The sequence below is a fragment of the Artibeus jamaicensis genome, unplaced genomic scaffold (assembly GCF_021234435.1).
Source record: "Artibeus jamaicensis isolate MK-2021 breed Jamaican fruit bat unplaced genomic scaffold, CSHL_Jam_final contig_519, whole genome shotgun sequence".
NCBI lineage: Eukaryota > Metazoa > Chordata > Mammalia > Chiroptera > Phyllostomidae > Artibeus > Artibeus jamaicensis.
The window spans coordinates 45277085-45421263 of NW_026521871.1; the positions used below are offsets into that span (position 1 = coordinate 45277085).

A 144179-nucleotide genomic window follows, 5' to 3' on the forward strand; every position below is an offset into this window, starting at 1 on the left:
ATTTGCTGAATGACTCCATATGGTCATCCAAGTGTTACCGATACCTTGTACTGTAAAGTTTACAGGGTTTGGTTTTGAATATGTGGTCATAAATATTAAGTAAATAAAGGTAAATGAAATCACATATATTCTGTGTATGTGCATTATATGTACAATTTCCTTAATAGGAAACACAAGTATTATTTATTATGAAGAGACACCAGTAACCATTTTGTTACTGCTCCCTGAATCTGAAACAGGGATCATGTATTCCTGGGGGAAAGACTGAAGAAACATTCTTATGGAGTTCTAAAAGCAAATTAACAACAAAAGTCAGGATGAGAGGGTGAGGGTGCTCCCCCCTCAATTTGAAATACTTAAAACAAATACTGGATCTTAGTGAAAATAGCAGTCTTGAAACTTGACCTCAATGTCGAGAATTACTGCAAGATAATTTTCAGCTCTCTAGAAATATTTGTTTCTACTAGATAAAGCAATTTTTCCAGAATAGTGCTGACATTTATTCTCAGAGGTTACCTTACCCAAGCAAAATGACTCTCATCTGAGACAGACACTGGTGGAAAGGCCAGGAGTTATACAAATAGCTGTGAATGATATCAGAGAACTAACTGGCAGCTGGTGGAAATGTGATCGGCAGAAAATGGGATGAGAGTGGGCTTACATCAGGAGTAATTCTAAACCGGGGGTGTCAAACTCCTCTTCACCGGGGGCCACATCAGCCCTGTGGTTGCCTTCAAAGGGCCGAATGAAATTTCAACTGCTTAACAGTTAAGGAGTAGTTACATTTATACAGTCCTAAAATTATTTCGGCCGTTTGAAGGCAACCACGAGGCTGATGTAGCCCCCGGTGAAAAGGAGTTTGACACCCGTTCTAAACAAAAGGCTTAATAGTTTTCCTATCACTCTTTACAATTTTGGATGCCATGTGGACAAAATTTAAACACCCATATGTGAAAAATGGGGAATTTTCTCTTTTTGTCTTCATTTGTTTTATTTTTATAAAAGTTAAATATACGAATAGATTAAGGAGACAAACAGTTATTATACGTTACAAAGCGCCTGGTGCCCCTGCCTGATACCATTCCCTTCTTTCCATTCCTTCCACGGGATGTCCTTGGTTTCATCAATTTATCCGAGTGTTTCTATCCGTACCTCCTTCCCCTTCCGCTGCCCCGGCACCCCACCTGCCCAAGACTCTAGGTTTACCCTGAGAGTGCGGGGCAGGGCACTGCGGACACCTTATTTACCTGTTGCCTTTCACTTTCATGATCTCAAAGCGCCCAAAGGATTTTCTCTTTCTTACATTTCAGTAACTTGCCTTACATCGAAATCCTTGTCTTGTTACCTTCCTGTTACCATCTCCTGCGTGATAAAAACTATCAGAGTGTTCTGGGCTTGGCTTTTATAAGCTGCTTTTCACCTCAATAAAGATCAGCTCCTCCAATAATCTCAAGTGTTTACTTTCAGGCTTGCTGTCTCAAGAGACTTAGAAAAGTCTGTTTTTAAACTCAAAGTTGTTTTCGTCAGATTCTGTTTTTCCAAAGAGGCAATTATTTCCCTTGGTTCAATCAGTGGGGGTAAGGATGGGCCCACTGGAACTACGAATTATCTGGGAGGAAAATCTATGGATGTAATATCTTCCAAAATATCACACTAAGAATACATTCTGAGAACGTACTTTATGAAGCTTCGACACGAAGATGGAAAACCAATGTGACCATAAGCAAGTTGGGAAGCAATGAAACTTATCCTGGGAGTTGATCACCTCATGTACACAATTGTCAGTTTAATGGCTCCGCCTGAGTGCTTGCGTTTAAACACACCCTGGCCCCTGACCCCATCAGTGGATTACTCATCACCTTTCCTTACAGTATCAGTAAATGATTCCAACCACTCAGATGTTCAGGCTCAAATACTACTTTAATTGCACCCTCTTCTTCACCTTCCTATCCTGATTATCAGTTAAGTTTCTCAATGTTTAACTCTAAAATATATCAACCTGGTTCACTCTTGCTAATGTTAGCTTTCATCATCTCCTGCCTGGATTTTTGAAAAATGGTCTCATGATTTGCCTCCCAGTTTCCATCTTGCCTTCCTCCTAACGTATTCACTACACGGTACCTATTTTATCTATTTTAACCTACAAAATTTTAATGAAAATAAATTTATAAAGATTGCTATAAACTTTAATAACAAAAGTAGTAAAAATTACATGAAAAGATAGGCAAAAATAAAGAAAATAGAAATATACATTTCCACTTCCCAAGATTACAACTGCTAACACCTTAGGGTACAATGCTGTAACGGAGCAATGCTGTAACCAGGCTCATTCATGTGGTGCTGTGGTGCACGACCCAACCATCAGTGTTGAAGGAAGTAGGTTTTTATCGACAGGGTTCCGACCTCGGGGCGGGGGTGCTGAGAGCACTCCTGCTCAGAGCCCTGCTCTCCTGAGAGACCCAGCACTTCCCTGCTCCCCACCAGGCCATAAGCCAAAATCATGCCCCAAAGTTCCCATATCCTTTTCTGTTCTTAGGCCAGCTGTGCAAAAACAGGTCTCCATCCCTTCTGGAAGGTGCTTTTGTGGGTTTCAGAGTCATCAGCCTCTCATATAGCTCTCTCCTTCAGGATCTGGGGTACGTTGTTCTGAGGCTCCATGTAAGGTTCAGGGAAACAGGTGCCGTGTTACACTGGATCATGGTGGAGTCCAGGGGGGCACACGTCCCAAAAGAGCGGCTTCTCTGTACGTCCTTCAGAGAAGTCGAAGTCTGCGTTCAGCATTCTCAGTCACAGTTCGGTTCAGCTCTAAGCAACTCCCATGAATCTGTGCATGGCTAGGCAGGTCCCTGCACATCTCCGTCAGGTCTCTCCCTGTACCCTCCCTTCAGCCTGCGTGGCTGCTACGTCACTACTGACCACATGGTATCTTCCTCCCTACTACCCCATGCTGCACTGTGGAATCCCCTTCTCTTTCAGCCCACCCTTATTGTAAATACAGAACTTCCTATTTGACCTCTTATGTGGCCCCTCCTATGATGTGTAACTTTTGCCAGTTCTCCGTATCCTTTATGTTTTTTTTGGCTGCCATCTTCAGTCAGGGCAAGAGGTCCCTGTGACACAGGGGCATCTGCCTCCCCTGGCTACATCATAAGTCACTAGAGGCTCTTATAATCACCTTTGCCCAGGTGGCACCAAAACTATTAACTTGGCATTGTTGTGCAAAATATCTGAAATGCCTTATTATCCACTTCTCCATTCTCCCAACCAATTAAGGTTTGTGGGAAATATGCTCTGCTATTTTGGGGGACCCCCACTCTGCACTCCATTACCAGACTACTGCTTTTTACATAGTACCTAAAGCACGCACGTGCATTTTGTAACCAAAATGAGATATTGTAACATATATAGGGGTGGGGAAAAGTAGGTTTATAGTTGCAAGTACATGAAACAGAGTTTATTCTTTTATTGTTTATTAATTTTTGTATTATTTATTCATATTACAACTGTAAACCTACTTTTGTCCACCCCCGTCTCCCATTCTGTGGCTTCCTCTCTTCAGTTAATGATCTCCCATCTTCCATGGCAATACATTTCCATCTTCTACTCAATCCATTTATATTTAAATTTCCTCAGTTGTCCTGAAAATGCATTTAATTGATGGTCTGCTCAAACCAGAATTCAATCCAGACTCTTACGTATTGTACAATTCTTTTCACAGAATAGTGGCTTTTTCCATAACAATAAATTATTGAAGATGGGGCTAGTCGTCTTCCAGAATGTTTCACCGTTTGTATTTATTTGGTTGCTTCCTATGGTATCATTTAATTTGCTCTTCTCTCCCGTGTTTCTTACAAATTGTGTTAGATGCGAAGGTTGGATAGATTCAAGTTAAATCTCTTTTTGCCTGGAATATATCACAGATGATATTGTATACTTCACAGTACATCAAGAGATTCAATGAGATTGATGCATAAGGTGGCTTTATTTTTAAAGATTTTATTTATTTTTAGACAGAGGGGAAGAGGAGGACAAAGAAAAAAAGAAAAATATCACTGTGTGGTTGATTCCCCAGAGCTCCCTAATGGGTCCCTGGCGGGCAACCCAGACATGTGCCCTGACTGGAAATTGACCTGGCGACCCTTTGGTTTGCAGTCCAGCACTCAATCCACTGAGCTACACCAGTCAGGGCCCGGGGTGGCCTTCTTAAATTGTAGATTGTATGATGTCACCATTGCTTAACTGCCATTTAAGAACTTCCTTCACTTTATTCCACAATTTTTTTTTAACTTGGCATACAAAGTTCTCAATGAGTTGACGCTTCCTTACTTTTCCAACTTTATTTCATTCCATTCTTTACTTGCTTTTCAAGTTTTTGCCACAGTATTGGCTTCAACTCCTTGAACGCGGGAAGCGCTGCCTCCTGGGCCTCGGCACTTGCTGTCCCCGGCTCTGGCAGGCTCTCTCCTTGCCGGTTCCCCCTTCTTTCACCCACCTCCTCACATTGGTCATTTTAAGTCTCCCTTCTCAGAAAAGCCTTCCCTAATTATCTTGTTTAAATAAGGTTCTTCTAAGGGACCCTAATATCCCACATCCCAAGAACCCCGTTTTTTTGTACCATGAAACTTTTTCTGTCCACTTTGGTGTCTGTGTGCTTACCTGCAGTATAAATGGTAGGGGCTTTGCTTTCTAGGGTTACCGTGCCTTCAAGTGCCTGTGCACGACAGCGCGAGAAAGGAAAACTGCCATAGGTCACAGTAACCCCGAGACTGTTCGGTCTCGCACAGGTGGCGGCCACAAACCCCGGAGGGGCAACAGGACCTCACCGAGTTCTGCGACGGGGGGAATGGTTACTTTTGCGTGAAAGCGACTGTCCACCGGTCGCGGCGGCAAGGAAGCGAAGAATGCCACCTGAGGATAAAGCACGAACTCCCTCCCGCAGCCCAGGCCCACTGGGGGCCAGGTGAGCTGAGCCACCGCCCAGACTCCCTCACGTGACCGCCGGCGGCGCGCCGAGGGCGCCTGCGCGGGAGCTCCCGGAAGTGGCCGGACCGAAGCTCCAGCCGAGCGCTCGTCCGTCCGCTCGAGGGTCCGCCGGTAAGCCAGCCCGGTCCCCCTGCGGTCCCCGGCCTCGTCGCTGTCCTGCAGTTTGTTGGGCCGGAACGGCGACCGAGGTGCTCGCCATGTCTTCGTTCATCTCGGTACAGCTGAAAAAGACCTCGGAGGTGGACCTGGCCAAGCCGCTGGTGAAGTTCATCCAGCAGACCTACCCGAGCGGCGGGGACGAGCAGGCCCAGTACTGCCGGGCGGCGGAGGAGCTCAGCAAGCTGCGCCGCGCCGCCCTCGGCCGCCCGCTGGACAAACACGAGGGCGCGCTGGAGACGCTGCTGAGGTGGGCCGGGGCCGGGCGCGGGGCCGGAGTCTGCAGCCTGCGGACCCCTTCCTTCCGCCGCCTTTCCTGCTTCCCTCCCTCAGTGCCAAGGCCGGGTCCTGGCCGCCCCGCCCTGGCCCGGCCGGGTGCGTAGGTGCGGTCTGCATTCCTTCCTGGTGAGCAGAAGCGGCCTCCCTGGCTGCCGCTGACTCTGCCTGCGGGTTCTGCCGGGCCGCCGCAGCCCCTGGTCCGCCCGGCTCCGTGGATCGGAGACCGGGGAGGGGCCGTCTGCGCGTTACTGATCTTTTTTTTTTTTTGGTGCCACATTTCTTTTTTGGGGGGGCGGGGGGGATCTTTGAGACTTCCCTCCTCCGTGTTTTGTATTTCTTGGCCAGATTTAGATGTAAACTTAGTAGTTGCTTAAGGGAAGGGGGAGAATTGGGGCACTGGAACAAACGCTGTTACTTATTATCTTGTCTACTTGAAATTAGCCACGTTCCCAAGTTCATCATAATATAATGACAAATGGAGAATTCCGAGGGTTAGGAGCTTTAATTAATGATCTGAAATTAAATTTGAGGGAAATAATAGAAAGTTCAGAATAAATGGCCTAAAATCATTTTGGAGTACATTTGTTATTTTACAAATGCTTATTGAGCTCATGCTGGTACTTTCCGTTTAGAAAGAAAGAACATTTTTATATCACTTAATAATGTAAAAAATTTCTTTTGCCTACCTTGTTGATGATTTCGTTTCCTGCATGTAACATATTCTCCTTGTTTAACAGGAGAGACACGGCTTTATTAGGACGTAAGTAGGAGAAACCCACGTTAAGCTAGCTTATTTGTTCTGGTAACCGAAAAGTTTAGGAGATACTGCTGTTTCAGATTTTGGCGTCACTGGATATCCTCTTGCCTCCATGTTATTCCCTCTTAGTTTTGTGTTGGGAGAGATGGCCACTGGCAGGTCGTCTGCAATTGCAGTGGTCATAACCCTCATAAGTAAGAGAGTGCTGTTTTTCACGTAGCTCATGGCAGGCTTCTGATTGGGTTGGCTGGTGCCCATTTATGCTGGTGGAAAATGTGCTAATGTAGTTGCCCTTGTCTGAGTCACTCAGCTGGTTTTTCTGCATCCCCCATGGATCGAGGCAATATGGATGGATTGTGAAAGATCTGGTTCCCCAAAAGGAGGATATCGAAGAGGTTGCTTAGAGAGATTAAGATCTCTTTTGGTGTCAGTTTTAAAGATAAGATTGTTGGGTTGTAAAAATCGTTTGAGCATTTTTTAAAAAGTTAACCTAGGAATACTTAGGCATTCTTTAGAATGAACACACTTTAAACACACTTGTCTCAGTTATTATGTAGACATGAATAGCGTTCAGTGAGGATTTCCCATTAGTGGTACTAAGAAAGCATGGTATAATGAACACTATGATACATGATAACAATCTTGTTGACTAGGGTGTTTGTTTTGGTCCCAACCCTCAAGGTGCTTGGGCTCTTCATTGACATTTGGTGCATGGGTTTAAGGCTAATAAATGAGAGAGAATAGTGGATGGTGGTACTGATAGGGCTTGCTGTGAACTTTAACATTTCATTCATCCCTTTAATCTTTTCCCAGGCATACATGTGAGAACTGTTCCTAATAGGGCTGTGGCACAGAGAGCCTCTGTGAAACTAAACATCTTTCTTTAGTCATCTCTGTATTATCATCTCCTAGATCATTATCAACTACATTTTTTTCCCACTTTCTGCCCTTCTAGTGGGGTTAGGGTAAGCCAACAGATATACTACAGTCTATTAAATTTTATAATGGGTATATGTGCTATAAAAATTGAATATTTGTGAGATGTTTGTTCCATTCAAGCAAAGTATTTCTTTTTAAAAGATTCCATTTATTTATTTTTAGAGAGAGAGGAAGGGAGGGAGAAAGAGGGAGAGAAACTTTGATCAGTTGCCTCTTGTGTGCCCCTCAACTGGAGACAAACTCACAACTGAGTCTGTTCCCCGAACCCAGAATCAAACGGGCCACTCTTTGCCTTGTGGGATGACTCCCAACCAACTGAGCCACATTGGTTGGGGCAAGCAAAATATCTTTAATAATTAATGTTGGATAATTTTGCAAACTGAATGTTAATTTAGATATTTTCAACTTAATGAACTGTTAAATAAAATTTCAAAAAGGGGAGGTTAGTAATTCCTAATGAATAGAAATTAGCGCCTCAGCTGTGTAGCTCAGTTGGTTAGAGTGTCTTCCCTACACCACAAGGTTGTGGGTTGGATCTCCGGTCAGGGCAAATGGAAGAGACAGCCAGTGAATATGCAAATAAGTGGAACGACAAAATCAATATTTATTTCAAAGCAATAAATAAAAATGTTTTTCCACTACTTGTTGATTAATAACTTTAATTACTACTTTTTGTTAAACTGATGGATGAGAGATGGTACCTTATTTTAGGTTGCAGTGCCTTGATTTCTTCATTTACTTGTCAGTTAGCTTCTTTTTTCTGTGAATTGCCTGTTCTTTTTCTTTGCCCATTTTCTAGGTTGCTGGTTTTTTCCTTATGATTTTTAGGAGTTATTTACCTTTCCTGGCATAATCCCTTTTTCTTATGTATATTGTAAGTATCATCTTTAAATCTGTTTCTTGTCTCTCAGTTGTGTGTATTGTATCGTTTGTTGCACAGAAGTCCTGGCGAAATGTTTTATTCTTGTAATCTGTATTTACAACTTTTTTCTTATTCCTAATGTTGTGCATGTGTTATGTATGACTTTCCCCTTTGATCAGATTTGCTAAAGGTTTGCAGCCACCTCCGTCTGTTTTCCTTTCTTAAAATATCTATTTTTTAGAACAAGGGGAAGGGAGGGAGAAAGGGAAGAAACATGAATGTGAGAGAGAAACATTGATAGGTTGCCTCTTGTACGTGTCCTGATCTGGAGGAACACCCGTAATCTAGGCTTGTGCCCTGACTCGGAATTGAACTGGCATCCTTTGGCCTTGTGGGATGACGCCCAAGCAACTGAACCTCATCAGTCAGGGTGCTACCTCTTTCTTTTTAGAAACTAAGTGTAGTTTTATTTTAGGGTTTTAGGACTGTATGTTTTTCTGAGTCCGCTTTTGGTTGCATGCAGGTGCTGTATTGAGGTGACACTCTAACCAGTTGAGCTACCAGCTAGGGCCACAGGGCACACATATTTTAAAATGTTTATTTACTGCTGAACTCCTATGTCCTAAAACTGTTTTTTTTTTTTTTTTTTACATAGTAAGCTATTAGTATATATTTGCTGAATGAATGAATGCATGAATGAATGAAGGCTTATTTGATGACTTGTAAGCCTAGACAAGAAAGGTGGGAAATGGTGATGAGAAAAATTTCCAGGTACTGATAAAAAAAAATGTGTGCAGGCCTAGGGCTAGGAGAGAGCATACTTTAGACTAGAATGTGTAGAGAATATTCTGAGATGAGGCTTGGAGTGTTGAATGATGGCCAGGTAATGCCAGAGCTTGTCAACATTTTTGGATATGGTTTAAAGAATCATGGGAATCCATGATAGGGTTTGAGCACTTAATACTTCAGTGTTTGTTTTGTAAGTACAAGAATACTCTCCTACATAACTACAGTACAACTTTAAAAATCAGGACATTAACATTGATCGAATCCACTTAATCCATAGAGTTCATTAAAGTTTTGTTGATTCTCCCTACTAACATTGTAACAGTAGGATGGAGCTTTCCTTATTCACCTGTTTATTTTATTTACTTCAGGATGATGTTCTTATTTTCCCAAATGGGTTATGATTTATTTTATTTAAATTTTTCTAGACTTGGTTAGTGGGAGCTCCTTAATGTAATGCTTACAGGCTCGGGATCAAATCCAGGATCCTCTGTTGCCTTTAATTGTTACCTTTTTAGTTTCCTTCCATCTGGAATAGTTTCTCATTTGTTCCTCGTCTTTCACGACCTTGACATATTTGAAGAGTACAGGGTAGTTACTTTGTAGAATGTTTTTCGATAAGGATTTGTTTCATATTTTCTTGTGATTTATGCATTTTTGGGCAGTAGTACCACTAGATCAGGGCTGTCAAACTCATTTTTCATCAGGGACCACATAAGCCTCTTGGTTGCCTTCAAAGGGCTGAATGTAATTTTAGGACTGTGTAAATGTAACTATTCATTCCTTAAGTAGGGGCAAGAAGCTTGGAGCTGCTGCCGGGTAGTAACAAGGTGCCGGGCTGGATAAAACAAGGTGGGGGCCAGATTTGGCCCTTGGGCCTTGTGTTTGCCACCTGTGCTCTAAAGTGGTGCTGTCTTCTTTTTAGTGCATATCAAGAACATTTGATTTGCCCTGTTGCTGGTAAGGTTAACTTTTAACACTTGATTAAGATGGTGTCTCCCAGGTTTCCTGACTTTACAGTTAATTAATATGTTATACTAAATAACAATTATTTTGTGGGAAGATACTTTGAGATTACGTGTAATCCCATTTCCATCAGACTTTAATATTTTGGCATCCATTGATGAATCTTACCTGAATCAGGTATTATACTCTAAATGCTGCCAAATGCTGATTTTTCTAATTCCATTATTCCTTCTAGATTTATTAGTTGACATTGTAACAGTAGGGTGGAGCTTTCCTTATTCACCTGTTTGTTTATTTTATTTACTTCAGGATGATGTTCTTATTTTCCCAAATGGGTTATGATTTATTTTATTTAAATTTTTCTAGACTTGGTTAGTGGGAGCTCCTTAAAGCTAGTTCCTGTGTCTTTTTGACATGTTCTCATCAGTTTTTTAATACTTCCTTAACTTTCTGTTGTAGCAAGATGTTTTAGGCTTGAATCTTCATTTTTCTCAGTCTGAGCCGTGAGGTTACTCATATCTCTAAGGAGCACTGGCTCCTTTTAATGCAGAGGATGGTTTATCTGGATACTAGGTTTACTTTTTGATACCTAGGTGTTACTGCTTCTGGAGCTTCTCAATAGATACATTTAGGGGACACACACACACACACACACACACACACTCCTATATCTGTTTTTGTAACTTTCTGCTATATTAAAACATGAGTTCACATTGATACCTCTAATTCCAAAGGTCCAAAGCCACAGAATTTATTCTTCCCTGATTAGTAATTCCTTTCTCTGATAGTTAGAAACCTGGTTCCCATCGTGTTCAGTGTATTTACTTAACTGCTCAGTTCTTTCTGTTTGTAACCAAACTCATGGTCATGCCAGCCAAAAACTGGAGCTCCGACATGCTGCCCCTTCCCCAGGAACTTGGCCTCAGACATCACCATTGGGAAGATAGCCCTGATGAGGGAGTGGGGCGCTGGGAGATGATGAGGGAAGGATGAATTGGAGGGGAGAGGCCCATTGGAAAGCTTGGCCTTGGATACCTCCGCATCCCCTTGCTAGCTCAGAGGTCATCCTGGTGAGGGGGAAGACTGTTTCATGTTTGAAGGTCATTCGGGCTGCTCTGTGAGATAGATGGAAAGAAGGAGAAAGGAGAAAGTGGGACAGGCTGGCTGGGAAACTCGGATTAGTCTACCTTAGAGGGAGGTAGTAGCTTTGATGAACTGTGTGGCAGTGGTGACTGATAGAAGTGGGCATACCCCAAACACATGTGAAAGTGGGCACACCCGTTTTTAGTGAGCAGTTTCCCAGAAATACTAATTTACTCAGTGGATCGACAGTTATCTTAATAAGGAATAGTATTTGAAGAAATACTTTGGTTTTCTTGGGTAGATACTTGCTTTTAGGTAATAATAGTTGATAACTATTTTTTTTTGGTGAGAGGATGAGTTTTTGTTTGACAGTTTTTTTATTGCATGCATTTCGTTTCTGGTGTACACATTCAACACGTATGTTCATTAACTTCAAAATGGCTGATGGATTTGTGGGTCACTCAGAGAAAGCATACATGATTTTAGTGTGTTCTCTTAACTGGTTGTATTTACATAAATGTGTATAGTGTTTAGCTCTGTTAATTTTTACTTTTGCTCTGTGTTTTAGATACTATGATCAGGTCTGCTCCATTGAACCCAAGTTCCCATTTTCTGAAAATCAAGTAAGTCATTTATTTAATTTGTGTAGTTATATGACAATGGCAAGTCATCCATTTCCTCCAGCTCTTGGTGGTATTTTATTAAATGGTGCCTCTTCCTGTCTTAAGGGTTTTATGAGACTTTTTCTTGGTAAAGATTTTATTTATTTATCTTTAGAGGGGAAGGGAAGGAGAGAGGGAGAGAAATATCAATGTATGTTTGCCTCTCATGCGTCCCCTCCTGGGAACTGGCCTGCAACCCAGGCATGTGCCCTGACTGGGAATCGAACTGTGATCCTTTGGTTTGCAGGCCTGCGCTCAATCCACTGAGCTATACCAGCCAGGGCATTTTATGAGACTTTTTAATACAAGTTAGAAGCTTTAGGCCCATCCAATATGAATCTATGTCTTTTTGAAGAATGTCTCCTGCAATTCTGTTCCTGTCGTACCTCAGTAACCTCAGGGCTCACGTAGAGCATTGGGCTGCGTGTATAGGTACAAACAACAGTTTTTTTAAAATAGCATTGTGCATATCGATGGGGCTTGTTGACTGACTGATCTATACTGTTACACCATTTGGCTTTTACAGATTAAGAAGGAAACTGTATGATTCAGGAAGTATGTTTCAGTTTATGTACTTTATAAAAATTATTTTCACAAGTTATGTTGCATGTATTGCAAATGCTGTTATGATTGGATGTTACACTTTAGTTTTGAATGTCAACTCTACTTTTTCTAAAAGGCTGATGATTCCTTACAGTTTTATTTAGTGGGCTTTTCGACAGTTTTTAATTTTTGTGACATTTCTAGATTTTAAAATAGTTAATGAAAAATACTTTAAACATTCTTGTACTAAAGCTTTTACAGTATGTTGATATTTACTTTAAAATACTCCAGGAAAAGAAGTATGTGAGTGTTTAGGGTGGGAGGTCGGCAAAAGGCCATAAACTGGTGATAGCTATCTGTGGGTTCCTTATGATATTCTCTTTGGTTTTGTGCCTATTGAAAACTTCTGTAGAGTTAAAATATTTGATTGCAACACATAATTTTTAAAAAGCTACATTCTTTTAAGTCTTCATGTGTGGAATATTTGGAAGTAAAAGATTCAATTAAAAAAATTAAACCTTTTATTCATGTGAGCATACACAACACTGAACATATGTATATAGCTTGAATCTTCATAAAATGAATATATGAGTATAACCATTACCCAGATCAAGAAATAAACGATCTTATCCTATCCACCAAGATAAGCATTGTTTTACTTTTGTCTTCATGGGATAGTTTTTATTTTATCTTCTGGGGAAACCTATACTACATACTTTGTTGTCTGTGCTTCTCTTGGCTTATTTGACAATTAAGTTCCTATTCTGTTCAATTCATTGTGTGTTTATAAGATGAATAAGATCATGTTTTCTGAAGAAGACAAAATACGTACAATTACTGAAGCAGAGTGACCAATTTGAAATAACTTAGTGCCAGTATTTTACTTAAAAAAAAAAAAAAGGAGAAAGAAAATGTGTGGCCAGGAAAAGGAAAAGGAATTGGATTGGTTAGTTGGAGAAGAGAATGTTTTAAATAGATTGAAGCTTTTGTCTGTTTTAGCATTGTGAATTTTTCTTTGAAAGAGACTTAATATTTAATGAGATCCAAGAAGGTAACATAATTTGTTGTTTTTTTCTCTAATCAAGATCTGCTTGACATTTACCTGGAAGGATGCTTTTGATAAAGGCTCCCTCTTTGGAGGATCTGTAAAGTTGGGTATGTAATTTTTTAATAAAAACATTAGGAAACTTGGTCTAAGCACTTTATTTTAGTTAGGTTTCTTAGAATTGCTTTCCATGCCTCTTTTTAAATAATAAAGTTCTCTACATTTTATTTTCTTTTTAACTTCAACTTTAATGCCATTTCCAAATATTCGTAGAGAGCCTATGCCTTGCCAGGCACTGTCCTAGTTGTAAGTGTGAGTAAGGCAGCTTTATTTAGGTTGGTCGGGAAGGAGGTGGATCGGTGTGTGGACAGACTGAGGGGAGCATGGGTGATCGAAAGGAAGCAGTGTCTGAGTTAGCCCTTAAAGGAAGAATTTTCTTTTTCCCAGTAGAAAATAGCATTACAGGTAGAACATTATGACCAGAGGTCAAAAGAGTGAGGCTTTTTTTAGCTACTAGCTCAGCACATGACCTCTCTGTGTCTTATTTTCTCATCTGTGTGAAGTGGGGAATAGTACTGTGAGGTACTGTTCATCTTTTTGGGTTCTCGTGTGTATTAAGTGAGTGAATACATGTACGGTCCTTAGAACAGTACTTGGTAAATATTAGCTGCAATGAATAATATTAATATTATAAGTAACCATATTTGTTATATGTGCTCCATATGTATTACAGAATATATTATGTACATAACAATATTCAGTATAAATTATATATAGTACGTGTCCATATAATACTAATTATTGTTAAGGCTTGAAACCATAGATCAAATTGGTGATTATGGAGGGTGAAGAGAGTGGAAAGTGGGTTGTGAAGAGTTGTAAATAGTGTATTCATGAGTTTTGTCCTCTTCCCTAATATATGTTAATAGTTAACATTTATTGAGTACATATTCCATCCAGGGACTGTGGAAGGGGCTTTACCCATACCATCTTACTGAGTTCCCTAATAGCCTAGTGCAGAAAAGCACTGTTTTTGACAGCTGAGCAAACTGATTTGGAAAGATTAAGTGACTCTCTAAGGCCCTGTGGAAGGGATTTAATGAAGCCAGATGTGAATCCAGAGAGCCCAGCTTCAGAGACTAGGGAGAAGCAGATCAGTTAGGAGATTTTTGAGATTTATGGATGAAATTAGACAAGGAGCATATGTGGGTCAGAGGAGAAGGGGCGGGACTGAGACATTTCAGAGGTGAAACTGATCAGTTCTGCTGTCAGTCAGGGGGAAGAGAAGAGTTGAGGGTGGACTTCAAGGTTGATAACGTGTTTTGACATGTTGGATATTTATTCCTTTCAATAGACAGGTTGAGTTTGAGTTTTCTGTGGTAGCTCTGGGTAGAAATTTTTCTTTGGCATTTGGAAATAATGGATTTATAGTTCAAAAGAGATAGAGACATAGATTTAGGAACAGTTATCATTAAATGATAATAAAATTATGTCTTCTGCTAGAGTATAGATTGGGAAAAGTGTGAAAGCCAGAGCTAAAGAATGCAACATTTGGGGAAACAGTGGAAGAGATTCCTGGGAATGAGGCTGAGAAAAAGCTTTCAGATCTCCGAGGAACCAGGGGAAAATGGAGACAGGATATTGAATGCCAGAAGAGTTTCAAAGACCACGTAGTCCAGCGGTTCCTGAACCTGGCTGCATATTAGAATTACCTGGGGAAATGTAAAGATACAGATCTATCCTGAAGGTAAATTTACAGAATGCCAGCTGTGATAGGAAGAAACTTCAGGACGGTGCACTGGTATTAGTGTCTTTGAAAATATCTCCAGGTGACTCTGATGTTCGTACAGGTTGGAACATTATTGACAGAGTCATTAGGGCAGAGGACAAGTCATGCGAGGTAGCAAAGGTCACTGGATTTGGTAATGACAGAGGTTTCACTAGGGGCATGCTGAAGAAGCCAGATTGCATCAGGTTAGGGAGTGGACCGGAAGTAATGACATGGAAACAGCAGGTGTGGGTTGTTTATTTTGGAAAACTTGAAATAAAGATTTGGGGGTAAAGGGCACATTATGATGAGAGAAAGGCAAGGTCAAGAAAAGGATTTTTAGTGCTGTTGTGACAAGCAAATTTGTAGGCTGGAATAAGGAGCAGGTGGCAGGAGAACTAAATGACACTTAAGTGAGATGGGTTAAACGATGAAGCTCCTGGAAGAGGTGGGTGGCAAAAAAATAAATAAATAAATCAGGAGGTAGTTTATCAACACATTTCTAGTGGCAAATTTTTGGAATTAAATGTCCTTTAGTAATGTCTTACTTAAATAATGCATGAGCTACTCATTCATTAGAATATTGTGTAATTTTAGAATACTAAGAATGATAATGTAAATTTATATTTGACATTTAAAGCTGTCTCTGTGGAATATTGAATAAAAGGCCTATTACAGGCCAGAGCTGCTGCATTATTATTAACAGTGAACAACTCTGGGAGGTGTAGCCTGTTGGGTGATTTCAGCTTTATTTTGTAGTTTTTTAAAACAATTATTTAAATTTTAGAAAAACTATATAATCAAGCTGTTTTCATTTTGAAAAGCTTACTGTTAAAAAGAAGAGCTCAGGTAGCAGTAGGGAGGAGTTAAATATTAAGACGAGAGGAGAGTCCTTTGAAAGGAGAATTGAATATTTGTTTGACAATTTGTAAAAAAATTATAATGTGAGAGAGCCAGAGGGAAGGAGGAGGGGAGGGAGAGGGGGAGAGACATTGATTTGCTCCACTTTTGATGCATTAATTGGTTGCTACTTGTATGCCCTGACTGGAAATTGAACCTGCAACCTTGGTGTACCGGGGCGATGCTCTAAACAATTGAGCTACCAGGCCAGGGTGAATATTTACTTTAAAAAAAAAACTGTTTAAGTTTAGATCTGATAGAAGAGATCATAAAGGAAAAAAGGTAAGATTTAATTGCATGAGAAAAAGTTTCCACACAGTCTTTTGTAAATGAGAAATGTCAAAATAACCCAGACTACAGCCTGAGTTGATAATGTTTATGGGAAATACAATGTTTATGGAAATATAATAATAGATCTGTATCTTGTATCTAAAAGTTTTACCCTTATCTGTCACTTGGAATAGATTTCATTCATCTGGAAGTTTACGGATTCCTCGTTAATACAGTTGCTTCATATTTAGCCATGACTGTCTTGTATTGCCCTGTGTGTGTGTGTGTGTAAGTTGCTCCACCACCATAGACATTCTGTACTTTCATCGTATTCTCGAGATTTTTCCAAACTCTCAGTCTCACTATTTATTTCTCTGGCATTCCTTTCCTGAGAGTCTCACGGCCTCTTTTATTTTCTTACTTGAGTCTGGACTCTGTCCTCTAGACCTGCTCTATAACTAGCATCCTGTATGGTTACTGCTCCCTGAGTGAGAGCTGCTGTTTTCTGGATGTCACATGTTCTCTTTTGCTGGAAAGGAAATACAATCTCCCGTAGCTTTCCCAGAAAAGGTCAGAAGATCCCTCTCAACACATCTGCTCCTGCCCTTCCTGGTTGGAGCCACCGTCCCCTCCGTACCTGACTGCAGCAGTTTGTCCCTGCATTCACCAGCGTCGCTTCCTGGGCGGTCTGCTGTCCATGTGTGGGCTCAGTGGATCTCCGTTCGAAACTCGGTTGACTTCACATCACACTCAGTAAAAGTTAAAAGCTTGATAGCACAGGTTGTTTCTCTTCCACCTCCTTGATATGATTGACTGCTGTTTTGTCCCCTACTCTCTTTTTTCCAGCCACACTGGCCTTAATACATATTTGTTGAATTAGAATGATGTCTCTTCAGAATTCGAAGCCATTGTTTCCTTGCCTTTTACTATCGGGTGTTACTGATGAAAAGTCCGATTCTTCTTTTGTACACGACCTGTTTCTGTTTTCTTGGGGAAATTGGTACAATTTTTTCTTTTGTGTTTAGAAATCTCAAAAGATCTAACTCTCATTTTGTTCCTTCTGTGCAGCATTTATTGTTGCCCCTTTCAGTTTGAAGACTCATAACTTCCTTTCGCCCTGGAAAATTTCCGTTCTTTTCCTTGAGAATTTCCTCCTCTTTGGAATGCTGAGTTGGCTGTCATCGTTCTGAGCTGCTCATAACTCTGACATTGTCCATTTCTTTGACTTTGTGGGCTACCTAGATGTTGTTTTCCAACATTTCTTTTGAAAAATTTTGACAGTCACGTTTTTAATTTCTACTAGCTTTTTCTTATTTATGGATTTTCTTTTTTAAGTGACATCCTGTTCTTGTTTTATGGAGGTACCGCCTTCGACTCTCTTGGAGGATGCCAATTAGGATGTTTGAACTGTTTTTTATTACTGGAATCATGTTTGTTTGCACTGGGCACACTTTTTCAGTTTACCTTGATCTTTATTTTCTTGCAGGGTTTTCTCACATCCTGGTTATTTTGGGTTTTTTGTATGTTCCAGAAAGTAGGTTAGAGTAACTGGCGTGTAGACTGCTTTACTTTAGGGCGAGGAGGCTGGAACTGGGGTGGAGGTTAGGTGGGAGTTGGCACTTCTCTGTGGCACAGACAGCCGTGGTGTTCTGATTCTTCTCGGCGGTTTCTTCAGTGTTGTTATTTTGTAAGGAGACTTCTCATTATTTTGCTTGGTGCTCAACACCTGGCACATTCCTTGAAATATCACTGTGATTGAATTTTTTTAAATTACGGTAAAAAAACCACATGAAATTTACTATCTTAACCAATTTTAAGTTCAGTAGTGTTAAGTATATTCACATTGTAGTGAAACAGATCTTTAGAACTGTTGATCTGACAAAACTAAGCCTCTGTACTTTTTAATAACAACTCTTCACCTTTTCCCCTAGTTTCTGGTAATCACCAGTCTGTTTCTGTTTTTTATGAATTTGACTTTAAGTACCTCATATAAGTGGAACCATATAGAATTTGTTTTATTTCACTTAGCATAATGTCTTCAAGGTCCATCCATCCATGTGGCAGCCTGTGGCACGGTTTCCTTCCTTTGTAATGCCGAATAATACTCCATTGTGTGTACGTATCACTTGGGTTCTGTCTTTTGACTATTGTGAATGATACTGCAATTAACAAGGGTGTACAAATACTGCTTTGAGACCATACTTGCAGTTCTTTTGGGTAGGTACCTAGAGGTGGAATTATTGTATCACATGGCATTTTATTTCTAATTTGGGGGGAACTGCCATACTCTTTTCCACGGCAGTGAACCCACCAGCATTGTACAGCGGTTCCAGTTTCTCCACGTGCTTGCCAGCAGTTGTTCTTTTCTTCTTCTTCTTCTTTTTAAATAGTAGCTCTGTGAGTAGGTGCGAGGTGTGTAGATTCTTGACCAGAGTTGTATTTTGTGCAAACAAATAATTTGCTAGCTTCTGAGAGGTGTACTGGCATAAGCGAGCGAGGCGTGGAAGGCCATCTTGGAGGTTCCGGCATTGGCTTAGGATTGTAGTAGTGAGGAATTGGCTTAAGTGTGGTGGGAGGATATAATTTTGAGAGAAGTGATGGAAAAATAGAAATAATTTATTTGAAACTAAGTGAGAAATGATGTGAGAATGACTTTTCATTTTGAACCTGACTAATAACAGTGTGGATATAAAGGGAAGGTAAGAGTAATATATTAATCTGCTGAATTTGAGATGATGGGACTATCACTCTGGCGGTAAATGCCTGCTAGTGCGGCTGGAAATATGGGAGCGTGTTGTGGGTGAGAAAACGGTTCTGGAAACTTGTTTTTGTGAGAGGCAATGGGATAGCGGTTATAGTATTTCTCTTTGAAAAATTAAATTTTTTTTAGAAAAAATAATCTGATCAATTTTTTCTTCTCAATTTTTTACAGCTCTTGCAAGCTTAGGATATGAAAAGAGCTGTGTGTTGTTCAATTGTGCAGCCTTAGCTAGCCAGATTGCAGCAGAGCAGAACCTGGATAATGATGAAGGATTGAAAATCGCTGCTAAGCATTACCAGGTATGCAGAACAGTGGCTACTACGTAATGATCAACACCAAGTTGGGTTAAATTGAAAATAATTTGCATTTAGGTGTATAGGTGTTTCTCTACACACAGATATTTTCTTGAGAAGTACATTTTTTAATGAGTTGATTTATATTTTTGAGACCCTTAGATAAACCAGTTACCTGTAAACCAGCTCCGTTTTTCATCACCACTGTGTACCCAGCACCTAGCACAGTGCCTGGCACATAGTAAAGGCTCAGCAAATGTTGGGAGAAATTATGGAGTACATGAGATGAAGTCTTTGGTAAAACCCTTTTAAGTGAACGACTTCATTAAAAAAGTTGTACATTATTTTCATATATGTTTTTTCCTTATAGTGAGATACATGTAAAATTTCACCAGAATCATAAAAATTAAGACCTCTTAGCGACAAAAGTTTAACTGACATGTTTGGAGAGGCTGTATTTAAATATGGTCAGATATGTAATGTTATACTGTCATTTACTAAAATGGCATATGATTTTTGTGACAGTTTATTACTTATTCAGCTTTCACTTTTTGTTTTAGTTTAAAGAAGTGATTTTTGTTCAGTGGTAACATCTATAGTCATGTTTTTATATTTTATGTTGCCTTAGAATTTACAGAGTTCTTTTCATATACATTATTTGACTCTCAGATAAGCCTTGCGATGCCTGCTATGTAATGTCATTCTCATTTTACAGACGAGGAGACTAAAGGCAGAAGTGTTAATAAAGTGGTCCATTGGGGTTTCAGGTGCCCTGATTCCAAATTTAATGGAATTCCAAATGGACCTACCACTGTCTCCAGTGGCTCTGGAATCTGATTGGCTCAGAGGTGGAGTCCAATTTTTCCCAGTGTGTAGGGGAGGGGTGAGGAATGCTGTTTTAGGGAAGTGAGAGGAAAACATACTCTAGGGCTAAGCAGACAACGTACTGTGCGTTGTTGCTTGGTATACACTCAGATGACAGACATGATGCATATATGCCTTTTTGAGACCACAAATAGCACATATTTTAAAATGTGATGAAGTAGAGTTTTACTTAGTTGTCTATTAACAGTAATTGTTAATTGGCATTCTTAGAGGGCATTCTGAATTGTTGAGGACACGTTCCGTTCTCTGAGTCATCTCTATGATTCATAGCAGGTTGTCTACTGTGGTAGAAAGAGCACTTGGTGGTTTTACAAGACGTAGGTGCTTGTCTGGGCTGTTGGCCACCAAGACGCCACGTGCCCCTGTGTAAGTTCCTTGAACCTCTGTAGGCCTCCAGTTTCACTTCTGTGATTGAGAGGCTGGGTCCCTTGCTTCATTGTTTCATGATACTTCACAACTGCAGAAAACATTCTGTTCACTGTATAGTTTTATTTTTATCCTCATCTGAGGGTATGTTTTCATTGCTTTTAGAGAGAGAGTAAGGGAGAGGTAGAGGGAGGGAGGGAATAAGAGGGGGAGAGAGAAACATGGATTGGTTGCCCCTGTATGCGTCCCAAATGGGGATTGAACCAACCACCTAGGTATGTGCCCTGAGGGGAGAGTGAACCCACAACTTTTTGTTTTAAGGGATGATGCTCCTGTCAACTGAGCCACACCAGCCAGGGCATCACATGTTCATTTTAAACAGTTAACTTTGTGTTAACTCTGCTCAGCTTATCTGTATAACCCACAACACCTTTTAACCCCAGACAGACTGCTTTCTTTTTCTCAATGTCATTTGTTTCACAAAAGCCAAGTTATTTTAAGGCTAATCTTAGAAAACTGTAATTGGGAGAACGAATCTGATGGGTGACGTTTCACCAAGGAGCTCTGAAAGTCAAATTGAAATCATTAGCGATGGATGGTAATGCTGTTCTTAGAGACTAGATACCTGTACTGTGGTATTTGAGGTTTCCCCTGTTACGATGTATTTAATTATTTGAGAGATGATTTGTCTGGAACCAAACCAGGATCATTTTAGAACTAAAAACATTGAATATTTTATCCCTGCCTCTCTTCTCATGTTAGTTTTGAGGAAGTATATCTAAAAATAAGCTTTCTCAGTTTGTCTCGTTAATATACTTTTTTGTTGCAACTGACTTTTAATCTTTGTTAAATTTCCTATTACTCTATAGTGTTTCAGAAAAATACCCTTACTGTCTGTATGTCAGATGTTTTACATCTGTTTTTGCACAATATAAAATTTTAAATACAGCTGTTCCACTAAGTTAGCAATTGGAGTGATTGTGTGAGTAACAGTAGAAAATTAAGTCTTGCCGAGTTCCTATAAATTTTAAAGAAATTCTTTTTTCCCCCTCTAGTTTGCTAGTGGTGCCTTTTTACACATTAAAGAGACGGTTTTATCTGCCTTAAACCGAGAGCCGACTGTGGACATATCCCCGGACACTGTTGGGACCCTCAGCCTCGTCATGCTGGCACAGGCCCAAGAGGTTTTTTTTTTAAAGGCCACAAAAGGTAATTTTAGTTTGTCCTCCACTTTGTTGCACGTGAAAAGAAGTGATAGGTTTTTCAAATTAGACGGTGATTAGAATATAACATGTTTGGTGTAGAACTTTTCTCTTTGAACTTGGCACATGCATTATTGAAAATTTTCAGCTTTCCTTTTCTGAACTTAAGGTGGTCCAAATGCCCATTTTAAGAATGTAAGCTGTATTTGAAGTCTTTTATAAAATGGATACTTAGCTATTTCTTAAAACACTGAACTCTGGAATAATATTTACATAGGCTTGTAATATGCCAAAAATACATTCAGTTAGCAAATATTTATTGGGTACTTTCTGTGTTCCAGTCACTGTTCTAGGCTCTAGATAAATAGACTTAGGAGACAAACAAGTGTTTTTATTTCTGGAGGCTTGTGTTTTAGTGTGGGGAGGCGGTAAGCAAGAAATTAGGCAACTAAGGTAATTTTAGAGAGAGATTATTTCTATAAAGAAAATAAGATGGGTTATGTGATAATGGCTGGGGGTCTGGTCTGGCTGAGGGATAAGGATACAGGGGGAGTCAGGCCAATTTAGATTCCTTAGTCAGGATGAATATTTTTGAGAAGCTCTCATTTCATCCAGGCCTAATTGACAAGACTGAGCCATCCAGGCAGAGTCTCTGGCTCTGTGAATGAGGAGTAAGATCAATTCTATAAGACATGCAAGTTAGTATGACAGATTGGAATATGGGCTGAATATGTAAGTGCAGAGAAATTGGAAATAAGGGAACAGTCATCATGTGGGAGCAGTAGGAACCGGAGTAATTTTTTTCTTTCAGAGTAACACATACCGAGATAGAATGCCTATACAATAAAATTCACCCTTTATGGTATACACTTCATTGTTTTAATATGTCCAGGGTGTTTTAACCATTAGTACTATCTTATTTTAGAACATTATCATCATCTCAGAAAGAAACCTCGTACCTATTGGCAGTTACCCTCCGCTCCCTTTTTTCTTGGCTCCTGGCAACACTAAGCTATTTTCTGACTCTGTATTTGCCTGAGGAATAATTAAGTTTCATGCAGATGAATTGATTTCATTACTAAAGATTTTTTAAAGACAGATATACAATGATGATATATCAGATTAATTACATTTATTTCAATTATAATGGTCAATTTACTATTTTATTTCAGACAAAATGAAAGATGCCATCATAGCTAAATTGGCTAATCAAGCTGCAGATTATTTTGGTGATGCTTTCAAGCAGTGTCAATATAAAGATATTTTCCCCAAGGTCAGTTATTATTTTCATATACACTTAATTATTTTGCATGTGGAAATATTTGGATATTTTTGTGCACAAGAAGCAAGTTGAAAGTTATGTTTCATAAAGATTTTTGAAATTTTAGGACAGGCATTTGAAGAATATATATGTAAAAAAATTTTTTTAAAATTTAAGATGCATGGAAATTTATTTTATATTTAGGGGATGCCTTTGCCTCTGCTCTTCACTAAACCTGTTTTTCCAAGCTAAATCTCTTTCTGGAAATTTTTGAGTATCTGTCTCTAGTGACTTTATCAAGTCAAGGCACTGTGTAGTTCTGAATCATTGGTGATTTGGTATAAGCGTGAATACTTGAGCATGTTGATTATTCGCACTTTTAATTATTGTCCTGTTTTCTTAAAGATGAGTCTTAAAGCGCCAGAACAGACTTAAAGAAAAAGGAAAAGGAAACTTAACACATTCATCCAATACTTTGATTAGAATTAAATTTTGTCAACAGGGATAAAAAATTGGGCTGCTATTGGACAGCTAAGGAAACAACCATCTTTAACCCACATATCACAGGAAGTATTAATTATTTTAATGTAAACTTTTCTGAAGTGGCATTTGAAATGACTAGTCAGTGATGATTATTTATAAATGACAAAGCAAAGGATTAGACTAATAAGTACATTTAGAATGGTCAGAAAGGGAAACTTAGTGATTGAATGGAAAGTAGTTCGGTTCAGCTACTCTTCAGAAATGTTCAAGGAATTATTTTCATCTGTATGATGGCATATGGTGTCTGTCACATGATCTTTTGTAGGGGCATTTATCGATTAAGTCATTGAGGAATTGTTTTTAAATTATGAAATTGCAGACAGTTTTGTGGTGGAGTAAAAAAACATGGCAATGCATCAACAGAACATGTTAGTTTAGTCAGAAAATGTACAGTGTGAAGATTCCTGGAGATTTAAAATACACCTAGAGATTAGTTGAAATTTGCCCAGGACTCTTGGGTGTATGGATAGTGTTACTTTTTAAAAAGAGACTTGGAATTTCCTCTCTGCTCTTTCATCTGAAAGGCCTCACGGTCAGTGGCACCGTGTGCTTTTCCATACTGTTGGCCCATTAGTTCAGTCTTGTCATGGAGAGAAGGATGTCACCTACGAAGACTTGGAAGCTACCTCTGCAGCATTCCTTGAAAATCTCCCGTTTAAGCACCAGGTTGCTCCAGCCTTAACTTGAGAACTTGCATGAGTGCAGTTTGAGATTTGGGTGTCTTTTATTTTTGCCTTTTTGCTATAAGCTCATAAGATATTTTCATATTTTAGTTATAAAACTGAAATTTCTGCAAGTAGTGATCCAGGAAGCTAGGATATTATTCACTGGGAGACATGAAAGCACACAGGTAGTAATTTAGTTCTTGATTCTCTCTATTTTTTTTGGTCTGGACAGTGATTTCATGGTGTATTTCTTGGATTTTATATGACATGTACTTCCTAAAAACAATGAGGTTGCTGGCCAGGATTTAACATTTTGAAAGAGCCTCTACCCATATAATTGCTTTCCTGGTTCATGTTTTTGGATCTTTTAAAATTAATTTTGCCTGGGACTTTTATCAAAACAGATTGGGGCAAAATAACACTGAATCATATTAGTTATTAATTCAGTGCATTTGTTTGCAATGTGTTTTTTTGAGTATATGATATGACATGTTTTTATATGATACTAAATTTTTATGTGGCTAAACATTATCTTTATTAAAAAGTCTCAGGATGTGAATGTCAGTGGGACTTACTTTGCTGTCTTTTGTCTTTTAAACATGATGAAACAGTCAGCTCTAGAGCAGTTTCGTTAGTGTCTGTGAGTAATGGCTCCAGTTAACTCGAAGGGCTGGATAAGGGCTCATAAGAAAGCCGCTAAAGTCTTGTGCTTGGTATTCCTCCGTGCCCTTTCTACTTCTTGTTCTAATGCATGCTTTCCTTTCTTCTTTGTAAACAAAACGTTGACTTCATGGCCCAATTAAGAGAATTATAGACATTTTAATTGACTTCACTTAAAAGTTTTTTTTTTAAACTTTAATTGGAAGAAAAAAATGGAAATTATTCAGTTCTACCCATGCAAAATCATGTGGTCTTCTCTGTTTACACTTAAATCACTAACCTCTCTCTAAACCATTAATGGGGTAATTCTAATTTCTGCCTTTTTCCCTTTTCCTTCCTGCATCCCGTGTTGTGTGTGGTGGTTTGTGTCATTGGACTCCCCCCTGGTCAGTATTTTTATTTCCAGGAAGTGTTCCCCATCCTGGCTGCGAAGCACTGCATCATGCAGGCCTATGCTGAGTACCATCAGTCTATCCTGGCAAAACAGCAAAAGAAATTTGGAGAAGAGATTGCAAGGCTCCAGGTGGGTATCTGAGAAATAAATACTAAGTAACTTAGACCTCCATTGTATTTTGTTCTTAGTGAGATTCCCAGGCTTACTCATGAAAACCTTTCTTACTCATTGTCTCATCAATGGAGACGAGTGATTGCTTTTATCTTTAGGTTTTATCTGTTGCATGCTTTTTAAGTGTCGTATTTTATATAAACAGTCTTTGCAAAATTTACAGTTTTCTTTTATTTAGCCATATTTATTTTAGTATAAAATACTCTAAATTACCAGGCTCCCGTAAGGATGTACAGTGTTTAATTTGTGGCTTAGCCTTGGTCTGAATTGGAGCATGTAAGTCTAGCTTGAGAAGAACAGTGGTAAAATCTAGGTATATCTGGATACAGCAGAGTGAGAACCTTCTGTGCAGTTGTATCTGTACAGTAGGCCCTGAGGTCGTCAGAAACTTACTGTGACTTCAGTGCAGCTCTGCAGTGGGGTAAGAGCTGTTCCTGCGTTGTTTATATTTTTGAGTATTGGTAAGCAGAGGGGAGGAGGAAGACTGTTAACATTTTTAAATGGCCTGCATGCTAGAAGACACTATGAGAGTTTCATTTAGGAAGTTCACATTAATTAGTCTTCTCGTGAGAAAAGAAACCCAAGTCTTATAAAAGTAAAATGTATGCTGGTATTACACCCCAGCCTGACATAATCAGAGGCAAGCATATTTTTTCATAATACCCAGATTATTAAATATATCTCTTTTGTCCAGGGATTCACTTTGATCACAGTAGCTTATATTCTTAAGTGAAAATGCTTCTAAGAACGAGGTTTCTGGGGAAAGACTTTTTTAGGCTAGGATATTTAAAGTATTACAAGTTCAGATTCTTTATTTTCTGGTGATTCTGGGACTATTAGATTCAGGAAGGCCCTTATTTAGTCTCTATAAACCAGTCGGAGAGGAGATTCTTTAGAAATTTTAATGTGACTTTAAAAGTCCTCTGTGGAGAAAGGAAACTACTCTGGACTCCCACAGTGAAAGGCGAGGACTATGTCAGTTGTAGACACATAAGGGTTTGTGGCTTCAGTTTTACAGCTTGAATCATAGGTCAGAAGTTAATATAGAACATAAACATTTACTGATTTACATCTCAAGGGGCTGTTCCTCTATCTAGTAGGCATGAAGTATATTTTTAATTGACTTAGACATTATTAGAAAGAGGTAAACAGACTGAAAAAGGTGACCAACGAATCATACTCTTTGTAGCCTCTTACTCAGTAGTGAAGAGTACCCCAGGAATCTGATAGAAACCATTCGATGACCAGACCACTAAACCAGCTTTCCAGTCCTTGCTGTCAGCAGTGGGGAAAAAACTAATTGGTTATGAGCAAACCAGAAACAAAAACAAAATCAGAGTCGGGAACATCAAAACAGTAGGAAAAATAGCAGCAAAGGTAAAATTCCTGCCTAGAACTCACTTCTGGAGCCATAGCTCATGAATTGTGCTTCTGGGGCAGTGCAGTTTACTTGGCTGTAGGAGGTGGGTCCACCTCGTCTTGGTGGAATTGCTAAAGCTGCCAAAGTACAAGTTTCAAAAAGACCTAAGAATACTTAGATGTAAAAATGTGACTCCTATAGAATGAATAATACATGTCAGGCTTATTTAACTCATTAATGATGGGCCTTGTGAGATAGGAAAACTGATTTTGTGAAAGTATTGTTTCCTCGGTTATGATAGTAGCTTATAGGTATTAAAGAAATTGTTCTTCTTTAAAAAAAAAAGATGGTACTTATTTTTTAGAGAGACAGGAAGGGAGGGAGGAGGAAAGGAACATCAGTGGGTTGCCTCTGGTATGTGCCCTACTGGGGGATGGAACCCACAACCCAGGCCTGTGCCTTGACCGGAAATGGAGCTGGAGACCTTTTGCTTTGTGGAATGGCGCTGAACCAACTGAGCCACAGCAGTCAGGAATAAAGAAATTGTTCTTATTAGGACATACATGCTGAGGTGTTTAGGGATGCAAGGTCTTGATGTGTGAACTTAATATTTTGAAACAGTTCTGCATGGGGTGGGGGAAGACAAAACAAAAAAAACCTGTATATGTGTATATATTTGAGGAAGGGAATGATAAAACAAATATGGCAACATGGTTACAGTTGTTGAACCTAGGTAGAGAGTCTGTTTTGTTCATTTTTCATGGGCCTGAAAATTTTCAAAATAAAAATTGGGTAACATACGTATATATAAAGGTATATATTCCCTCTACCTTTTCCTATTGTCTGGTTCCTTCCATTCTTTTTTTTTTTTTTAAGCATTTTTTATTTTATTTATTGATTTTTTTAAAATTTTTTATTGATTATGCCATTACATTTGCTCTATTCCCCCCTCCCTTCCCCTCCACCCTGCATACCCCTCCCCCACCATTTCCCCCTTTAGTTCATGAACATGTGTCTCAAATTCTTTAGATTCTGTATTTCCCCTACTATTCTTACCCTCCCCCCTATCTATTTTCTATCTACTGTCTATACTACTTATTTTCTGTACCTTCTCCCCCCTTCCCCTCCTCCCACTCCCCTGTTGCTAACCCTCCCTGTGATCTTCATTTCTATGGTTCTGCTCCTGATCTAGCTATCCTCTTAGTTTGCTTTTGTTTTAGGTGTGGTTCTTAATAACTGTGAGTTTGCTGTCCTTTCACTGTTCATCTTTTTTATCTTCTTTTTCTTAGGTAAGTCCCTTTAACATTTCATATAGTAAGGGCTTGGTGATGATGAACTCCTTGAATTTGTCCTTATCTGAGAAGCACTTTATCTGTCCTTCCATTCTAAATGAAAGTTTTGCTGGGTAGAGCAATCTTGGTTGTAGATCTTTGGTTTTCATGACTTGGAATACCTCTGTCCAGCCCCTTCTTGCCTGTAAGGTCTCTTTTGAGAAATCCGCTGACAGTCTGATGGGAACTCCTTTGTAGGTGACTGTCCCCTTAGCTCTTGCTGCTTCTAGGATTCTCTCCTTCATTTTAATCTTGGCTAATGTAATTATGATGTGCCTTGGTGTGTTCCTTCCCGGGTCCAACTTCCTCGGTACTCTCCGAGCTTCCTGGATCTCTCGGAAGTCTATTTCCTTTGCCATCTTGGGGAAATTCTCCTTTATTATTTGTTCAAATAATTTTTCAACTGGTGGTTGTGCCTTTCCCCCCCTTCTGGTACCCCTATAATTCGGATGTTGGAACGTTTAAAGATGTCTTGGAGGTTCCCAAGCCTCTCCTCATTTTTCTGAATTCTTGTTTCTTCATTCCTTTCTGCTTGATCATCTTTTTCTTCTGTCTGGTCCTCTCCCTTGATTTGAGTCCCAATTTTCTTTCCATCACTATTGGTATCTTTTGTATCAGCATTCATTTCAATTAATTTAGCTTCCATATGTTTCTCTAATTTGTGACTAAAATCCACCAGTTCTGTAAGGATCTTTATAACCAGTGTTTTGAACTGTGCATCTGAAAGACTGGCTATTTCTTCATCACTTAGGTCTATCGGTTCTGGGGCTCTGAGTTGTTCTAGAGCCATTTTTGGTTTATTCGTGCTGTTAAGTGAGCGGAGCGAAGCCTTAGTTGTTTACCAGGACAGGGCGACCCAGGTCGCTGGTTTGTGACGCTGTGTGTGGGGGCGGGGTCAGAGAGGGAGCGATGGCGTTCCACTCCGCTAGCCCCGCGCATCCAGTCACTCAAACGCCTGGGGTTTGCTTATCCGATCCTAATTTTGCGAGCCTCCTGCACCGCGCGGGTTTCCCTTCTCACTGGTTTCTCCGCACGTAAATGCGCGCGACTGAGCGACCCACCGCGCCTATTCCCTGTGCGCTCCGGCAGCCAGCTCGCTGGCGATCAGCCCTCGGTTGCCTGCGCGCCCCGCGCACCGCCCCGGGGATTTTTTTCTTGCTAACCTGCTCCGCTTCTGGTCTCGCTCCTTGTACCGTTCCAGCCGAGTATCTAGTTGTCCTTTGGACTCCGTATTGTCGATTTTCCGTGTGGCTTGGTTGTGACTGCTGTTAAAAATAGTTGTTCTTAGATTTGGTTGTGCACAGAGGCGAGGTGGACCCTCCACCTACTTCTCCATCTTGGCGGAAGTCCCTTCCATTCTTTTTACCTACTGCACCACAGGTAATTTTTATTAGTTTCTTATTTAATCCTTTCAAAGTTATTTTTCTTTGAAATATAAGCAAATACATACAGTGCAGACACACAAACAGTAGACATTCTTAACTCTCCCCATTCTTATATAAGAGGGAAGTATGAAAGCAAGTTGTGTTCTTGCTTTTCTCATAATTTATCCTGAAGATCTCTTCATTTTAATATAGCAACAGGGAGATCTGTCTCATCTTCCTCCCTCCCTTCCTCCCTCCCTCCCTCCCCATCTGAGGATATGTCTTTATTGATTTTAGAGAGAGAGGAGTGGGAGAGAGAGGGGGAAGCATTGATGTGAGAGAGCACCATTGACCGGATGTCTCCTGAATATACCCTGACTTGGGGATTGAACCTGCAACCTAGGTATGTGCCCTGACTGGGAACTGTACCACAACCTTTTGGTGTGGACGATGCTCCAACCAACTGAGCCACCTGGCCAGGGCTCTCATTCATTCATTCATTCATTCATTTTTTTAGAGCTGCATTGTACTTAATTATGTAAACCAGTTGCTGGATACTTACATGTTTCCAAGATTCACTACTGCAAACAGTATGCAGTGAGTAATTATGTACACTTGGCGTTTTGTATCTTAGCAGGTGTCTCAGCTTGGGCTTTCATAACAAAATACTACAGACCGGGTGGTTTAAACAACAGAAATTGGTTTTTCCACAATTCTGGAGGGTTGAAGGCTGAGACCAGGGTGTCAGCACAGGCAGGTTCTGATGAGAGCTCCCCTTTGCCTGGGTCTTCACGGGGTGGGGGACTGAGGGCATGCTGTCTGGTGTCTGTTCTTACAAGGGCCCTGTGCTCATGACCTCACCTGAGTGTAATCTCTCAGCAGCCTGTCTCCACGTCCCATCACTTTGGGGGTTAGAGTGTCAGCACTTGAATTTTGGGGAGGACACCGTTTAGTCCTTCATGGCTGGTGTATCTTAAATTCCTAGAAATAGGATTGCTGATATCAAAGTATTAATATATCTGTAATTTATTATATATTACACTTTGATATATTATACTATATCAGAGATCCACTTGGAGTTTATTCTGATATGTAATGGGAAGTATGGATCTAATTTTTGTTTTTCCAGATGGCTACCTGGTTGTCCCAGCCATTCATTATGGTTTTCTTTACTTCACGGATTTGAGATTCTGACGTTATACATTCTACATTTTTCATAAATATTGGGGCCTGTTTCTGAACCCTCTGTTCTCTCTCTGAGCTCTTTATCTTTTCATGTTTCAGTTCCACACCATGTAGGCCAGACACGTTGGAATCTTTTAATGCCTGATAGGTGCTGTCATCATTTTATGAACTTCCCCGATTGTTGTTGCTTGTTTATGCTTCTAGATGAAATTTATTTTATGAAACCATTTATTATGAAAAATTTTAAACATTTATGTATGAATTACTAAATATGCATTACTCAGCTTAAATTATTATCAATATTGTGCTACTTGTTTTTCATTGATTCCCCCTTACCTTCTTATGTTTTTAGAGTATAACTATTGTGTATTATTTTATTCTTAAGTACGTCAGTATGTATCTCTTAATAGACAAGGATTAAAAAAATTTCAAATCATAGTGCCGTCGCATCCAGCAAAATTAATACTAGTAATACAAATTAGTAATTAGTACGAGTAACTTAATGCTCAGACCTACTTTAGCTTTTTCTTATTATTCCTAAAGTGTCCTTTTACAGTTTGTTCAGATCAGGATTCATACAAGATCCTCACATTTCATGTGGTTGGTATGTCTCATAAATTTTTAATTCCTAATGGCCTCCCCTTCCCCAACTGCCTTGCTGAATTGTCCTCACTTTTTCTTGTTTTGTGTTTCTTACAAGGATTTATTTCTCTGATGTCCTCGTATAAATATTTCAGTCTTTCTCTTCTTAAATGATTTCATATTTCAGTTTCCTGAGTTCTGTCAGTTTTCGTTCCATATTCCCTTACTGTCTGGTTATCACCCACTGTTATCTGGACCAGTTGGTACTCTGTTCACATTTTGTAGTTTTTTTGGTTCTGTGATTGTGCCTTTAGGTTTTTTTAGCCCCCTTCCCCCCATGCTATTTTCATCTGCTTTGTGGCTACATTTCTTGGTGAGTTTTCATTATCTATTGGAAAGTTACATTGCCCATTTTCATCTTTTTCCGTATGGTTTTTCTGTGTTCAGTCAGATGGGATGCCTTTACAGTTACTTGTGCTTGAATGAGATTGATTTTAGTAGGGAAAGAGCAAGAGGTGTTTGACTGTGGTCTTGCAGCTTTCCAAGAGGCTTCTCCCTTCACTTCTCAAAGCCTAGCCTGGTTTAGGAAGGATTCCACTTCTACACCTCTATTTCCCTGACTTCCTCGCAGCCTTTGCTTGGGTCTTTGGTGCTCTTGGAGTTTGTACCTTGAGAAGGTGACGCCTCTGCTTTTAGAGTTTGTATTTGCAGACCTTATCTGCGTGCTCCCCCACTTCTTTCTTCCCGCTTTTCGGTCCTCTTTTCTGCTCCTCCCAGCATCCCTGCCCTCGTAATGAATTTGCCTCCTGCTCTCAGCAGCTCCCTCTTGGGATGAGCCCCTCAGCACTCTTTTTTTTTTTTTAGTGAGCCCTTGGTGGCTCAGCATATGGGCCATTTGGCTTTGCCTTTGTCATCAGCTGGCCGTTGGTACCTTGTTCCATTTCATAGCTCTCAGGTTGCTTAGAGCACTTTGCACTCCAGGTGGGGCCCTTAGCAGTCCCCTTTTTCTCCTGATGTACTTAGTGTATTTTATGTATGGTTCTAGTACTAATTTTGCTATTTGGGGGAGTGTTTGATCACATTTACAAATCAAATTTGACTGACAGGTTTTAAAAGTGATTTAAAATTGTACATTTTTTCATTTTCTTGTTTACACGGAAGATGTGGCTTTTGTTGTTTGTCCTTCCTCTTCTCTATAGCTTCACACTGACCTTGCACATACGGGGATTTTGTCTTCGTGTTGCTGGTAACAGTGGATTTATTTCTTTTGTTATCTCTTCAAATTGTTGGTTGTTTATCTGTATTGCACTGTTGGTTTTATATCTAAGCTACCTTTCTCATTTCTTAGAATAGTGGAGTTGATTCTTTTAGGTTTTCCAGGTATATAAATACGTCACTTGTAAATGATAAATTTTTCTTTCTCTTTTCTGAATTTAATAACTGATTCCATTCTTTTGTCTAGTTGTTTTCACATGTTCTTTGGTTGTGATGATACTGGTGATCTTTGTTTTATTTTAATCCTAGGGATGTTTCTCTTTTTTTAAGGTTTTTAATTTATCTTTAGAGGGGAAGGGAAGGAGAGAGGGAGAGAAATATCAATGTATGGTTTGCCTCTCGGAACTGGCCTGCAATCCAGGCATGTGCCCTGACTGGGAATTGAACTGCGATCCTCTGGTTTGCAGGCCCTCGCTCAATCCACTGAGCTATACTATGCAGGGCAGGATGTTTCTTATATTTTTCTGTTAAGCATGATATCAGCTTTGGAGGTTAGGATTTTATCATGTTAAGGAACTGGATATCTATTTCTGTTTTATGAGTAAGGATTTAAAAATTTAAAAAGTCAAGAATGAATATTGAATTTTATCATTTTTAAAATTTATATTTGGGGAGTAGAGAGAGAAATAGGGCTTAATTGTCACACTTATTTATGTATTCATTGACTGACTCTTGTAGGTGCCCTGACTGGGGATCAAACCCCCAACGTTGGCACATCTGGATGATGCTCTGAGCAACTGAGCTATTTGGCCAAGAGCTCAAAAAATTTTTTTTAATACCTATGGAGATAATTTGATTATTAAAAACTCAGGTCTATATTAGTTGAAGAATTACATAAGTAGATTTGTTAATACTGCATTACACCATTCTTGTATTTCTGTAATTTTAGTGTTTTAATTTGCTTTCTCTCCTCATCTGATCACTTGATATAGATGTTCTCTAAATGCCTGAGAATATTATGTATTCTCCAGTGGTGGAGTTCAGGGTTTTCCATGTCTGGTGAGTTAAACTCATTAATTATGTTGTTCAAGTCTTCTGTAATCTTAAAAATTTTTACTTGGTCCAGACATCACTGAGACAGGAGTGTTAAAATCTTCCACTCTGATGATGGGTAGATTTATTAATTTCTTAGTTTAGAGACTGTTGACTATTAAATGCAAAATTTAAAAAAGTTTCATATCTTTCTGGCAAGTCGGCACATGTTAAACATTATGTACTGAATTTATTTTGAATGATGCTTTGGGCTGTATTGTGTATTTTATGTGATGTTGTTATGCCTGATTCCACCTAAGTAATATGATTTGGGCTCTAAGTTTATGTGAGGCATATGCTCATCTTACGAATTATAATGGCAAACACCTTCTTAAAAAATTTCTATTGATGCTGAGTCACTTGTTTCTTTGGTGATTTCTGTGTTGCTGGGTAATTTTTTTCTCATTCACTCTCTTCTCTGAGTGTAGTGCTTTGCGGTTCCTGCCCTCGTGTGCGGTAGTAAAGGGGGCGATTCTCAGTTCTCTGTCTTACATAGTTTTTAGACCCCATCTCAGGTCTCTGTGAGGGTTTTCAGTTAATTTTATTGACAATCCTTTTTAGGTTGCAGAAATACGGGACTTCTAGCCTTCCTCAGTGTCAGTTTGTATTTATTAGCCCACGGGTTTCTTTTATTTTCTTGGTAATTCACACATGTGTTTAAAGGGATGTCTGCTGTGTGTTATTCTTCATTTTAGGGGTAGTTTGTGATGGGAGAATTTCTAGGTTATTCTGTTGACCGCATTGCTGGAAATGCAAATCAAATTAGAGATTTTTAAAAAATTTACAAAAAGCAATGCTTGAGAAAAAGGAATACTATTTTTTTTCACATTTTCTTTTTAGCATGCAGCAGAACTGATTAAAACAGTGGCAGCTCGCTATGATGAATATGTCAATGTGAAGGATTTTTCCGACAAAATCAACCGTGCCCTTACTGCAGCAAAGAAGGATAATGACTTCATATACCACGATCGCGTTCCAGACCTCAAAGACCTAGACCCTATTGGCAAAGCCACACTTGTGAAGTCTACCCCAATCAATGTACCCATTAGCCAGAAATTCACTGGTATGTCAAGTGTTCAGATGCAGTTTATCTTACTCATCTTTTCTCCAGTTTAATGGGGTTTTTTGTAGCCCCAAATCACACAATGTAATTGTATGCTTTGAGTATAATTTGCATTCATATTATTCAAAATGATTATGAGAATAAAAATTGTTACATTTACAGTGAAATTTCAAGATGGGAAGGGAAGTAAATGGCCATAAAGCACGTGCAGAGAATATAACAATCAGAAGACTTGGAACTGCTTTTGAGTAATGATAAAGACCAAGCAGTTGTCATTTTGTTAACATTTGTTGTGTTAGGATTCTGCCATTGAAAATTAATATTCATAAATATAACGTCAAACCTATCAAGTTCCAGTATCATCATTGTATTAAATAAATGTTATAATATCCTTGGATATTGTAGATACATGTAATGTATGGCAGCCTATAGCTGAGATCCCAGAGATAGTTAATACGCTAAGTTACTGGGAAAGGGTGATTATTTTACCTATTTCTATGTAACAAACACAAAGTGTTACCATGTGCCACGGACTCTCCTAAGCACTCTACAAATACCAGTTCACTTATTTTTCACAACAGTCCCATAACAGAACTCGGTGCTGTTCTTATCCCCACACGACGGACAAGGATACTGATTCACAGTGGTTAAGTGATTTACTTGTCCACGGTCACAGAATTAGGGAGTTGAAACCATGGCACTGAAGTCCAAAACAAATGAACAGTGTTTCCTTATGTTTAACTCTTCTTCACCAAAGATTCCTTAAACGTAATGACAGGCACATCTAAGAGGTAAGGCATTTCAGTTCAGGGAAGACTCTGCATGTCATTGTCCGTGAATACAGTGATCTGAAAATTCTCTTCCTCGTTGTACTTCCCATAGCGATTTCATTTTACCTTTGAGTATTTGGAGACTGTTTATATGCATACTGGAAAGGGGATGCGAACAGTCACTTTCTAATTTGAGTTTCTGTCCCTAACGTGGACGCTCCCGTCCCCAACTGCAGATCTGTTTGAGAAGATGGTGCCCGTGTCAGTGCAGCAGTCCCTGGCTGCCTGCAGTCAGAGGAAAGCCGAGTTGGTGAACAGACTGATTGCCCAAATGAGAGAAGCTACCACTTTGGCAAACGGGTAGGTAGAGCTTCCCTTTCATAAATCTGTCTCGCAAGCTTAATGTTTTATGTGTGATTGTTCTTTAATGAAGCAGTTCATGAACATTTTCCTTTCTGAGAATGGAGATGAGTGTCAAAGCTATATGAAATAGCAAACATCGACACACACACATACATGCATGTCTTGGGGACACTGTATTTATTAAGGCCTGCCAAATGTCGTTGGAAGAAATTTAATTACTGAAGCAAAGTGAAACTATCTGATCACTAATTTATAAATTAGGGGATATTTGTTTGAGGGAAATGAGAAGTAAAAGTAAACTTTTTAAGTAAGATACATGATACATTCAGTATTCTGAATTCGTTTCGTGTCTGGTGGATTCATTGGTTTTAAAAATATCTTAAGTGTAATTTTCATATAATAAAATACACCCATTCTAAATGTATAGTTCAGTTCCATTGATAAACGTGAGCACCCTTGTCACTACCACGACCACCACCACCACAGACTACGTTCCCATCAACCTAACATACTCCCTCTAAATGTATAGTTCAGTTCCATTGATAAACGTGAGCACCCTTGTCACCACCACCACCACCACCACCACAGACTACGTTCCCATCAACCTGACATACTCCCTCTAAATGTATAGTTCAGTTCCATTGATAAACGTGAGCACCCTTGTCACCACCACCACCACCACCACAGACTACGTTCCCATCAACCTGACATACTGCCTCGTCCTGTTTCCCTTCAGTTTCTCCTCCCCTGGCCCCCAGCCACTACTGATCTGCTGCTTGTCGCTATAGGTTAGTTTTCCTTCTTGTACAATTTAATATAAATGTAATCGTTATAATAGTGCACTGTGTATTATAATACATTGTACAGTATGGTGTTACAGTATACAATACTTGTGGTATGTATAAGTACCTACAGTATATACTCAAAATGTATTGGGTATCTTTTGTTTAGCATAATGTTGTTGAGATTCATATGTATATTGTGGGTGTTAGTTTGATTCTTTATATTTCTCAGCAGTATTTTATGGTTAAGTACCAGAGTGTTTATTCTTTCACCTGTTGGTGGATGTTTCAGAATGTTGATGCTATGAACATTCATGCACAAGCTTTTATTGACATGTTTTATTTCTCTTGGGTAAATGCCGAGGATTAGAATTGCTGAGTGGTGTGCTTAGTGTATGTTGAACGTCATATGAAGTGGACAGATGTTCTCCACAGTGGTTGTTCCAGTTTATATTCCCACCTGCACTGTTTGAGAAATGTAGTTGCTCTGCATGCTCATCAGCACTTAGTATTGTCAATCTTTTTTTTTTTAATTGAGTCTTTTTAATTTCGGCCATTTTTGTGTGTGTAGCAGTATCTTATTGTGGTTAATTTGCATTCCGCTGATTATAATAAAGATGTTGAGCAACTCTTCATGTGCTTATTAGCCATTCATATAACTTTTGTAAAGTGTTGAAATCTTTTTTTAAAATTAAAAACTTTTTAAACTGATTTTTCTTCTTACTAATTTTTGAAGAACTCTGCATGTTGTAGAGGCAAGTCTTTTGCCAGCAGTGTGTAATCGAGAATATTTTCTCATAGTCTGGTTTACTTTTTCATGTTTCTAATTTTGAAGAATGTGTGGATTTTGACCTCATTTTTTTAGCAAGAAAGCAACATAAGTGTAACATTGCCTTTATTATATAAATGAAATAACAATAATTGTTACTGTGCCACAAACTGAGAACAGATAAAGATTTGTAATCAATACTTAGATCAACCATGTGTTCTTGACATTTTGCCTCGATGATACAAAATTATAACTATTTTATGTTTTTTTTATAGCCACATTTTTTATTTTATGTTTTAGAATAAGGCCATTTCTAATCCTCAATTTAAGATGAGAATATATTCAAACACTACTTTATGAAAAATAATTATCCAGATATTAATAAACCAATGGTTTAATTCTTTTTTTTTTTTGAGAAAAATGAAACTTTATAACAATAGTATTTGAAGAAGGTTGTAAAACTTCTAACATCCACATGATTCAATATCCTTTCCCTTGGGTATAGTAACAGAGCCAAAAGCCATTTCTCCCTTTCCTCCCTTTCCAATTGAGATAGCAAAATATGCATTAGAATCACCTAAAAAGCCTAAGTCACAGATTCCTGACTGAGTTGCTTTGAAATGGCAATAAGAGTTTTCATTTCTTTTTTTTTAAATTAATTTTATTTAGTTATTTTTCAAGTACAGTTTTTTGTCTATTTTTCCCATCCCAGCCTCCCCCGCCCCTATTTTATGTATTTTGATTGTCCGTGACAGTATAACAGTCAGAAATATAATAAAAAGACTGCAGTTTTAAGATAGGCATTTTGACTTTTGATTACTTCGATTGAAAGAAATTAAGTTTGAACTGTCAGCCAAAGGTATTTATTATATTTTAAATTTATATTTCTAACTTTTTGGCTTTTAATTCTGAACTGTGAACTTAAATAACTTGATTTTTTAATGATTTTATTACAGTTTTATCAATCATTGATTTTTTTTCCCCTTTGTTTTTGCTTTATTTTTCTGTCGACTGGGCTTACCCACTTTTGGCATGGTAACTTCATTGCTGCAGGTTTGGATATAGATTCATGTTTTAAACGTGGTGTAGACCTATGTATAACCTAGTATGTTTTTTTTTCAGGGTGCTAGCTTCCCTTAATCTTCCAGCAGCGATTGAAGACATATCTGGAGATACTGTACCTCAGTCTATATTGACTAAGTCTGCGTCTGTGATAGGACAGGGGGGCATCCAGACTGTAGATCAGTTGATCAAAGAGCTACCTGAGCTACTCCAGAGAAATAGAGAAATCCTTGATGAGGTACGTTTTAAGAGATTTGCTTTTCAAATGAAGATGGTTTGACTCCTTGGTGTCCAGCAGGGTTTAGTCCTGGAGGCTTCCTCCTATTGGATTTCACAGGGCAGTGCTCATCTTGGTGAATTACTGGGGCCCAGAGCCTGACTTTCAGCCTCAAAAAGAATTTCAGTCGAGTGACAATAGATTCATACATGTCCATAGGGGTATGTAAAGGGACATTAATTAAACTCATATGACCATTGTGTAATGCTACTGTACTGTGGTACACTGTCACACAAACTGTTCAAAGTCTTCATAATTCATTATTTCCTTACATTAAAGATTGGGTTTCTTGGTGAACATGGACTCAAACAAAGGAAGTTAGACCAATCAAATATTTTATGAGCCCACTGAATCCATCTTCCAGTAGAGGGGATATTTTATCAATAGGAATGGCACACCAGAGTTTTTTGGCTAAAGCCAACTGTTTGTCATTGTTATTTTCCTGAGTGACACATATCTTTCTTCAGCTATAATATCATCAAGCAAGAGCCAGTTTAGGAGTCACGTCTCTCTTTAGGTGACTTGTATTATCAATGCTTTCATCCCTATGTTCTGATGTTTCAGTTAACTTCAGAAGATACTGTATTTACATCATTTCCAAGTACTTGGGGCACGGGTGTGAACCTTGGGGATAGGAATATTTACTCCCCAGGGTTATTTGAAGGGTGAATGAAACTAAAGCAGTGAAATGCCTAGCCTACGGGACACACAGTATACGCTTAATAAATCATAGCTCTTATTACTATTACCGTTGTATTACTGTGGTGATAACAGTGTAGCTATTAAAACTGATGCAGTATAATTGATACCGAACAGGGAGGCATCCAGACTGTTGAGCAGTTCATGGTAGTTATTCACCTTTCTGTGCAAATCAGCTATTGAAAACAGTTAGGAAACTTAAAATGGAAACTTATTGCATTATTGGCCTGGGAAAACTGATGACGGGTTCTACATCTGTTATACAGTCAACATTAATAGCCCTTCCTATGTAGGTATAGTCAGTAATCAGAAAAACGAGAGCAAACAGAATTGGACTTACATAGTTCAGTACCAAGGTTTTCCTGTGCTGAACTTGTTCTAAATGCAGAACCTCAGACTACCCTGACCTACTGAATCAGGATTGCATTTAATGAGATCTAGGGTGGCTTGGGTGCACGTTAATGTTTGACAAACACTGCTGTTAAGGTCATAGTAGACTTTGTGAGTTTACCTTGTAGTCCTTTAAAATGTGTTCATTTGTGGGTCCAGTAAGCTTGTTATCTGGTGTCGCATTGAAAGAGCATTGGACTAATAGTTAGACACAGGGAGAAAAAAGTGGAGAGTGCTGTTTGAGGTCGCACCTACGTGTGAGCAGCAAGAGTAATCGATAGGGAGAAGATGGGCACATAGGGAGAAGATGGGCACGGGAAAAGGCAGGCGGCGCAAGTCAGGTGAGAATCAGTGTGGAGCATTCAGTAAGTAGAAGTTACATATATAATAATAAATCATTACTTAAGATTTGATATTTTATACATAAGTTGGTTGTTCAAGTTTCCCAATGTGGAGTATTTGTATTTGGACTTGATTCCCAGTTCTTTCTTTCTTTTAACTGATCCTGGGCAAATTACTTAAACATCTTTATGTCTCAGTTTATTCATCCAGAAAATGGAGACAATAGTGTTTAAGCATATAAGATAGTTGTGAAGTGGGACCATACATGTACCTGTTGTTAGTTATTTAAATATTAAATATTACTGTATTTCTTAGATTTTTAAGATCTCACTGATTGGAAGATGCATATTTGATTTTGAAACAAGTTTTATGGAAAAAGAACATTGCCTAATGAAACACTGTATATCAGTTGTGAGGAGCATCTTTATTAGAAATATTGTGAAAAAGCTCATGTTATAATTAAGGAAAACCTGGCATTATTATACACATTAATAATGTGCATTATTAAAGATACACATGAATAATGTGTATTATTAAAGATATACATTATGAAATGCTGTTGTCTGCCTCTCTTAATATGAGGTACTTTCATTTATCTTATTTGATGTTCTTATAGCAGCCTAGCTAGTTAGAGTCACTGGTATTGTCAGCTGCACTTGGAGAGCCTCATGTTAAGTAAGTTGTGAAGTAAATAGGTCGTGAAGCTGGTATTCTTTTTGAGTATTCATTTGTCTGGCAGATCTTAGAAATTTACATTCTGTATTTTAGAAAGTCTTGATTGTTCAGCAGTTTTGAAGTGTCCACTAATTTATTTTTCCAATAATAAGTTTATCCTGCTTGAGACCTGTTGGGCCCTTTCAATCTTAGATTCCTGTTCATAACTTCTTTTTTTTTCTTCAGTTACTCCCTTTTCTTTGTTTTTTTTCTGTTATGTCCTAATGAATTTCTGTTAGATTGATGGTGGTACTTTTGGAACAGTCCATATCTCTTAATATTTCTTTTCCTTTCTGTGCTCTTGTTTTTCTGGGAGAATGTCTCAGGCTAGCCTTCCAGCTGAGCTCATTAATTGGTTCTTTAAGTCTGGCTTTTGTTTTCTTTAGCCATTCTGTTGAGTTTTAGAAATGATTTCTTTGATATTTTTTATTTCTAAGATATCCAATTGGTTGTTAGAAAATCATGTATGTTTATCTCACAGTTACGTGTGGGGTTTTTTAAAGGTAAAATTCACATAAAGTTTTCCATTTTTTAAAGAAGATTATTTACTTATTTAGAAGGGGAAGGGAGGGAGAGAATCATCAGTGTGTGAGAGAAACATGGATTGGTTGCCTCTCACATGCCCCCAACTGGGGACGTGGCCCACACCCCAGGCATGTGCTCAGAACTCGGAATCAAACGTCCTTTCATCTTGTGGGATGATGCTCAACCAGCTGAGCCACGCCAGCCTGGGCACCATTTTAACCTTTTTAATGTGTCCAATTCAGGGGCTTTTAGTACTTTCACAGTGTTGTGTGAGCATTAACACGTTCTAAAATCAGAACATTTTTATCACCCTAGAAAGAAACCATGTACCATGAGCAGTCATCCTTTATTCTCCCTTCCCCCTGCTCTCCACAAGCACTGATCTGATTTCTGTTTTCATGGATTTGCGTATTCTGGGCATTCTGTATAAATGGAATCGTAAACAATACGTGACCTTTTTAGTTTGCCGCCTTTCACGTAGCATGTTTTCAGGCTTCATCCATAGCATGTATCAGTACGTCATTTCATTTTATGCCTAAAATAATGTTCCATTGTAGGGATATACCACATTTTGTTTACCCATTCATTAGTGATAGATATTTGGGATGTTTTCACCTTTTGATTGTTTTGAATGATACTGCTATTCGTGTATACATTTTGTTTGAGCACCTGCTTTTAATTCTTTTGGGCATCTACAGAGGAGTGGGGTGGATGGTTATACAGTATGCTTAACTGTTTTCTAGAGTAGCTGCAATATTTTAATTCTTAGCAGTGGTGTATGAAGGTTCCAGTTTCTTCACATCCTCATGAATTCTTTTATAATTGTTTTTTTTTTAATTAAAAAAAAATCACACCCATTCATGTGGGTATGAAGTGGTATCTCATTGTGGTTTTGATTCGATCTTATACATAGAAAATCCTAAAGTTAGTAGTATAATTTGATAGGGTTTTCATTGACTCTTTAGATTGATTTTGGGAGTACTGCTGATCTTAATATTAAATCTTCCAGTCCATGAACACAGGGTGATTGTTTCATTTATTTAGTCCTTTTATTTCTTTCAACAGTGTTTTGTAGCTTTTCACATACAAGTCTTGCACCTCTTTGGCTACATTTATTTATTTAAATATTTTATTTATTTATCTTTAGAGGGTAAGGGAAGGAGAGAGGGAGAGAAATATCAATGTACGGTTGCCTCTCGTGTGTCCCCTGCTGGGAACTGGCCTGCAACCCAGGCATGTGCCCTGCCTGGGAATCGAACTATAATCCTTTGGTTCATAGGTTCGTGCTCAATCCACTGAGCTACACCAACCAGGGCTTTGGTTAAATTTATTTTTAAGTATTTTATCCTTTTTGATGCTCTCATAAATAGAGTTGTTGATTTAATTTTTTGATTATTCATTCCTAGAGTGTGGAAATACAACTGCTTTTGTATTCTTCAACTATACTGAATTTGTTTATTATCTCTAATAGTTATTTTGTGGATTCATTAGGATTTCCTGTATATAAGGTCATATCATCTGCAAGTATAGTTTTACCACTTCCTTTTCAGGAAATTTTATATTTGGAATAATTTTAGATTTACAGAAAAGTTGTAAAATAGTGCAAAGAGTTTCTTCACTCACCTTCCCCAAAAGTTAAAGCCTTATGTAGCCACAGTACATTTGTGGAAATGAAGAAATAAACATTGGTACAATATCAGTATTCAGATTTTATCGCTTATTCCATTAATGTCCTTTTTCTGCTTTATGATCAGTCCTGAATACTGCATTGCATTTACTGTACAATGATTTGGGGGGGGAGGTGAATTCACATACCCTGGAACTTTATTTGTAGGAATTCTTTGAGATCTGGGTTTAAAGTGAATTCTTCTAGAGAGGACACTTGTTTGCCTCTGCTATGAAAAGACATTATATACCTGACACAGTAAGTTCGAAGGGGTTTTTTTTTGTGGTTAATTTTTAAATTAGAAGTGCATCTTGGGACTTTGTGTCATGTAGACAGTATACTTTTCAGTCCTAAGTTCACGCTTTTAATTAGGAATCTTAGGTGGTACTTTTCCTTTCTATTTAGAACCAAGGTTTCATACAGGTAATTTTCCTTCTGTTGGAAGTGTTCTTGTTCAGAATTCATCCAGTGAGTGTCACTCATTTGGAAATGTCCCAGTTTGAGGGAGGATAGTGCCTTTGGTCTGTCCTCCTGCTCTTACTAGCCCCACTGATATTTCTGTGTCTACTCATGTTCTTTTGTTGATCCTCACCTGAGGACGTGCTTACTTAGAGAGAGGGAAAGGGAGGGAGAGAAACATTGATTGGTCGCCTCTCGTATGTGCCCCAACCAGGGACTGAACAGACCCACAGCCTAGGCATGTGTCCTGACCTGGAATTGAACCTGCGACCTTTTGGTTTATGGGACGACGCTCCAGCCACTGGAGCCACACCAGCCAGGACTCTACTCATGTTCTGTTAAGTTCACACTCTACGCCACTAGTTGGCGAGCTAAGGATAGTGGGCCAGTCCCGGCTTGTGGCCTGTTTTGTGGGGTTCACTAATGCTCACCATTTTAAGAGGGTTGTTAAAAAAGAACAGACTATGTGATGGAGACTGTGTCCCCCCAGGCCTGGAACATTCACTGCAGTATTTGACAGAAAAGCGTGCAGCCCTCTGCTCCAGCCACCGGAGATCAGCAGACGGCAGGGGCTCTGACGTTTGTTTGCACTGGTTTCTACTTCTTGTGTTTCTGGACCCCACCGCCTGTCTCCTCGTCCAGGCATCAGAAGGGCGTCTTTTACGTTACTTTGCAGCGCGTTGTCGGGGTGGAAGTCTGAATCTTTTATTTCCGTGTAGTTAATGCGTTTTCTCTCTATTTTGTGTATGGCTTCTAAGGTCCAAAGCTTTCTGTTTATTTTTATTTTTGCTTAAAGTTGTCTTGGTATGTGACTGTACATAACCTCTTAGTTGTTCTTCCTTTTTAAATTTTACCGACTTAAGGTAATGGCTCACCTATTTCTTAATTTAACAGGACTTTTTGTTAAATACAGTATAACATGAATTTTGCAACAAAAATTGTTGTACCAATTTATTATATTCTAACCAGTAAAGTAAGAATAGTCCTAGCTCACTAATCCTTACATACTGTGAGTATGATAATTTAAAAAAGTAAAAACAATTTTACACTAGAAATATCTCATTTTTGCTTTGCTTCCTTTTTGAAAGTCACTAAGATTGTTGGATGAAGAGGAAGCAACTGACAATGATTTAAGAGCAAAATTCAAAGAACGCTGGCAAAGGACAGCATCCAATGAACTCTACAAGCCTTTAAGAGCAGGTAAAAATGTGCATGAATAACTTTCACATGAATAAGCTTGCAATTTGGATCCCTATTTTTGCTGGATTAAATTAGGCTCGACTGTAAACTTGTTTTTACAGCAGCTGTTGCCGCCGTTAAGAAAACCCAGGTCTTGTTCCTTGGTTCATTGTAAAGTAAAAAAATGTAACAGAGGTGATTCATGTTTATTACAAGAAGTTCAGGTTCTTCGGAAGGATGTAAAGCGAAAGTTAAAATGATCCTATAACTCTTCCTTTCCTGTTTCAGCCTGTGCATATTTTACATAAATAAGATCATATTACATATATGGCTTTATAATTTCATTTTACTTGGCTTTATAATTTTATTTTACTTGAATACTGGGAGGTAAGAGATGATTTTTAACAGTTAATTTGAAGCCAAATTATTATTTTGAGAACTTCGGTGTTTCTAAGTCAAATTGAGCCAGTGATCTTTGAGAGCGGATGCTTTTAAAATAAGTTGTAACAAGGGGATGAATGATTTGTTCCTATACTTACAAGTTGTGGGGGAAGATTTATGTCAATTACCTTTTATTTGGTGAACAGTGACCACAGATGTATTGTCAGGTATAACTGTGCTTTTGCTTTTGCTTTATGGTTGGTTTTTCAAAAACAGAAATGCAAGGATGGATAGGAGCAGAGTTTCTGTTACCTAGCAAATCGGGGCCTGTGGAAGGGGGATATAAGTCAGATGCTCCTTAAGAGAGGAGCTCCAAAATGCTGAAATTTAAGTACAAAAAATTGGGGTGTGTAGGAGGAGCTCAGAACTGAAAGTATGATCAGCCTGTGAACGTTACCATTAAAATCAGTGCTGTACTCCAAGACCCTTCTTTTCCCTGCAGAGGGAGCCAACTTCAGAGCAGTTCTGGATAAAGCTGTGCAAGCAGATGGACAAGTGAAAGAGCGTTACCAGTCCCACCGCGACACCATTGCACTTTTGTGTAAGCCAGAGCCTGAGCTGAATGCCGCCATCCCTTCTGCCAACCCGGCAAAGACCATGCAGGGCAGCGAGGTGAGAAGATGCATTTTGGTGTGGCTGGTCACCTGTTTACGAAAACTGTGTTTTTAAGCTGTTACAAACAGAAAATTGGCAATTTCTTTCCTATTGGCATCTTTTTAAGAATATACATGTTAATTGAGGTTGTTATATTTAAAGTAGCAGGATATATACACCAAGTAATAGATAATTATGCTGATATCATTACTCGCCTGTAATAATAATTTCCATTTATTGAATGCCTCTTGTGAGCTGGGTACTATATTCTATATACTCTATATGTTCACAGTATTTAATTAAGGTTATATAGGAGGGAGAAAATTTCCTGAAGTGGAAGGACCGGCTTTCGCTAGATGGTCTCCTGACCGCATGTTCTTTGTTCCTGACGTCACTCTGTACTGCCTTCCCCCATCCCACCGTGTTCCACAGGGGCTGCCTCCGAAGGGAACAGTGACACAGTGCACATGTCAGTAAACGGGCAGCAGCATCATTATGGCCTTTCTCTTGTTGACAGGAAGGAGAAAATCGATAGTGGCCATCTGATTGGGAGAGTCCTAAAAGAGAGGAGAAAGTGCAAGTGTGATTTAGTGCCTGAGGAGGGAGGTAGTAGGATAAGACAGAGGCCCTGAAGTACACAGGGAAATAAGCCACAGGGCAAGAAATACTGCTGAAAACTTGAACAAGATGAGTTTTCTCGGCTCAGACTTCGTCAGTGTTGTTTCTTATTTGTCTTTTCACAGAAGCATTTCTTGTGTTTACTCATCCAATCCTCATACATCTAATCTGTGTAGGGCACTATGCTAGGTACTTGGAGAAATTCACAAAGGGATCGTACAGAGCCTTCGCCCTTCATCACGGTCCAGTGCTGAAGATCAGACATAGAGGGTAACTGCAGTACTGGGAGGAGACCTAGGTAGCATAACTACAGAGTACGCTGGGAAGACGTAGATGACACGGTACTTAGATCCCAGCATTTCGGAGCCCCTCTCTTCCGAGACTTCTTAACAAGTTGGTATGTTATGAGAAGAGTAGAAAGAAAGACAGAAAGAGTGAGCATGTCTAGGATCCAAGGATCGAGTGAGTAGGTGTGCCCAGAGGGGCTGCTAGGGGTTCAGTGGAGACCAGCCCCGAAGTTAAGAGAAGGCTGCACAGTTGAGTGTGCACAGAACCTGAATCTCTAAAGGGGGTCCGGATGGGGAAGCCCCGATGGGGCGAAGCAGTCCCTGCTTATCCAAGGGGGATAATGAGACTTCAGACCCAAAATAACTGAACCCTATATATACTGTATATTTTCCTACACAAGTTACCAGTGGTAAAGTGTAATCTGTAAATTAGGTACAGTAATTTATTAACAATAATGAACAATAATCAAAGTTACATGAATGTGGTCTCTCACTCAAAGAAAGGTCTCTTCCCTGCAGAAAGGTGACACCCCCTTACACGGACAGTGTTGCGTCTTTCTGGGGTGATGGGGGTTGGGCAACATCTCCTCCTCCTCAGAGGTGGTGCAGAGTGGCACTGTCCACAGCCGCGTGCCCTCCCAGTGGGTGCTTTTTCTGATTCAGACCAAGGTGCCTTCTAGACTGATGGGTGATCTGCAGACACAGCGTTCACTCTTGGTTTTAGTAACAGATCGTTCATGGACAAGTGCAGAGACGCCTGGCACATTAGCTGAGGGCCTCCTAGAAGCCAGGGACTGTGCTGGGCACCGTGCTCCTTAACATAGACAGAAGACCCTTCTGGGTTAGCCTCCGTGTTCAGTACGTGTGGCCAGGTGGCTGCCGTTGTGTTGTGTAGAGGTACCCTCATGTCCGCCTTTTCTGAAAGTAAACGGCAGGGTCTGAGCAGTAAAGTTGAAAATTTTATTCGGAGCATTTCTTATTTATTTGGTGGTGTTAAATGCTACGGAGAGTTTTGAATCTAAACAGGCAAACTAGAGCCTGTGGGCCAAATCCAGCCCACTTCCTGTTTTGGTATGGCCCATGAACCAAAGATCCATTTTACATTTTTAAATGGTTACAAACAAGTCAGAAGAATAGCGTTTCATGACACATGAACACTGTATGACATTCCAGTGTCAGTGTCTGTAGGTAAATTTTTGTTGGGACATAGCCACGCTCCTTCGTTTCTTTTGTCTGTGGCTGCGCTCACACTGCAAAGGCGGGTTGCGTAGCTGCAGCCGAGACGGGTTCGTGGAGCCAAAGGCACTTTGCGTCTGGTCCTTTCCAGGAGGAGCGTGGCCGCCCCTGCTCTGAGAGGCGCAGTGCAGGCGCTGTAGGGGTCTCTGTCCTGCCTTTCTGCTGGACCTCACCTCTCCGTTTTGTTTTTTGTTTACTACACTTCGACCAGATTGTGTGCACTGCCCCCTCCCACACTTTTGAACATGCTAAGCTTGTTCACGCCTCAGGACTTTAACTTTTACTTTACCTGCTGTTGGAGACATTCTTCCCTTTGCTTGGCTTCTGCTTCTCCTTTAATAGAGAAGGAGGAGGAGATTCTATTCTGTAATAGACTCTGTGTGCCATGTGACTATTATTGTGTATTTGTTTAATTCTTCCCTTCTCTGCCCTGCTCTTCCTCCCATGAAGGGAAGAACTCTATTTTAGCACCTAGAACAGTACCCAACACATAATGATTCAAAAGTATTTGATTGACTGATAACCCCTGGCACCCCAGCATGGTAAAGGAATGTGATTGTAGTTGAAAGCTAATTGGAGCGATTTATAAAACAGAAGTAAATACCACAGGATTCTTATTATCTGTATCCTTTAGCTTGATAACATATTAAGTCGTAAACTAGGGTTTATAAGAAATTTCGGCAGTGGTTTCCTTTTCTTGCTATTCTGGTATTTCATTTGTGGAAGCAGTCTGATTCGTTCTTTCTGTTTTATTTACTCTGTTAAAATGAGGCCAGTATCTGAAATATGGTTACATTTATAAATTTGACAGTTAGAGAAAAGGATGTTTGTCATACAATGAATCTTTGTCTCTATGTAACAGTTTAAAAGTTTATTTATAAATAGGTTGTTTCAAATGGCATTTTTTTTCCAGAGACTTAGAACCATAGCATTATGGCACAAGACTTATTAAATAGCTCTTTGGTCCCTCTTTTATGATTCTGATTAGAAAACTCATGACCATAGAAGTTAGGAAGTTAGCTTTTCTTCATAACATAGCTGGTATTACAACGTGTGGTTCTTAAAATCCTGATGGGGTTCTCTTCCTACATCACTCTCCTGCCCTGTGTACAGTTAGTTCTTCACCGAAGAGGAAGTTGTATTATGTGACCCGTGTCTGCCTTCTCATAGTGCTTCCTAGCTAACGTGGGGGTATTGTCACCACAGTTGTAGCTCACTATTTGTTGAGGAGATCCCAGTCTCTATACTGTATAAGATCAAGTTACAGTATTCCTAACTCTCAACTTAATTGGACCATTTTTTAACCAGTTCTGCATATACCTGTTTTTCTCCTAGTTTTATTTAACCTGACTGTTTTTTTTCCTTTTGTACTACATGTGCTGCCGAAGCAAGCACTGTTTTTATTTCTAGCCTTTGTTTGACATAACTTATAGAGGGAATAAAATGACATTTCTTATTTTTCTAAATAGAAAAAAAAGCTAAATAGAATTTGTAGGGGGAAGTCTTCAAAGTCATAGTTGAGGTTCCATTATCAGTTTAAATATGCTAACAGATAACACTGTTGCAGCCCTTTACAGTTTTTATCCTCTTACATCCCCCAGTACAAAATGTGTCACATAATTACAGAAATAGTTATCATTTAGCAAAAAGGATACTTTAATTCTTAATCTTCTTCTCTATCCCTGTTTGAATGCTTAGATGCCTAACTTCTTTAGTCTACGATGTAGCCAAAATATAGAGTTAAACCATAAAACCTAACTACCGGTTAATAATAATGGCTAATATGATTGAACACTTACTCTGTTGGAAATTACATTGTGTACTTTTTATGGATTATTTTAGTTTTCACAACACTCCTGAGGTAGGTACTATTATTATTCTCATTTTGCAGGTGAGAAAATTGAGTTTTCTAGGTAGCAAACTGCCCTTGGTTACACAATAACTAAGTCCATTAAGTCCACAAAGGGAATATAGTCAGAGTTGAAATATTTTATTATGTAATTACGTTTCACTTTGACGAACAGTTCATTTGTTTCTGTATTCAAGTTTTGATTTAATTTTCATTTTGAATGTGAAAAGATGTTTGTGATACGAAAGGTGCTAGAAATCTCATCCCTTGTTGTTCCATCTTGTTCCCACCCACTTTCTGTGAGTAATTTATTCACTAGTTTCTGGTTCATCCTTGGTGCTTTTCTTTTTGCAAAAAAAAAAAAAAATGTGCACTTGCACACATATATACTGATTTCTATTTATCAGAATGCAGGTTTTATGTGCTCTTCTGCACCCTTTTTCCATTTCCTGGAAGTTATTTGGAACTCAGACTTGTATCCAGCCTCGTCTGACATCACATTCCACTGGATTCCTTAACCAGAGTTTGTCCTGCCCGTCCAGTTAGGATTCATTCTCTCCTTCCGTTTAGCATGTCTGTGATGGGGTGTTTCTTGGGCTTCCAGGAGTAATATTTCTTTCTACTTCCTGCACCTCATTTTCTTTCTTATTTCTTTTTTTAATTGACTCTGAATGTTAAGATTAGCACACTTAGGAGATATGGTTGGTAAACAGAGACCCAAAGGAAGATCAGCTAAATTTAGAAGAAACTTGAGATTTTCCCTCAGGTCTTGGTCTTCTCAAAAGCAGGTTCCTTTTCCCAAAGGAGGAGTGGATGGGAGTTCCTGTCAGTAAGCAGTTGGTGAGGAAATCCACCGGAGTGCAAATGCTGCTGTTAAGAAAGCTCACAGGAATGTCGGGGTTCGTGGATGCGCCCCACTGCCTTCGACTCTTCTTCAGCTTTCTTTTTATGGGCATCACTGGGGCATGCTGGGAGGGGGTCACTGGGGCATGCTGGGAGGGGGTTGGGATTGGTGCTGTCCTTGGTGGTCCCAGCGGGAGTGTGAAGAGATGCGAGTGGAAGAGGGCCCGTGGGCACTGTAACACTGTGAAGTGCTGGTTTGGAGTCATGTGGGTTCAGTCAGAGATGCCTGCATTGAATAAGAGATAAATTCTTAATGAAACGAAGAGACAGATGTGTAAGAACCTGCTTTCTCTCCTAGTACATGAGGAAAACAGTTTATACTTTATCTTTTCCTGTCTAGTGAGCCCTCTCCGTATGCATCTGTGTTGTCTCCATGACTCTCCACGTCTCTATTTCTCAGTTTTTCTGTTGGCAAAACAGGGTATTTACTTGTCAGAATTCACTTTCACATACCTCGTGAGAGGTAGGCAGTACCGTGTAGAAGGGATGAGAGGTTGGTTTTGGAGTTAGGCGGGCTCAGGTCTCAAATTTCACCTCTGCTCCTTCGTATTTGTGCAGCCTTGGGCGCATTGCATCAGTTTTCGGAGACTCACTTTCTTCACCTGGGGAACATTAAATTATGTTTCTCAAGTGTTTAGGTCCGTGCCGATACACACTGGCTGTTCAGCACATTGTCGCTCTTGTCGGTGGTGCTCCTGCTGCTGCTGCTGCTGCGATCTGAGCCCCGCAGAGGTGCGGCGTCTGCGGCTACGTCAGTCCGAGGGGCAGTCTGTGCCTGGTGCTCTGAGAGGTCACCCCTTCCTGACCCCGGACGTGCCTTTGTTGAACCTTCGTCTATAAATCTTTTTTTGAAATTGGCTTCTGGTTTTTTTGGACAAGGAAACTAAAGTGTTTTTTTTTTTTTTTTTTTAAGGTTGTAAACGTATTAAAATCCTTGTTGGCAAATCTTGATGAGGTCAAAAAGGAAAGAGAGGGTCTCGAGAGTGACCTGAAGTCAGTGAACTTTGACATGACGAGCAAATTTTTGACTGCCCTGGCCCAAGACGGTGTGATAAACGAGGAGGCGCTCTCTGTTACCGAGCTGGATCGGGTCTATGGGGGCCTTAAGACTCAAGTCCAGGAGTCTCTGAAGAAACAAGAAGGGCTTCTTCAGAATATTCAGGTGACGATGATACACTTCAATAAGATACATGTTTTAAAAAACTAAAGAAGGGGCAAGCCTGGTTTAAACCTGTGTTCATTTAGGATTGTCTTTCTTTCAAGTGTTAGTATTAATAGAAATCTGTAATTATTATTGTTTTGACATGCACTGACTTTGTGATATTTTTACTGAAGGAAAGATTTAAAGCATTGCGCTATCCAAAAAGAAATACTAGGTAAATTTCTAGTAATTCCTGCATGTAATCATATGATTTTCATAGTTGGGAAAGTATCAATAAAAACGTTAGGAGCTGTGTTAGTTTCACAAATAAATGCAAATAACGTAAGTCTTTTTTTAAACAAGGTCTCACACCAGGAATTTTCAAAAATGAAACAATCTAACAATGAAGCTAACTTAAGAGAAGAAGTTTTGAAGAATTTGGCCACCGCATATGACAACTTTGTTGAGCTTGTAGCTAATCTGGAGGAGGGTACAAAGGTATGTGGATAAAGGAACAACAGCTAGCCAGTGTAGGTGTGAATATATTGTTCGGGAAGTTAATATTTTTTCCAGTTGGACCAAGTTATTTTTGCCTCAGATTTGTTAGCTTTAATGACTTTGCCTCTGAGAGGTTTGTTATAAGAGCTTAATGGAAGTGGCAACATTTTGTGGGAACTTTGATGAATTGTGTGTTTTCCCAGGTAGGAAAGGAGTTAGGCATTAGGTGTGGCAGGAATTAGCCCAGAGGTATAAAAGCTAATCACACTTTTGGGGGGATGGAAAGTCGACCTGTGTGAAGGAATTATGGGGAAACAGAGCTGATCTTTGTAGGGGAAGGTGGGTATAGGTACGGCTTTTACATTCTGTGCTGAAGGTTTGGGTGATGGTGGACTTGTACATGTTTTAAGTGTTTTATTACTTATTCTTCAATAAAGTTTAGGGAAATGCTTGTGTTTTTTTTTTTTTAATCAATTACTTGGCTTTGGGGGGAACAAGTGATTTTCAGGTTTTTCGGAAATACCACTCCTGCGGTGGTGCAGCTCCGCAGTGAGCGCAGAATGAAGTCGTCCTGCTGTAAACACAGCAGAAACACGTAAAGGCATCTGAGGAGGGGGCGCAAATGCAGCAGAGCCCCTCCAAACAGGGCAGTAAAATACTATTTTAGTGTTGTTCAGGATGCTTTGTTGAAACGGAGAAGCTGAGAAAACTCTCCAGAGAGCCTTTGCAGCCTCCTCTGAAGGCTCCTGCAGCGGTGCCCGCGTCTCTGAAGGGCACGTGCAGACCTAGTGCCCCAGCGAGACAGGCCAGGCGTCTTCACTCAGTGACTGACTTTTAACGCTTGCCATCTAGTGTTTGGTGACAGTGTTCCCCAAATGTGATATTATTAGTTCTCATTTTTTTTAGGAGTCCTAGCTCTTATTTAATATTAAGTAGTATAAGAAGTAGCGTCTCATGCAGACAATATCAGTTGTAACTATGGACAAATGACGTTTAAATTATGTATCTCCTCAAATTAAGAAATTGTTCTGGTTTACTAGTTATATTTGTTCTTTGCTTATAGTTTTACAACGAGCTGACTGAAATCCTGGTCAGGTTCCAGAACAAATGTAGTGACATCGTGTTTGCACGGAAGACAGAAAGAGACGAACTCTTAAAGTAAGCCTGTTTTCTGTGTCAAATGCTACTTAAGTATTTTTCTTAAAAAAAAACAAACAAAACTTCATGGAGACTTTTGGGGTAAACTTGGCAGTGTGAGATAGCAATTTCCTTTTCTCCCTGGGTATTTCATAAAACAACAACTAAGCAGCTACATGATCCAGGCCCAAAAGGATAAAACGGAGCAGAAACTCTAGATGTAAGAAGAACAGTGATGTCCACAATAATAAAGCAGCTCAGGGTGGCAGATCTCAGGAAATGCCGGTGACATAAGCAATTTACCTTGTGGTAGCAAATAGGTTCCTTCCATAAGCTAGAGGTGCAGAACATGGGAAGACAGGGTGAATAGCTCATCAGCGAAATCGCTTTCTGAAGGAGACTGCTGGGAAAGCTGGTCCAGTAACATAGGACTCATTCCATGTTGAGTAATCAGTAGGGGGTTGATAGGAAGAGGCTTTATATTTATTAAGGTGAAAAAACGGAAAATATTTAACAAAATTCAACAGATGAAGGCCATTCACCAGAATAATATTGTCACAGGACAGATGAACATTCTGAGCTGAGATTTCACTGTGACATTTTTTTTTAAAAAGGGTTAGGAAGCAGTGTTTCTAAGGCACACCAAAAACAAACGCCAGAACTCAAGATGTTAAGTAAACAGGAGGGGATAACATGTGGTGTCAGGATTCATGAAGGAAGAAGAGGAACAGAACCATCACAGGTCTAAGGTGAAGTGGGGAGGGGCGTCAGAGGGGACCGCGGGCAGTGAAGAAGACACGGGTCGCCGAGAGTCGCAGTGAGAGAATCAAAGGACAAGGAAACCAAAGTGAAGGTGGGATTTAAAGAGTCAGAGACAGGTCAAGGAAACCTGGCCCTGGCTGGTGTAGCTCAGTGGATTGAGCGCGGGCCTGTGAAGCAAAGGGTCGCCGGTTCGATTCCCAGTTCAGGGCACATGCCTGGGTTGTGGGCCCGGTCCCCAGTAGGGGACACATGGGAGGCAACCACACACTGATGTTTCTCTCCCACTCTTTCTCGTTCCCTTCCCCTCTCTCTAAAAATGAATAAATAAAGTATTTTTTAAAAATTAAAAAAAAATCTGGTACATGCAAGACTGAATTTTCCTCATAACGGAAAAACCAGAACAGCGAATAAAACAAATATTTAATGATAATGCTCAAGAACTTGTTCTTAAAGTAAGTACAAGCTTGTTGAAAGGCTATATCTTATGGTTGGAAAAAGTTAACAAGAACTGCCAGCCAGTACAAAGGTATATGAATCATTAGCCTTAAAATAATGGCAGGATCCTTTATGTAGTCAGACGAAAACATAAGTAGTTCATAAAAAGGTAAAATAGTTTAGGTGGGCAGCACCGGGGAGAGTGGTGTGATTGGTGTGGGGACTACAGGAAAGTGGACATGAGCCAAACTGTCATTCAGGGGTGTGCAAAGCCCTGTGTTCATCGGTGACGATCACGCAGACCTCAGAGTCGGTTGTACTCACGAGCCTTTCTTGAGCTCCAAGCCAGCCGCACGCTGTTCACCATCTGCCCCTGGTTCAACAGCTGTCCACAGAAGAGATGGGAGAAGTCATCATGGAGCTCCCTCACTCCACTCCTAAGAGGGAGCAGGGCCACTTGATTGTAGAGAGTATTTCTGGTTAACCTTTAAAAAGCAAACAATTAGAATGCTTTTTTACTAGGTTCCAGAGCTTTAAAAAAAACCTCCCTGTAAATTAGTCTTATTGTTAAGAAAAGCCAACAAAGATGAAAACAGAACACAGTCTTCAGGACAATTTCATTTATGAATATGGACATAAAAGTCCTAAATAAAATGCCATTTGATATGCAGCAGTAAGTTAAAAAAGAACCATTAGCAAGGGGAAGCGGGGCAGTTATTCCAGTAATGAAATGATTGGATCAGCATTTCTCAATCTAAGGAGAAGAGGAGTCTCTTCATAGATGAAGAAAAAGCACTGAGAAAATAATTATTCTGGTACTAAATAAAATGGGAGTAGGTGGCTGCTTCCTCCATATGAAAAAAATACATGCATGTGTTTGTTGCACGAAACTCAGCATCATGGTTAATGGAGAATCACTGGGAACATTCCCCATACAGCCAGGAAAAGACCACAGATGCCCGCCAGCACTGTTATTTAGTAATGTATCGGCAGTACCAGCAGGCACATTTAGATAAGAGGAAGATGTCATAAACAGGAAAATTGGAAGCGAGGAGGTAAAACCATCACTGCTTACAGATTTTTGTGATTGTGCAACTTGCAAACACAAGAGATTCAGTCCCCCAAACTGCAAATAATGAATTATTACTCAATGTAGTTGATCATAAAAAAGTGTGTAGAAATCAAAAACTTTCATATAAATAGACATATGGAAAATGTAACGGAGGAAAAGACCCTACTTGTAATAACAACAAAATGGTAAAATACATGAGATCTGTAGAATGAAAACTTTTAAGCACTATTCAAGGACATGTAAGACTTGAGCAAGGTGAAAGACATACAATATTCTTGGATAGGATGGATGCCTCAGATTCATAAAGATGTTAGCTCTAAGTACACTTAGGCATTTGACGTTATTTTTATATGATACCTTAGTGCTTTTTTAAAGATTTTTATTATTATTTATCTTTAGAGGGGAAGGGAAGGAGAGAGGGAGAGATATATCAATGCATGGTTGCCTCTTGTCCGTCCCCTGCTGGGAACTGGCCTGCAACCCAGGCATGTGCCCTGACTGGGAATTGAACCATGATCCTTTGGTTTGCAGGCCAGTGCTCAATCCACTGAGCTACACCAGCCAGAGCTTGACATTATTTTGCTTAAAAATAAAAAGGCCTGGCTGGTATGGTTTAGTGGATTTCGTGCTGGCCTATGAACCAAAGGGTTGCTGGTTCGATTCCCAGTCAGGGCACATGCCTGCGTTGGGGGCCAGGTCCCCAGGAGGGAGGGCATGAGAGGCAGGCACATGCTGATGTTTCTCTCTCTCCCTTTCTTTAAAAATAAAAAATAATATTTTTAATTAAAAAAATTAACAGGTTATCATTTGAAACTAGACAAGTGGATTCTAAAGCTTAAGTAGAAAAACAAAGGTTAGCCGGGAAAATTGAATAAAAGAATAATAAGGGGAAACTAATTCTACCAGATATTAAAATATGTAATATTGTCTCATAAAACACAGTTGGTACATGTGTAGACAGCCCCAAAACAATAGAAAATAGAAATCGATTCAAATGCGTATGCGAATTCAGTGTAAAAATGCTCTTAAACAATCGGATTAAGGTAGAGACAACTGCCTAGCCATTTAGAAAACTTTTATTTTTATACATGAACATACTTCAAGTTGATCAGACTTGAATGTGTAAAATGAAATGTAAAGTCTAAAAGAGAATATGGAGGCATTCCTTAATAAAGCTGAAATGGGAAGTCTTTTGTCAACTCTGACTTAAAATGCAGAAGCCATTAAAAAAAGGGATAAGTTAATCATAGCATGGTAGGCAGAGTCAAAATGTAACAAATTGGGGCCCTGGCCGTTGTGGCTCAGCGGTTGGAACGTCGTCCTGTAGCTGAAAGTTTACGGGTTTGATTCCCGGTCAGGGCACATGCCTAGGTTTCGGGGTCATCCTTGGTCCGGGAGTGGGCGCGTAGGACCCTGGGTGTCAGGGTCATCTTTGGTCCGGGAGTGGGCGCGTAGGACCCTGGTTCCGGCCCGGAGCCTGGTCTGGGTGTGTGAGGAGGCAGCCAGTCGATGCTTCTCTCGCACCGATGGTCTCTTTCTCCCTTCCTTTTCCCCTTCTCTTTCTCTCTAAAAAAGCAAATGAAAATGACGTGAGGTGAGGATTTAAAAAAATGTAACAAACTGGGAAAAACATTTGAAATTTATTATCAGTGAGACTGATGTAAGTTGTCAAGTGGTTGGAAGGTGAATGAATGGCGGGGAAATAGGCCCACAGACGTCATAAAAATCCGAGTTTACTTTGTTAAAGCCACTGTTGACAGGGCCTACATTCTTTAAAACATTTTCGTTGAATGTAAAATAAGAGCATAAGAAAAGTATGCATAGATAAATACATCTTGTTGAATTCTCTCAAACCGAATACATCCATGCGAGGAGCACTTTCAGGCGCCCCAGAAGCACAGCTCATGAGTCCCCTGGTCAGCACCTGCTTCCCCCGTGGCAGCCACTGTCTTGGCTGTGGAGGAAAACACTGGTTTCTCCTGTTTTTCCCTGTAGAATGGAGTCATGTGTGCTTTTTTATGACGGCTTTCAGAAGTCGACATTCTTTTTGTGAGATTCATCTGTGCGATGTTTCTTTGTATATTTCATTGTGTGAATATACTACACGTTTGTTTATCTGCAGTGTTACTATTTGAGTACTTTGTAGTTTGGGGCTATTGTACTGTGAATAGTGTGGGCCTGAGTGTTCTAAGACACAGCTGTCCAGTATTACTGGCCACAATAACAGAATAGAAAGGAATCAGATGTCTGGGGTTAGTAAAATGAAGCTGCACATGTATGTAGGGTGGAATGCTGTGCAGTCCCGTAACAGCATTTGGTTTCTGTAGTCACATTAGAAAAGCTAAGAGAAGCAGGAGAAATAAAGTTCAGTAATATTTAACCCAGTATATCCACAGTAGTATCATTTCAGAATGTAGTCAGTGCAAAAATGATGAAGGAGGTATTTTACTCCTTCCCTTCCCTGTACTAAATCTTAGATATCTGGTGTATAATTTTCACTTACAGCACTCCTGTTTTGTTAAGTGAGACTTTTGGGATGGGTTTCAATTTATTGTTAGAGGAGATTTTCCTGGTTTTTAATACTGTATTTTAATGGTCTTTCCAACAATATGTCTTTTAAGAACTCTTTAGTAGTAGATACTGAAGTGTTTTTTACCATGAAATATTGCAGTGCCACATTTAAAAAAATAGCTTTAGATAGTGTTTAGAAGTTTACAAAACGGTTTGAGTAGGTTAGCTTTTTCACCTGTTTTGGTTTCTACAAACACAGATACAGTGACAGTGAGCAGTTGTATTTTCTGGTCACTTTGAGACAGGTCCCTGTGTTAGGAGTTCCGTTTCTCCTCCAGGGGGGTGACCTCTTAGGAGTGGGTTGTCTTTCAGGGCCCTTGCCCGGGTTGACATGTTCTTCACTCTGTAGCCATGACTGTGGTCTCTGGAAATGTTTACCTTTTTCCTACACTTCAGAAGTACTAAGAACTAACTCCATTTTATTAAATAGTAGAGAGAAAGAAGATTTAAGCTAGTTCTAGTTAAGATCAGAAATGTAGGGTATTTTAAAATACAATCATTATTTTCAGTGTTTCATGTATGAGGGGGAAAAAACACCTGGTATTTTATGGGTTTTCTTATGTTGTGTTAATTTTGAACACTTTTGTCTTTAATAAGGGACTTGCAGCAGAGCATTGCCAGAGAACCTAGTGCTCCTTCAATTCCTACACCTGCGTATCAGTCCTCTCCGGCCGGGGGACATGCCCCCACGCCCCCGACTCCAGCACCAAGGACCATGGCGGTCAGTAAGCACACAATTTGAAAGTGGAAGTTTCGCCCTAGTGACAGCTCGCTGGCTGCTATAAAGGGTGAAACAGAATTTCCATTGGGGAAATCTGGTGTCACCATTTTCAGCAGGTGACCAGCTCAGTGTTTTGCAAAATGAAGAATTCTTGCCAGAAGAAAATCTTTACCTTGAATCTAACCAGGTCTTTAGAATCAACTTTCATTTGTAGCAAATACAGGGCTGAAACAAGAAGTTACATTGTGCCTTTAGGAAACAGTTGTCAAATCTAGAATTGGGACATTTTGTGGGGCACCTGGCTTGGCTTTTTTCCTGAAAGTGAATGTCATAGAAAGAGGAAAATTAGGTGGAGGGAATGTTGTAGATTACAAAAAAAGAAAGAGTCATAATAATCAGGAGCTGTACATGAAGCTTGATTGGATCTTGGTTCATCAAAACACCTTAAGAGTTTTCTTTTGTTTTGTTTTGATAGGGAAACCTGAATGGAGTAGATACTTGAGGATATTCAGGAATATGTGTTAATTTTTGTAGGGTGAAGTGGAATTGTGATTAGGAGAATATTAGAACTTACATGTTTATTATACTGTTCTTTTCAGTTTCCTGGTATTTGAAAATTTTCATAACATGTTGGGACCAGGACGAGATTACAGGAATAAACTGCTCCTTCCACCTCAAACGTCAAACCTTTGGTGGGAGCTGTAATGAACAGTAAATGATTAAATATGAGGGATGAGGAAAAGGGCAGTGGGTATGGAGAATCCACAACTGGAGAATTATTCCTCAAATATGGTGCATTTCTAGAGTAATAAGCCAACATTTAAGAATAGGAATTAGAAGTATATCTGGTTGGATTCTAGAGTTTCTCATATGCCCTCATTTATTTTACTTGATAGCAGTTTGAGAGAAACATGACACATTTTGCAGTCAGTGCTGATTTCTTCTTACAGACGACCAAGCCCCAGCCCCCAGCCCGGCCTCCACCTCCTGTGCTTCCAGCCAGTCGAGCTGCCTCTGCGACGGCCTCGGCCCCGGCGGGGACCGGAACTGCTGCGCCGGCTCCACCGCCGACTCCTGGTTCAGCCCCGCTCCCGCAGGCCCAGGGGCCCCCCTACCCCACCTATCCAGGCTATCCCGGGTGAGGCTGAAACTTCGTGTGTACCACAGTCGGCTCCGCTTCTAGCTCTGGCCGACCGTTTACAAACAGGGCTGGGGCTCCTCCGCACGGGTGTGTCGTGGGAGAATAAGCTGCACTGTCAGCTCGTACACAAGTAGAAACGATGCTGCAGTCATTTGAGCAGTTGGAGAGCCTTTTCCTAAGCATTATATGTTTTTAGTTTTTTCATACTGGGTTTATATTACATAAATCTGGGATTCACATGTATTTTTTTGATCTTGTTTATTTAGATGGTAAACAAGGTGTCTTTTTTGAGCTTAGCATAAGCAAGAGTGATACGGTCTTACTCACCAACCTGTACTTTGAAATCTTGGCATTTTGATAAACTGTTGAGCAGAAATTTATGCAGTTATGGAATGTACTTTTTTAAAGATCAAAACTTTGTGATAATTTGTTAATCTTAAAAATCAAGGCATTTGACTGTGTTTTAGGTGTGTTTCGAACTTTACTAAGTCCATTGTGTCTTCTCATTATTAGGACTTTTTAATCAGTAAATTTATGTGCATTGCAGTGAACTTGTTATTCTTTTATGCCAGTTAATACCAGGATTAGGAACACTTTTCTCTAACAGGTACCTTGAACAAGCTATTTTTTTCCCCATGGTTCTCTGATAGACTGAGAAATGGAGTCTAATGCTTTCTTGAAAAAACTGGGTTTTAGAGTAACTGTGACATGTTTCATCGTTTTCGTGCGTGATTTACCGATCCAGCTCTTCTGTCTCCTTCTTCCCGTCAGGTATTGCCAAATGCCCATGCCCATGGGCTATAACCCTTACGCGTACGGCCAGTTCAACATGCCATACCCACCACTGTATCATCAGAGCCCTGGACAGGCTCCGTACCCCGGACCCCCGCAGCCTTCATACCCCTTCCCTCAGCCCCCACAGCAGTCCTACTACCCGCAGCAGTAATCTGTCAGCCCAGACGCTCAGCTGGCTCAGTGAGAAGGGAAGGAAATGCCAGTCCTGCAATAAGTGTACTAAACTCCGCGCTCCGGGTAATAAAACGCACTCTGCTGTACTGAACGCAGTGTACGGTGTTGGTCTGCGGCCAGACACTGGAAGCCGTTCAGTGTCCCACACCACACTCGACTGCACACGGGAGGCTCGCTGCCGGTGCAGTGTGAACACCATTAGGCATAATGGGGCTTGAGATAAGTTATATTCCAGTTCACAAAAGTTGGAAATGAGAAATTAAACCCACAGATGAACCTTTGAAATGATTATACCTACGTCTACATGAGATGTGATCGGGATGTCAGATACTTAGGGTGGTTTAAGTACTGATATTCAAGTAAACCAAGTTTTCTTTCTTTTTTGGTTTATTGATTTGGTTTAATTTCCATTATGCTATTTTGCATAATCAAAGCATTGTAATCTTATAATTTAAAAATAAATTACTTAAGAACAGTTGTTATTGTTATGTTTTGTCATTGATTCTCATTACTGTCTTAATTTCTTTCTGGTATTAGTTTCATTTTATATGTACGTGAGTTAAACAGGTACTGTGTTTAAGTGCATGATTAGTGCAGGTTAACAGTCAGGTTCAAGTACATTTTATAGGAAAACCAAAAGAATAGTATCATAATTTATCTTTCATATGCTGATTAGTAAGTTAATTTTAAAAAGTTCTATGATGTGGAAGGAACACAATTGGTACCAAAGATGCTTCAAAAAATATACAAATAATCATGTATATTTAATGTTTTATTAGTTTCTCCAAGAAATTGGTACCGTTCTGGTAATTAATTTTTTTAATAACCTGGTTAAAACACATTTTTGACAGTACTGTCTAGTATAATGGGATTGTTTAAAGAAAATTTACTGTACCCTTCTCTTTTTTTCCACCTTACTGTCTTAACTTAGTAACATTTAATGTGCAATGTACATGAATAGATTTAATAAGCCCTTTTATTTTTATGCTCCTACAGATTGGACTGTTTTCTGTATCAGGGAGCACAGAGAGCAGTTGTTGGGGGCACGTGCCAGTTGTGGAGTAGGCTGCGTGTTTAGTACTAGTCTCTGCTGTCAGGGTAGCGATCACTGTGCAGACCTCGGTAAAATCAGACGTGCTTCGCGGAATGAGGAAATGAGGAAGGAGCGAGTCGTTCGATGTCACAGTGGGGTCTGTTCTGTGTGGGGTGCGCTTCTGAACACACTGGGCATGTGAGCGGTTTTCTGGTGAATCCGTTTGTGTTTCTGTTTTAAGTTTTAACGCTGACTTTTTCTTGCATTGTTTCATTTAAATGATACTGTCACTTGGTCCACAGTTGTTTTCACTGACAGTTTGGGTTTATATTTCAAATGTTGGACTGAAGGTATGATTGTAAAAAGAAGTGGATTTGTTTTAAAATACGTGTGTATTTTTTAAAAATCGTACTTTGTTGTATGTAGAAAACATGAAGGCGTGTTACTGCAATATGAATGACCTTTACATGGAATATTGCAACTGGTTAAAAGTCCAATAGTTAAAACCTTGGCAAAAAATAGTTTTTTACCTATCAAAGCTAAGTTTTATTAATGTGGAATCATCAAAAGTATGACAAAGGCTTGTTTGACTCTTGTGTAAATGCCATTTAAGTTCTGCATTCTTATTACTCAAGCTATCATATACCAACCTAAGATACTCAGTGATAGGGGTATTCCAAACTGCTAGTTTATAACTCCTACTAATGCAGAAAAAACAAAGACAAAATTGGCCTGAATATTCTCTTGGGGAAAGATCCACTAGAGAGGAGGGTAAGTGCATTGAGGGCCAAAGGAGAAGTTACAAGGCATTTAGCCCATTTCCTGTGCTGAGCTAGGCCTGCTCCCTGAGAGCCACTGAAGTTCTAGGAAGCGCGGCTCCCTGGCCTCCGCAGGCAGCCTCTTCCCGCACTCTCCCTCCCTCCCATCTGTCCAGTCTGTCCTCAGTGCCACACCCATTCCCTCTTACCCGTTTGTTCCCCCTTTAGGTAACTGAGGATGCTTTCGGGCAGCCATCCATCCGTGTCTAGGGGCAGATGGCCGAGTTCCTGCAGGCCTAATTCCACTGTGATGGCTCATGGGGAGAAGTTGCACTTACGTCTGTTCTGCATTCTAGCAAACAATGAAGCCTTCACTGGGATTATTTTTATCAAGCTTTTTTTATCCTTTGCTTAACATTCAGTATTTTACAAAACACCCTACAAAGTTGTTCTTTCTGGATAATGCGGTGGTTTTAGAGGTAGGAGAGTGTCACTTGGTTCAGGTGTGCTGTACCTATGTTTATAATTAGGTTTTTTTGATTATCATCCTATCCTAGAGAAAGGAAACCATTCCCAGACCATTTACGTTAGAGTTTGGAATACTGTTTTAAAATGGATTTTACTTTAAGTAATGAAGCTCTGCATGAAGAGCTACTCAGAAGTCGGGTGAACACTAACTTCTCTTCTTTTTCCTAGTTGGAGACAGATGGTCTGACTTCTCAGTCTGGTGTAAAGTATTGGGCTACTCCTCCGCCCTTTGGTCTTTATTCTCAGTTAAGAAAAACACTTATCTGTCACTGCAAAGCATTCAGTCTTTGCGAGATATCCGTGTACCCATACCCTCCCTTTGCAATTTGTAATCTCTTTCTCCCCAAATCTAAATAGTTACAGAACAAAGAACACGATTTCCCAGCCTTCCGTCCTTGACATTCTACCCCAGTCAGCAGCTTTTCTAGTCCAACACAGATTTTTTAAAAAGTCTTCCATTAGAGCTTTACTGTTTGCAGAAGCGCTTTGTAAAATGCAACCTGTGAAGTAGGTTTTAGTTTGCTAATGGTTTTTTAAAAAGATCAGTGTATCTTGAAGAATCTTGCTGTTAAACCTAGTTGCATCTCTCTTTTTTGTTGTTGTTGTTGAACACTTTAAACTCTCAGTTGATTCACAGAACAGGATACAAAGTGGGGCCAGAAGACAACAGCACTGTAGTGTTGTAATTAGCTTAAAAGTAGACTTTAGAACTAAATGATGACTATAAGATTTACATGGAGAGAAAAGAAGGAAAAATTCTATTTTTAAAGAAAAAGAGAATATTCAGGCTTTATTTCTGGTATGAAGTTTATATTTTTAAAAAAATCCTATATTATCTATCACACCAGAGATTTTAGATTTTTTTCTGGGTTAAAAACATTGCTGGTAGTTGGATTATATTTTTACTGTATTCATTTCTCTTAGGGGGAAAATTGTAAAGACATTAAAAGGTTCCAGATGAATGTATCCTGGAAATAAAAGTTGAAAGATTCTTACTTCCTTGGAGTATGAATTCTTATTTAAAGTGCTTGTCCTTCAGCTTTATTGCTTCTGTAATTTCTTCGACAAACTGGGTTGGGACATAAGAAATGCCCATTGGGACTGAATGCGTGAGACTGTAAGAGGAAGACCATGTGTTAGTGTTGTCAATTACGTGATTTGTCGTGGATGGATCATATTTTCACTGCTTGTGATTTGCCCCAGTTCTCTCAGATGGGTAATGTCTTCAAGTGTCATTTTTCGGGTTAATTTTGGAAGTGTTTGGCAAGATTATGTTACTCGGTTGTTCAGCGGAGGAGGGTGGTAAAATGTGTTCATCTTTGAAAACATTTCTATTTTCTAACGAGTTCTCCCATGTGTTAAGGTCAGATGCAACTGTTTTATTATGAAGCTGAGAATACACAATTTATCCGAGAATGTGTGGATTTTTGTATGCCTTTCAGGTTTGTTCAAGGTGAAGAAGCTAGCGCCAGGAATGAACCTGTCTGAATCCCTATTATGTATGTGTTAAGTACACAGTAATTGGTCATAGTCAAATCTCTTTTGTCTTCACCTCCCTGGCATCCGGGTTGGAGAGTCCAGAGTTCACACCAAGGGATTGGGAAGCTCTGTGTGTCAGGTGGGAGGGCAGGGGGTGGGGGGACCCAAGGGACCCTTTCTGGAACGCCGGTGGTGCTCCAGCCCCAGGAAGGTGACAGAGGCTCAGCATGCTTGGACTGCTTTAGCATTTCCTGTCACAGGGCGGGACTGGCTTAGGACTATCTGGGAGCAGCCTTGAACTTGCCTCAAGCCTGTGCACTAGGGTCTCTGCCCACTGACCAGGCTTGCCTTTGTGGGTACCCTGGGCACATGCCCAAGTAGTGTGCAAGGGACCCTGCTGCCGTTCTCTGGGTCCCAGTGGCCTGCCTTTTGCTTAAAAGTTGCTTAAGTCCCTTTGGGCTAGTGACCCTCAGGTGGTACAGGTGTATGGGGCTCTCACAGTTGCCTTTATACATTGCCCTGTACTTTCAGTTGAGACGTCACACATTTTCATTTTTACTCCAAACAGAAGAATCAGCCCGCCGAGAAGTCAAGCAGCTTGTCCAAGGTCACACGGCTGCTGAGGAGCTGAGCTGGGGCCCAGGTCTCTTGCACTGTCACCTCTGATTTGAACAACTGTAAAGACAAACATGCTTTTCGCCTGTGTGCTGCTGCTGCTAAAGACGTCAAACATATTACTGGGTTCTCGTCACGTGCTGGGTCTTCTTGTAAGCATTTAAAACCCACGAACTCCTTTTAGCAGAGCAGCCACTGGTGAGGGGGCCGCTGACTTCATTTTGCTTCACAGGAGAGGAGCAGGCCAGGCACGGAGTTGGTGCGGGCCTGGGGCCGGCCCGGGGCCGGCCTCCGGTGGGGCTGGGGCCTCACGGAGTCAGTCGGGAAGTTAAAGGCTTTCTAAAGTGTCCCTGGTTTTGTAATATTTGTTTTATGGGGTGATTGCTCTCATTCCACACATCCATCGTTCATTTAGCCAGTGCCCCCCCCCCCCCCCCCCCCCGCCACACAGTGTTAAATGTGGAGGGACTACTTAACTATTCTAGATACAGCTGCCCTTAAGGAATTTATTTTTCAGGAGGAGAATAAATTCCTAGGAGCAAACCCTCAGTTTTGTTAGGTAGGACAGGCAGTAAGCTAAGGCAGGGAGGAAGGGAGACCTGTCTCACCCGTTGACTCAGCAGCCCTGAGCCTGGTGGGATAAGATTACTGGGAATTCTGAACAAAGACGGTGCAGGAGGAGGGGGGTCCTTGAAACTGTGTCCTGGGAAAGGGAGCCTCTGTAGCAATTTCACTAAAACAAAGAATCTTCACCAGCTGAAAAAGTCAACCTTTGCAACTGTACATTGATTCTCAAGGTTTAGAAGGGGGGAAGGAAGGGGACCTAGAAGCCGACTGAAGTATTTAACCCAATAGTTGGTGCATTCAGATTACTGGGTGCCCGCTTGTTGCCTCATCTCAAGTGTGTAGAACAAACTTAAGGACTTTATTTCCTCTGTATGTGGGGCATTCAGACTCGCTGGGAGTCTCCTTGCAGCTGTGTGCTCATGAGTGTTTCATAAATAAATTTGCTTTCTCATTTCTGTATGTGTTGTCTTGCTTGAATTTGTCTCTTGGGACTGAGGCAAAAACTGAGGAACCAGCTTGGATTGGGGGGTGGTGTCCAACTTGGGTCTCTCTCCAGTAACAGTTTGAAGGTGGATATTACATTAAGATGTGAACTTGTGGGAGGGAGTTCTCCATGTCTTTCTCCCTGTTTTCATCTCCATCCAGGTTAGCTAGACCCTTTGTATGTTCTTGCCCTGGGGGGTGGTTGCTGGGTGGGGGAGCAGAAGCTAGAGTCTCTGGGGCCAGGGTTTGAAGGAAGTGACAAATCTCAGAGGGTACAGGGATCACAGCATTTCCAGAGGGGGTCACAGTCTCACCCAGGTTGGGCTGCCAGAGCTGAAGGGACCATGAAGGCTGGGTGGCATGAAATGTTGAGTCTGAATTTTTTATTACCCGTGTGGGATGGGCTTTATAAAGAGTCAGAAGTGAGGGACCTCCCTAAAGGGAGGGATGGACATTTCCTGGGTGGCGGTCGGTCAGATCCGGTTCCCAGCCACCCCCTGCACGCGGCCCTCTCTGGGATAGCAAAGGAGATCCCCGCCTGCGCCTCGGCAGCTGTGGTCTGAGGGCAGCACTGCGTTCACACTCTCCCACTCTGCGCATTGTCTTTCCTGTGCCTGCCTTGGTGCTGCGGCGTCTGCCTTCACGCAGAGGGAAGGAACCCCTTGCTGGTGCTCAGCCCACACTGTGGGGGAGGGAGGATTGTGAGGTTGCATAAACTACTCCCAAGGTGGAGTATCGGAGGAGGTCAGCTGACCTTTTACTCCGGGATGGGTATTGCAGGCGCCCCCTCCCTGTCCTTGGAGTATATAGTTCAGTCCACCGCTCTAACATGAAAAACCGGTTTCGAGGATAGCACCTGGAGGGAGTAGGTGCTGGTGGGAACATCTAGACCGAACACCTGACAACCATGTTAAGGTTTCTCTAGAAACTTTGCAGATTCCGGCGGGCAGTGCAGAGACCCACTCCTGCCCTGTGTCCAGGACACTACATCCCCTGGCTTGTTAAACCGCCACCTGCCCACCTGAAGTGGCCTCTTCATTCGGGCGTTAGCAGTGGCCTGGACCTGCGCCCCAGTCCTGGCCTCATCCGGGGCCCCTGTGTGATTCTGAGCAAGCTGCCCCTCCCGTGAGCCTCCCTCGCATGCTGGTTGAAGCAGGTGATTATCACCCTTCCGCAGGATGGAGGAATGCCCTAAGGACTGGCCCCTGGTCAGAGCTCCAACACCGTTGGCTGTTTCAGTGGCTACTGGCACGGCCAGGTGTGCCCTGCGCTGTGGGGAATTGATGGGATGGTGGGCCCTTCTGTGTCTTCAGGCTCAACTGGACCATCCGTTGCTGAAAGTTTGCCTGTTTTTGGCGTGTTTGGCCAGGATGGGACAGAAGCGAGTGTTCCTGATTTTTAGACCAGCATTATTTCAGTTACATTCAATGTGTTTAATTTAACTCACATTCCTCAGTTCTCACACACCCTGGAGATAACAGTAACATTTCTGCCCTTGTCCCCTGCACCCCCTCACCCCGCAATGAAATACTACAAAACCAGTGACCTTCTTGTCTTAGGTGGAGAAACCAATCAATGAATAGATTAAGCTAGATGAGAATACCTGAGCGCCATCAACAGCAGGGTGTGTGGATGGAGCTCAGGAGATTCAGGCTCCAGAATGGGAAAAGACTGTTTACCAGCCTCTAACTAAAATGTAGGATTTCCTTTCATCACAACAGGCAACAAAAGGTCAAATACTGATCTTTGCAGTATTACCAGAACCTATGACCTTGCCACTTCTAGAATTCCTGGTTATTTGCATATCTCATTACAGTTGCCACTAATTTCTCCAAATGCCACTCATACTCTTCACCACTGCATGGATGGTTAATTAGACCTGGCCACTGGGTCCTGTTATCCACTGTGTTAAAGAAGCACCTATTAAAAAAAAAAAAAAGAAGCACCTATGTTTGGATGGCCCCTGTTTGTTTAAAATTGAATACATAAGTCTAAGGTAATTGGGTTTCTTTACAAAATACACAGGTTTTACCTGATTGCCCATATGGTTCACGGCACAAAAAGTTTTATTAACCCTTCGGACATTAGAAAACTTTCTGGGTAAGAGCGGCGATTCCCAGTTTCACCACAAGAGGGAACTATTTCCCAATGAATGTTTAAAAAAAGATCACAGCAGGGATTTTTCTCATTCCCTCTTAACTCTTGTTCTAAAATTGGTTCAACTTTTCTTCTTTACAGTTAGCAATGTAATTGGGGTCCTGTGAGGAAGCTCTGTAGCTGATTCCCTGCCAAGAGCTGAAGCAGCCTTGCGTTGTGAATCCAGGAAGCCGTGAAACACAACAGTGAGTCTCCCAGGCACTGGATGAGAACTCTTAGTGCCCACAGCGCGTTTGCTGTTTACCACCGCCCACCCCCCTCCCACCCCCGCCAAACAAAAATACACCTTGTAAAGCAGAGAGCAGACTTGATTTGTTATTCAGATAGGAACAGACCCCTTATTAGGGTAGAAACAGCTGAAGGTCTTCCATTAATTAAAGGCTGTTAGAAGAAGGTGTGCCTGTGAGTGGGAGGGGGCAGGGGCCAGAGGCTGATGGCGGAGGAGGGAGGGAGAGCAGAACTTTATTGGCAGAGAAAGGCAGTGATCCAATGGTAAAAACCTGAGGGCCTAGCCAGGCCTTCCACTCGGTGATGCGGTGGTTGCCCCCAGGGCCGATTTTAATGGGAACAATTTCACATGTTCCTTGTCCTTTGGCCACATCAGCACGTAGGTCACTGTATATATTTAAGGGCTGCGGATAGAGGTCTTAGAGTGTCTAATTGCGAAGGGCAGCAACCATTTCTTCGAGTCAGCATCAAACCCAGGCACGGCCCGGCAGCCCTCCCTGGCCCTGAAGTAGGTCAGGCTGCAGGGAGTGCGGAGGGTGCTTGGCACACGTTTGGGTAAATGTGACTCCTTTGCAGAGGGCCTTTCCAGGCATGTCCACTGCCTGGCCATCAGCCAGTCGTTGATCCTCTCTGAGCCTCCGTTTCCTCATCTGTAAAATAGGAATCACATTCCCTACCTCGTGAGATTATGGTGAGGATTCAGAACGCTAAGTGCGTGCACCGCACCACTCCTGGCTGTGATTACTGAGGGTCGCAGCCTTGTTCCTGGAGCCTCCCATTCGTGTCGTGGCGCTGGGGCCCCAATACCCGGGTGAATATGACGCATGCTCTGCATTAATGTGCCCGAGAAAGTGGTCAAGCTGCACGGGCTCCGAATGGCCTGGGCCAAGTCCCAGGTCTGACACTAATGGCCATGAGACTTGATGCTAATTACTTAGTCTCTCTGTGCTTCCGCTGCCCCATAGTTAAAACAGGTGCAGCAGTGGTACTTTCTGCATGAGGTTGTTAGGAGTTAATACTTGAAAGGCATTAGGAGTAGTCCCTGGCCCACAGCAAGCACTCACATTATGAGCTTTTATTATTGTTGTTATTACCCTAGGCAACTTGCTAACTGTTCTCCGATGACAGATTTAAATCTACCAGACAGTCTAGACCACTGGTCTGGTGTCCCCGGAACCTGTTTCCTCAACATGCTAGTGTGGGAACGGCATGGGTGTGGACAGGAGGGGGCGATGTGGGGTTGGGGAACACCACTGAGAGGACGTGACTCTGGCGAGTCCTCCAGGAGCTGGACCCCGGCACCTGGAGGCTCCTCACCCCCTCCTTTGTGCTTGGAATGTACGTTCTGCGCCCCACCCCCACCCCCCACCCCCGTCCCCACAGTGGGAGCCAGTTGCAAGGACGCAGCCTAGAGAGGGTGCTGTGTTGCTGAGACCTCTGCAGGGAATACAGGGCTGAGCCCAGGTAAGGCCTCTATAGAAACTGTTAAGATTCTGGGAGGCATGTGGATGCCTCCTTGTCTTAGACTGCCCAAGATAAACCTCTTAAGTAAGTCCCTTGCTTGTGAAATACGCCACCTACCAATCTGGAGTGTCTGGACTCTTTGGTCTCTTCTTCCCTCCTGTGTAGGGGGCCAGTTTTTGAACCAACATGTGTCAGTGGGGGTGGTGGAACTGTGGTGGGGGTGATGGTTGGGGGGATGATGGATGGTGCTGGTGGGCTGATGGCAGGTAGTTGCTGGCAGTCTAGGTGGGGGAGTGATGAGGGGTCCTTGGCGATGACGATGTACCCCGGGGGCAGAGGCACTGGTGGGGTAGGAAGACCGACCCCTCTCCCTGGCTCCTTGGAGGCCATCCTGGCTGTGACTAACCTCGGGAACCAGGTGGGTGTGTCCCTGATGCAGTGTGGGGTCAGAAGTAGAGCTCTGAAGGCCCCTTCTGCCGGATTCAGTCCTGCAATTCGAGCTGCAAGGTCAGTTGCGGCATGTGCTCTAGAAACTCGTTTCATTCATTTTTGGACAGACATGTCTACACGTTTTTTTTCATAGTCTCTCCTCACATTCCATTTTGAGAAACCACAAGTTCTTTAAAGATACTGTACAAATGTTTCATATAACGTCCCTTTGATGTTGGGGTCAGATAAAAGAACCCCGCTTTACGGGTGACAAAATTGAGGTGATTCTCCAGGTCACATGTTTCTTAAGCTATTGAGAGGCGGCGTCTGGTTTACCGCCTTACTGTGGCCGGCAGGATTAATTTTTGCTGGGGAAGAAAAAGGACCATTGTGTGATATTTCAGCCTCCCCTCAGCTATGGAAAAAGAGACGACAAGAAAAGCTCTTTCTTTTTTATGGAGAGCCATGCTGGGCGCCTTCTCTCCTGTGTATGTGTCTGTGACCCTAATTCCTTTCTGAGGGTCCGGGTGGGGGTGGGGTGGGCTGATTCTACAGGAAAGAGCAAGAAAGAGGAACCAGGAGCAGAAGTGAGGCTGGCATTTTAAACTCGAGTGAGCGAGTGCTGTTTGCCCTGCCCTTGCCATCCAGGGAACCATTTTACTTATTGATTTAAAACAGACATGTATTTACTTGTTTATTTAGGACAGAGGGGAAAGGAAGGGAAAAGAGAGGAAGAGAAACATAGATCGTTTGCTTCTTACATGCTCCCAACTGTGGAACCTGGCCTGCAACCTAGGCAAGTGCCCTGACCCGGAATTGAACCGGTGACCATTCAGTTCACAGGCTGGCACCACACCAGCCAGGGCCAGGGAACCATTTTTGGGGGTGAGGTGGGGGGGGAAACACAACCTGTTGTTTCAACCACGTAAAAAAATTTTGCTCCGCATTCAGTGAAGCTGAGAAACATCCTATTTTCTTTGGCGAAAGCAGGAGCTGTTTCTTCCAGAATGCCTGTGGGGATGGGCCGCTGCGGCTGGTCCTGGGTTTTTCGGGAGGTGGTGCCCTGTGGCGCCAGAGCCCAGACGAATGCCGCTTGCCTGAAAGCTGACCGTTGAAACTGCAAAAGAGACAAAGGGGTGCACCTCAGGCCATACTGATCCCCAAAAGGCTGCTTCCTTAAAGCTGCTAACTGTGCAGGTTGGTCCGGAACCACGGGCTCCCAGCAGCCTCTTCGGCTCCTATTTGCTGATGTTTTATGGAGGTGATTTAAACCTTACGACTCTTTCTTCCTTCCCTCCGGTGAAGGGTTTTGATGTTCTCAACTCATTAACTTGTGTCCCTGTTATTTGCCTGCAGTTGCAGTCACCTGCTTCCAATAACGTGGCGCAGCACCATCAGGGAGGGAGAGTCACCGAGGTGGCCTCGGAGGATGGTCAACAGCGCGGCAGCTTTGCAAATTTAAGAACAGCACATAAGGCACAAATGAGAAGCACGGTCTGAAGTGCTGATGAAAAGCAACTTTCTCCTATTCCCGTTCTGTGGCTCCCCATGAGACGTGGGCTGTGAGGGAGGGAGACTTATGACCGGCTTGGAGCTTGGTACCAAGCTGCTCAGAGCCCTATCCATGCTGCTTTGTTCAACAGATACCCTAGGGTCCAGCCCAGGGCTGAGGAGGACATGGCCCCTGTCATCGGGAATAAACAGTCTTATGGGAGAGAGATGGAGAGACAATTTTACCAAGAAGTACAACAGAGAGGAAGCGATGTTGCACCCGAGTGTTGTTCCAAGTAGGAGTCAAGGAAGCCGGGAGTTTGCACAGGTCCCTTAGAAACCGGTGAGGGGAGTTTTGTTCCGCTGGGTTGGAGAACGTCGGAGAAGGAGAGACTGTCATCGACCACCTGCCGAAGCCCACCGAGGATGTCTGGTAGTTCAAGTTAGGTTTGTGAGCTGCTGTGCACCCCAGGAGAACTCACACCACAGAGAACCATGGAGGGCCCGGGAAACCGGGAGTCTGAGAGGCTTAACCGGGGACTTGGGTTGTGTTTTTTGATTCGAGTACAAGGAAGCGAGGGTCTGTTCCTGGTTGGGTTGTTAGAAAGCAGGGCAATTGGGTGACTAGGTCTCCTAATACTTTTTCAAATGTATATATTTTATTGATTATGCTATTACAGTTGGCCAAAATTTTCCCGCTTTTCCCTCCACCACTCGGTCCCCCATTCCCTCCGGCATTCTCACCCCTTCGTTCATGTCCGTGGGTCAGGCATATAAGTTCTTTAGCAGCTCCATTTCCTATACTGTTCTTACCATCCCCCTGACGATTCTGTACTTACCGACTTGTACTTCTTAATCTCTGCATCTTTCCCCCCATTCTCCCTCTTCCCTCTCCGCACTGGTAACCCTCCATATGATCTTCATATCTATGATTCTGTTTTTGTTCTGCTTGTTTGCTTAGTTTGTTTTTTAGATTCAATTGTCGATAGTTGTGAATTTTAATAGTAGCCATTTTAATATTCATAGTTTTGATTTTTTTCTTAAATAAGTCCCTTTAACATTTCATATAATAAAGGGTGAACTCCTTTAGCTTTACCTTGTCTGGGAAGCACCTTATCTGCCCTTCAATTCTAAATGATAGCTTTGCTGAATAGAGTAATCTAGGTTGTAGGTCCTTGCTTTTTATCACTTTGAACTTCTTACCAGTCCATGTAGCTTACAAAATTTCTTTTGAAAAATCAGCTGATAGTCTTATGGGAATTCCTTTGTAGGTAACTATCTGCCTTTTTCTTGCTTTTTTTCCTCTCTTTATCTTTAACCTTTGACATTTTAGTTATGATGTATTTTGGCATGGTCCTCTTTGGGTCCATCTTGTTTCGGATTGTCTATGCTTTCTAGACTTGTATGTCTGTTTCCTTCAGTAAATTAAGAAAGTTTTCTTTATATTTTCAAATGTTTTCAAGTTCTTGCTCTTTCTCTTCTCTTTCCAGTACCCCTATGATTCAAATGTTGGTATATTTGAAGTTGTCCCATAGGCTCCTTACCTTACCCTCATTTTTTTTGGATTCTTTTTTCTTCTTGCTGTTCTGATTGAAAGTTTTTTTCTTTCTTATGTTCCAAATCATTGATTCGATTCTCAGCTTCATCCACTCCACTGTTGATTCTCTGTAAATTTTTCTTTATTTCACTTAGTGTAAGCTTCATTTTTGCCTGGGTCTTTTTTATGTTGTTGAAGTACCCAGTGAATTTCTCGAGCATCCTAAAAACTGGTGTTTTGAACTCTGCATCTTCATTTTGTTTAGTTCTGTTTCTGGAGTTTTGTTCTGTTCTTTCATTTGGGCTATATTCTTTGTCTCCTCATTTTGGCAACCTCCCTGTGTTTATTTCTGTGTGTTAGGTAGAGCTGCTTTGACTCCCTGTCTTAGTAGTATGGGCTATTGTAGAAAAGCGCATTTATAAGTCGGATGGGGCAGAGCCTTAGGTAATCACCAGGGTGGGGCAACCCATGTGAACCAGGTTGATGGAGTCTCAGACATGGTGTGGCTGCTCTGTGGCTCTGTGTTGGGGAGGGCTCAGAAAAGGGACAACGGTCACTGTCTGGCCTTTGGAGTTTTTTCTGGGAGGAAGCTGTCCCCCAGCCCTTGCCCTGATGCCAGACACTTCAGTTTCTCCCCGTATGTCACTGGTGCTCTTCCAGCTGCTGCTGCAGTGCTGGAGCCCAGAGGGAGTGAATCTACGTAAAGTCCTAAGTCCGTTGTGGGCTCCTTAACAGAAGATAACTGAGAATCCTGAAGTTTCTTCTGCTGCCCCAACCCTCACTGGTTTTTATAGCTAGAAGTTATAGGGTCTTACCTTCCTGGAACTGGAACCCTGGGCTGAGTGGTTTGGTGTGGGGCTGGGATCCCTTGCTCCTGAGGTATCCCTCCTGAATTTAGCCACCACACATGGGTGTGGGACTGCCCATTCCGTGGCACCAGGTCTCCACCCATTTGTCCCTCCTACTGGTCTGGATGAATGTGATTTCCTTAATTCCTTGGTTGTCAGACTTTTATACAGCTCGATTTTCTGGCAGTTCTGGGTGATAGTAGTTTTGTAATTGAGTTGTAATTCTTGCCGCGGTCGTGCGAGCAGGCGAGTTGTGTTTACCTACACCTTCATCTTGACCAGAAGTCTCTGCTATGAGAGATCTCAATTCCAAGAAGTCAAGTTTCCAGATGCATTCTACTTAAAAGGATTATGGCTGTTTTTCTCTTATTATGCACAAAAAATTACAGAGAACAAAAACACCGAGCTCTTGGTACTATAATTTCAATTCTCATCTTTGTCAATGTACATGTAGACATCTTTAGGTTGTCACAATGAACAAATTCCAATTGGTAGTGATCTGTTCATTACATTTAACATTATTTTATAGATATGACTTTATGGACTGACAGTGTACATAGTTTTTTTAATGACACTATTATATTCTGATATGCTAGAAGCCATTCTGCCGTGAGTGGAGGTATCTTAAAAATATTTAACAACTGGTATATATCGTTAACATCAGTCAATCAGAATAGACCAAGCTACAGTCAGAGCATGTCCCGGGTGCCCTTGTTGAACTGGGCATTAACTCTTCTGTTGCTGGCTTGTAGAGTGGTCCAGGGGTCCGTTTGTTTGTTTGTTTGTTTGTTTGTTTTAGAGAGAGGGGAAGGGAGAGAGAGAGGGAGAGAAACATCCATGTGAGAGAGAAACATCAGTCAGCAACTCTTGCATGCCCCTAACCAGGGGCCTGGGCCATAACTCAGGCACGTGCCCCGATTGAGAATCAAACCTGTGACCTTTCGGTTTGTGGGATGACACCCAGCCCACTGAGCCACACCAGTCATGTCTGGGAGTCCATTTGTTGGTGGTGGAGGATTGGGTAGTGAGTGGATAGTTACTATCTGATATGGAAGAATGGCAAAAACTTGATAATGAGCTTGATTAATTAGCTTTTGCTCTGTAACAAACCATTCCAAACTTAGTGACTTAAAAAAACAATGCGTTTAGCTCATGGTTCTGTGGATTGGCAGTTTGTGCTGGGGTCAGATGGGTGATTCTTCTGTTCAATCATGTGTGTGTAGTCTGGGGCTTATCAGACAGTTGGCTTCTGGGGCTGCAGGGTCAACCGGTGTGACGGGGGTGACTTGGCCATGTGTGTTTCATCCTCTGGAAGGCTAGCCCAGGCTTTTGACATGGCTGGATGCAGTTCTATGAAAATAAGTAGAAACCTGCAAGGAATCCTGAGGCCTGAACTTGGAGCAAGCCTCAAGGACAAGGAGGTAGACTTTAGCTCTGATTGGGAGGTACTGCAAAATCATCTTGAGAAGAGTACAGATACAGGGATGAGAAGACTTTGGGCCATATTTGCAAACAAACTACCATGTTGTTGTATATCATAATAGCTGGCTAAATGTCAGCTCTGTTGGTAATTAAGCATTAATTGCAGTTTCTTTGGACATACACCATTGCTATGAACATTTTTTGAGGATTTTCCTATTCTTGGCATTGGAAAAATACTAATGGAGCAAGGTCGGAAGGTCTTCACTCATTGGGGAATCATATTTTTTTTCCAGGTTCCTTTGCTCTAGGTAGTGGGGTAACAGGAGCAGCAGACACAACTGTTTGGAGTCCAGCAGGGAAGATACACACCAGTGAACAGCACAATGTGGAATGTGGTTTCTACTTCGGTAGTGGTTGTGTGGAGGGGTCGAAGGACCTGTAAGGGTGGCCCAGAGGGAGGGATGTGGTTGGAGAATGTGTGTGTGTGTGTGTGTGTGTGTGTTGTGTAAGGCAAGGCAACCCAGGAGTGATGGCTGGGTTTAGATTTGAGAAATGAGTGAGTCAGGCAACGAATGTGGTAAAGAGTGAATTCCAGTAAGCACGGGCATTTCACCCCAGATAATGAAGGTGCTCTGGGAAGGGAACAAGCCAGAGCGAGATTGGGGTGGGAAGCACAGCAGGGTCCCAACTGCCTTTCGCCTGCCTTTGACCTTCATTGTGGAGGCAGTACCGGGCCTGCACAAGAGCATGGCTTTGACTAGTGCAGGCTGCTTGGTTCCCTGAAGGTGGGAGCAGGATCTTGTCCTACAACCAGAGGAAGAGTCGCTTTTGTTCTCTGAATGCACCTGGGTTCTGTGAAAAATCACAGTAGAAAAAAAAAATAAACTTGGCCTTACCTCACATCTTTCATCAAAATCAGGTCCAGATGGATCAAAGGTTTACGTATTGAAAAGTGAAGTCATAAAATATTAGTAGAGAGTGTGAGAATTGTTTTAATCTCAAAATGGGCAAGACTTCTAAGACTGACACAAACCCAGAAATCATAGTAAAAGAGATCAATATATTTGACTACATAAAACAAAAACAGAAATAAAAAACACCTGCATTGTAAAAAAAACCCTACCATATGTAAAGTAAGAAAATAACAAATTAGAAAAAAATATTTGGAATTGGCAGGCCCATTTGGTTATTTAGTTTTTCCAATATTATTTTGTTCAAAAAAAATCTTTTTCTTCCTGATCCAAAATATCATCTTTATCATATGTTAAATGTGTATCTGTTTTTATACACTTACACTTACTCAGGGATCTTTTTGGGGGCTTTAAATTCTGTTCCTTTGATCTGCCTGCCCTTCATGTGTCAGCACCTTTTTATTTTAGTAACTAGAATGTTGTGACATGTTAGTATCTGGCAGTCCTCTCACATTGCTTTAAAAAAAAGACTTTTCTTAAACATTTTTCCTTGCCATTTTTCCACATGAGGGATTTCCTACTTAATGTTATACACCTTCCCATTAATGTAAGTCTTTTTTTTAAGGATTTTATTTATTTTTAGAGAGAGGGGATGGGAGGGAGAAAAAGAGGGAAAGGAGCATCGATGTGTGGGAGAGACATCGGTCAGTTGCCTCTTGTATATGTCCCAGCTGGGGAAAAGCCCATGACCCAGGCATGTGCCCAGACTGGGGATCAAACCGGTGACTTTTTGGTTTTCTGGATGACACCCAGCCAGCTGAACCCCAGTGGTCAGGGCTTTAAGTCTTTTTTTTTGCATGCATCAGGGGCAATTTAAATTTTCTTCACATAGATTTTTGCATGTCTTAGGTTATTTCTATGTATTTTACCTTTTTTGGTTATTACAGATATTTTCTTCCATGATACCTTCTAACTTGCTGTTAAATTCTTGATGTTAATTTTGTATCTATCCAACTATAATTTTTTTTATTGTTGCAATAGATTTTATTTAATTCTCTTGGACTTTTCTCAGTTGATAATTATACCAACTACAAATACTGATAACCCGTACTTTTCAATTTTTGGTTCTTTCTATCTTGGTTTATTGTTGATTGCATAGTTAGTATTTCCAGGAGGATGTTAAGTAATAAAGGTGGTGGTAGATATTTTGCATCTGGGTCAAAGGCCTGGATCTTTGGGTGATGTGCAGCTTTGTCTGTCAGATTGAGGAGTGCCCAGCTATCTCTCTTTAAGATGGTTAGGATATGGTCAGATTTGAGATCTGAACCTGAGTCTGATTGAACTTATTTTTCTGCTTTTTTTTATTATGGTGTAATGCGCATAAAGTATGTGTACTGCACCAATCTTAAGTGTGCAGCTCAATGAGCTTTATACCCAGTGTAATTACCACCCATCCCAGGAGCCTCTGGGGCCCTCTTCCCAACTGTTTTAACTTCCGTCACATTGGACTAGTTTTGCTTGTTCTGGAGTTTCCTATATATAGAATCGTACGCTGTGTTCTCTTTCATGTCTGCCTTTCTTCACGCATGACATCTGTGAAATTCATCCACATTGTGTTACATTTTTCCAGGTGGCATGTTTTCATGGCTGTATGGAATAATGTGGATTCTACATGGGAACAGAATGTTAGTGACCTTGATATTATAAATACCCAATAAATATGGGCTGAATGGATGAATGAAATCTCCTCTCTACCCTGCCCTTCTGAAAGAAGGTTTGTGCCGTTGCTGCTTGCAGAAGCGGAATTTAGGGAGGTGTCCGTCTCTGGTGCACCCAGCTCATCCAGGAAACTTGAGTTTTTCAGACCTCCCGGGTGGGTCTTCTGGCCTGACCTGATTAAAACCTCGCATCTCAGCATCCTGGCTTTCCCGGAGCTGTCATCAGGCATATTCCTGTGCGTCTTCTCTGCACTCACGAGGCCTGCTCCTGACCTTGTCGGGCACAGTGGCAGGTCTCACAGAAAGGGTGGCTGCTCAGAACCTGACTGGCCTCACTACTAGTTCCTTTCCCAGGGGACTGGCCTGCAGCCAGCCTCAGGGTTCTCAGCTTCCCTTTTGGCTGACTTAGGTCTGTGAAGGAGGAGGCTGGCACATGTACACATGCGCCTACCCACATGCATGCGTGGTTATGCCCAGGGGTACCAGGAATGGCTCTAGGATGCACAGAGAATGGCCTCTGCTGACTCTGCACCCCTGCCTGGAATCACCACATCCCCCAGCCTTTGTGTGACAGTGTCATAGGCCTGTGCTAGAGTGTGGGGTGCCAGGACACCGCTGGCAGGGGGCTGCATCCTGTATATTCCTCTTTATATTCCTTTTCCTCATATGCTGAGAGCTACTGCTGTGCAAGGACTCTGTGATGCACTCTACCTTCCCAGCCTCAGCTGGGGACTACCCCTGCCCTCCTGGGGCTCGCTCCCTCTTGACACAGGCCCTTTGCACGTGCTGTTTCCTGTCAGATGCTCTGAATCCTCCCCCTCTCGCTACCCTCCCCTTTTGCCTGGTGTTGTTACCTTTCATTTCTGCGTCAGGTGCATTCCTTTGTTGACTGCAGAATTCTGGAGAGGCGAACTCCTAGCCCCTGACTCAGTTTGGGCGTCTTGTCCTATCCTGTGGAACATACACTGTCACTCTGAACTTTGCAGCAGCTTCTGCAGAGCCCAGTTATGCTTTCATTTATGTGGTTCCCCAATTCACATCTGGGCCCACTGCTGGTACGTGGACCCGACTACCTAACAGAACAGGGACTGTGTCTCTTGTTGACCAGGGCGAGTCCAGCACTAACATAGAACTTGGTATCTCATGGGTGCTCGGTAAATTTCTAAAGAACAGATGAATGAATGAGCAGCTCCCATGTTGTGTCAGGTTTCTACAGGAAAATAGCAACCCCTTTCTGCCCCCTGCCAACCAGTTCATCCCTCCTCCCACCTGCAGCAGTTCTGACAAGGCGAGGCAGTTAACAGGATGGGTGGGGAGCTGCTGGTCTGCAGGCTGCAGCTTCCGGCCCCCTCCCGTGTGGACAGGAGGAACTTTGAATTAATGGCGGAGGAGAGCCTCTGCGGACAGCACCGGGTGACGTACGTGACGCCGTTGGCGGTGCCAGGCTGCGAGGCCATTAGCACACAAAGCAGGGCCCGCTTGGAGAGACCTGACCAATTACCAGGAGTGCAGGTGGCAGGAAGGTGCCCCCTGGTTCACACAGGTCCCGGCCTGCTGGAGTGTTATCTAGCAGGGCGGGCCCCGCGCGAGACCCTCCTTCCTTATGGAGCGGAGAGGTGCCACTGAGCATTTTTTTCCGCTGTGGCAGGAGCAGCACACTGGGCTGAGAAATCTTTCCTTGCCAACTCATTAAGGACCGGGCTGGCGCCTCAGGAAACCTGCAGAGGAGGGCCGCTCAGCAGGAGAGACGTCCCCAAGGCATTTATTTCCTCAGCAGGAGCCCCTCTCACTTCCTTGGGCTCTCTGGGGGAGGGCTGCAGGAGAGGCTGGTGGAAAGAGGGAAGGGGGAGGGAAGATGAACTAATTATTATTGACTAAGGCGTTAATGAGGAGTGGACCAGGCTCGTTGGACTTTAAAAGTCTACAGTAATGATAAAGGTAACAGCAATGATCTGGTAATAGCAGTTAACACTTCACCGCATGCTCACTCCGTGCAGGCACAGTGCTGAGCATGATCTCAGTGACTTTGTACAGCCTGCAAGCCTGTCCTGCTCTGTCACCCCCACCTCACAGATGGGGAAGCTGGGGAGTGGTTAAGCGACTTACCTGAGGAGAGAAGATCACAACTGGAGGTGCAGAGATTCACTCCCAGGCAGCCTTAGGACCAAGCCCATGCTCTTAACTGTTGTCTTTTGCCTGCTGTCCATTCCTGGAAGTGTGGAGTAGGGAAAGGTGAGTCTGCAGAGGCAGGCAGATGGGCCCCAGGCCTCCAAGGTCCTTATATGAGTAATAGTGCATGGGCTATGACGGCGTCCGTCATGCACTGCAAAGCTCCTGTGGTTGCCGTAGGAGGCTGCACTGAAGGGCAGCCCCGGGGTCTCCTCCATTGGCCGGAGGGGTTCATTGTTCTTGAATTCTCTTTTTTCTCCAATTAAATGATCACAGTGTGTTGGGGTGGGTACGGTGCCACCCCTCTGCTTCTCCTTGGTCTCTGCCCTGATGTTCAGTTCACACAGGATCTAATGAAGGACTGACTGCCGGGATGGAAGAAGAAACCAGGCCTCACTGCTCTGGACTCCCTGGGATGCCTTGGGCCTGACTGAATGAACGCTCTCTGTCCACAGAGCCTCGTGCTTCCTGCCCATCCTGTCACCCCTGCCCACAAGCGTGCTTCTCCCAGCACCCCCATCTCAGTAACCCGCAGCACCATTGTGATGGGTAATTTTATGTGCCAACTGGCTTGGGTCATGGGGTTCCCCCCCATTAGTCTGGGTGTGTCTGCCAGGTTGTTTTTTGATGAAATTAACATTTTAATTGGAGGAGCAAAGCAGATTGCTCTCCCTAATGTGGATTGTGGATGGGCCTCATCCAACCAGCTGAGGGCCTGTTAAGCATAAAAAGCTTAAAGATGTACTTGCGGGTCCCTCCCACAAGTACAAAATTCTCTAGCGGACCCCTTTGGACTTGACGTGCACTGTCGGCTGTCTGGGTCTGCAGCCTGCAGCCCACAGTGCAGATCTGCACTTGCTGGCCTTAATAATTATGTGAGCCAATTCCTCATAAATCTCTCTCTCTACACACACGCACACGCACATGCACATCCCCTTGGTTCTGTGTTTCTGGAAAACCCTACTCATACAGTTACGCTCCTAGGTGCCCAAGTAGAAATTGAGGAGTCATTAGCGACATCTCCTTCTCCTACCTCCAGCACCCAGTCAGTCACCGAGTCCTGTTGATATCACTTCCTGAAGCACTCCCGTGTCCATCTGCTCCTCATCACATGCACTGCCACCTCCTGGGCCGGGTGACCACCACTTCCCTCTGGATGACAGGTATACTTACTAACTGATCTCTGAGCTAGTCCTGCCCCTTCTCCACACAGTGTTCACTCAGCAGCCTAGATTTAAATTCCTTCAATAGCATCCTGTGGATCTCAGGATAAAAACATGGTAATCGTTTTTGCTGCATAACAGACCATAGCAAACTTAGTGGCCTAAACAAATCAGCACTCATTGCTTATGATTGGTGACTTGGTGTGGACTCCCCTGGGGGTTCTCGTGGACTGACTTAGTCGGGCCCACTCATGAATATGGGGTGAGGAGGGAATGCGTTCGGATGCCTGGGCTTTGCTCCACATTGTCTCTCATGCTCCAGGTTTTGGGAAGTGTTCTCACTAGAGGCTGCAAGACACCACCGAGAAGCCCAGGCTCACAAACTGGCACCTCACTTCCTCTGCATTCTTTTGGCCCAAGCAAGAGAAGAGGTCAGTTAGGGAGATTCAAGAGATGGGGAAGTGAACTCCATCTCTTGGGGAGGGGCTGCAAAGTCACATTGCAAAGGGAACTAGATCCGGGTAGGAGGAATAATCGTAGCCACTTTTGCAATCTACCACGGCCCCAAACTCCTATCCTGACCTATGAAATTCTTTGTGATTGAATTCCTGGCTTCCTCTCCAGTCTCACCTTGTGCTACGTGTCCTTTCTTTCTTGGCATTTCAGGCCCAGAGGCCCTCTTTCTGTCCCTTAAAACTACTGAGATTTCCCTGTACTGGAGACTGCTCACATGCTGATTCTTTTGTCTAAAATGCTGGTCTTTCATGCAGCTGGACAGTTGCTCCTCACCTTTCAGGTCTCGGCATCAATGTTGCTTCTTTGGGGAAAATCTTTGATGCCTAATGTGGATGAAGTAAATCAGGCTCTCCAGTTACACGTTCGCGGGGCATGTTGCTCTTTTTCAGTAGCACTTAGAAGAGTTGGAATTAAATAATTATTTTGAACATTTGTTTAATAATGTCTGTCTCCTCACAGGCTGTAGACACTATGGACTTGAAGTAATTAAGTCACCTATTTAATTAGACTTGGTTGTCTTTACCTTCATTTGAAACAATTTTGTAAGATTGTACCATGACAGGTGTCATAGCAGTGTGCAGTTTTTAAAAAACTTATCAAAATTGCTGAATTTTTGTGTAGCCATTGTAACACTGAAGATAGAAGAGAATACGGAACATTTTTGGCATATTATGCTTTATTATTTCAAGAAAGGTAAAGCAACTGAAATGCAAAAAAAGATGTGTGCAGTGTATAGAGAAGGTGCTGTGACTGATTGAACGTGTCAAAAGTGGTTTGCAAAGCTTTGCCCTAGATTTCTCACTGGACCATGGTCCATGGTCAGGTAGAACAGTTGAAGTTGATAATGACCCAATTGAGACATTAATTGAGAACAATCGGCCTTGTACCACGTGGAAGATAGCTGACATACTGAAAATATCCAAATCAATAAAGTTATTGTTGAAAATGAAAAAAAAAAAGTCACCTATTTAACAAATGTTTATTTATTTTTTCAAAATTTCAATTTTAATTTTCTTATTTTACAAAAGATTTTATTTATTTATTTATAGAGAGAGGGGAAGAAAGGGAGAGAAACATCAGTGTGTGGTTGCCTGTCTTGTACCCCCTAATGGGGACGAGGTTTGCAACTCAGGCACATGCCTTGACTGGGAATTGAACTGATAACACTTTGGTTCGTAGCCTGTGCTCAACCCACTGAGCTATACCAGCCAGTTTATTAAATGCCAGGTATGTGACAGGCATTGTCCTAAGGTGCTGGGGATAGGGTGGTGATACGAGCAGACCCAGTTCCTTTCCTCAGCGGATATGTGATCAGATGAGAGCACCAACATTAAGAAATCATTACCAAAACAAAACTGAAATTGCAGCTGAGGGGGTTCTACTGCAGGAGGGGTCCATGATACACTGGGGAGTCTCTGTAGTGGAACAATTTCATAGGGAAATGGGGTCAGGGCTGAGATGTGGGGAGCACGTGTTAACTAGGCAAAGGCTGAGCACGGAGTGGGTAGAGGGAGGCCAGGAGCTGTGACCAGACTCCTGATGGGAGAGAGAATGTGGGGTACGAAGGACTGAAAGGGGAGCTGGAGGGCAGAGAGTGATGGAACGAACTGCCTGAGGCCAAGGAGTTAGGGCTAGATCCTGCAAGGCAGTGTTCTCAGCCTGGCTGAGGAATTTAGGGGGGGGCCCCACTATGATCTGTCTTTGATTCTACTGAGTCTGAGGTGACTTTGAGATAGTCAAAGGTTGCTCTTGAGTAGGCTGCAGATACAAGGTTTGGAGTTCCGGGGAGGGGTCCAATCTGCAGATGCCTGTGTGTGAGCTGGTGATAGTCATGCATTCGTAAAGCCCACTAGGGAGGCAGCTCTTCATTTTTTGTGTGTGTGTGCACGTTTCAGATTTTTTTGGCAGTCTGGGAATGCCTGTGTTTCCAAATGTGTGAAATAAGATTCATTGATAATAATGGAAAGCAATCACATTGAAATATAGTGATCAGAATATTAAAATAAATGTGGGATAGACTACTAAAAGTCTATTTGCTTCTTTATGAACTCTTCAAATAACAATACCCAGTGGTAATTCTAAAAATCACTATAATTTCAGAGTCGTGGTAAATACTGGATTTTGAGACCCGTGGGATTCAGATACCTGATATTCTTACTGGGGACAAAGTCATAGGTCCTACTAATACTGCTGTGGTTTGTTGCTTGTATTCATAATGGAAGGAATTACTAGATTTTAGTACGAGGTGAGTGAAAATAAAGATGCAGGGTTTTTTTCATATCAAAGTTACTGCCCCTCAAGAGGCTGGGGGATTTGGATGTCACTACAAACCGTTGGTCTATAGTGAGAGGAAAAGCATGCTTAGATTGCCAGGATGGAGTCTTGAACCGAGAAGAGGAGGATAACTCTGCAAAGGGGCTGAAGAGAGATGTGAGAGGTGGCAGAACAATGAGAAGTTTGTTCATAAAAGCTGGGGGAAGCAAATGATCCAAGAAGGAGATGGTCCATTGTGTCAAAATGCTGCAGAGCTGCGCATCATGAAGACTGATAAATGTCTGTTGGATTTCGTGATTTTGTAGGGCATATGTTTGTCTCATTTATTGCTTAATTCCTGATTCATTTCAAGGCACATGGTAAGCATTCATGATCTGTTGAAGGAGGGGATGAATTGTTCCTTTTCCTCATTAGATCTGGTGGGAGAGTGCCTGGTAGGACAGTCAGTGGAGCTTGCAGACTCTTCTTAAAGTGATTTCTTGACTGAGGGCTATTGGAGCTGTAGAGACTCTGCAAGGATTAAGGAGACCCCCCACCCCCGCCCTGCCAGAGCTTCAGAAGCTTTCATTTGTGCACCATGACCCTGGGATGGAAGTCAAAGTGACCCCTCCCTATCCAGCTGTGAGGTTCTCCTATTGGGTTATTCAAACCAGAGCTGAATGTCTCCCAGCAGAAACGACTTCCTCTGGAGGTTTACCTTTATCTTGCATTCTCTTCCAGTGGCTGGCAGCAAGTGGGTGGACCCACGTACCTGAGAAATACGCTGTTACACGCTGAGAAATCTGGATGATCATTTTTCTCAGTGTCTTCCTGGTAGGTCCCAAGCCTTGGTCCAATCTGCTCACTCTACCGTATCCCCCTGTGAAGTGGAGTCTCTTCTCTTGCTTGTCTCTTACCCATGATCCAGTGATTCAGGTGGGAGCACTGAATCGTGTGTGGTTACGCCAAGTAAAGTGACCATTTTTTCATGGAGCTTTCTCTATTATAAATTTGAGCTGTTTAAGACAGCAGAACAGCTTAAGATGATGGTTGAACTAATAGAGCCAAGAACTTGATGATGAGAATAGTAAAGCTTAGAATTTGATGAGGATTTAAAACTCGCTCAGTTCAAGGGGTTTCAATCTGGGCTCCAGGGAATCTCAAAGGGTCCCATGAGATGCCCTGAGGACTCTAGGATGGGGATGAGAGAGGCCAATCAGTGGGACCCATGGGGACTCCAGGATGGGGATGAGGGAGATCAATCAGTGGGACGTGCAGGGACCCCAGGATGGGGATGCAGGAGGCCAATCAGTGGGACCCATGGGGACCACTTGGGCATTGCCATTATATATTGAAGCATCTCTTTGATATAGGAGGCTTCTCTACAATATCATTTGAAGAAAGAATTATGGGACTCAAAATTTTTAAAGTCACTGATTTAGTCCAATTTCTTTATTTTACACGAGGGGTAACTTGAGCCTAAAGAGATGGAAAGCTGTGCCCAAGGTCGCATGGAGAGTTGGTAGCAGAGCTACAACCAGAACTCAAGTCACGTATATACTCTTTAAAATTGATTTGATTAAGTAAATACTTATAAAGGCATTATGTATATATGTAAGAGGCCATGCTTATATATGGATCATGGATAATTTCTTCTAACAGCTTGACCCTGTTTGAGTTTGTTTGCTCTGAATGGTTTTGGGGGAAGGGTGCTTGGCATTCTTACAACGCAGGAACTCTTTCTTACTGTTCTGGCTCAGGAAGTACAAGGTAAGTTGAGCAGGCCTATGAAGATGTCGAGTGTTTTATACATTTGACCAAAAAAAAAAAAGGTCAAATGGGGTTAATAAAGGTCCGCATTGCTGGGGGAACTGGGGAATTAATCCGAGGGCTAAAACCTCCCGAGGGGTTAATGGAAATGTAAAGCAACAGCTCTGCATATTGAAACGTCTATAAATAGCTCAAAGTCCCAAACCTCCCTCCTCCCGAAGCTGTGATACCATCCATATTAACTTCAGTGGCTTTGTGCCAGCCCAGGATACAGCCTGCATTTATTCCAGCTGCATCCAGAGAACTCCTGCAATACCTTTGAGCCATGACCAGAGTGAGGGGAGTAGATGAAACGCTGGCTGGTTAGAACTGTGAGCCAGATCCCCTCTGAGTGGATGGTGAAGGGGCTGCACGTATGCATGAGAGACGGACAGAATGGGAATAAGAACGAATTTCTGTGTGGCCTCTCAATTTGACCAGAGCACGAAGGCCTCCTGAGGCTTAGAACCTTTTTAAAACCTCTTCAGTATATTTTTTATCATTGGATTTTGGGCAGCAGGACGTGGTAGACTCACTTACGAGCCTTAGGGCTGGTCTCCTTCAAGCTTCTTAGTTTTCACGTGAGGGGCCCTTTGCGGCCCAGAGCAGGAAGTGGAGGAAGTGTGGGCACCGTGTTCCCTGGTCTCCCTGATGGAGTTGACCCCCCTACCTGTGTTTCTGGGGCCTGTCCCACTCCATCACAGCCCATCTCACCTGGTGTTTTTTTCTCCCACTAGCCTGGGACTTTCTTACTAGCAGGGACTCTGTCTTATTCAGCACCTGGCGGAGGGTCTTGGCACATTGCAGGTGCGCAGGAGGTCTTTGGTGATGGATTAGGTGAATGAATCAATGAATGAGATTTCTTAGGAGAAATCTAAGAGACAGAAGGTCATGGGGGAAAAATATGAACAGAAGCCAAGCACTGTTCTCCCTTCTCCAAATCAAGGAATAATAATGCCTTTCATTCCTATAAAATTTACGATGGCCAAAAAGTGTTCATTTGATCCTCCTGATGATTTTCAAGTAAGACTGGGCAGGCGGTTGTCACCCTGCTTCATGGATGAGAAAAGCTGAGGCCCTGAGAAGCTGAACCCTTGCTCAAGGCCACACGGCGGCTATGAGGACAGGTGTGAGACCCCTTTGTCTAAGGAAACTAGATCCTGTGTACAAGGTCACGGGCATTCTTGGGATAAAGTCTGCACTGGGGACGGGGCTGCTGGAAAGACAGATGGACAGGGTTATAACCTGGAGGAAGAAGGGGAGTTGAGAGAAGAAAAGTCCTGCAGAAGATGGGAAAGAGCAAAACCAGAGGGACAGGAAAGAGTCAGTGACTGTCTCGGTAGAACATAGATGGGGAAAGCATGACGTAAGCTAAACAAGTGTAGAGAAGCAGAACTTACAGTTCTCCCTGTGAAATGCCTTTCAGCTGCAAAATGTAAAGAGATGTTATTTTTGTATCTGTGACATTTTCGTCTTCTGCTACTTGCAATTTAAAATGAAAAAAGAAAATCCCGTACCAACCTAACTTATTTGTTACTGAGTTAAGGAAACTAACAGAGGAAGGATATGATACTTAGCTGCTAATGGCCATTCTTTGACAAGCCATAAGATATCCTCAGCTTATTTAAAGTAAGTACATTCTCAGCTCCTCACTCCTCCTAATTGACATTTCTGTTCTTGGAAAGTGGAGGGGAGACAAGCCCAGGAAAACACATCAGAAACCAATAGTCAGAGCAAGTTTAAGAGTATTAACCTTATTCTGAAAAGAAGGCCCTGGGACCCAAAGGACAGCCTGGGGCAACCCTTTTCGGGCCAGGGAATGGGGTCATCTGCTGGGACTTTCTGACCTTGGAGTGCCCTCTGCCTGATGCCCCCTCTCTGCTGAAGGGTGGCAGGCCTATCGCTGGGTCTTAGCCCTGCAATCTGAGGTTTGGATTGATCTCAGATTTAATTTTGTCTTCTAGAATTCCTGATAAATCTCCAAGTAGGAAACAATATAATTTTTCCTTTCTCCTCAGTGAAAAGAGGGCAGGACCTTCCTTTAAGTTTTCTCTGTGAAAGAGGATCAATAGTAATGTTTGCAGGGTTGGAAGAAATAAAGAAAAGGATCATAAATAAAAGGAGCGTTGTCAGGACCTGAGAGTGAATCCCAGACTCTGCAGCTCCAGTCAGGGGGTCCTGCCCCCAGCCAGCAGTCAGCAGCATCACCACTGGCCTCTGGTCCTCTGAAAAATATGCCCGCACCTTCACATGAGTGGGTTCACACCTGAACTGGGACTTACATGCTGTCTGATGCTATTGCATCTGTCAACATATAATTGTTAAAACATTAAAAATGCTACTCTTACAAACATAGAAGGAAAATGTGTCAAAGATTTATTTAACTCATTAAATTAATGAGGGAATTGGCAGGATATGAAGGTTGTTTCTCAGAGGGGCTCATGACCTTGAAGTCTAACTCTTCCTTGGAAAGGACCTTCCTTGGCTCTACAAGGCCCCACAGTGTGGTCGCAGTTGTTGTCTTCTGGTGTCTCAACTCCCTGTGGAGGGGGCACCTGGTTGGGGGTGCAATTGCCATTCCCCAAGAATGCAAAGAGCTACCACCACAGTGCCCAGCTTTTCTGATGTTAGATTTTGAAGGAACGCTCTCTTCACCTCACAGCCTTGTGTGAATCCAGGTAGTAGATTCTTCCAAGGGGTGAATGAGGCTGCTCTGTTTGGACTCTAAGTTGCGTAGAATTGATGTTTAGATGGCGGCTCTTTCTCCATCAGGTTTAGGACAAAAAGGATCAAGAGATGAGATTGTGAATAGGAATTTTGAGGCTAGACTTGAATACCTTTACAGACTGAACTCCTTTGTTTTGGATGCTCACTGAGGTTATTTGAACATATAACCAGGCACAAAATAGGTGTGCTGAAAATGGCTGCTGAGTGAATCATCTCAAGAATTTTTTTGTATTATACTTAATCTTTTAAAAATATTTTATTTGTTTATTTTTAGAGAGAGGGGAAGAAAAGGAGAAAGAGAGAGAGAGAAACATCAATGTGTGGTTGCTTCTCATTTGCCCATGACAAGGGACCTGGCCCTCAACCCAGGCATGTGGCTTCACTGGGAATTAAACTGGCAGCCCTTTGGTTTGCAGGCTGGTGCTCAAGCCACTGAGCCACATTATCCATGCCAGCCACACTAGTATTTTGTTTAATCTTCATTGTATTTTTTCCATTAACCTTTAATCCCCTTATATACCCCTACCCCCAGCAATCACCACACTGTTGTCCATGTCCATCAAGAGATCCCTCCATCCCCTAACCTACCCCCAACCAAACTAGCTGTCATCCTGCTCTCCATATGCGAGTCTGTCCCCATTTTACTTGTTAATTTAGTTTGTTTATTGGATTTCACATGTAAGTAAAATAATATGGTGTTTGCATTTCCCTGATGGGCTTATTTTACTTAGCAGAATATTCTCCAGGTCTATTCATACTGTTGCAAAAGGTAAAATTTTGTTTTTTATAGCTGAGTAGTATTCCATCGTGTAAACGTCCCATAGTTGTTTTATCCACTCATCTATTGATGGACACTTGGGCTGCTTTCATATCTTGGTGATTGTAAATAATGCTGCAATGAACATAGGGGTGCTTATGTTCTTTCAAATTAGTGTTTTGGGCTCCTTCAGATAAATTCCCAGAAGTGGGATCACTGGGTCAAAAGGCAGATCTATTTTTAATTTTTTGAGGCATCTCCACACTACTTTCCACAGTGGCTGCACCAGTCTGCATTCCCACCAACAGTGCACAAGGGTTCCCATTTGTCCACATCCTTGCCAGCACTTGCTGTTTGTTGATTTATTGATGATGGCCATTCTGACAGGTGTGGGATGATATCTCATTGTGATTTTCATTTGCGTCTCTCTGATGATTAGTGATGTTGAGCATGTTTTCATGTGTCTATTGGCCATCTGTATGTCCTCCTTGGAGAAATGTCTACTGAGGTCCTTTGCCTCATTTTAATTGGTTGTTTGTTCTTTTGGAGTTGGCCTTTGTAAGTACTTTATAAATTTTGGATATTAACCCCTTATCAGATGTATTGGCAAATATGTTTTCCTATTCTGTGGATTGTCTTTTTATTTCGTGGATGATTTTCTTTGCTGTGCAAAAACTTTTTAGTTTGGTGGGCAAAAACTTTTTAGTTTGGTGTAGTCACATTTGTTTATTTTTAATTTTGTTTCCCTTGCTGGGGGAGGTATATCTGATAAAAGATTGCTACGAGCAATGTCTGAGATTTTGCTGCCTATGCTTTCTCCTAGGATTTTTTAAAAACCATAAACTACTTAGATGATTTTATTCTTGTTCCATTACTGTTGTCTGTATTTTCTCCCCACCCCTCCCTCCAGCCACTCCAAACCTCCCTCCCTCCCTTGCTTCCCCTCTCTCCCTTGGTTTTGTCCATGTGTCCTTTATAGTAATTTCTGAAAACCCTTCTTCCTACTGTCTCCTCCCCATTCCCCACTGGCTGTTGTTAGAATTTTATGGTTTTGGGTCTAACATTTAAGTCGTTGGTCCATTTTGAATTTATCCTTGTGTGTGGTGTAAGAAGGTGGTCTAGTTGCATTTTTCTGCACATATCTGTTCAATTTTCCCAACACCATTTATTGAATAAACTATCTTTAGCCCACTATATGTGCTTGCTTCCTCTGTCAAATATTAATCTACATTAATATTTGGTGTGAGTTTATTTCTGGGCTCTCTATTCTGTTCCATTGACCTGTGTGTCTGTTTTTATTTGAGTACTGTGCTGTTTTGATTACTATGGCCTATAGCATAGTTTCATATTAGCTTGATTTCTCCAACTTTGTTTCTCTTTCTCAGGATCACTGTTGCTATGCAGGGCCTTTTGTGGTTCCATATAAGTTTTTGAAATTTTTGTTCTAGTTCTGTGAAATATGTCATTAGAATCTTGATAGGAATGGTGTTAAATCAACAGATTGCTTTGTGTGGTATGGACATTTTACTGATGTTAATTCTTCCTATCCGTGAACACGGTATATGCTTCGACTTATTTGTATCTTCTTCAATGTCTTATAATTTTCTGAGTACAGGTCTTTTACATCTCTGGTTATATTTACTACTAGGTATTTTATTCTTTTTGAAGCAATTGTGAATGGAATTGTTTTCCTAATTTCTCTTTCTGTTAGTTATTGGCGTATAAAGATGCCACTGATTTCTGGATATTAATTATATGTCCTGCTACTTTGATGAATTCATTGATCAGTTCTAATAGTTTCTTGGTGGAATCTTTGGGGTTCTCCATCTCAAGCATTTTCCCGAGTGATCCCCTTTTCCCAGAGTGGGAGAGTTGAAGGGCTGTCATGTTCTACTGAATAAGCTTCATTTCTGGGAGCGATTTCTTGCTCTCTCACCCTCATTTCATATTACAACTCTTTTAGGGGAGAAGATGAATTTGAGAATTTTTTTTTATGGCTCCTCATTTTGCAGTGACATGACAGTCATGATCTGCATGGCATTTTTTTTGATGACTCACCACTGTGCTATTTTCATGGCTGTACATTTCAGTAGAGAAATGTCCTCCCCCTTCCCCCTGAGCATGACACCTGCTCAAATCTGGAGATTTCCAACACAACAGAGCCTTGCCAAGTAGCTCCTCATTGAGCCTGGTAGTGCGGGTGAGAGTCACTTATGAATGAAAGCTGATGAGTAAAGCTGTGGGTAAAAAGACAGGCCTGCTCCACCAGCAACGAGCTGTAAGTTAGTCCTAAAAGTCATCCGAGACTCAGTTTTTCTTTAGCATAAGGACAAGAGGGAAATCTGGGAAATGAAAGCTGTTGTCCTGAAACCAAGCCTGGCATTCCAAGTGGGTTGAAATTCTCAGGATGTGTCAGTGGGGTGGTCCTGAGAGAGAGGGAGCTTCCGAGGGGAAGCTTCCGGAGCGTGGTGTTCTGGAGTTTAGTGATACCTTTAAGGGTCAGAAAGTTCCTTCCATCTCTGGGAAATTCCTCCCGTTTCTTTGCAGGGAGCCCAGATCTCTCCATAGGCCATATTCATAGGTATTTCCTCTCTAACCCATCCTGCTTTAGCTGGCCTGAAGTGATCCCTGCTGCCCCTGACTCTCAGTAATAATCTCTGGAGTTCACAGGGTGACTTTAGACATATCTGCTTGTGGTATATCTTTTATGGTGATTTAAAATTCTTCTTTTTTTATTATAATCATCTTTTTCTTTTTTTAAAATTTTTACTTTATTGATTATGCCATTACAGTTGTTCTATTCCCCCCTCATTCCCCTCCACCCTGCACTCCCACCTCTACCATTCCCCCCTTTTAGTTTATGACCATGTGTCTCAAGTTCTTTGGATTCTATATTTCCCATACTATTCTTGCCCTCCCCCTATCTATTTTCTACCTACTGTCTATGCTACTTATTTTCTGTACCTTCTCCCCACTTCTCCTTCTCCCACTCCTCTGTTGCTAACCCTCCATGAGATCTTCATTTCAATGGCTCTGCTCCTGATCTAGCTGTCCTTTTAGCTTGCTTTTGTTTTAGATGTGGTTGTTAATAACTGTGCATTTGCTGTCCTTTCACTGTTCATATTTTTATCTTCTTTTTCTTAGGTAAGTCCTTTTAACATTTCATATAATAAGGGCTTGGTGATGATGAACTCCTTGAATTTGATCTTATCTGAGAAGCACTCTATCTGCCCTTCCATTCTAAATGAAAGTTTTGCTGGATAGAGCAATCTTGGTTGTAGGTCTTTGGATTTCATGACTTGGAATACCTCTTTCCAGCCCCTTCTTGCCTGTAAGGTCTCTTTTGAGAAATCAGCTGACAGTCTAATGGGAACTCCTTTGTAGGTGACTGTCCCCTTATCTCTCGCTGCTTCTAGGATTCTCTCCTTCATTTTAATATTGGCTAATGTAATGATGATGTGCCTTGGTGTGTTTCTTCTTGGGTCCAACTTCTTGGGGACTCTCTGAGCTTCCTGGATTTCCTGGAAGTCTATTTCCTTTGCCAGATTGGGGAAATTCTCCTTTATTGTTTGTTCAAATAAGTCTTCCACTTGTTGCTCTTCCTCTTCCCCCTTCTGGTACCCCTATAATTAGAATGTTGGAGCATTTAAAGATGTCCTGGAGGTTCCTAAGTCTCTCCTTATTTTTTTGAATTCTTGTTTCTTCATTCTTTTCTGTTTGGCCATTATTTGCTTTCTTCTGGCCCACTCCTTTGATTTGAGTCCCAGTTTCCTTTCCATTACTATTGGTTTCCTGTGTATTTCCCTTCATTTCAATTAGTTTAGCCTTCATACGTTCCTCTAATTTGTGACTAAAATCAACCAGTTCTGTGAGCATCCTGATCACCAGTGTTTTGAACTGTGCATCTGAAAGTTTTGCTATTTCTTCGTCACTTAGATTTATGGGCTCTGGGGCTTTGAGATCTTCTTTAGCCATTTTTGGTCTGTTCGCGCCCATTAAGTATGAGGAGCGGAGCCTTAGGGGTGGGGCAGGGCCTCCAGGGCGGGCCGCTGGGTTGTGATGCTGTATGTGGTGGTGGGGTCAGAGTGGGGAAATGGCGTCCCCCTCTCCTGCTTCCCCACTGCTGGGTGAGGAGCGAAGCCTTAGGTGTTCACCAGGTCAGGGTTGCTCAGGTCACTAGGTTGTGACACTGTATATGGGGGCGGGGTCAGAGCTGGGAAATGGCGGCTGTCTCTGCTGCCTTTCCTTGCTGGGACCCGGTCCTGTCTCACTGCCCATTCCCTCACCGGTCTATCTGTGCAGGAATGCACAGTCAACCCGCCAGATCCACCAGTTGCTCACTGTGTTGCGCTCACTAGGTTGCTCACTGGGTCCACCTGTTGCAACCCCACGCCTGGGATCTGCGCGCCTAATTCCATCTGACCAAGTTTTCCTGTGCAACCCTGCTCTGCCAGCTGCTGGTTTCACCCCTCTTACCAGTCATGCTGAAGAATTCATTGTTATCAGACTTCCGAAAAGTTCAATTTTCTGTGTTCTGGCTGTGTTTTCTGTTGCTAATATTTTGTTGTCTCTAAACTTGGTTGTGTGAGAAAGCACGGCATCTCCACCTATGCCTCCATCTTGGCGGAAGTCCAAATTCTTATTTAACTATTAATGCATTGAGCTTTTGCGTAGCTTCCTTCTGCTGTTTTGGCAGCTCGACTGGTGCACTAGTCCTATCATGTCTCTAAGACAGCCTCATATGTGTCTTCAGAGGCTTCTGTCATTTGGTGAGGATGGAGGGCTCCTCAGTAAATATGAGATCACTAAATTCTTAAACTAGACATTCAACATCCAAGACCATTAGGATTCTGTCTTAGAGAGACCAAAAAATTCTGATAGGCCACAAAGGATGAAATCATTTATTATTTAACTATCCTGACATTTATGACTTGCCTTCCAAATAAGGCAGTATGCATCTTGAAACAGGGATGATGCATTATTGCTCATTGAATACCTTGTGGTATCTAGCACAGGGCTTTGCTGGCAGTGAAGGCTCCATGGCTACCTCATATGATCTGAGGGTTTAGGCTTGATCATGAACCCAGATTTGCTGATTCATTCATACATTTCACAGAAACTTATTGAGCATCTGTTATATGCTGAACTCTGTTCTAGGACTTGGGATCCAATGGTTCCTGCCCTTACGGAGCTTATATTATATTTAAGTAGGGGAGACAAACAATAAACAAGTCAACTCAGTAAAATATACCTAGGTCTGTCTGGAAAAAGTCCAGCCACTGTTAATATAACAAGAATGGTTGACGCAACATAGTTGTAACCTGGCAGCCAAGAGGAGTGGACTGGAATGCATATGCATGAACAATGATGACTTCATTGTACTAGTCAGTGGGGGTGGTACATGCCACTGAGTGAGCATGTGTACTGTGTGGCCCTTGCATTCAAAATGACTGAGTGAGTAGAGCAATGAATCTGCATCAAATTTTGTGCTGAGCTTGAACATTCCTTCATAGAAACTATTTGGACGATTCAGAAGGCCACAGCTATGGGCGACTGGTGATTGGCAGCTTCACCATGACAATGCACCTGCTCGTGCATCACGTCTTGTGCAGAGTTTTTTGGTAAAACATCAGATCACTCAGGTGACTTGCTCCTCCTGCAGCCCAGATTTGGTACCCTGTGACTTCTGGTTTTTCCCAAAACTAAAATCATCTTTGAAAGGGAAGAGATCTCAGGCCATCGATGAGATTGAGGGAAAAAATGATGGGGAAGCTGATGGTGATTGGGGGAACTGTGTGAGGCCCCAAGGCGCCTACTTTGAAGGGAACTGAGGCGTCATTGTCCTATGTGCAATGTTGCTTGTATCTTCTTCAGTAAATGTCGCTAGTTTTCATAGTACATGGCTGGATACTTTCTGGACAGACCTTGTATATTGACCGTATGGTGGGTAAGGATAAATGTTCAGAAGGAACAGTAAAGGAGGAAAGGTGGGGAGGAGGGATTGGCAGAAGATCAGGGAAGGCCTCACTGAGAAGGAGACTTCTGAGCAAGGAGCAAGAAAGTGAAGGAGTGAGCCGCACGGGTATTTGAGGGAAGAGCTGTCAGAGCAAAAAGGCCTCGGGGCAGACATGTGCTTGACCCGTTCGGTCATCCCTGCTCTGGTCCCCTGCATGTGGGGAAGAGTATGCCTCTGTGACTTCTTTTCTTCCCCTTTCACCAGAAGGGCAATGAAGAAGGCAGTAGGCTCCTGGGACCTGGCCCTTCACTGCATGAGGCTTGAGCTGTCTGTTGCCCCTGAAGCCTCAGGTAGGGGCCACTTTTGTAGGGACGGTGGTGTCTTCCAGTACAGTGTCTTCAGATGACTGTGAGTGGTAGGAGATGGGCATATTATAACATAAAGGAACATACAGAACATAGTGGGAATCTAGTGTAAGTTCAGTTGTTACCTGATAGGGGCTTGGTCCTGAGTGGGTCTGTCCATGGCTAGCTATAATGTGTGGGTTCTTGAATTTATGTAGGAAAGGTTCCACAAGTCCAGGTGACTATGAGGGTACGTTTATTAAAGTTGGAGACAATGAAACAAAGAAAGGCTTAGCACAGAAAAAGCAACAGGAGAGCCTAGGCTGGGCTGCCTTAGCGCACTGGGAAGTCAGAGAAAAGGGGGCTTTAGGGATAGATTCAGGGGATTAGCTTGGGTCAAGGGGCCAGCTGCCCATCGCCTTAGAGTTTAGGAGACACATGACTGAGTGACGGATGGAGAAGGGAAAGGAAATGGCTTGGCTTGAGCGTTGTGTGTGTTGGGCGCTTTGTCTTGAAGCTTTTATCTCTTTCTTGCAAGCGGGAATCTTAGGGAGGTCTTGGAGAAGGGTTTCAGTAGAATATTTATCAATTTTCCAAGGGTGCTCTTTTAGGTTCGTGGTCTCCTCTGATTGGCCAGTCACAGGGCAGAGGCTCTTTAGTCATTGTAGTGGGTCCTGGCGTTGCCCACCTAGTTTTGCTGTTTTTCTGGGCCTGGAGCTGAAGCACAACTGTGGCCTAGATGTTACCTCCCAGATGTTACCTCCAGGGAGGAAAAGCCAGGGAAGAAGAGGTTACCCTGGGGGCGAGGTCCTTGGGTTCCCACTTTTGCCCCCTCCCAGGCACTTGGGGCCTTCCCTCCCGGTGACCATCTGCACCTGGCTGTGAATTGCTCAGCCACTGTGTTCTGCTCTCTGTCTCCTGTTTTCCCACTCCACTATTCCACTCACCGAGGAATTTTCCTTGCTTTCTACCATCCTGTCTCACAGTGACTGGAAAGAGGAAGGGAAGGCAGGGGAAGTTCTACGCATCTCGAAACGTCATCAGTGGGAGACCACCCCTTGGCATCTTCCTGAAATGAGATACGATGCCTGCTCTGAGCTCACCTCAGCCAGAAGTTCTGACACCAGGGGTAGAAGGACTTGCTTCATGTTCCCTCTGTGACCCAAAAGTCCTGTGTCCTGTGGCTTTCCTGGAGACTTACTGTAGAATGTTTCAGGCCCTCTAAAGATTTGCTGCCGTTTTAAAAAACATTTTATCTAGAATTGCTATTCAAGTATAGAAAAAAGAATGGAAAGGGCCTTGGGAAAAATTAGAACAATGCAAATGTATTCACCTCTCAGTGCTTCTAAAGCTTCAGCTCCTGGCTGCTTCCCAGGGCGGATCCTGGCTCCATATAACAAAGGGGTTTGTTCAAGGGATAGGGGAACACTTTCCAGCTGTCAGATTGAGGAAGTTGGAATTAGGAATGAACTTGGTGAAGAAAACTTTGTAATTTTTATTCCTTTCTGTGGGAATTTTGATACAGGTTAGGCTGGTCAAAAGGACTATCCTGAGTAAACAAAATAATCCCCATCCTCCGTGACTCCTCATGCCGGTGGCTCTTTGGGGCCTCAGCTTGGGAACGAAGCAGGACTGCCCATGGGCCCACCTGTGTCCTGGCGGCACCCACTCCCCACGGTGCCAACTGCTGCTGCTCAGCGGAGGGCCCAAAGCCCTCTGGGCTAGGGGCTGGCTACTCTTCCTTGTCTCTGGTGGAGCGGGACCAAAAATGGGTGTGCAGGAGAAAAGCATCACCACCAAGTGGAAGGGCAGGCAGGGGGCTGTGTGTGTGTGGCCTGTTGACAGCTCCTGAGCCTCGCCCTCTGCTGTCGTGTTCCCTTGGAGAGCCGTGGACGAGCCACGAGGTGGCTTCCAGAGGCTTCAGCAGAAATCCAAAGGCAGCAGCAGTTATTAGCTGTCTGCTCCTCACAGCCCTCTCTGCTTCCCAGCTTTTCTTAATATAAGGTTTGCTCTTCTGGCCTCCAGAAGCTCTCCTATCTATTTAAATACTCATCATCTTCATAGGCAAAGGAACAGTTAAGGGCAGCAGGATGGGGGTACTTGGTGCTTTCCCAACAATGAATGAGAATAATACTGAGCCACTTAGCACCAACAGTGGGGTTATTTACTGCTTTGTGTGTGTTATCCCTGAGTGCTAGTATTTTCCTTGTTTTAAAGAGAAGAAAAGATGATGAAAGACATTCAGTGTCTTTCCCAAGGCCACAGTGTAAGTGATTGAGTCGGATTTTAAACCCCAGGCTCAAGCACGTAACCACTCCCCACACTGCCCACCAGGGCCAGCCTCCCTCATGTGGAGAAGGCTGAAGCAGGCCAAATCAGGTGGGTCCACAGACTGTCCTGTGGGACAACCGTTGTGATACTTAGAGGCAGAGCAGACCCTGCCTCTGAGTATCCAGCTGCTGATTACGGCCTGATGAGATGCAATGGCCTCTGGCTGCCTGATACTCTGTGTGGTCTCTGGACCAGCAGCATTGGCATGGGCTGGGAGCTCCTTAGAAATGCAGAGTCTCTGGCCCACTCCAAGCCTGCTGCACCAGAAGCTACATTTTAACAAGATCCTCTTAGGACTTGAATCCCTGCTCTAGAGGTGCCTTTCCCAAATGAAAAGCCTGAGAAAGCTAGTTCAGGGGGCTTCTTTCAGAATGAAGCCCAGGACAGTCTTACTACCAAGAAGCCCCATGCTGGTGTGTCCCCAGTGGTAGAAATCTCCCTGCAAATGCTGGACAAAGCCAAACCCACTCCTGGTATTTATTTCCAGAGGAATGAGCAAAATAGCTCAAGAAAATGCTCTCAGCAGTCGCCTGAGTTAGGCAGACCTGACAGTGTGCGAACGCTAGATGGCAATGGATGGACAGGCACTGGCAGAAAACATGTGAGGATCTGTCACTGCGAAGGGTCAAGTCAAAGTGATAACGGCGTGGGGGTGAGGGAAGGCTGAGCACAGTTTGGTCGTGAAAGGAGATTGTTGGGAAGATATTAAAGAAACTGAGACTTCACCAGCAAGTCCGGGAAGGCTGTTTTGTGGAATGAGAGATTTGGGCAAGAGTAATTGCTTCTTTTTTTTTTTTGCCTCCAGCTATGTTAAATACACAGTCTTCGCACAGGGGAGGGATGTCAGCAGCTGGGTTTGGTAAAGCTGAAGGGAATTAAGTGGGGGTAAAAAGTTCCCCATCTACTTGATTCTGCTCCCTGAGGTTAGGGGAGTCAGTGGCAGGCAGTTGGCAGCATGTGGTAGTCAAAGGCAGGAGAGCATCCTTTCCCATCATGCACTGGGCTGGCAGACTGTGCCCACACTCTGCCCATAAACTCAGCTCTGAAGAGGACAAGGCAAGGCTTCCTCCCTGTGTCCAGCTATTTGGCTGAATCCAGACTGGGAAAAGAAAATGCAGAATGATCTTAGCTGAGTGGTGACTATTGGTACTAGAGAAGAATGGCTTCCTTCCTTCCTTCCTTCCTTCCTTCCTTCCTTCCTTCCTTCCTTCCTTCCTTCCTTCCTTCCTTCCTTCCTTCCTTCCTTCCTTCCTTCTTCTGTTTGTCTCCCTTCCCTTTCCTTTCTTCTTTCTTTCCTTTCCTTTTTATTTTTTCACACATACTAGTTTCTCTCTCTCTTTCTCTCCCCTGTTTTTCTCCTGTTTTTAAATTCTGATGATCTTTAAGCCCAGGGGCTTTGTATTTGCCATGTGGAAGTGAGTAAGCAGCAACATTAACAATTCCAAGGCTGCATTTGATCACTCTGTCCTTCCCCAAAGGCCTCATACAAGAGGTAGTGATTTCAGACAGACCTGAGGAAGCAAATTTTATTATTTTATTTGTAGGAACTTGCCTTGAATTCTGAGAGGGGAAAATAAACTAAGCTAGTAGAGTTAAAGGTTTTTTCTTTTTGCCTCAGGAAACACCTTCTGTGATAAACTCAAAAATACCCTCTGGATGATGCTGTCCAGATTGTGACCCCATCACACTTTATGGTACAAAGAAACGGTGAATTCAAAATAAAGATGTTACCAGCCATAACCGCAAAAGTCCTAGAGACTGTTGGCATATATTATTTTTGATGATATTAAAATCAAATGTGTATAGGCCCCCAGCCCCCCTCGCTGTGGCCAAATCTGGTAAAGGACACTGGCTGGGCCTCCGTGTCCTCACTGACCCACAGGAAGAATTAGAGGCCTGAACATCAGGCACCTGAAGTTTGCATAGAACTGAGCTTCCAGGTCTCTAAAAATCTTCCATTGTATTCACAAACACAGGCATCTGCTCCTAATTAAAGTATCAGGGTATAATTATACCCTTTCTTATTAGTAGATATGGAATCTGACAGTTGCTTAGATACAAAATAAGCAAGTGCAGATTGCGTTCTGCGCCCTTCACAGGCTGGGGAGGCAGAACAACAGCATTTTCAAACGCTCTGCGTCAGGGAGCCTGGCTGCACAGAAAATGTAAAGTTCTGAGTTGTCATTGGTAAATGTGCCTGGGACAGATGTGAATCCCATCATGAATGAGTCTGTGGTTGGAGCTTCATCCTCATTCAATTAGGTCCCTGTCTCAGTCCCCTCACCTCTGTACTGCACTCCACCCAACCTGCAAACAGAAAGTTTTCAGAGGGGAGAGGGGAGGGAATTTCAGGGGAAGGGGGAAGGGTTTGAAGGAACTAGTATAAAGGACACATGGACAAACACAAGGGCGGGTGGAGACAGGAGGGAGGTGGGGAGGGCTGTGGGGTTGGGCTGGGATGGGGGTAAGTGGTCGAAAGCTGTACTTGAACAACAATTAAAATTTTAAAAAAAGTGCCGTCTTCCCAAGGTACCGATGATCCACGCCGTCCTGAGGTCTAACAGTGTTGCAGGGAGAAAGCAGACATGGCTTCCTCAGGGAAGACAGAAGACACTGGTCTGAAATGGCAGAGCCGTTTGGTGGCCACATCAGCCTTTGAGCTAGTCCCTGGTTCACATGGAGCTCAGGAGTGTGGATTTGGCATCCTCGGGAGCCTCCCTGTCCTTCTAAGGTGCCCCCTCCTCCTGCTCGGATAGTCTCCTCATCGTATAGCTAAGCAAGTTCCCTGCTAACCCATCAGCTACAGGAGTTCAGTGACCAGGCTGCTTTTGGGTCACCCAGTATCTATCTCTTCAGTGTCCAGCATGGCAGTTGGCACTTAGAAGGTATTCAGTAATTAGGTATTGAAAGAATAGGTTCTGTTGACTCTCTGAAGAGCAAATGGTCCTGGAGAGATGATACTTTCCCCCTCAGTAGTCATTGAATCCCCAGTGTGTGTGAATGGATTAGATCAAGGCTCATCACCCTACTGCTCCAGGGCCAAATTCTGCCCGCCCACCTGTTTCTGTAAGCTCAGGATGGTGTTTACATTTTTAAATGTTTGGAAAAAAAAATAAGAAGAGTATTTTATGAAGATGAAAATGGTATGAAACTCAAATTTCTGTGTCCATAAGTAAATGTGTTATTGGAACACACTTATTCCATTCATTTCCCTATTGTCATTGATTACTTTTGCACTTGAGTGGCGGGATTGAGCAGAGATCCCATGACCTGTAAAACCTAAAATATTTACCGTTCGGCCCTTTGTAGAAAAAGCTAGCTGGCCCGCATTAAGGCGCCCCCCAGGGTTAGCTTTGATGTTGGGATGGAGGAGAGAGACAGGGTAGAGGACCTGCTGGGCGGGGGAGAGAACAGCGGGTTGGCTCTCTTTTCACTTCTGCCAGCCGGCCCTGCCTCAGAGGAAGTGTTCCATTTCTCATTGCAATTCCGCGAATGCCCTCAAGGAACGCAGCAACAATGGTTTTTCTGACCGCCAGACCTCTTGGATTCAGGATCTTTCTCTTGTTTCTCTATCATTGTAAATTCCTCTCTCAAAATGCTCTTTCTTTGTCAAATACATCAAATTTTGCCTCTCAGACAGTGTTTGGCTCATAAATATGTGTGTGTGAGCAAGTGTGAGCTGGAGCTTTTCTGGGGAAAGCAATTGTCGTCAGCCTTCAGCCCCGGTTTAGCTCCCCAGGGGGCCTTGACCCCACCCCCAGGGGGCCTTGACCGCACCGGCTGGGTGCCATCAGCGTTGTTTCTGAGCTCCTAGCAAGCAGAGGGCCCTACCTTTCCAGAGAAGTGCCTTTGTGAATAAGCTGGCGAGGATGCAATCAGCCTAGTTAAAGCCTTGATAATCCACTTGATCCATCCCAGCTATTCTTCTAAATCTGAGGAGGCCTCTTGTCGACCTGAGACTCATTTCTCTGGGGTTCACTGGAGCACCCCCTGGAACAGACAGTAGCACACTGTTTTCTTAGTAGCTGTCTAAGTTCCGAATTAGACTCTAATTTTCTCCACACCCCACACTTTATCTGGAAACAGGTCATTTCTCTGCAGGTTCCTGGAGCCCCAACTCATCTTGAGGTCTAGAAAATGCCCAGTATCTTTTGATGGTGCAGTTAATTGATGGAGGGATAGATTTGCTTTCTGAGTAACAGTGACTAACACTGGTATTATTTACAAGGACACCTGGGCTTTCGCAATCATAACAAGTAAGAAGATTGTCATATCTTTTCTTAAGGGTTGACTAGTGGGACTTCCTGTGGGAACACCAGCCAGTTATCTGATCAGAAAGGGATTATTTGGAGACAATGTAGGAAATGGTGTGTGAGAATAAAATACATGTTTCTCCTTTCTCAGTAACACCATTTGTTGCATCTATTATGTGCTACACTTTTTTCTAGGTATTCTATATATTTCCTCTAGTTTTTACCCAAATCCTACAGAATAGGTGTTATAATCTCCACTTGACAGAGAAGCAAACTGGGACTTAAACAGAATGAATGTGTTGCCTGAGGGTCCATGGACAGGAAATGAAGTATGACCTCAGAGCACATGTACACAGTATCCTGTGATACCACCCTTCTAGAATGACACTTCAGTCACCTGGATCTTTACAGAATTTTTAGAGAGAACCAAAATACTAAGAAGTTAACAAACTGGGCTGTTGGAAATGCAGACCCGGCCAACATGCGATTATCTATCTGAACTCCTATGGGGATCATGAAATCTCGTATTTTTTTTTAAAGATTTTATTTATGTATTTTTAGAGAGGGGGAAGGGAAGGAGAAAGAGAGGGAGAGAAACATCAACGTGTGGTTGCCTCTCACATGCCCCTCACCAGGGTCCTGGCCTGCAACCCAGGCCTGTGCCCTGACTGGGAATTGAGTTGGTGACCCTTTGGTTCACAGATTGGCACTCAATCCACTGAGCCACACCAGCCAGGGCAAGACTCATATTTTCTTTAGCTAAAGTCTTCATCGTCTTCCTTACTACACATTTAAAAAAGGTTTAGTTGAATTTACTTATTCATTTAGTTTTTAATGGTTTTAAAACCCAGAAGGGATAAGAAGGCATAAAAGGAAAAGTCCCTCTCTTACCCCTGGAAAATTTCTCAAGAGGCCTCCTTCGAAGAACACGAGGATAATACGGTAGATTACAAAAATGGCCATGGCGCCTGTCTCTTCCTTTGCCCACACCTCTTTGCTCTGTGACCTTGAAGCTTCTCCCATTAGAAGGTAGAGTCTATCCCTTGAATCTTGCCTTGCCCTCTGACCCGCTTGGCCAGTAGAATGTGGCAGATGTGACCGAGCACCAGTTCTTGAAGTGGAGGCTGAATCATGAACCAGAGAGCAGAGAGCATCCAGAAAGCAGCTCCTCAGCTGGATGACGGCTCTGACTTCTGCTCCCACTTTGTTTGCCCTTGGAAACTTGCTACACACCCTGCTTTCAGGACCCTCTGCTTTTCCCTGTTGGTTAGTGGTCTGTGAATGCCTGATGGACACTTAGCTTGCCTTACTCCCTGGATTTGGCCTGGGGTCCTGGGCCAGCTCCCAGCTCTCTCCTTCTCCAGAGACACTGGGTCAAGGAGGAAAGTGTTACATACTATATGGTGTGCTCCCTTAGGGCTTAGTGCTGGCATTTATACTCAGGTTACAGGGGTGAAACCATGCATGCCTCTAGGGTTCAGAACGTTGCAGAAATATGTGAATGAGGCCGGGTGCCATATTGCCAGGTGCGGTGGGGCCTAGGGAGAAATGGCGATGGCATGTTTTAGCTAAAGGCCTTTAAAGTCCAATTTTGAAAACTACCATGAAGAAAAGCTGATTTTGGTTAGGTCAACAGGCTAATGCTTTTAAGTGTCTCAAGGAGTAGAATGAGTTTCCCGTGAGGCCTGTCTGCCTTGATGGAAGACACAGCCATCAACTCTTTATCTCAGGAACCCCATGGCTTGTCTTAACTGGCTCCCTCGACTCCCTTCTCATTCTCTTGGATGGAGCTTTTGATTATCTGCTCCCCAGATTCAAGCAAATCCCCTTTTGGATGCCGAGCCCAAATGCCTCTGTATTTGTGGTGTTGGGTTGAGCCATTTCTGGGACACGGAATGGACTTGACATTCTATGATGTCGAGTGTCCCCACAAGGATGGCATGCCCTTCTTCCTGGGGTGCAGAGGGGCCTCCTCCCTTCCTTGGCCTCATTTCATCTTTCTCACAGATGTCAATAAGCTCAAGGAAATGAGAGTAGCTGAGGGTGTTGGCGGTGGGAGCGGTGTGTTGGATGGAATTGAGAGATGTTTAAGAATGAAAATGGACTGCATTGGAAGTGGAGTGGGTGGAGGGGGTGCTTTGTGGGCTGGTGCCTGGGCTCATTTGAGTAATAACATGGCTGACGGTGTCATTTTGTGAGATGGGCACTGCTGTAAAAATAGTGGATGACCACGACAGCCTTGGGTGTCTGTCCATTAGTCACGAACCGTCCTGATGCACCGTTTCCTCAAGAATAATCACCTCAAATGGTTCTTGACAGGAACACGCAGAGAAGGCTGGCAGCTCTAAGTGTTCACAAACAGGAAATCATTTGCAGCCTTCAAAGGACCCCCCCCCCCCGGAATGCCAAGGATGGCTGCTGTTCCCGGCCCAGGATGTTGAGCTCAAACCATTGAGACAACATTGATGTGAACAAATGAAGAACAAATTAACATGCTTTGGAATTGACTGATCGGATCTCCCTCAGACTTGATTGCTTGTGTTTCCTGAAGACTCAATTTGTTTCCAGTCTGAGAGAGCGTACTGCTCTGCCCCACCCGCCCTCTCTGCTGGCTGATACCCGGTGGGTGAGGTGAAACCCTTCAGCCTCCAGGAAGAGACTGGGGATGACACATGTGTTCTGAGCCCAAATGTCAGAACCCGGATCCAGCTCAGCCCCTCGCCAGGTAACAACCAGCCAGCCACAGGTGGAAATCTGGGGCTCCAGGTACCAGTGGGCTACCTGGGAGGGTGCCTCTCCTCAGGCGGAATCTGGCAGAAGGCTCAGCATCTTCACCTCCCATGTTCCCATGGCTTGTCTCAGAGAGAGGTTATCAGTGGAGGAAGAGCATATTTGGGCCCTGGCAGAGAGAGAGAGAGAGAGAGAGAGAGATTGACATAAACACACTTCTCCCTCTTCACATAAAGAAATTACTGCCAAGAAATGAGCTATATTTAGGTAAATGCGTATTTTTTAGAGGATAGCCTTGAAAGTACCTTCTATTTTAGTTGAAATGTTTTTTGAAAGAAGTGGTTTTAAAATGTATGATATGATGTCCACCTTTTGAAAGCAGAATACCCTAAGATCCATTCAGTCTTAAATATCTTTTTTTTTTTTTTATCATGGACAATCTCAAGCATATACAAACATGAGGGAATCACATAAGAAACCCTACTATCCCTCAGCAATGATCGATTCAGGACCAGCCTTGTTTCTTCTATATTCCTCACTCCCTGAGACCCCAGATCACCTCAGTCCTCCCTGTTTATGCTGTCCTCGGGCCATCGTTGTGATGTATTCGTGCGGCACTTGAGGAACCAAGTCCCCTTCAGTGTATCTCTGTATTCTTGTCCGTAGGAGGACTCTCTCTTGTTTGTTGCCTCTACTTTTGCTTGGGAAGGTAGATCGCTAAGATAGGTAAAATTCTGTGTCAAGCATACAGGATTTGAGAGCGCCTCTCCTACCTGGATCCTAATCCTGGGTTTATTATCTCCGGTCCTCGCAGGCAGCTTCAGGAGGGCTGAGGTTTGGGACTTCTGTCCTCTTAGACACGGGAATGTTCACACTCTCCCTTTTTCCTTGACAGTGAAGTCATTATTAATTGATGCAAACAAATGGGAACATACTCATTCCTGAGAAAGATTTTGAGACGTCAGTGAAGAAATCCAAGTACGCTTGGTACATCATTTGTGGTGTGAAAATGACACAGCCTATCTTGTTCGAGGTGTGGTGCCATCTCCTGTGGCTTCATTTGGGGGCCATGTCGCGGGAATCACACTCAGTTTTGCACCAGATGCCTCCGGATCGTCATGTTTTCCGGGGGTTCACTGGCTCTGCTGTTTGCAATGCCTTGGACTTTATAACACAGCGAGGAGCTGTAGGTAGCTGGGTCAGCTGGATCACCACACCCGTTACTGTCAGTGTGTGAGAAATTGGACACTGCTTTTGGTTGGAGCAACCCCTGTTTTCTAAAAAAGTGCACAGATGTGCATGCCCTGTGATTGCTTTGAGGACAGAAGGGCAGAGGAGATTTATGTGCCTGCAGTGGTGTGGGGCAGTGGTATAAGTGGAATCATGATGATAAGAAGGGAGAAACTTGAGCATCTGCCAGCAACTCTCAGTGCTTTTTAGTCAATAAGGGCTACCACTACCTTTGAGCACCTTCTAGCACCTTCCAGTACCTTCTGCATGGGGTGTCAGGTCCCGGAATGCATGGAGATTAAGCATGCGGATCCAAGGGACAAGCATTCCTGGCATTTGGGAGAAGTTTCCACCATCTCAACTTTAATTGGAGAAACTAGGACATAGAAGCTGTTGTACTCACCCACCTTCACTTCTTTATTCATTAATCTTTGCCTCCAGCGTTTTCCCTTTTATCTGCCTATCGCAAATGTTTGGCAAAAACGCGTCCTTCAGGATGAGATCCCGGAGGCACGCCATCAATCCTGGAATGGTGAGCGTGCTCAAAATGGGCTTTTCTGGGGAACAAAGCCAGTCTTATCTTATGTCATTAGCTGCGGTTCTTGAAGAAAGGAGCAAGGTGAGGAGGAAGCCTGGGAAAAGGTGGGGGGAGCACTCTAACCAGCACCTCCAGAGAATGGCATGTTCGTATGGTCGGAGACTGGGAGGAGGGTGGCAGGTCCACGCTCTCTTTTTCAGACAAGGAATATGAGGTAGAGATTCAGGAGTTTAGTCTGGGCCTTTTCCATCTTAACGTTTCTGTCTGTGTCTTCCTTCCCTGGCCTGCGTGGGCCCCAGACTTCTTACACTTTGTCCCCCTCACCCCTGTTCCTTTTCCCTTTGCTATCTCTATCCAGACTTCTATTTCCCATGCTGGACTCAGCTTCCCACCACAAATCTGCCAAACGAAGTTATTTCTTTCTCTCCTCCTTTCTATCTTCTTCAGATCTCACAGATCCATAAATCTTCAGGTTCCAACACTATGACTTTTCAGGTTGAGAAAAAGTTCCCCTTCCCCCCCACCCCCCAGTTAGAGGCCTTATTCTGGAGAAAGAGGTGAGCTGGGGGATGGATTTCTTAGCTCCCTTTGCTCTGCCTTGACTTAGAACTGATCTTATGAAAAGGTGCTCACTGAGGTCCCGGAAACCATGAGGTGTCCTGACTACAGAGGCGTCACCTTCCTGGGCTGCGCACATCCAGGGACCCGGAGGAAGAGCCTGTGGTGGTGAGTGGGTGGGCAGAGAATGCCTCTGAGAGCAGACTTGAACTTGGTGCTTTCCCTGGGAAGGAGAGTGAGCCCTGGGCCCTCAGTGACCAGCCACTAGGCACCAGTGAGTGAGAATGTGGTAATGGCATAGCAGTCTCTCCCTTTGTCCCTTTTTCCTGTTCTCAATCCTCTTACCTGGAAGGAAAGATATTGATAATGGAGACCCAGGGAACCCCCCAGCCAGCTCTGAGACTGAAGAGGATCCTTGTGCAGCCCTTTGGAGGTGATAACAAGAGTCCATGGCTGGGAGTAATTCCTTTTCTCTTGGAAGTAATATTGTTGGTGGTGGTTATGGGCTAAGTGCTACCCCCAAAACCCTGTTCAACTCCTTATTTCTGTAACTCCTTTGTATTCTATAAAGTACTTTTGAATACTTATGTGCTAGACATGATGCTCTGGGCCTCATATACATTACCCATTTAATCCTCAAGACAAGCCTATTGTAGGGACCATTAGAATCTGTACTTTATAGATGGGTAAACTGAGGCCCAGAGCTCTGCTCTCTCTGAAGGGTTACCCAGCTGCTGAGAGCCAGAGCTGAGGTTCCAGCTTCTTGGCCCGTGATCTGGAGCAGCTCTTAGGCTGGGCCAAGGACAGTCTGGAAGCTGGGATTGAGGTCGAAGGTCAGTTTTGATGGTGTTGAGCCCGTGTCCCCACTCCGTGGAAGGTCAGCTCTCCTGTAGGACCCTGTTTTCTCAGTTCATTTGGCAGGTGAACACCTCTTCTCGGGCCAGATTGCTTCCCACCCCCAGTTTGGCTCTGTCCCTTCCTCTCACCAGCTCATGCTGGCAAAACTGTGGTGATGTCAGCCACAAGCTGTGGACTGTGTCCTCAGACCCCCCGTGGGAATAGGACACGTGGGAGAGGGTGGGACTTTGTGCTGTGCAGACATTCTGTAGCTTGCTCATCAGAAGCCTGTGAAACTCCGAAAAAGGAACGGGGGGATGCCTGTGGCACTTGTGGCCACGCTCCCACTGATAGCTCCAGGGTGTGCTCAGGACGAAGCAGAGGAGGGGCTTTGCCACGTGCAGGCGGAGGAAGGCTTTGTGGGAAACAGTTCGTATATTGGAGCTCTGTGGTGCCAGCTTCAGAGGTCTTTACCTGAACCCTCTGTGGGATGCCCCCGATCAAGGGCAAGTCCGCTGCGTGAACTGGAGGTGGCAGCTTTCTGGTTTCCTGCGGTGCAATGCGGGCAGGGCCAGGATGGTATGTGTGTGCACACATGCACACGCACACACACACCTACTTCTGTCTGAGGGGGATAGCTAAAGCCGGTCACCTGACCAGTGTCCGTACCTGCTCGCTGTGGGCCCCTGGGTGTTTGCAGGTAGCACCCTGCATAGGGTGGTGTTGCAATACAGGCAGCGGCCCACCAGGGTCAGGGCTCTGCAGTCTGTATGATCCATTACAGCTTTATGCTCTGTTGGTTTCCAGAACATCATCTTCATTTTTAAAAAAACTGGTTGTATCTCAAATGTCACCAAGTTACAGAGAATGGGTGGCAAATTTGGTTCAGTAATTATCTTTAAAAACATACCCTCTGTTACCACAACACATTTAACATTTCACTACGAGTTTTGGAACACGTTCATACCTGTAAACTTTTTTGCTTCTGCTCAAATATTGGCATCAACTTCACCCCAAAGGGTTAAAAGAACACCTCTTTCAAGCCGGGTGGTACTGCCCTTCTCTCCTTTGTGCCCCCTTGCAGGATCTGAAGTCCCCACAACTTTCTCTTTGTGAAGTAATTAAGAATGCACTTTACAGCCAAGATTTCTTTTCTTGTCTGTCCGAGAAAAAAATCCTTTATGTACGTTGAGTTAGGAGAATAAAGACTTCAGCAGCTGGTGCAATGCAGAAACATGGATCCTGGTAGGGGCCATTTGCAGTCTACACAAGATACGGGTCCCCAATAATGGGGACCCAAAGATGTACTGCATTTGCACTGGAACTAGATTCTCAGATGTTAAGTGCCTATAAAAGTTTTGTCCCCAGTCGGCCATCTCCTTAGCTAATTTGGTGTACTTCCTGCCCATCGTAGCCATTTAGCAAATAAGAAAATCTCCAAGTAAACCATTAGGCAGCAGTAACAACTTTCAAGAAACATAGAATCATGTTTGGATTAAGTTTGCATTGTCCACGTTAGTGCTTCTCCTCCGTCACAGTTTCTGAACATGGTGTTTATACTCGGATGAATGGAACAAGTTCTGTTTTTGTTACTTTGTGGCTTCCTTAACTTAAGCCAGTCATCTGATCTCACAGTCTAACTCTGATTGGTCATCTCCCAGGTGGGTGTGTTGACACCTGGGGGACCAGGGGTGGGGGGGGTGGTGACTGACTGAGTGGGCACAGATTCAATCCCTCTTCTGAAGGAGCAGTTCAGCACTGGAGGATCGTTCACAATCTTTCTGTATATTGGAGGGAATGATCCATCCATCCATCCATCCATCCATCCATCCATCCATCCATCCATCCATCCACTCACTCGCCTCTCCAGCAAACATCTGAGGGCCCCACAGTGAGCTGGGAGCTCACAGTCTGGCGGAGGAGCCAACGGCCCCGGAGTGTTGAAAGTAGTTTATTTTGAGCAGATTGCTGGAGGCTTGGGACAGTGTGGTTGGTTGGAGGGGAGGATGTGATTTCAGTGAAATGACATCATGAGTGGATTTTAGAAGTTCTTTATTGAGGTTTAACTTTTATATACAGTAAAATGAAATCTTCAGTGGAAGGTTGATGACTTTTTACAAGTGCATACACCCATGTGGTTCCCAGAACATTTCTATCGTCCCAGAAAATACCCCTCCTTCCGGTCCATACTCAGTCTTGGACAGAACCACTATTCTGACTTGGCACCAATTTCAGTTTTGCTTGATCTCATACTTCATAGAAATGGTATTATACAGTATGCACTCTTTGGGGTGTGACTTCTTTCACTCAACATAATGTCTGTGAGATTCATCCACACTCATATGTCAGTGGCTTGTCCTGTTTCATTGATAAGCAGTATTCTATCGTATGAATGTACCTTCTTTTGTTGACCAGCACTTGAGTTGTTTCTAGTTGTGAGCTATTTAGAATAAAGCTGCAGGGAACATTCATGAGTCAGTCTTTTTGTGGACACAAGAACTCATTTAAAAATGGACGAGACATAGAAGATAAAGAGAGTCAACAGATTTTCAGTTATTCAATGTGAAGAAACTTTTTGTAACAGAGAGAAATCCAAGGCTTTCTGGGTTTTGAGACAGGATAAATGTGTCCTCTCTGAGACGGATGATCTCATTCGAAAGTGTTCATCAGATGAGGTTATGTGAGGAAACGCATTAACCCTGGTGTGTTCAGCTCAGTCACAAATTCCCTGCAGAAAGGGAGGCTCCCAGTGGACGCCAATTTTGATTTGTTGGGGAACCAGAGACCCCTGGGAATAAAGTTAAGGCATCTCATCTTCTTTTTGAAGAGGAGGACCACAGGCCACCCACTCCTAGTGTGTAAGGGGCTCTGAATCTTCCTCTTGGTCCTGATTCCAGTTTCCAAGCACCAGTGAAGGCAGACAAGAGGGTGGTGTGCCTGGCTCCCAGTGGTTGGAGTTCGAGGTCCACGCCCAGTGGTTGGAGTTGGAAAATCTTTGAAAGTCAGCAGATTTTCCAGTGCTCCAGGCTCTCATGTCCCTGGCTGGGTGCATGTAGCAACATGGCAGGCTAGTGCCTCATGATAGACAGTTTAATCTTACCTGCCTGCTGTGAGGTACACTCACCATTCCAGAGAATTACAAAGTATAAATTGTCTCTTAACACTGATAAACAGTAATGAGGAGGAAAAAGCCCTGACAAAATATTACAACTTAATTGTACTTCTCAGTGAGGCTTAGGAAATCTGCCTCCTAAGTCTCCCAGCCCCATAACAAGGGTTTCTTTAACCCTTGGTGGGACAGCACCTTACCAAGGGAAGGGACTGCACTGTCAGGGAATCGTAATGAGGCCGTCCCAGGTGCTCACATTGGGGGATTTTGCCATCATCAGGTGCATGAATCACCGTGACTTCTGGCTTCCAGCTGGAAGCGGGGCAGGAGGGCAGGCTGCCCCTGAGAAGAGAGGCTGCTGGGAAGGTGGGCGGGAGTGAAGGGGCCGCCGGCTCTCCACTGGTCTGGTTTTCTAGTGCACAGGTGTTTGCAATTCTAAATAAATATGCAGTGTCAGTACTCAGCGGCTTATCAGCTGAGACTTAAAATGACGCTGAGCAGGGAAATAAGATTGGCCTTCCCTGGGCACTTGTCATTATGTTGGAGGGACTCAAATTCACACCTACATACAAAAAATGATAGCCTGGAAGGACTGAGTTTGGGGGGTGCAATAAACAAGGGGGGGTGGCCCCTGTCTGAAATATTGTGCGCTCCAAAAATAGCCCTCTGTGGATTCTGAAAGCTCACTGCTGCGCTCATTGTGGCTTTTTCACTTTGAGAGGTGTCTCCGTGCTCTTTGGAAAGTTAAAAAAAACCACTGTGTTGAATTACCACGTAGAAGAGGCCAGAAACTCAAGGTAGCATTTGTCTGTTTATTTGGTCATTCATTCATTCACCGCTATCACATACTTAGACTAGACCCTAAGTGCTAATTGTACTGGGCTTAACAGCATCCTACCAAAATCGATTTCCTTTGCTGAAGCTCAGAATGTGGCCTTATTTAGAAATAGGGTCATTGCAGATGTAATTAGTAAGGTTAAGATGAGGTCAGACTGGAATAGGGTGGGCCCTTCATCCAATATGACCAATGCCTTCTAAGAAAAGGAGAAACTCACAGGAAGACACATACAGAGGAAAGGCATCCGTGTGCTGACAGAGGCAGAGACTGGACTCATGCAGCTGTGAGCCAAAGAATGCCAGGGGTGGCTGGCAACCACTGGGAGCGAGCAGAGAGTCATGAAACAGATTCTGCTTCTGAGCCCTCAAGAAGGAGCCAACCCTGCTGAACTTCTGGCCTCCTGACCTGTTGAAGAATCAATTTCTCCTGTTTTTAAGCCACCGAGTTGTTGGTGCTTTGTTGTGGCAGCCCTGGGAAACTAACACACTCATCGCAGCTGGCAAGGCTCCTGGCTCTTTCTCCAGCCTCAATTTCTTACCCTCTCCCCGCAACTCCCCTGGGTTCCTGACTGTTTATTACGCATGTTGAATACACTTGGTGCTCAGGGCTCTTGCACTTGCTGTCCCCTTTGCCTGGAACATTCTTTCCAGATAGTCCCATGACTCGCTGCACTAGTTTACTCAGTTCTCTGCTCAAATGTCACCTCTTTAGAGAGACCTGCCCTGGATATCTTATGTAAAACAGCATCTCTTCTGTCAGTCTCTGTCCCCTTACTCTGCTTTCATTTTCTTCCTAGCATCAGTGTATGCATGTGTATTTGTAAGCTCTGGGAGGGCTGGGACTTTGTCTTACTTGCTTATGTATTCCTCCACGGTACTTGGCAAATGGTAAGTACTCCGTAGATATTTGTTGTTAATGTCACCCTGTGCTAGGTAACCAAAACCAAAGCCAGTCCCTGGGTTCATGGAGCTCGTATTCTAGTAACTGACTCATAGAGACACGGAGAACACCTGAGTGCAGGTAAGTGGGATTTTTACCTGGTTTGGGAGGCAGGGAAGGATTTCCTGAGCAAGGGATGCTTGAGAGTTGATTGTGGAATTGGAGTTGCTGAGGCAGGGTGTGTGCAAAGGCCGTGTGGTCGGAGGGAGTAAAGTGAAAAGGCTAGTGTGGGAGAGAGTGAGGGGGAGAGTGACTGAGAGGTGGGGGAACGAGAACATCAGGGGCATGTAGGTCACGAGGGGACCCTGGTCCCTATATGGAGTGATGGGAAGACTTGGAAGGGGGTAGGCTTGTAGAGAGGTGGGAGGGTGTGATAGGATCTGATTTATGTTTTGCAAAGTTCATGGTAAATGCCTTGGAGGCGATCAGTTAGGAAGCTGTTGTGATTGTCTGGGTGGCTGTCTAGATATGGTCAAAAGTGGTCAGATTAAGGGGCTATTCAGGATTCAAAATGGGCAGGACTCAGAGGTCCTAGCCCCAACTGAGCTCACACCTAAATGCAGCAGCACAAGTGACAACAGCTATACCACCTGGAGCAGAAGCCAGTCTATGCACAGAATCATGATGAAGAACAGATTGTTGTTTTAAACCCCTGGTTTTGGGTGCTTTGTGATGCAGCGTTCGACCCCTGACATATCTCTTCAGACAGATTAAGATGGGGGAATTGGGATACTGCTGGGCTCTTCTGGGCAGAGTCTCCAGAACAGACTCTCTGAGGCCCCTCTGCCTACAAGGTTTCTTTGGTCACCTCTTCCTTGCCTTTGACTTCAGTTATGGCCTTGTGGAGGGCAGTCTGTCTTGGAGATGCAGATGAGACCCGAGGGTGAGTACTGGTGGGATGGCCTTCTTTCTCCCAGTTTCTCCTCTGTCCAATTTTCCCCTTTATCATCCCTCCCATGGCCAGTATCTACGCCTGGTTTCCCTCCCTTCCTGATTCTTCCACTTCTGTAGCTGTGGGTGCCCCCAAGGCTACAGGAACTTCTGAAGCCTGGTTCAGAATATGCATCCATTGCCGAGCCCCCTGTTCCTTTGTCCCCTAACCTAGCAGGGGAGCAAAATTAGGTTTCCTTTGTCTTTTTTTAATGAACAGGTTTAGCTACTGTAAGCTGGCTATTATATTGGACTGAAAATGCTGTTTGTGGGCCATTGTCAACGGAGACCTGGGACCAACATTGACACCTCCTTAATTATGTGCCATTAATGATGTACATGCTGCAGTTAGGGGAACATTGTGGATCCATTTCCCACTTTAATTCTGTGCTGTGTTATATGAAATGCTAATGAGTCCAGAATTCTCAAAGGTCATAATCTGAATACATTTCCTTTTCTTCTTTTTGGGGGAATGGAGATAGGATTCAAAGCAATTAAAATGAAATTTACTTCATCATTTGGCTAACAATGTCCTCGACTCTACTAATTATACTGGGATATGTATTCATTTGCTGGTCATTTGGACAGATGTGAGTGTGTCTGATTTCTTGTAAGGCCCCCATCTCTGAATTCTACACAAGGTGTTTTTTTTCCCCCCCGCTCACCTCATTGATTATGAGAAATAACTGGGGGAAAAAAGTCTACCCAAACCCTTACAATATGGAAAGTGCAAATTTAGCACAACCAGCATTGAATTTTCCAGGGAGTCATTTATCATCCTTAGAAAGTTTTGGTTCTTTGCAAATAAAAAAGAGAAAGGAGTGGTAATTGCTCTGCTCAGCTAATTGACAGAATTGTGTCAGAAAAAGGAGGCATTTCAACACTGCTTCCGATGATGACATTTGAAGGTTGTTCCTATTCTCTCTCACTGCTAAATTAGGTAATCATTATTTCTCTGTGAATCTTGTTAATCGGATGCGTGCTTCCCCCCACCCTCAGTTAGATTTGAGATTCAGACAGAAATGTGAAAATGAAATGCCGAAGGTCGGATAATAGTTTGGCCAGTTCAAGTTGTATTCTCTAGTTTTGTGGTTCAGCGCATAAGTGGGAGAGGACAAGAGGGAATAAGTTTAAATTGCAGTCAGGGGAATTCAAGCCATCTGTTAAAAAGTACCTTCTCATTATATGAATGCAACCCAGAAGATCTGAAATCTCAGTTGGTGGGTTTTAGGAACACACTGGCTCACTGACGTGCTGAAAGAGCGGAAGTCAAGAAGCTAGAAGAAGAGCCCAAGACAGCTCTTCTCAATCTTGTTCTCTCTTCAGATGGCTTTGGGGGGTGGGCAAAAGGCTCCACTGGGTACTTGGGGGTAATGGCAATCTCCAATTTTTTTTTTGCTATAAAAATGTATGCTCATCAGATGTATGACATGGCTTCTGATGAGACATTAATGAGATAATGGCTGGTTTAAAAAAAATCATGCTTGGTTTTCATTAGGTATTATAACCAAAATGCAGTTTATGATGGAAACATAATGTAGACATTCTGGTGGCAAAACTCCTCAGTAGGACAGATGGACAGCACCCAGGATGACACTTGCAGAATAGCTGGATCCCTGGATGTGATGACAAAGGCAAAATGGGAAGGTAATTCCAAATGATGGTGGCATGTTGATTACAAATCTTACCCACCATAGTCTCGGACTGAGTTTGGGCAAGACCTGGGAATGTCCTCAGGCCACCCCCACCTCATGTCATTGTGTCCTCCCCTACCTCTCTGGTCAGTGCTCCTTACAGTGGCTAGCAGGAACAGCAGCTGCCCCTGGAATGATGAAGCTGAAGGTATTTGGCAAATGCATTTGGGCAATTTCTGCTAACCTGTTCTTTCTAGCTACCTACATTCTACATAACAAAGAGAAATAGAATAGATGGTGAGTGAGTCTCTGTAGAATCAAAACAAATCTGGAAAATACTGTTTTGAAGTAAATTATATGGATTGACCTTTGGGGTGTTTCAAATTCTTTGAATGAGCCATTCTGGAAACTCAGAATCTTTCTTTTAAGAGACATCTAGCTCAATTTAGCTATTAATATTTAATATTTTAGACAAAAGGCTTTTAAAATTATATTTTATTGATTATGCTATTATAGTTGCCCCAATTGTTTCCCCTTTGTCCCCTTCCACCCAGCACCTTCTATTCTCTCAAGCAATCCCTCCACCATTGTTCATGTCCATGGGTCATGTGTAGGTTCTTTGGCTACTCCATTTCCTATACTGTACTTTACATCACCGTGGCTATTTGGTAACTACCTATTTGTTCTTCTTAATCCCCTCATTTGTTCACCTTTTCCGCACATCCCTGTCTCATTTGGTAACCATCAAAAGGCTCTCTGTATCCATGATTCTGTCTTCATTCTTCTTGTTGGCTTAGTTCAATTTTTAAATTCAATTGTTGAGAGATATGCATTTATTGCCATTTTATTGTTCATAGTTTTGATCTTCTTCTTAAATAAGTCCCTTTAACTTTTCATATTATAATGGTTTGGTAATGATGAATTCTTTTCGTTTTTTTCTTATCTGGGAAGCTCTTTATCTGCCCTTCGATTCTAAATGATAGCTTTGCTGGGTAGAGAAATCTTGGCTGTAGGTCCCTGCTTTTCATTACTTTGAATACTTCTTGCCAATCCCTTCTAGCCTGCAAAGTTCCTTTTGAGAAATCAGCTGACAATCTTATGGGAACTCCCCTGTCCCCTGTAGGTAACTAACTGCTTTTTTCTTGCTGCTTTTAAAATTCTCTCTGTCTTAGAATAGGCTGACAGTGACCAGAGGGAAGAGGGGAGGGAATTTCAGAAGAAAAGGGGAAGGGTTTGCAGGAATAAGTATAAAGGACACATGGACAAAAACAAGGCAGGGGTCGAAATGGGAGGGATATGGGGGAGGTCTGGGAGGTGGGCTGGGATGGGAGTAAAAGGCAGAAAATTGTACTTGAACAACAATTAAAATAAAAAAATTAAGTTCTCTCTATTTGTAACCTTTGGCATTTTACCTATGGTATGTTTTGGAGTGGGCCTCTTTGCATCCATCTTGTTTGGGACTCTCTGTGCTTTCTGGACTTGCATGTCTTATTTCCTTCACCAAATTAAGAAAGATTTCTTTCATTACTTTTTCATATAGATTTCTAGTTTCTTGCTCTTACTCTTTTCCTTCTGGTACTCCTATGATATGAATGTTGGACCTCTTGACATCGTCCCAGAGGTTGCTTACACTATCCTCATTTTTAAAAATATTTGTTTCCTTCTTGTTGTTTTGATTGGTTGTTTTTTTCCTTCCTTATGTTCCAAATCATGGATTTGATTCTCAGCTTCATCCATTCTACTATTGTTTCCCTATAAATTGTTCTTTATTTCAATTAATGTATCCTTTGTTTCTACTGGAACTTTTTCATGCTGTGAAGTCTTCACTAAGTTCCCTGAGCATCCTTATAACCAGTGTTTTGAACTCTGCATCTGATATATGGCACATGTCAATTTTAAGTATTTCTCTTTTTTTTGAGTTTTGATCTGTTCTTTCATTTGGGCCATGTTTGTCTCCTCATTTTGGCAGCCTCCCAGTGTGTGTTTCTGTGTATTAGGTAGAGCTTCTATGACTCCTTATCTTGGTAGCATGGTCTAATGTAGTAGGTGTCCTGTAGGGTCCAGTGGCACAGCCTCCCCTGCCACCCAAGCTGAGTACTTGAAGTGTGCCCTTTGTGTGGGCTTAGTACACCCTCCTCTTGCAGTTGAGCCTTGGTTGCTCTTGGTAGGTCAATGAGAGGGATTTACCCAGGCCAGTCAGCAGCAAGGACTGGCTGTGACCACTGACCACCAACTTCTGCCCTCTGTGCAGGATCAGCTATGTGGGGGCAGGATGTTGGTGCTCCAACATGGTCTGTAACTATCCACTGGGTGTGCAGGCCCTGGGGTTTCCTGGGGGGTGCAGGCCAAATTCAGCCCTCAACTGTATTTTATCTGGGACCACTCTGCCTGAGCTATAAAGCAATCTGAGTTGGCTGCTTCATGTGTTGGACTTAGAGGTTCCTGGGTGAAGCCAACCTGTGAATCTAGGCTGGCTACTGCTAGTGCCCAGCTTGGGGCCATTTAGCAAGAGGTATAGGGGGTGGAGGCTCACTGCGGCTGGCTGTTGCTTGTTTGAGAAGATTTAAGAAGTTGTAAACCATGAGCTAAGATCAGCGATTCATAGACAAAATCAGCTTGAATGGGCCTGTGATTTGGGTTGGCTGGAGACTCTGGGGAATTCTAGGGCATGGCAAACAGTGTTAGCCAGGATGATGGAGACTCAGATATGGCACCAGCCTGCTGGCTCTGTGACTCTGCCATGGGAGGGCTCAGAAAAGGGACAATGGTCTTTGCCCACCTTTCTGTCTGGGAGAAAGCTGTCTCCCAGGTCTTGCCTTGATGCCAGACACTTCAGTTCCTCCCTGTGTGCCACTGGTGCCTTTCATGCTGCTACCCTGGTCCTAGAGTTCAGATGGAGTAAGTCTGAGTAAGTCCGTATGTGGGTTTTAAGAGGAACTGCTTGGGACTCTAGTAGTTTCTTCCATTGACTCAATCCCCACTGGTTTTTGCAGCCAGAAGTTATGGGGACTTATCTTCCTGTCACTGGAACCCTGGGTTGGGGGGCCTGGTATGGGGCTGGGACTCCTCACTACCAAAATATCTCTCCTGAATTTTTAAAAACATTATTTATTTATTTATCTTTAGAGGGGAAGGGAAGGAGAGAGGGAGAGAAATATCAATGTACGGTTGCCTCTCATGAGTCCTCTGCTGGGAACTGGCCTGCAACCTAGGCATGTGCCCTGACTAGGAATCGAACCACCTTCCTCTGGTTCACAGGCCCGTGCTCAATCCACTGAGCCACACCAGCCAGGGCTCCCTCCTGAATTTTTATCCACCACTTGTGGATATGGGACCAGCCTGTTCTGTGTCAGCATCCCTCCTACCAGTCTGGATGGATGTGGTTTCTTTACTTCTGTAGTTGTCGGACTTCCATTCAACTCTATTTCTGACAGTTCTGAGTGATGGTTGTTCTATATTTTAGTTGTAATTTTGATGTGGTTGTGTGAGGTGGTGAGCCGTGTTTACCTGTGCTGCCATCGTGACCAGAAGTCACAAAAGCCTTTATGAAAGAGAGTCTAGCCTTTTCCCTCCTCAGACTTAGAGAGAGAACTGTTTCATATTTTCATCTGGCAAGTCAATCAAAATCACCTATTGCATCAATAAATAGGTTTCAGAGCCTCTGGTCCCCACTTAAAGAGGAAGTGATCTATGATACTGTTCTTGTTCAGAAACAAGATAAAATGATTTATGTTTATATGAAACAATCTAGTAAATAGTATGGATACTTTTTTCATTTTGTTTTATGATGTAAACAAGTAATTTTTCTCCCCTTCCTAAGACATTTCTTTTAGTAACTTAATCTTCCTAGAAAAGTTCCGTAACAACATAAAAAAATGGTAGAAAATGTCATCATTTGAAGGTGTTTATTAGTCAACCTATTGTTTCAAGAAAACAATGCAGCTATGTATTTTTTTCTTTCTTTTCCCTCTTCTCTTTTTTTCTCTCCAAAATTACTTTTGTGCTCCTCGGCGTAGGTTCCAAATTTGGTGAACCCTTGTCACCTTCTCAAGTGATCACAGAATAAAAAGCCAGCAGGATGTGCGAGGTTCAGCAGCAGGGTGGTGGTACCCGCTGCACTTTCCTTGGTTAAGAGTTAGTCCATCCTTTGTCATCTTTGTGGTGGGAAAACCTCACCTCGGATGATCCTGTGCCAGTGGCAGAAGATGGAGGAAAACGTCTTGATTTCTATTTTTATTCCCTCTGGCTGCCTTTTAGTTTAACTTTCACAGTTATGGACCATGGCCACTAATGTATACCATACCTGGTATACATGAATCACATGGTGAGTCTCTTAGTGAGCACATCTGTACACGAGGCCACCATAAATGACGGGGATCCAATTTCAGCTCTATGCCTGGTTTCAGTAGCATGGGACTCCCTTTCATGGCCCAAGAACGACAACGTGGTAGTTAAATCAGTGAAGTCATATTTAGAGGATCATTTTGATCAAACCTATCATAATTTTCTTTCCTGGCTAAGTCTGTATGTCCTTTGTCACAGCTCTAATTACACTGTTAGCTTTTCACAGGGAATGTTAGGTTAGAGGTTATTCAAATATGAAACTGAAAGTTTGACATCAGCTAAGAGTGAATGATTTTTATTTCCTAACGTATATTTTAATGTAACATAAACTTCCTGGCCTATTTTCCTCCCCGAATACTATCATTATTATTTCATTTTATCATTTATGTTCCTTACTGTATCCTTGAGGCAGCAAGAGAATTGTGTTGGTCTCCCTTCCTGCCTGCCACCCAGGCAAGGAGCAGCCTGAAACAGTAGGTCCTCAGTGAAGTTTTGAGCTGATGGTGCTGCCCTGTTCCCGGAGGTCTCCTTCACGAAGCCCTGCAGCTGCAGGTTACGAATTTAGCAGCTCTCCTCCAGTGACTTTCCTTTTGCCACATCACTCCAGGGATCTTTATTAACTTAACGCACTAAAAATAACACTGCAGAACTGCTGAACGGGTGAGGGCAACCAGCAGGGCTGGGGAGAGACGAAATATCGCTCACATTGATCAGAATCCGGGGCCCTGCTCCCAGGTTGCTGGCTGTTTCACACCAAGCTCATTAAGACCGTGTTTTCGTGTCTGTGGGCTTGAGATGGGAGTGAGTGAGGCCTTAGGGCTTGAGGAAGTGAGGACGCTATTGCTAGCCACAGAGGTCATTTTGTACTGGTCTAAGCTCCCTTTTTGTCTGAATTAACACTGCTATTGTGTGAGCCTGCACTTGACCTGTCTTCCCTCTTTGGCACGAGTCTGTAACTGAGAATAAAGACAACTTTTACCCTGACTTTAATCCCAGCAACGGTGGTAGAATTTTTTTTCTTGCATGAAGTGTAATGGTCTCATCAAGTAGTAGTAGATGGCGGTACATTGTACTTACTTAGGGTTAAACAGCTGGTGGGAGAATTTAGGATTGGAAGCCATAACTTCTGTGCTTGGGTTCTAGTTTTACTGTGTGTTAGTGGTACTGTATTGGACTAGTTTTTGAATCTCTTTCAGACTCAGTTTCCTCACTTATAAAAGAAGAACGTTAATTGAAATCAGTATCTTTCTCACTGGGTGGTTGGAATTCAGATGCGATAGAACTGAGTATTTAGGGACATGTAAAGACCCATTCTATTTCTCCGCATATCTGTAGTATTAGTGTGATGGCTGTGTGTCAACTGGGTTAAGGGACGCCTGCATAGCTGGTGAACATTATTTCTGGGGGTGTCTGTGAGGGTGTTTCTGGCAGGGATTAGCATTTGAATGGCTAAACTGAGAAAAGAAGGTCACCCTCACTGTTGGTTCAAATAGAGCAAAAAGGTGGACGTAGGGCAAATTCGCTCTCTCTGCTGGAGCTGGGACATCTACCTCGTCCTGACCTTGGACATCAGAGCTCCTGGTTCTCGGGCCTTTAGACTAGGAGTGGGACTTACATCGTCGAGGCACCTTTTCTCAAGCCTTTGTGCTTGGACTGGAACTAAATCGCTGGCTTTCTCGGGCCTCCAGCTTATGGATGGCGGTTCATGGGACTTTTCAGCCTCCACAGTCATATGAGCCAATTTCTCATAGTAAATCTCTTTCTTTGAATCTCTTATTGCATCTGTTTCTCTGACATCATTGGAGTGAACCAAATGAAAATGCCACTAGTCAACCAATTTCGTCCTATACTAACAGGTATCTTGAGTAGTCCAACCTAAGATATTAACATGAGGTTTTTGGAAAGTTTCTCTTCATGTCTCTGAATGGCCCCCATGAGACAGAGAGATTATAAGCGACCTTATTTTAGCACCTAGGGACATCTGGGTTTCTAAGTTCCCTTGTACCAAATTGTAGAAAGACCCCGAGTGTAACCCATTGTTCCATTACTCAGGCTGTGATTTCTTGCCCTTGCCCTGCTCTTGAAGGGTCTGAGCTGAACTCAAGGAGCCAGAAGTTGAACAGAGTATTTCTGGGAGATCACAGCCTCTATGTCAGATACCACTATGAGGAGTGGTCCTCACGTTAGGCACGCTCTCTTGAGCTGATGCCAGCTCTCCCACCTACAATGATGACTTTTTTAGGGTCTGTGTGAACCTCTGTCGGGCCACTGCATGCTGGTTACTTGTGCCTCTAGTCTGTCACATTCCCCAAAGTGCACAGCTCAGGGCTGACCTGTAACCTGAGGACCCGAATCCCCAGGGAGGGGGCCTAGCTGGTCTGCATTGGAAATGTACCCACTCTGGGCTTACCTTTGGCTGAGGCAGCCCTTTTTAACATCAGCACTGTTTACATTTTGGGTCAGATTCTTTGCTGGGGAGAGGTGTGTCCTTGCACTGTAGATGTTGGCATCCTAGCCTCTACCCACTAGATGCCAGCAGGACGCTCTCCAGCTGCAACAACACAAAATGTCTCCAGACCTTGGCAATTGTCTCTGAAGGGGACAAAATCACCCCTGGTTGGGAACTACTGGATGCAGGGAACTTCAGCATGGGAGTGAGGGGCTGGGCTGGGCTGACGGTAATATATTTTAGGGCATTTGCTGACTTGTCTGATAAGGTTCAATATAGCCAAAGAAATATTTCCTTTTCTCCTACTTCCTCATGAAGAGTGAAGGTGATTAGACAAGAGATGAGTCATGTTTGGGGATGTTGTTTTGGTTTTACATGAATAGGGCGAGAGGTGTATATTTGCTTAGGGCCTTAGGTAGAAAGAAGAAGCAGTCAAACAGAAGACCAGGTTCTTTTGATGTCCTGATGAAAACATCTGTCTTCTTGTTTTTCTAGTTAATTATGGATTTTCATGAGCTCACTCAGCTAATCAAGTTTAATGACCCTAGACCTAAATCACATTATTGTTATTTTCCAAGGCTGAGTGGGAATTGCGCTGCATTAACCCTCCAGCAGCCTGGAAATGACAGCCGTCACTCAAACACGGGAGGAGCAATGCTTTTATTAGCAATGCAGCCAGCCCTTTGGTAACATGTCACCACTGAAATTATGAAGATGAAATAAAAGCAACACAACAAGGAAATTTTTCGTAAAGAACACTTGAGGAACATTATTATAGGCAGAAACTTTATTGCAAGATGGGCAAGGAGACATTTGGCCTACATTTACTACTGTTGGCAAAGAAACTTTTGGTTTGAGAGACAAAGAAAGGATGACTATGAAGCTGCTATTATGCCTTCATTTCCACGGTCCCTGAGGACAACTGGATTCAAGGATTGCCCGGGGGGTTGATTGTGACCTACCTTTGATTTTGACGCTGTTTGTAACTCTGTTTCTACCCTCTTTTCTTGTCCCCTGGGATTCCTTGTGAAGAAGGGACACACACTAGTCTCAGACAGTGCCTCCTGGTCCTACCCTCGCCTTCCCTCAGAGGATTAAAAAATATTGTGTATTCAGCAAAGAGTTGGGTTCTTTTGCCTTAGGAGTTTACATTGCCTGGAGAAAAACTCCTGATATTTGTCACACAGCATTTTGTTTGGTCTGGATCACAAACCCACAGTTTATTATTTTTTGGAAGGGGTATTTTAAAAAGTAACGAAAAAAATTGTCTGGATTCTGCTGTCTTTGCATTAGTTTTAACACATCAGATGGAGTGTTCACATTTCCTAATTCAATCCCTGTCTTCTGACGGCGGTCTATAATTCATGTCGAAGCCTGTCAAGTTGCTTTGTAGACTTGTACTTAATAGACTAAAGACAACTTGTTTTCTCTATAAGTGAGAGGCTAATAGTTTAACAACTACAAAGTTAAATAGAGGTCCATGAAATTCCTGAATATTATTATACAAAGGTTGGGTTATTTTGGATACCTAAAAGCATTGGGTTTGAGGGCTTGAGTTTTGGACTCAGGTTGCTCTAGATTTGAATCCTGGATCCTTTGTTTACTAGCTGTGTGACACTGCACAAGTTATTTTGCCTTATAAAACTTTAGTTTCCTTACCTGTAAAAGTGATGTAATAATGATCATTTTAAAGTAAGTTTTCATGAGGCTAGAATGAGGTAGTGCACCTGAAATACAAAGTGGGATGTCCAGGCACAGGAAGCACTCATTTGACATTGGGGAATGGGGGTGTAATTATTTCTAGGTTGGGATTAGTCCAATGACATTTGCCTCACTTAGTAAATGAAGCTGTCCTCTTCAATTAGTTCCTCTTTATAACTATTATAATCTTTCCTTCAAATTGCAATTCTCAGGTCTCCTTGAATATATTTTGGGATATTTAATGGCCAGAAGACTTTCCTTAGTTATTCTGTTGCTCATCTTGTAGGGAAGCAAAAGAGGATTATAAATAACCAGCAGTAAAGACAGTAAGAGCATATTTCAGAAGTGAGAAAAATCTGTCCTGGGGGAAGTCATCTAAACTTTCCTGTAAAAAGATAGAAAAGAATCAATTGCAGGTGTGGGAATAATCATGGAGCTTAAAAAACCCATTGTCACTGCAGAACTATTGGAATTCATTATGGCGAAAATAGATTCCTGGTTGTATTTGCCTAAAGATGGTGAGTGGGAACAAGGAGGAAGCAAGAGTATTTTTAATAAGGAACCCAGGCTCTGAATTTCCTTGAAAACCAAAGCAAAGCAAAGCAAAGCAAACCAAAACAAAACAAAACAAAATACTGCAATGAATAGGTTTCACTCCTGCACGGTGGTTTGACGATAGTGGCGCAAGGACCAAAGCAACTTCATTAGGGAACTAAAGAATGGAGAGGACAGAGCAAGGATCTTTTAGGGAAATGCCTGGACCATCTATTTTTTGCAGCCTCAGGTTGCCACATGTTCTGTAACTGATAAGGTCATTGAGACATTCTGGGGTTTGGAAGGTTTCAGGTCTCATTGAGATGCTGTTTGGAGGCAGACACACTGGAGAAGTGGTGGCTGGATAAAGGCTTTCTGGAGGTTTCTAGAAGGATTCTTTGCTGTCTTGGAGTGGGAATTTTGGGATGAAGTGGAGGTGTGTGCAGTTGAGGGAACAGAAGATGGAATGGGATTAAGAGAAGGTAAATGTTAAGTACCTACCGTGTTCTAAGGACTTTCACATAGGCCACCTCATCTAATCTCAGACCATCCTGGATGGATGATGGTGCTCTCCCTGTGTTGCAGGTGACATTAAGGCTTTGAGGGGCAAAGTAACTTACCAGACATTGGTCAGCTAGTAGGTGGTAGGGCTGAGATTTGGACCAAGGTCTGTCTAACTCCAAAACTCATGAAAAACAAAATTCTGCTATTTCCTCTTTCTCCTCAAGGAAAAATTAAGAAAAGAAATGGAGGAAATGAAACAGGTGAGTATATTAGAATGTCTAATCACTAAGCTTCATCCTGTTGTGTTATATGAAGAAGACAAAAAGGAAACTTGAACAATGGGACAATGCTTCCCCTAAGAGCAACAAATAAAAACCAATAAAACAAAACAAAACAAAACAAAACAAAACAAAACAAAACAACAAAAAAACAAGAAAATGTTGTCCCAGAGTCCTGTGGACATGGCTGAGAAGGTGTGGAGTGGGCGTTGGGTCCATCTCTGGCCAGTTCCGGTTTCTCTGGGTCTAGTTCAACCCCTTCAATCATCAGGGAAGCAGTTATGAAATGAAGACAATGCTGGAAGATGCAGTCATGATAGATGTAATGAGTTTGTGAAAAATGAGAAGGGTGCTGAGATCTGAAAGAGTATCGGTTGGAATAGATTTTAATTTCTTTGTAAAATAATGGAACAAATGGCAGGAGGAAAGACTGTAGTCATAGAGAGGATAATAGACTCATCAGCAGTTCAGGTCTCTAAACAATCATGCTCAGAAAACTTGGTAGATTCTCACTGATGGAATTATAAAATTGGTGGAAAATTAATATTTTATTATGAAAATATGAATTTTTCATAATATTATGTGTTACATGGAGACAGGTGGAGAAAACATTATGGAGACATGTGGAGAAAAGATGAATTGAATAAAACATTTTGACAAATTATTGGGCACTTGGTCAAATCCTAGAATTGGTTCTTTTTTTCCAAAGTTACTTTAGACTAGATTTTCCTAAAGTTGCCGTGAACATGCTTACTGGTGGCTGTTCCAACAATTTTGGGTATAATAAAGGATCATGTTATTGAAAAAGAGAAAGCCAAAAAACTACTTTAGGATTACTGCAAACAAAAAAGAAAATATTCCCCTTTTGGTTTAAAGCCTAAATGTATTGTTTCCTGAGTAAAAGAGGTTGTATGTAAGACATCTTTATCTTTGAACTCCTGTAACGATATGGTAATGCCCCTCTTGTTCCCATTTTCTGGGAAACACTCAAGGATCCTGCTGGTCTCCCAGGAAACCCGTAGGAAGAGATTCATAGACACCTTGGATAGTGCACCGAAAACTCAGACTGCAGTGCTCAAACAAAATGGGGACTGATGGGTTTTCAGAAGTAACTTTTATAGAGTATCACTGAATTTTGATGCAAGAAGGCGTGAGAGATATAAATGAGTTAAATGGAAAACAATTGCCCTGTTCTCTATCATAAAACAGAATGAAGAGTTAGCCCATTCATTGGGGATATGTAATCTTTGTTGAGTACTTAATATGTGATTGGCACTTACAGAATTTTAGGGAAGCATATTAATTTATGATGCTTTTGTCTGTCATGGAAAAAGACTTGAGAGGGCTGAAGTTCAGTTCCAAGAAACACACTTAGAAATATTTTTTTGAAGGGGAAGTATTTTTTACTTAGACATAAGACAAATAACATATTAGTTTTAGGTATATAACAATGATTTGATACTTGTATACATTGAAAAATGATCATCACCATAAGTCTAGTAGTACCTACCACCATACATAGTTACAATATTTTTTCTTGTGATGAAGGATTTCCTGCATTTCTTGTGTTTTCTGGGTACAGCAAAGGATAAAACCTGTGTATTTGGAGCAGAACCTGGATTGTAGGTCTGGGAAACCTAAGCTGAGTTTTCCTTTGGCCAAGAGTGGCACTAGTCAAGGAAAATCTTGTGCACACTTAAAAAATATTTTATTGTTATTCTATTACAGTTGTCCCAATTTTTTCCCCTTTGCCCTCCTCCATCCAGCCCACCCCCCACTCCCACAGTCAGTCCCCCACCGTTGTCCATGTCCATGGGCTGTTTATACATGTTCTTTGACTAGTCTCTCCCCTTCTATCCACCATTATTAGCCTTTCTCTTTCCCTCTGGTCACTGTCAGTCTGTTCCATGTTTCCATGCCTCTGGTCCTATTTTGCTTATTAGTTTATTTTCTTTTGTTTCCTCTTATAGGTGAGATCATATGGTATTTGTCTTTCACCAAGTGGCTTATTTCACTTATCATAATATTTTCCAGTTCCACCCATGCTGTTGTAAAAGGCAAGAGTTTATCTTTCTGCTGTGTAGTATTCTATTGTATAAACGTACCACAGTTTTTTCATCCACTCATTTACTGATGGGCACTGTTTCCAGCACTTAGCTATTGTAAATAGTGTTGTTATGCACATAAGGGAGCATAAGCTGTTTTGCATTGGTGATTTGGGATTGTTAGGTACATTCCCACAAGTGCTGGCGAGGATGTGGAGAAAAGGGAACCCCAGTGCACTGTTGATGGGAATGCAGAAGGGTGCAACCACTGTGGAAAACAGTATGGAATTTCCTCAAAAAAACAAGAAAATGGAACTGCCTTTGACCCAGCAATTCCACTGGACACTTTTAATATATTTTTATTGTGGTAAAATATACCTAACATAAAATTTACCATTTAAAACATTTCAAGTGTACAATCCAGTGGCATCAAGCACCTCCATGTTGTTGTACAACCAACACCATCACCCACTTCCAGAACTTTTCCATTGTCCCACACTGAAGCTGTGTAACCATTTAATGATTACTCCCTGCTCCATTCTCCCTCCCTGTCCTGATAGCCACTATTCCACTTTATGTCTTTTATGAATTTGACTATTTTGTATATTTTACAGGAGTGGAATTCCATGATATTTGTTCTTTTGGTTTATTTTACTTAGCAGCATAATGTTTTCAGGGTCCATACATGTCGTGGCATATGTGAGAATATCATTCTCTTTTCTTTTAATTGTGGTAAAATAGCCACAACACAAAATTTACCATTTTAACTATTTTTAAGGGCATTGGTTCAGTAGTGTCAAGTACCTTGACATGGTTGTGCAACTGATCCTCCCTCTTCCTGCCCCTGGCAACCATCACTGTACTTTCTGTCTCTGAATTTTACCACTCTAGGGACCTCATGAATGTGGAATCATGCAGTATATGTCTTTTTGTGACTGGTTTATTTCACTTAGTACTGTGTTCATAAGGGACATCCACATGGTATCATATGTCAGAATTTCATTCTTTATTAAGGCTAATATTTCATTGTATGTATATGCCCCACTTTATTCATTCACTGATGGACATTTATGTTCTTTCCACTTTTGACTATTGTGAATAATGCTGCTTTGAACATTGGTGTACAAATATCCATTTGAGTCCCTACTTTGAATTTTTGGGGGTAAATACCCAGAAGTGGGATTGCTGGATCATATAGTAATTCTATGTTTAATTTTTGGAGAAACTGTAGGTAATAGTAGGTATAAAGTAGTATCTCATTATGGTTTTGGTTTGCATTTCCCTAATAATTAGTGATGTTGAAAAACATTTCATGTGCTTATTGACCATTTGTATATCTTCTTTGGAGAAATATCTGTTCAATTCTTTTGCCTTAATTTTTTTTGTTTAGTTGTACAAGTTCTTTATATATTCTATATATCATTGCCTTATTAAATATATAATTTGCAAGAATTTCCTTCCAATCTGTGAGTTGCCTTTTTTACTCTGTTGATAGTGCATTTTAAAGCATAAGTTTTTAACTTTGATGAAGTCCAACTTCTCTAATTTTTCTTTTTTTTTCCTGTGCTTTTGGTGTAATATCCAAGAAATCACTGCCAAATTCAAAGTCATGAAGATTTCCCCCAGTGTTTTCCTCTAACAGTTTTATAGTTTTAGCTATGTATTTTTAGGTTTTTGATCAATTTTGAGCTAATTTGTTTATGGTCTAAGGGTCCAATTTCATTCATTTGTATGTGGATATCCAGTTTTCCCAGCACCATTTGTTGAGAAGAGTGTCTATTCCCCACTGACTAGCCTTGACACCCTTGTTGAAAATTATTTGACTGTATATGCTGAGTTTATTTCTGGGCTCTCCATTCTACTCTATTTGTCCATATATGTCCATCTTGATGCCAAGACCACATCAGTTTGATTACTATAGCTTTGTGGTAAGTTTTGACATTAGGATATGTAAGACCTCCTACTTGTTCTTTTTCCTCTTCCTCCTCCTTTTTTTGTAGTGGAAGAAACAGCTAACATGAGATCTACTCTGTTAACAAGTTTTAAGTGTTTAGCACATTATTGTATAGGTACAATATTGTACAGCAGATCACTAGAACTTATTCATCTTAATGTTCTTTTTCAAGGTTGTTTTGGCTACTCAGCTTTCCATGAAGTTTCTTGTGAATTTTAGATTATGTTTTCTGGTTCTGCAAAAGAATGCTATTGGAATTTTGATAGGGGTCTCATTGAATCTGCAGATTGCTTTGGGTAGTATTGACATTTTAACAATATTTGATCTTCTAATTCATGAACATGGGATATTTTCTCATTTATTTATGTCTTCTTTGATTTTCTTTAATTTGAGTAATGTTTTGTATTTTTAAGTGTACAGGTCTTTTGCTTCCTTGGTTAAAAATATTCCTAAGTATTTAATTTTTTTTGATGCTGTTAGAAATAAAATTGTTTTCCTAATTTTTATTTTTGATTGTTGGTATATAAAAAACACAAATGATTTTTGTGTATTAGGGAGCACATTTTACCCAGGGCATCTCTCCATCATATTTTTCAGTTTGTTCTCCACTTCCTTTATTCCCTATCAGCATAAAAAACTCATCTCTCAATATGAGTGATAGGGCTGTTGGGAGGAGTGAGTCTACAAAAGCATATTGGAAGATATTATTTTTGTAAGTGTCATTGGTGATTATATCTTCATGGTGTGAGCTCTTGGCAGATTGCAGTCCATAGCTTTGAGTTACAATGGCTGGCTATAACCTGTGAGTTGCAATGATTTTAGCTGGTGAATTCCTTTCCTTGGATATGTTCAATTAGAGACTGGATAACCACTTAGTAGAGGAACCGAAGAAAAGATTGTTCACTGGATAAAAAGCTATGTGCAGTGGAGTTTAAGGCTTTATTATCCCTTCCAAAATTCAGGGTCTTTAACTTCTCATACAACTTTGGGGTAAAAAAAAAAGCATTGAGTCTGGGAAAGCTGGTATTGAGTGATCCATCTTTATGAGACACATTCAGAACAAAGGTCCCTAAACCAGTCCCCTGGTAACCATTGATGAGCAATTACTATGGACAAAGCATTGTGCCAGGCATGTGAGTCACACAGAATTGAATAAGACATAGACCTGATTTTTAAGGAGCTTTCCTCCGTTAGACAAAGATGAGCTTAGTGAATTCAATATATCTTACAAAGCCTCACACCAGCAGTGATAAAACTTTTCTGCACTCAGAACAAATGACTTGATAGTGTTTACTTTTGGTCATCTTCATCTCTGTAGATGGAAACTACAAAGGCAGGGGACAGATGTTTTCACATAGCCTGTCTGTCCAACCTTACATCTTTTATTGCCTCTGATCATGCTCATCCAGAGCCATCTTATTCTGGCTTGTGAGACCTGATCACATGCATCTCTTCTCACTCCTTGTTTGGGGACATCACATGGGTAGTTTGTACTTGGCTATAATGAAAGTATTTATACTACAGTAGTCAGCAAACACTGCAAATCAGAGTTTTTTTTCCCTCTTCTCCTGGCTTGGTTTACTAGCACAACACTGGTTGAGCATCACTGTAAGAATTAAGTGAAACTGAAGGCTCAGTAGTTGGTTTCTCAATGAAAGGGAGTTGTAGTTCCTGGTTTCTTAAAGATGATGCCATGGCATTAGGACCCCTCAGACAGCTTCCCGGATCGCTCAATGAAATTTGATCTCATTGCTCAGGGAAACTCTTTCATTAATGTCATACTTTCATTTGTCCCGTCTCCAATGTCTCCAGCCACCCCAGTGATCAGGGAGACTGATGCCCTATAAGCAATGATGAGCTTTGCTCACATTTTTAAATCTTAGATTCTGTTGAATTTTCTACATCACATATAAACAAGAACTTGTATAAAGATTACGTGGGAATTTACCAGAGCTATTTAAAATATGCAGAATGACTCTTATAATGAACTTCTTGGTAGACAAGTGCAGTACTTTAGCAGGAAGAGTTGGGTGGACAAATAAATATGTAAATAACAACTGCCCCTGCTCCTCCTCAATAAGCTATAATTTCCCTTCATCATTACTATCATTAATTTCTATGCATGTGTGGTTTGGATAATATGAAATTTTCTCTGGAGGGCTGCCTAATAGGAGGAGGTCTGGTTAGGTAACTGTTTCTGTAGCCTCTTTCATGCACACACACCCCGCACAAGTGTGGGCGGTGGCAGAGACAATGTAGTGGGTCCCAGAGGCAGCATTACCTTAGTAATTTTCTGGAAACACTCAGCTCACAGACATGGAACTGCAGTTTACAGGAAGCTATCCATCTTCCTCAAAACAGTTCAGAAAGAGAATCCATTTTCTTTAATATAAATCCTCTTTGTCTTGTGATGTATAAATCATCCCTTCGAAGGAATCCCTTTGAGGTATCAATTCAAGGCATTCTCTCAAAATATCGTCCCTCAGCACAGCCCTGCAGTGGAAACTAATCCTCTGTGGCTGCCCAAAGGTGAAATTCATCCCCTTTCTCAGTGCATTTCCCATCTATAGCTCTCTGCTGTCATCCTTGCAATTAGAGTGGAGTATCAGGGTCAGAATGGCCTTAGCCAGGTGTAGCTGTGTGGCTACAAAGAACATCTGAGAGGAGAGTCCATCTGATACAGAGATTTCAAATCAGTGACTGTTAATAAGGCACCTACTTATTAAGGATCAATTTATAGGAAGTAAAGCTGTTGCGACTTTAACCCATGGTTGGGTCACTCACCCTGGTGTGCCTCTGGAGGTGAAGGATAGTGTTCAGGCTGCTCTGTGTGTAGTCTGGTTTTCAGGATACAGCAGACAATGGCAGTGTCCTTGCCATATTCCCCGGGTTCCATGTTGCCAGTTGGGTTTGCTGATTTCCGGCTACTGTGGGGTTTCTGCTAATGGCTCACAGTGGCAGTCTTCTCCTGAGGATTGCTTTTGGATGACTGGAGCCACTTCACCTGGGGATGCCTTGGAATCATATGCCCCTTCCTTACGCCAGAGCAGCATATGATAATGGCTGGTCTCAAAGAAGGGAGGACTCCAAGGTACAATTCATGTTCCAGAGCTCTCTGTGGGACTGAGTTCAGGCTATGCTTCATTGAAAATCTTTCTTGCTTTGTTTCTGCCTCATCTCCATCCTGCTCTCTTACTCCCTTACAGATGTCTTCTGAGAGCACTCCCTCAATAAATCACTTGGACGTAAATCCTTGTCTCGGTCTCTGCATTTAGGAAAGCCAACTTCACCAGGTTCACCCTAGGCTGATTCCCAGATCTTGTAGGGGAGGTATTCTCAGAGTGAAGGGGCCATGGTTTATTTTATGTGGTCCTAAAGTTCAGTTTGAATGTATACTTGTGGATAATTACAACCTGTCTGGTCTTGATGATGATTAATTCTGTGCACAATATACTTCATGGAAACTTTGTTCTAAGTACTATGGTTGTCTGGTTAAAGGTGAATTGGCTATTTCCAAGGAGCTATACCTCCCATGGGTCCCCCACACTGCAACCCACTGTCTCTGTTCCCTGGATGGCTTTCTCAGGCATAAGAAGGCATCTTGCACCCAAGGAGCTTGCTATCTAATTAGGCAATGGGACAAACTCACCGAAATCAGGTAGTTCACAGAAACTACCTGATGAAAGTGTCCACAGCATCTACACTCACTTTAGAGGCTGAAAATCACTTAAGGGTAAGTGTAGCAAAAAAGAAGTTTGGGTGAGTGGATTTGAATTGGGCTTCGGAGACTGAGTGGAGGACTTCAGGTAAGAAGAGACTGTTGGCTCAAGGCTGGAAAAGACTTTGGACCCTTCTGCCAATAGCATTTGCTGCTACTCACAGGAATTACAAGGTGAAATTCAGTATCATCCCCTTCATTGCAGAGGACCCACAAAGAAGGGCACATGGTAAAAATCAGCTTTCCCATTCTCTTTGCAGTTGGCTCAGCCATGTGACTCGTTTTGGCCATGAAATGTGAGGTGACATGTCACTGGTAGGCACACACTTTCAGAGCTTGTGACACTCCATCTTTCTTTCTCTTCACCATCGTGGACACACACGTGGAGATGGAGCCTCTGTTTGGAGCACACCCCTCTTTTCAGGAAATACTTTGTAAGAAAATATGTATTATTTCTGGGTATGTCATGTGGCCTGTGACTTACAAAATGATATGATGATGTAATTACAAAATGATGAAAATTGGGATGCAACTCTCAGATTTTTTTCTAGCTTCTTTGATTCTTTGATGAAAGGCCCACAGTCAGTTTTAGTGCTATTTTTGTCTCTTCTTAGAAGCACAAAGCAATGGGGGAGCACAAGTGTCTTCCACTGAAAACCAAAAGTTCCTTGAAACATCAACAGACCAAAAGCATTGATCAGAAATAGGAAAAATGAAGTTAAATGTCCTTCACTTCTGTTGCAAAACTCTGAAAGTTAGACCCCGAGCTCACAGAAATGTGTTTTCTCCCCCAAAACAAGACATGACTGTTCCCTAGGAACTGCGAAAAGTTTTTGTTAATGAACACGTTTGCAGCTTCAGGAAAGTCAGGGGTCTTGTTCCCCCCAGCGGATGTAGTTGTGTGTTAGGGATTGTATGAAGTTCAGTTTCTTTACTTTATTTATTGTGCAGAGGAACATCTGTTGTTCAGACTTATTTCTCTAGGGTTGTTGTGCACATGCTTCCCCAAGCCTATGTTGCTTCCTGTCATCTCAAAGCCAGCCATAAATCCCTTTCTACTCTGTTTTGGGCATCATTAGAAGCCATTTTGCGTGTGGTAGTGCGACTTGTATGTCGAGCTCTTGTTGCTTGTATGCTGTATTTGTTGTCTCCTTCTCAGCCCACCAGGAAATTACCTTCTGTTCAGATGATCCCCTTTCCTTCCTTTGCCACACCATCATTTTATTATAATTTTCTCTTTCCAGATGATCTGATGGAGTCCTTATGCTCCCTGTTCATGGCAGGGTCTCATGTCCTCATAGAAACGAAATTCTCATCGAGAGTTAAAGAAAGGGAGCGTAAGCTTTCTGAAATCATCTGCTATTTAATTATAGAGAACAGGCTTCTGTTACTCAATTTATACCCAGGTTTTATAGAATTTACACTTCTGTTAACAGAGTGTTAAAATAGGACTCTTTTTTTTAGTTGCTGTAGAGGCTGCAAAAATCTTATCACAAAATAATAGATGTTACATCTACTTTCTAAAAGGAGGTGCTAGACCACCTATGCAGGGCTGAGAAGGAGGGAATTGGGAACCAGTATTGTGATCCTTAATCAGCCCGGTTTGAGGATAGGACATGATTGAGTTTGAAAAAAAGAGAGCGAGAGGGTATCTTAGAACAAATGTGATGGAGTGCTCTGACATTTTTATACTACTTCTCCATGGAGGAAAGGGAGTTTATGATTATGTCTAGTGATAGGTAATTTAAGGACTCTCCTTGGAGCCTTGATATGTGTCCCTGCAAGTTTAGGGCTGACTCATGCCTGAAGGACTGGCAGAAGAGAGGTGATGGAGCAGCCTACCTGTCACTTAAGTGAAGGAAATAGGAACCTTTCCACAATGTCAATGATAATCAAAGGTGCCTTTGACTTGAGAGTTAAGCTGATTTCACTCAACAAGGCAAAGGGGTTCATGAATGGGCTATGGAATCATGGGTAGAGTATGGGTGGGCTGCCTTGTGCTCAGGGGTGAAGGATGGAGTCAGAGCAACTGGGAGCAGAGGTGCATTGCCTGCACCAAGGGAGGTGCCATTAAGTAATAAAAGGGGGCAATTTTCTTGAAATCTATAAATGAGCCCCTAGTGAGGAAGACTTGTTCCTGAATACTCGCCAGTCACTACCTTTCCCTCTGCATTAGAGGAACGACTTACCACCCTGTAACTGTAAAGGGAGACAAGGGGAAAGAAGAAGTTGTTTTCCACTTGCATATCAAGTCTGGTTAGATCAATGTAGTGGTATTGCTTCAATTGAGAGTTTTCCTGTATATTATTAACACACCTATTATCATGAATTATTGGCCAGAGTTCATTGTCTTTTAGAGAACCTGTTTTTTCCTTTTAATATTATTATTAACAAATACAAATGAATTCTGATTCAATTTGTATCAGAGTTCAATTAACAAATACAGATACAAATACAAATTTAGTGTCAGCTATGTGTTAGTAATTATAGATTGGGAAACAAATATGAAAAAGAAAAACTTTGGATCTCAAGTCCTTCACACATCAGTGAGTGAAATGTAAAAGGTTTCTATAATATGTAATAATGGTATAATACAGGATCTGGCACAAATAATGCCCCTATTTTATTGTAAAATCTTTTATTACAAAATCATAAGCATGTAATTCTGTAACAATGATATCACACTAAAGCCTACCATATGTCATTTTAGGTGAAATGCTCAGATTAGAACTATAACTTATTATACCCACTTTATTACCCTACCAACCACACTCAAGTAGGCCTTACTTCTGCCGTACCCTGTATGTAAATGTAACTCAGACGTGAGTGAAGCCATTCTGCCTTTTGATAGATTCAATCATGGCTATAAATCTATCTCTACCTATTGCTTTAGTGACAAACAATTAATTTTCAGAAGAATAAAATTGGACCCCTATCTTATACCACTCACAAAAATTACCTTGAGATGGATTAAAGATTTAAACATAAGACCTGAAACCACATAACTCATAGAAGAAAACATGGGGGATATAAAGCTCCTTGACATTGGTCTTGGCAATAATTTTTTTGGATATGACACAAAAGCAGAGGCAACAAAAGCGAAAATAAACAAGTGGGACTACATTGAACTAAAAAAAGTTTCTGTACAACAAAAGAAACAATCAAGAGAATGTAATGGCAGTCTACAAAATGAGAGAAAATATTGGCAAATGATTTACCTGATAAAGAGTTAATACCCAATATACAAGGGTGGATAAAAGTAGGTTTACAGTTGTCATACAAAGCAATAATACAATAGCTGATGAGTAATAATACAAGAACAAACTGTGTTTCATGTACTCACAACTGTAAACCTACTTTTGCCCATGCTTGTATATAAGGAACCCATATAACTCAATATCAAAACCCCAAACAATATGATTATAAAATGATCAGAGGATCTGAATAGAAATTTTTCCAAAGATGTCATACAAATGGCCAACAAGCACATGAAAAGATACTCAACATAACTAATCATCAAGGAAATGTAAATCAAAGCAACAAGGAGATATTATCTCACCTGTGTTAAGATGGCTGTTATAAAAGAGACAAGAGAGAATAAGTGTTGATGGGGCTGTGGAGAAAAGGGAACCCTTCTATATTGTTGGTGGGAATGTAAATTGGTACTGCCACTATGGAAAACAGTATGGGGTTTCTCAAAAAGTTAAAAGTAAAACTATCATGTGATCCAACAATCCCTCTTCCAGGTATATATCAAAGAAAATGAAAGCAGGACCTTAGAGAGATATCTGCACTCCTGTGTTCACTGTAGCATTGGTATAGCAGCCAAGAGATGATAACAATGTAAGTGACTTCAAGGGATGAATGAATAAAGACGATGTGGTATACATACACAGTGGAATATGATTTGGCCATGAGAAATAAAGAACATCCTGCCATTTGCAACAACATGGATGATGAAGCTGTGGGCATTGTGCTAAGTGAAATAAGCCAGATAGAGAAAGACAAATAAATACCCATGATGTCACTTGTATGTGGACTCTGAAATCGGGCTTCCCAGACTATGTGAAGTGTGGCTCTGCAGCTTTGGTACTTACGGGAGACTTCACCTGAGTCTGAGCAGAAACAAGCTTCCTTATTGTCCTAGTGTTTTTTTCTTCTTTCCACTGTGCCTGAAGCATTTTGAGGACCATGGGTCATCAGAGTCTCGGTCCCCAACTCCATGCCTTGCACAGGCCTTGTTTGTCCCTCTCCTTGGACAATGAAAAAGTTGAGATCCCTATTTTCCGCTTGAGTGACTTATGACATTCTCCCTCTTTATCTTTTGGTAAAAAATTCTTAAAACGTCCCAGGGTTGACTTTAATGATTTCTTTGTATTTTCATCTGAATTCATACAACTGTAAAACCAGGCTTTGTGTCATGGTATTTATAGGTCTCATGCAACTAGGGAACCAAAGCAAATTTATAAATTGTATTTAAGTAAAACTGCAAAGTAAACTGAAAATAAAATTAAAAAATGAACTCAATGTGTCAGATCCAGTTGTTTTGGGAAGCAAAACTGCTGCTCTCAATGTGACAAGACACTGCCTGGGAAATTAAAATAGCACTACCTGGAGCGCAGGTGGTTGGTGGTGAATACAAATGTGGGCACTAACATTTCAGGTTGGTACTTGGTTTTAAAGTGGAAATCCAGTTCATCCAAAATATAATCGTATTTAAGAATCTTAAATATCATTGCAATGAAAAGAAGGAAAACATTCGAATAGAGATTTTGAAGTCCTACCTTAATATGTCTGAAGACATTCACAGTCTTCAACTGGGGACTTGAGTGTTTCTCCAAAGATGATTCAAGTATTTATGGTACTTCACATGACCAACTGGAAGATCACCAGGGGAGGGGAATAGACTGAAGGCAGAGAAGAGTGTGAGACAAGGCATCCTCAGCACGGACAGTGACTACGTCAGGTCGGTGGGGATGGATGGGGGACATTGCTGTGGATGCTGTGTGCTCCACACAGATCCCCTGTCTAGGCCAGTGTAGCTGCTGGGAAATTCTGGTGTTTGTGGCTCTCAGCTGTGTCCTCTGGGATTACCCTTAGTGACAGGGAACTGCTTTGCCTAGGGTTACATCCCTTCCTGGGAATCCACGCATGGCCAGTGACTATCTGATGCAAGAATACAAACACCTCAATTAGGGACAACATTGAAGGGCCATTTGGGCTCCAGAGCTCCATGTAGGGCCAGTGGAGGTCTTGGCTGCAACTGGATTGTGGGTGAGCTTCTCCTCTGCCCAATCCTGTCAGTGGTCCCTCCACTGTCGTGGATCTCCTGAGAGTTTTCCCTAATGAACCTTCCAGGTAGAATTTTTTATTCAAGAATCTTATTTTAGACAGCACAATCAGAGACAGATATCAATGGGACCCATGGACGGGACAGAGGGGAGTGTTGAGCACAGTGCCTGGCATGTAACAGGTGATCGGTAAATACTTATTGAGCGAAAGTGATGGATTTGAAGTCAAGGATGACTACTTCAGTTCTGGCTTTGGATATTGATTAGGTAATGAGTCATTGAGAGGAGGATGATGAATTTAGATATTGCACATTCTCTGATTTATGTTGATTGCCGGTTCTATGCTTTCTTCTTAGTCCTGATTCCATGTCCCATCTTCCTCCTCTGCTACACATTGGACCCCCTCCCACCCCCCAAACCAAGTTCACATTTGTATGGGTTTCTGGAGGTGGCCAATGTTTCAGGGAGTTTCAAATGAATTATGAGACAGTGGCAGTGGGAATGAGATCTGCTGACTACTCCTGACATGCCAATCTAATAACCTATAGTTGAGATTCTAGGTCTTTTGTTTTCCTGCAGGTGTCTTTGAAGTATGGCATACACTCAGGAGAGATGAGTCAGATTTAATGGGCCTCATTGCACATCAATACATCAAATGACAATAATTAGATGGGATGAGGGGAGGAAATGCTTGGTTCTCTGATTGTTCCAAATTTCATTTCTGGAGGCGCCCAGGGAGTGCTTTCATGGTGGAGACAGGAGCATTACCATTTTAACGAGCCCAGTCTCCCTGTAGTTTATGACTTCCTTCCACTCACAGCAAATCGGATGGGCAATTGCTTTTCCTCTCTCTTAAGGTGGACTTTCTGGGATCCAAGATGAGGTCAGACACTCCTCCTCACTGTCAGGCAGCCTTATAAAGCTCTTTGCTTTAATTGGAATTCCAGGCCGTTAAGTAGGGGCTTAATTTGCTGCCATGAAAGGTTTCTTATGTTACTTTGCCAAAAGTAAGAAGTAAACCAGGTTTGGGTATGGGTCTTCTCCTTTGCTACATTCCTTACAGGGCCAGATCTACATTCCTAGAAGAGAGAATAGTTGAATATGCTTTGAGATGGAGGAGTTTAAGGAGTGGAGGTGGAGACATGGAATATTTTTCCAAAATGTTATGGAAACATGGAAGTGGCTCAGCCCATATAGGGAATCAGGTATCCCCTGCTCAGTGCTTCATACACTGAAGCACTTTATAATCCAGGGAGGTGGGTGGCTGACCTAAAGTTACAGAGGTGATTTAGGTCAGACAGGTGGGCAGAACCTGGGCCAACTGGGGTTACCTACAGGAAGGCTTGTTTGTAGTTGTGAGGTTTTCTATCATTATGTGCAGGACAGCCTGTTTCCTTTGGCTGTAGAACAGTTGGCCAAGGAACCGGGCGTGGGGCGGGTGGGTAGGGGGGAAATTCTGCTGCTGGTTCAAGTTCCCTAGTTCTGATTATGGATCACTTGACCAAGACCGTCACCTTTCCCGTACTTAGAGATGCCAGTGGATTGCATCTGTCAACAAAATCTTAATCAGGAAATAAACTTCCCAGCTTATAGGACTAGTTTGAGAAATGTCTTGGGCCAGTGGAATTGGAGTTTCTGATCAAATTCTGGATGAATGCTAAGCTTTCCAAATACAAGGGGCTCACAGAGGACCCAGCCGACTCTAATCAGTGATTGTGGTCATTACTGATGTTCAGGCTGCCCGCTGCAGGTTTCTCCCTGGAGCCGGCTTTTAAGATAGCAAGAGCTCTAGATGGCATTTGGTACCAGCCACTGCCTGCAAACTGTCACTCCACGTAAATCCCTCAGTCCTGCTGGATCTCTGGAACAAAGCTAATCTGCCATCTGACACCTGGGCTTGTCACCTTTAATTCCAGACTTCTGAGCTGCTGTCTCCAGGGAAATAAAGGGAAGGATTTCTCTTCTGCCCTCACATACTCTTGACATCTATTATTTGACTCAGGGGCTTCTACCTCAAGGGGCACAGAGCTGCACCTCCCTGCTCTTCTGTTTATCAGTGTAAAGCCATTTCTGCCCATTTTGCAGTTTTAATTTTGGGGGAGGGCACAGGATCCCTGTGGCAACAAATCAGCTCCTTTTTGGAAGCTGTTTCTGTTAGAAAGTTTATGAACAAAGAGAGACTTTGAAAAAGAGTCTGTTTTCTAATATATGAACTTCAAATATTATGAGGGCTACACGAGGAGTATTTTAAGGCAGAGAACCTATTTCCAAGGTGCACTCAATCTCTATCATCACCCCACATAACTACCCCGGAGAGGGTGGATTTGCCCCATCCTTCCCTCAGCCCTCCCATGATTGGGCAGTTGGGTTATCTGGGTGATGGAGCCCGTTGACACAGGGGGAGTAGCATTGCTGTTACATGATGGGGCAGGGAGGAACGTATCTGTGAATGAGGGGTTACTTGAAGCCCTTGTGGTACTTTGGCTTAGAGGTTAACCAATCAATGCATTAAAATATGTACATAGTAGAGACAGGAAAAGATGTATGACTGTAATATACATAGTCTAGGTTATGTATATATATATTATATATACATGCACACATACATATGGGGGAGCAAAAGAAGGTTTATAGTTGTCCATGTAGAAAATAATGCAACTATTAATAAATAATATAGGAATAAACTCTGTTTCACATACTCACAACTGTAAGCCTTTTGTCCCACCCTGTATTTTTTTGTATTTTTGTGTATTCATGTATGTTTGTGTACACACACACACACATATGCATAGCTGTAGCTATAGCTATTTATCTTAATAGAGCAATCTCACCAGATAAAGCAGCTGGTGCTGGCTGAAAGTTAAGGTGAGACATGCATAGTAGTATAGGAAAGAAGTTCAAAGTCTATTTCTGGCCTCATGACCAGTTGCAGAAACAAGAATTATAGCAACTTCTCCCATTTTCTTTCTTGCTCTGTTACGTATATATTTTTATGTATCAACTAATTTTCTTTTAAACTCTTTCTTTTAAACTCTTCAAGCCTTTTATGATGTCTTGTTGGTGGTCAACTGGCCAGTGAACTGCTAAGATTACAGCATACCAAGGTGGGAATGTGATAGAGTAGGAGGAAAATGCAGATCCCTCAGTGACAAATGGGGCTTTGGATCTCCCTTTTGGGGAGAGGTGAAATGCTTCTGTCGGTGTGAGAGATAGTCACTTATGTTCAGCATTGTTGCTGTTGCTGCTCAGAAGATTAAACTTGTGTAGAAGGCTGTATTTGGACAATGAGTGCTAAAAAGGTGGACTGCGGTAGGTATGGTGAATTGATACTCTCAACCACCATTCTATTTTCTTTCCAGATGTCAAGGTCTGAAAGCTAATACACCACATTCCCAACACTCCTTTGCAGGCAGTGTTCTGTGAATAAAGTAGGTTCTGCCAATTAGATGCACTCATATGATACTGGAAGGTAGAAGTGATTCAGAGTCCTATTGCTGTGGCTTCTGACAAGCAAGGTCATGACAATGCTCATGCTTAGAGGCATTTGTGGAAGCTGGACTCAGCAGCTCAGTCTCTAGTCATCAGGTTCAAGGGTACTTCAAGGCAATTATGGCAGGAGAGAGAGAATGTGTGTGTGCGTGTGATTGGTTAGCAGCAGCTTCGTGATGTCTGGGTCACAGCTTCAGTGATATGTTATTGAACACAATAGTCTGGGATATGCTTGTATCTTCTGCTTCTCCAGCCATTCCAATGTTTGTTGAGGGCCTAATACTTAATGTATGAAATACCTTTTCATCTGAAGTACTCAGAGTGGTTTCTATTTCTTGTTTTGTGCCCTGGCTTTTAGGCATAGCTTGGAGAATCCTATCTATGGAGGAATGGAGGATCAGGATATTTTAACGATCTTCATCTTTATAGTCTGAGGTCAAAGATTCTGCTTCCTTCTCAAAAATTACTTTGGCAATCCCAGGGCCCTTCATTTTCTGCATTCCCAGTACATCCATGCATTTGTTTTGGTGGGGTACCATGCAAACAGCATTAAAAATGGAATCAGAGGAACTGGGTTCGTAGGCAAAGAAGATTCAGGGAAAGCCTGTCAAAGCCACTTGAGCTCACCCAAAGTTTCCATACCTTGAGATATATCCCAGAGTCAGTAATGGGAAAAGGCACTCTATTTTTAGGTACATAAATAATTTAGGTCAAAATATTACAGGTAGCATTGCATTATAGCTGAAGACAAACCTCAATTTAGATGGTTATAAAATGATTTCAATAAACATCATTGCTAAAAGCATATGCATTTTAATTAGTTCATCTGTAACTCTGCAGGGCCTGCTGAGATATAAATATACATATATATTCATAATATAGATTATTAGAATATGTTTCTTATTATTTGCATCCTTCTCTCCTTTCTCATTACTGTCTTGTTGCAAAATGACTTCTATCTTTTGAGTGAAAAGAGAGTTCTGTTTACTTGTATTCTGGGATCATAGAAAATAGACACAATTATTTTTTTTCTGGAAAGTGGGGAGGGTCTAGGATGGCTAGCATTATCTCAATTCACAAAAGAACCTCAAGTATTTCATCTAGAATTGAAACTCCCTTGTTCCCTGGTTCTCCTGAGGAACAGATAAGTTGACTGAATCTTGTCATCGTTGGGAGGGAGGCTAGAATACTGGGAGGTGCATGACCAATGAGCAGCTAAAAGGAGAGAAGGGGAAGGGGAGAAAGGGAGAGACCATCCTAGGAAGCCTATACTTAGTTACAGGTAGGGATTTTCTATCCTCTTCTTGTTGGGTCTTCTCAGGAATCCAGTGAGACAGACTGTGATTTCTACTCTCCTTGGGTAAGGAACCCAAGGCTCAGAGAGTAACTTCCAAGGCCATTTGGTTGTGGCTTGAGCCCAGAACTCAAGCCTGGGAAAGAATATGGGCCATATCAGGGGTCAGTAGTGCCTCTGGCCTCAAGTGATGCTTGAATGAGCACTAGGAAGTTGAGAGATCTTAGCAAGACAGATGGAAAAACAGAAGGAAACTCACAAGGCAGAAATAGTTTGAGGCAGAAATGGAAGGGAAGCAATAGCAGCCCTTGATGTCTGTACTAGAAAGAGCATCTGCAAGACATTTGGGAGTTCTTTCATACTCAATAACTCTCATGGCTTTGGAGGCAGTGGTGGAAAGAACTCAGATTTCCTAAAACAGACACACATTGGTTTGAGGCCCATTTCTGAGTCACAGCTGAAAACGTGTATGGCCTGAGAAATGGTCCTACTCCAAATTTTGGGTTGACCTTTGTTCTACTTATC

At 42.3% G+C, this 144179-nt stretch overlaps 1 protein-coding gene across 2 annotated transcripts; it reads left to right on the forward strand.

Annotated features, from left to right (window-relative positions):
* Nucleotides 1-5029: 5029 nt before the first annotated feature.
* On the forward strand, nt 5030-64082 carry PDCD6IP (programmed cell death 6 interacting protein). 2 transcript variants are annotated; one of them, XM_037148176.2, is made up of 18 exons: nt 5030-5389; nt 11380-11434; nt 13102-13171; nt 18932-19059; nt 21360-21513; nt 22679-22779; nt 25027-25158; nt 34170-34392; nt 35399-35522; nt 38199-38376; nt 44299-44410; nt 45273-45442; nt 51231-51479; nt 51822-51956; nt 53020-53114; nt 58531-58654; nt 59605-59792; nt 60567-64082. In XM_037148176.2, exons 1-18 carry the CDS (start codon nt 5181-5183, stop codon nt 60739-60741), a joined length of 2622 nt encoding a protein of 873 aa, XP_037004071.2. In that variant the 5' UTR covers nt 5030-5180; the 3' UTR covers nt 60742-64082. The 2 variants fall into 2 exon arrangements, with proteins under 2 accessions (XP_037004071.2, XP_037004072.2); XM_037148177.2 differs by having other exon boundaries at nt 25042-25158.
* Nucleotides 64083-144179: the final 80097 nt, after the last annotated feature.

Coding starts and splice junctions, on each gene's coding strand:
- PDCD6IP (XM_037148176.2), top strand. CDS start 5,181: ATGTCTTCGTTCATCTCGGTACAGCTGAAAAAGACCTCGGAGGTGGAC. Junction 5,390..11,379: donor GCGCTGGAGACGCTGCTGAG/GTGGGCCGGGGC, acceptor TCTGTGTTTTAG/ATACTATGATCAGGTCTGCT. Junction 11,435..13,101: donor TCCCATTTTCTGAAAATCAA/GTAAGTCATTTA, acceptor TCTCTAATCAAG/ATCTGCTTGACATTTACCTG.